Source organism: Myotis daubentonii, chromosome 10 (assembly GCF_963259705.1).
Source record: "Myotis daubentonii chromosome 10, mMyoDau2.1, whole genome shotgun sequence".
In the NCBI taxonomy this organism is placed as follows: Eukaryota; Metazoa; Chordata; class Mammalia; order Chiroptera; family Vespertilionidae; genus Myotis; species Myotis daubentonii.
The window spans coordinates 54,622,919-54,767,097 of record NC_081849.1 but is presented as its reverse complement, the minus strand read 5'-3'; the positions used below and the strand labels follow the sequence as shown (position 1 = coordinate 54,767,097).

The 144,179-nt window shown below is 39.8% G+C and overlaps 3 protein-coding genes and 2 long non-coding RNA genes across 9 annotated transcripts; 1 reads left to right on the top strand and 4 right to left on the bottom strand.

The window, feature by feature from the left end:
- Positions 1 to 18,413: 18,413 nt before the first annotated feature.
- ARL4A (ADP ribosylation factor like GTPase 4A) lies at positions 18,414 to 21,014 on the bottom strand. 4 transcript variants are annotated; one of them, XM_059712441.1, is made up of 3 exons: positions 20,868 to 21,014; positions 20,199 to 20,313; positions 18,414 to 19,745 (listed from the first exon to the last, which is right to left on the bottom strand). In XM_059712441.1, the coding sequence occupies exon 3, from the start codon at positions 19,654 to 19,656 to the stop codon at positions 19,054 to 19,056; it is 603 nt and encodes a 200-aa protein (XP_059568424.1). In that variant the 5' UTR covers positions 19,657 to 19,745; positions 20,199 to 20,313; positions 20,868 to 21,014; the 3' UTR covers positions 18,414 to 19,053. The 4 variants fall into 4 exon arrangements, with proteins under 4 accessions (XP_059568424.1, XP_059568426.1, XP_059568425.1 ...); XM_059712443.1 differs by having other exon boundaries at positions 18,414 to 19,742; XM_059712442.1 differs by lacking the exon at positions 20,199 to 20,313.
- Positions 21,015 to 54,724: 33,710 nt separating this feature from the next.
- SCIN (scinderin) lies at positions 54,725 to 113,149 on the bottom strand. 2 transcript variants are annotated; one of them, XM_059712439.1, is made up of 16 exons: positions 112,827 to 113,149; positions 105,155 to 105,309; positions 101,320 to 101,481; positions 88,419 to 88,568; positions 78,298 to 78,390; positions 75,670 to 75,802; positions 75,172 to 75,260; positions 72,512 to 72,727; positions 71,149 to 71,270; positions 70,340 to 70,430; positions 66,181 to 66,351; positions 61,781 to 61,958; positions 61,383 to 61,504; positions 58,029 to 58,106; positions 55,986 to 56,046; positions 54,725 to 55,573 (listed from the first exon to the last, which is right to left on the bottom strand). In XM_059712439.1, exons 1-16 carry the CDS (start codon positions 113,023 to 113,025, stop codon positions 55,446 to 55,448), a joined length of 2,148 nt encoding a protein of 715 aa, XP_059568422.1. In that variant the 5' UTR covers positions 113,026 to 113,149; the 3' UTR covers positions 54,725 to 55,445. The 2 variants fall into 2 exon arrangements, with proteins under 2 accessions (XP_059568422.1, XP_059568423.1); XM_059712440.1 differs by lacking the exon at positions 112,827 to 113,149 and adding an exon at positions 112,385 to 112,408.
- Positions 66,360 to 67,801, bottom strand: LOC132242992 (uncharacterized). The gene is made up of 3 exons (XR_009454757.1): positions 67,257 to 67,801; positions 66,781 to 66,871; positions 66,360 to 66,661 (listed from the first exon to the last, which is right to left on the bottom strand). It is a non-coding gene; the product is annotated as an uncharacterized LOC132242992 (long non-coding RNA).
- Positions 113,150 to 113,233: 84 nt separating the features above from the next.
- On the top strand, positions 113,234 to 131,979 carry LOC132242991 (uncharacterized). Its single transcript, XR_009454756.1, has 4 exons — positions 113,234 to 113,909; positions 114,203 to 114,283; positions 130,470 to 130,529; positions 131,679 to 131,979. It is a non-coding gene; the product is annotated as an uncharacterized LOC132242991 (long non-coding RNA).
- A 4,789-nt stretch (positions 131,980 to 136,768) lies between these two features.
- Positions 136,769 to 137,698, bottom strand: LOC132242532 (taste receptor type 2 member 9-like). Its single transcript, XM_059711271.1, has one exon. It carries the CDS (start codon positions 137,696 to 137,698, stop codon positions 136,769 to 136,771), a length of 930 nt encoding a protein of 309 aa, XP_059567254.1.
- Positions 137,699 to 144,179: the final 6,481 nt, after the last annotated feature.

Genomic DNA, 144,179 nt, shown 5'->3' with positions numbered 1-144,179 from the left:
GAAGTTAGCCCCAGAACAACCTAATCTGCTGGCAATATCCTGTGGGTTAAAATTTTATATATTTATGAGTCTTTTCATTAAAGTTTTAAAAAATAGTTAAAATATATATAGTTGGTAAAATATGGGATTTCCCTTCATCTAGATTAGTAAATATGATAATGTAATAGGGTTTGGGTGGGTGTTTTTAAATTGGTCTTTTTAAAGCTTTTCTTACTCTCACTGGATTACATGACTCTTTTCTTATTCTAGAAGTTCTGAAGTGCAAAACGGGGAGTAGCAAAAGGTAAACTACACTGCCTATAATGATGTGACAATAGGAATCCATGAAAGGAAGGTTCCTTACAAAATACGAGGCCGTTGGAGAATACTTTTGGAAGCAACCTAAGTGTCCATCGATGGGTTGGAGAATACTTTTGGAAGCAACCTAAGTGTCCATCGATGGATGACTGGGTAAAGAAATGGTGCACATGAACAATGGAATATTACTTGGCCATAAAAAAGAAATCTTAACATTCACACAACATGGATGGACCTGGAGAAGTACTACGCTAAGTGAAATAAGTCACACAGAGAAAGACAAATACCAGATGATTTCATTTATATGTGGAATCTAAAAAACAAAATAAATGAATGAAACAAACAAACTCATAGATACGGAGAACAAACTGATGGTTGCCAGGTGGGAGGGGACTTGGGGGACTGGGTGAAAAAGGTGAAGGGATTAAGAAGTACAAATTGGTAGTTACAAAATAGTCCTGTGGCTATAAAGGAGAGCATAGGGAATACAGTTAATGATATTGGAAATATCATGGGAATCACTTCATAAGTTATATAAATATCTAACCACTAATATTGAATGTTCACTGTAATTGAAATTAAAATAATACTCCCCTTTAAAATGGCATTTGTCTTTGGAAGATGTGTATTTACCCCCTGAAGAGAGTGTATTGAACACCTACGTGTACACTAGGTAGTGTCCCACCCAGATCCTGGGACTAACAGTAGGAAATAAGACAGACAAGTTGCTGTTCTCATGGACCCTATATTCCTGTGGAGGAAGGCAGGCATTGAAACACATAAGCAACTAAATCAACAAGAAGGGAGATTGCAAAAAAGAAAATTACAACAGAGTGTAATAAATAAATAAATAGAGGTAGGGTTGTCAGGCTTAGCAAATAAAAATACAGGAAGCTGAGTTCAATTTGAATTAAATAATAAAGAATTTTTAGTGTGAATATGTCCCATATAATATCTGGGACATACTTTTATTTAAAATACATACATTGCTTATCTGAAACTCCTGTGCTTTATCTGAATACCTACCTGGGAGACTTCTGAAACTGGGAGGTTGAGAAAGGCCTCCATGAGAATGTGATACTGACAACATGCCAGATATAAGCTATAGCGAAAGCCCTAGAGCAGAAACAGTGTGTGTGCAAATTACAGTGTTGAGAAATTGTGAGGGTCAGAATTGACCAAGAAAACACTTTCTCACCATGTACCAGAGACGTCCTACGTGGGGAACAAAGAAGGTAGGATGGAGATGGACTGAGAGAGGAAAGATGCTGTAGTGAATGCAACTGCAGAGTGGGCAGGGTTTGGAGTTTCTGTGTAGCATATTAGAGATCCTCACTGGAAAGGCTAGGAGGAGGAGGCACTTTGAGAGAAATGTGTGAACCTGAGGTCAGAAGAACCTACTTAGGAAGAGAGGCTCCATAAATGAGAGTTCCTTAGGAAAAGTTTAAGATTTTAATTGATTTTCTTGTATCATCAGGAAAGTCATACAGGGCATAACTTTAAACTTACCCCATTCACAACGTAATTCCTTTTGAAAATTGTCTTAATTCTTTAGAAAAAAAAAAAAGAGGGGGAAGGAAATGGAATATACCAAGACAAACACAGCAATTTTGGGGAAAAGGGAGAAAACAATTAATGATAGGGAAGCCTGGATTTTCCACTCCATACTTCAAAGGAGACAACAGGAAGGGGTGGGAACACTCTTGGGGACCAGCACAAACTATGTGTCACCCACAACACACGACACCTCGAGATATGACTGGAGGGTAATCGAAAGTTGGTCCTGCATACTTTACGTATTTGATCAAATTTCCTAAAATTATTCACCAAATCAGAAAGCTAAGTATTTTAAAAACAATTAAGAGGCTTGAATAGATCATTGCTTTACTCTCTCTTAGAGCAGGAATGGTTCGTATACTTGATGTATAACAAATACAATTGATAAAAGAAATTAAAATCTAATGGTTTATAATAGCAAAAATAATTGAAAATGATTTCAGTGACTAGTAATTGAAGCATTCCTCTTTTATGGACTATTATGCAGTTATTAAAACTGAGACAGATTAGATTAGATAGATAGATAGATAGATAGATAGATAGATAGATGATAGACAGACAGATTTGCAGGTGTCCCGAGAAAATGTATACACATTTTAACAACTGATAGCTCAATTTTGAAAATGAAATGTGTTTTAATAAACACCGCCTTTATGATTATTCAAAGTGTGTGTATACATTTTTTAAGGTGCCCGTACATATGCTGACAGAGATCTGCAGTAACCAGCCTCTTGCTTTGTCTGGAATTGGGGGTCGGGGCAGCACTCAGGATTTTCAGTGTTAAAATGAGGACATTCCCTACAAACCTGGACCAGTTGACCAACCTAGCAAGATCTCCAAAAACACTGTGATAAAAGCAAGTTGGCATATGAGGTAGAAAACAAGAAGTATCTACATTTAGATGCAGGGGTATATGTATTCAAAGACTAGGATTAGAGAGGAAGTTGAACCTGTCACCATTCTTATTGGTGTTACATTATTATTTTATTTATTTGTTCATTTATATATTTATTTATTGGTTAATCCTCATTCAAGGATATTTTTCCATTGATTTTTAGAGAGAGTGGAAGGGAGAGGGCGAGACAGAGAGAGAGAGAAAACTAATGTGAAAGAGGCACATCAATTGGTTGCCTCCCACACAAGCCCTGAGCAGGGCCTGGCATCTAGCCTGCAACTGAGGTGCATGCCCTTGACCAGATCAAACACGGGACTCTTCAGTAGATAGGCCAACAGTCTATCCACTGAGTCAAACTGGCTAGGGCCATAACTATTATTCATTTAAAGAGCATATCTTGTGTAAAGGAAAAAAAATGAATGCTTTTATGCTTGTATATCTTTAATTTTAGTATGAGTCTTTTCAATGTTTATTTCTATTGATTTCTGTTTATAGTTTAGGTAGATCCAGGTCTTCAAGTAATATTATTATCTTACATTGTTAGCTGTTTAAAACAAAATACTTTCCGTCTATCTTTATATGTTTTTTTCTTGAAAACACATTTTACAAACTTATTTTAACAAATCCTCAACTAGACTTTTATACTTCAGTTTAACAGTAATATTCACTGCCACTGTGAGTTGGTATACCTCATACAACTTTTATTCCTTAAAATCATATATATTTTTTGTTTTGGGTTTTTTTTAAATTTATTGCTGACAGTATTACAAATGTGCCCCATTTCCCCCCTCTTTGCCTCCCTCCACCCAGTATATTTGCAAAGTCCTATGACATTTATTATAATTTTAAAATACATTAGATATTGTTGGCAGAAAAAAATGCAGAATGTGCTGTTTCCTGATCTTTGTGTTACAAAAGTTCAAAGGAATTGACTTACCAATAAGTAATGATTTTGTTATGTAATATTTATACTAGTGGAGTTTTGTAATAATGAACATAATTTCAGTGGGCTGATGAAATTGCTGGATTTCAAAATGAAAGTCTCTTGTTGACACTTCATTTCCTTTATTGAGAGACAAACACTGTAGGCATTCCATAAAAGCTGAGAACATGTTGGAAGGCTACTGTGAAGAATTTAAAAGAAAAGGTGCCAACTCCAAGTCCTCTGTCAAACTATATATTTTTAACTATATATTCCCACATATTTAAGAATCAATAGGATTCAATGATTTACCAAGTCATTATAGAATATCATTAGCTAATAAATCTAAGGACAAAGGTCTCTCTGAACCATGCTATAGGATGTTCCTTCAGTGGTTTCGATGGTTGTTAATTACACACATTGCAAGAGTCACAGGCATAAAAGAAGCAAGTCTATCCTGCTATGTTTTATTATCGCTATCATTACACTGCTGTTTTCTCAAATACGTATTTTCAGTAAATGCTTGTCAAAAGACTAGTTTAGCTAGAACTTAATCATTATTTTAAAATCACTCATTACTGTCAGCCTTAATGTTTCTATCACTAAGCACAAAATAATAATACTTATTACCTATTTCCTGAGGCCCTGTATGATAAGGTTAGTATTATAATTTGCTGAATATTATGCTTGATAAAATAGTTGTGAAAATAATGTATCATAGTATTCTGCCAACTAAAGCGATCCAGGAGGGAAATCTCAGAAAAGTATCTTCCTTTAACAGCTTTGAAAGCAGATTTTCAAAAACTCTTTTCTACTTACATGACTTTTTTTTTTTAAACAGAGTTAAAAATGAAACCAAAGGAAGTAGGGAGAAATTTCTAAAAGAATAAAAAAGGTGATTGTGCTGGACTTAGTGATTTTCTGGTTTTAAAATCATCCAAATCCAAAGTAAGTAAGGAGAGTTTATTGTACCTCCACCAAGACAGGATTCCAAGGTGACAACCATGACAATTTCTAGATACATAGAAATGAATAAAAACTGAGACCTAGGTGCCCCCAAAGTACAAATTGCCTTTTATGTGGCTACTCATGCATTTTGTTTATATGAATTCCTATGAACTCAGTGAACTTGTAAGCTATAAGGAAAGTGTCCCTGTGCTGTGTCCAAGGTGTAATTATAATGGGCCTCTCCTGCAGACTCCACCCTGAGTTTCAATCAGCTTTCAACAGGCCTGAGATCCTTGTCAGGATGTGATCAGTATTCATGCCCCATATCAAATATAGAGAGACAAATGCAGTTCTAAGTAACACTAGTACTTCATTTAAGAAATATCTTTATATTTTAAAATATATAGGGTGTCCCAAAATTCAAGCAAGAAGTAATTTTGATAGAAAGCACAGGTTTATAATTAAAAATTGTAAATTTTTATTGATTCATAAAGTATATAGTATAGGGTTATGTATGGAATAGCACATTGGGTAAATGGCCTCCATAGCTTTGCTGGCACATACGCAAAGCTGTGGTCTTCATTTGTCTTCATTGTCCCTGCTCCTGGGCCATAATTGGAACTTGGTAATGCTTATCAAATTGAAGGGACTGAAATCAAAGGGCAACAGATATTAGAACATGATTCAATAAACCAAGTAAAATTAGGCTTTTATTTTTTGTTGTTGTTGTTAATGCTCACGCAAAATTCAAATCTTGCGTGAATTTTGGGACACCCTATACAATGGTGGTGTAACAGGGTTAATATAATATTAAAGAGCTGTCAATTTCTGTAATGCAGAGAGAAAAGAGTTTTAATGGATTTTTAATTACATTACAATTGCCCTTTTTTGGTAAGCTCAAAGAATATTTTTTAATGTGAATTGATTTTAATTAAAAATTGAGCATCTCAAATTTTTGAAGGCCAATACTGACAAGGCACATGGCTTTCTGAGGTAGAATTTGACACTCAATTTCATCTATTTATCTCTCAGATGAGTTGAGGGAGAAAACAGGTCAAGGATCATTCATCTGGATTGATTCATTCTATTTGCAGCATGGAAAATTGAACCAATTTCTCCAAGTACCTTAACTTCCTTTCTTGGAAGGCATGGAGCAATAACTTTTATTTGGAGAGCAGTAAAATCAACCCACATTTCCACATTGTTGAGAGGCTTAGCCAATAAGTATATTTTAAAGACACTTTATACAATAAAGGGGCTCTTACTGGACAAATCTAGGAATTTTGAGCATCAAAATAAATAATAACAGTAAGCCATGCACTGTTTAATGATGGGTGTATGTTTTGAGAAATGCTTCATTAGGTGACTTTGCTCTTGTGCAAACAGCATAGAGTGAGTTAACAACCAAATGGTATGTGCTACACTTTCATAGGACTGGTAGCATAGTAGGTTTACATCAGCATTACCAAACACATGAACAATGCATTGCACTAGGCAATAGGAATTTCTCATCTTTATTACAATCTTATGGGGCCACTGTCATATATGCAGTTGATTGTTGACAGAAATGTCATTATGCAGGGCATGATAACACTGAATTATAACTCATTGAATAAAATAGGAATTCATGAATCCTCAATATTATAGATAAATAAATAAATGGGAAGAACAAAAAGCTCTTCCTTACAGATTAATACCTCATAATGTAGAAGGAATGAAGGGATTAGAAAAATCAACATTTTTCAACCAATCTATATATATAAAAGCCTAAGCAACTGGACGACCAGACAGTAGCTATGATGCACACTGACCACCAGGGGTAGATGTTCAACGCAGGAGTCAGTGGTCAGTGTTCTCCCACAGTGGAAGCGCCACTCAGCTGACAGGTGGGCCCCAGATACTCTTATGGACACTCCCCCTGCGCACCTGAGTGGCAGCAGTGGCAGGTGCAGCATGGCTGGGATGAGCAGGAGCAGCAAAGTGCCCAGCCCGGACTCGGGCTCCTCCCCAGCTGCCTGCCACTTGGTGCACTACTTTGTGCTATGCGGGGTCGACACAGACAACGGGCTGGAGCTCAATGAGCTGGCAGGTAAGGCTGGGCTGCAGGGGCATGGAGGTCCACTGATCCCCGCAGGTCAGGCCAAAGGACCCTACTGGTGCACGAATCTGTGCACTGGACCTTTAATCCTATATAATAAAAGGCTAATATGAAAATCAACCTAACAGCAGAACGACCAGTTGCTATGATGTGCACTGACCACCAGGGTACAGAGGCTCAATGCAGGAGCTGCCCCCTGGTGGCCACTGCACTCCCACAGGGCGAGCGCCACTCAGCTAGAAGCCAGGCTCACAGCTGGTGAGCCCAGCAGTGCTAAGGACCCCTCGGGGGATGTCCGACTGCTGGCGTAAGCCCGCAGCCGGATATCCTCCGAAGGGTCCTGGACTGCAAGAGGGTGCAGGCCTGGCTGAGGGGGGACCACCCCCCACCAGTGCACAAATGTCATGCACTGGGCCTTTAATATAATAATAATTAATCACACAAGAAATAGCAATGGATGCTAAAACTAATTGGTGAATGAGGGCTGAGGAAGAGGATTTTATAGTCTCAAAATTCTCCCCACAAAATAATGATTAACTTCAAAATTTTTAAAAAATCACACATCTATAGTAGAGAAACCTCAGAGACAGACACCATCTTATTTAAGTGATTAAAATTAACATCACAAGTAATGAAAAAAAATTGACACCGTGTGCCTGCCATCTGACTAGATACAATGAAAAAAGAACACACAGAAAAACAAAGCATCATTTCTGTAAAATTTTGTTCAAAAAATTGTATGACCTGTATATAATTATGAGATGACATTAAATAAACCCAAAGTGAGGCACAGTTTCCAAAATAACTGGCCTATAATCTTCCAAAATGGCATGGCTGAGAAAGTCAAGGAAAGAAGGAAGAACTGTTCCAGAACAAATGAGACAACCAGGTACCACAATAGATCCAGGATTGCATTTCGTATCTACAGAACATTAGACAACTGGTCAACCATGGATAAAGTCTCTGGGGAAAGATTATACAAAAATTTTTATTCTTGCAACTTTTTTATAAGCTTGAAATTGTTCCAAAATTAAAAGTGAAAAAAAAATTTTTAAGTGCTCTTTTTTCTACCATGACTCCAATGGTTGAATTTCCCAATAGTAAAGTTCATATAAGAAATAATCTAATACATTTGCCAAACCAAGTTTAAACACTAAACACTCAGTAAGTGGTAACTCACCAAATGCCTCATCTATGCATTACTATTATTGTTATTATTAATACTTAACATTTATCTAGCACCCGCATTGTTATATATAATATGGCAAAAGTATTGGTCCCCTCAAGGAGCACTTCTAAAAAAAATAAAAACGTATATACAGGGGCACATATCCAAATACAATGTTTATAAAGGGACAGAGAGCCAAAGACAAAACTAGACTCAGCTATTCTTCTCCCTTTTATTTCAGGTTAAAGGAGGTACAAATCCAGGTGTTCACACATTACCAAATTACTGCTCTGTAATTTGAAAGGAATGACAATGACATCCTGTTGTGGTCATAGGCAATTTAGTATTACAGTACACCTGTGAAACTGAGCCATCAACATTCTGGCAAGGCTGTGTAATTAAAGAGGTAACACTTACTACCTACATTATTGTTGACTTCCAGGATGCAGCCCTCTGTCTACCTGACTTTCATTTACAAATGGGGTCAGAAGAACCCAGTAAAGGCAGAACCTAGACAAACCTGTGGCTGGCTGCTGCTCCTCCCTTTGAACCAGAGCTCCCTAAACATTCCCTTTTGCAGCCAAGAGGCAAAATTTTAGTGCTGACTCTTGAAAAATGTCTTTATTTCTTGCATGTTTATTTATGTCAAAGTCTTCCTTCCCTTTTCCAACACTAAGTTTTCAAATAAACATTTGCTTGTTGTTCTACAGACCACAGACTGTCATATAAAGGAGAGTCATAGCTCATTTAGACTGCCGAAGAATCTCTAAAAATTAAATTGATTGGCAGAATGTCAGGGATTGCAGAGATCCACACCAACTTTATTCTATCTGGGAAACTTCAGAGAAAACTTTATTGGTAAAATAATAATAATAATAATGATAACCTAGCCAGTTTGGCTCAGTGGATAGAGTGTCGACCTGCAGACCAAAGGGTCCCAGGTTCGATTCCGGACCTTGGTTGCAGAGCAGGAGGCTATCGATGTGTTTCTCTCACATCCATGTTTCTCTCTGTCTTTCCCTCTATCTTCCATCCTCCCTAAAAATAAATGGAAAAATATCCTCGGGTGATTAACAATAATAATGATGATGATGATAATAATAATAATAATAATAGTAATAATAATAATAAATTGAATGCTTACTAAGAGTAGGTAAGATTCCAAATACTTAACATGTAATGATTCTTGTAATCCTCATAACAACTCTAAAAGGGACTATTATTGTCCCACTTTAATGTTGTGGCCCAGAGAGGTTAAGTAACCTATCCAAAGTTACACAGTTGATAAATGGGTAAAAACCAGCATTTGAATACGAGCAGTTTCCAGAACCCAAGCTCTTAATAATATCAACCTCTCTCAGCAAGCTTTACAGGTCATCACCACCACTGGCTTCCCAATGAAAACTAAGCTTCATTTATTCATTTTGTACATATGTGGATGTGCAGTATGTGCATGCATGTGCCATATAGTGTTTTAAGAGCTAAAGATACAACAGTGGATAAATTCCCTGCCCTATTGGAGCTGACTTTCCAGCGTAGGAGATAGACACAGGACCCACCTCTGTTTCACTTACTGCTGTATCCCAAATACCTGGTAGCATGAGGCAGTCATTCAAATACTTCTTGATTGAATGATCTATGTGCCAGAAACCATGCCAGATGACTTATAAACCTTTCATTACCTAACCCTTAAAGAGAGGTAGCATCATCATTTTAAAGCGAGAAGGGTGAAGCTCAGAGACACTAAGTAATTTACATTTAGTCACACAGCTAATGCATTTCAAGATAATGATTTAACCTCTCTGTAAAACTTAAAGCAAACACCCAGTTTTTAGCATGGGGAGCTGTTGACAGACTGAGCAAGAAGGACCATCTTTCTCTGCCAAACTGAAAGCCTGAAAGTGTTTTATTTATTTGATTAATCAAATGTGTCAGGTTTTAGTCTAGGCCATTTGACAATGCCCATTTTCTTAAGATGTTGCTACTGTCATACACCTTTTTCTTTCTCATACCTTTTAGTCCCAAAATAATTGGCATGATCCTGAAATCTATGACACTTTTCTACTTTACTAATAACTCAGGGTTTTTTTTACTAATAACTCAAGGTTTTCAAAGTTTCCAAGAGTATTATGAAAAAGCAGCATTGTGGGCACCAATTAGCACTTTATTTGTGAATCTCTAACTCATCTCTATCTTTTGTGAGATGAGCAGGGTTACTTGTTAATTTCTAGGACACCTGACTCTTCTTAGCACAAAGTATATGCAAGGCCTACAGAAGGAAAAGCGTTTGTTTATTCCACATTGCCTTTCCCCTGAATGCTCTCAAATTTGCCCTAAGCCATCTGTTCCGAGACATCCCTGGATCAATGTTCTCAAGTTTAGATACTTTGACATCAATGTCAAGCTGATGAAAAAAATCCCACCATCCAGAAGAAAGGGAATCAAAGAGAGCCAGGTAAATTTTCACTAGGACTGTCCTATTTATGATGCTTTTTTTCCTGCCACTAAAAGTACATCCCTCCGTCATTTCCAACAAAGCAATGGTTTCTAATTCTGGCTGATCTAAGTGTGCTGGAAACCTAAGAAGAGTTCGAATTTTAAAGTACTGGCTCCATCTCTTAGAGATTTGATTCAAAATGTCCAAGGTAGAGTCCAGAGATTTCAAAAGTGCCTTAAGCCATTTTGAAGTAAAGCCAGTTTGAAAAATGTTGTTCTAAGGAACTCCATTTTGTCATTGACCCATTTCAGAAGATCTACAGAGATGAAAGATTAAGAGAAACAAGTACATCTTGTTTTAATATTTAAAAAATATGTTGGCCTACTGGATGCCATGATTTCTAATTACTTGCTGCTTAGTTATTCAGTTTCTGCATTTAAAATTTAAAAAATGACTATTTATATTCTTATTGATATTACTTACAGCTGCAATAGGATGGCAAGAGTCCATTTTCAACCAGAGACCATTCTACAGCAGATGTCTTCCAACACAAACTACATGAACTTAAATTTTCATGAAACAATTATACTGCAAAGTATGGGTCTCAAACTAAAAACAGGGCGGGGAGGGAATACCTAGAGAAAAATTCTTCTTGATTGTAGAAAATATTCATGTAGCTCAATTTATAAAAGAGAGGCTCCTAAAATGTATTGTGTAAATTTTTTATTCTAAATTAAAGACTTTAAATATATTGGAGGAATTATATATATTAAACAAGCCAGAGTTAACATTTCTATAAAGCAAATTTTTTAAAATGTGAAACTCATGTATCTAAACATGTAACAGTGGGTGACATAATCACACTTTTAAAAATATTAATTTTTTAAAGCATGAGAAATGACTTAAAAATGGATTTTCTGTCAACTTAATGGTTAAGTTTAGTAAATATCAATCACTTGGAGGGCTTATGAGAACAGATTGCTGAGCCCAACCTCAAGTATATATTTGTAGGTCTGGGGTGGAGCTTGAGAATTTGCATTTCTAGCCAGGTTCTTTGGTAATGATGATGCTTCTGGTCCAGGGACCACGCTTTGAAAACCACTGTGTTAACCCATACCAATTCCCATCACTGAAAACAGGTAATACAGTATACGTCGAAGCTGCATTACCTGAGTTGGTCTTCAAACAGGAGGAGTGGGGGTCAGCGACAATGCTCCAGGTAATTCTGTTGGGGCATTAATTTCTTCCTTATTTCAGACGTAGAGAAGACAGGGCCCAAGAAAATATGGGTTTATTTTTTACTAATAACTCAGTATTTTCTACTTAATTTGTTTATGACCCAGTGTCTAGTACGAGTAATCTCAACTCCAATAAAACATAAGTAGAAGATATAAGACCGAAATTTGAAAGTAATTAAAAAATAACACAGCACACACACCTGCCCTACAGCACAAACCACCACCTTCATCTACCAGGTGTACCCACAACACAGTCCAGTTTCCACAGAAGGGTCAGAATACAGATCCCTACTTACCATTAGATAAAATTTATGAATTGACTGCTATCAATCTTGAAACAGTTTGAAGAACCACAATATATAGACAGTTCCAGATTTTTAATTACTGAAAAGTAAATTATGTCTATACGAGAAAAGAACCATGATTTTAAATTTTATTTCTTACAGAGAAAGATGAGATTATATTTGCTAAAATAGATTGGTGCTTTAGAAATTGAAGAAACTGACCCATATTTCAAGAAAATTTAGTATGATTAGTATTTCCCATGTTCTACTGAGCTCCCATTTTGTGCCATGTACATGATTGCTAAGAAAAACATATTAAGAGCTTTCTTTGAAGACTTTCAGTCAAGATGGCAATGTAGGTACATGCAGTGCTTGCCTCCTCTCACAACCACATCAAAATTACAACTAAACTGCAGAACAACCATTATTCAGAACTGTCTGAAACCTGGCTGAATGGACGTCCTACAACTATGAAAATAAAGAAGCCACATCAAGACTGGGAGAAGTGGAGATGCTGAATGGGCTGGTCCCGCACCTACATAAATCAGGACGGATCTCTCAGCTGTGGAGATAACCCCTGAGGAGCAAGGGGTCCCAGCCCCACACCAGGCCCCCCAGCCCAGGGTTCCAGTGCCAGGAAGAGAAGTCCTCATAATTTTTCTGACTATAAAAACCACATCAAAGCACCACCACACAGTCATCTACACAAGTGGGCCCTTGCACAGCTGATCCTCCACTGTCTCAGAGGTTGGTGGTTAGTCAGTCCTTGCAGCTGATTGGCCTGTGGGTAAATCTCTCCCATTGACATGCCAACAGCAATCAAGGCTCAACTACAAGAGGTGGGTGTACACAGCCCACAAGTGGGGCACACCTCGAGTGCCCAGTTTGGGTGGTTGTAAAGTCTGTGCCACTGGACCCTATAGAACACCTAATGCATTGGGCCACTCTACCAGGCCTCAAGACATAGCAGCTCTACATGATACATAGAAACAAACACAGGGAGGCTGCCAAAATGAGGAGACAAAGAAACGTGTCCCAAATAAAAGGACAGAAAAAAACTTCAGAAAAAGAACTAAACAAAATGGAGACAAACAATCTACTAGATGCAACGTTCAAAAAACTGGTTATAAGGATGCTCAGTGAACTTAGAATCTCAACTGCATGAAAAAGGAAGTCAGAAATGAAGGACACATTCACTGAAATGAGGAATAATTTACAGGAAATCAACAGTAAAGTAGATGAAGCCAAGAATCAAACCAGTGATCTGGAATACATGGAAGAAAAAAAAACACCCAATCAGAATAGTAAAAAGAAAAAAGAATCCCCCCCCCCCCCCACACACACACACACACACACCACCACCACAAAAAAAAAAAAATGAGGATCATGTAAGGAGCCACTGGAACAATTTCAAACATTCCAACATTGCATCATGCTGGTGTCAGAAGAAGACAGAGAGCAAGAAATTGGAAACCTATTTGAAAAATAATGACAAACTTCCCTAACCTGGTGAAGGAAATAGATATAAAAGTCCAGAAAGTGCAGAGTCCCAAACAAGATGAACTCAAAGAGTCCCACACCAAGACACATCATAATTAAAATGCCAAAGATTAGAGACATGGAGAGCATCTTAAAAGCAGCAAGAGAAAAGCATTACCTACAAGGGAGCTCCTATAAGACAGTCAGCTGATTTCTCAACAGAAACTTTGCAGGCCAGAAGGGAATGGCAAGAAATATTCAAAGTGATGAAAAGGAAGGACCTGCAACAAAGATTACTCTACCCAGCAAAGCTATCATTTAGAATCAAAGGACAGATAAAGAGCTTCCCAGACAAGAAAAAGCTAAAGGACTTCATCACCAGCAACCCAGTATTATATAAAATGTTAAAGAATCTTCTTAAAGAAGAAAAAGAGATTAAAAAATATGAATAAAATGGCATTAAGTACATATCTATCAACAATTGAATCCAAAATAAAATAAATGAACAAGTAGAACAAAAGCAGATTCATAGATATAAAGAACATTTTGACACTTAAATGGAGGGGGGTTGGCAGGATGGGTGAAAAAGGTGAAGAGATTAAGAAGTACAAATTGGTTGTTACAGAATAGCCATGGGGAAGTAAAGTACAGCATAGGGAATACAGTCAATAATAGTCTAATAACGATGTAGGGTGTCAGATGGGTGCAAGGTTTATCAGGCTGATTGCTGAGCTATGTAATGTCTAGCCACTGAGGTGTACACCTCAAAATAATATAATAATGTATGTCAATTGTAATTGAAAAATTAAAAAAAGATATAAAAAAGAGCTTTTTTTCTGAAATAGTCCCCTTAAAAGTAAGTATTCTTAAGTACATATCGGAAAATAGTCTATTAATAATAACTATCAATTAAATGTCTACTATGTGTCAGGTACTCTGCTAAATATCATACAATGTTTCATTTCATCCTTTCAACCAATTAAACCTAAATGGTAGTTATATATATGCCTCAGTTTACCAATGAAGAAAGCGAGGCTGAGAATAAATAAATTGTCCAAGATAAAACTAGTAAGTGGTGATCTAGGATTCAAACCTGGGCTTGAATGGTTATTATAAACTATACTACACTGCTTCTCAACATATATTGAATCTATAATATCTACCATTTATTGAGTTATCAAGTGTTTGGTAACTAACCAAACTAGTTTTCTAAATAGTTTACAGTATTTCATTCAAACTCCTCAAAATTCTATGTGAGTCTTCATTTTACCAGGAGGGCATTTGTATGATGACAAGTTTCAAGGAACTTACCAAAAGGTCACATGTATAATAATAGCAAGAGAGCCAGGATATGAACCCTGATGACCCCAAAGTTCATACTGTTGTAAGCTGGTTCACTTATCTCCCTAAAGTAGCCTCCCCTATAGGTATATTTCTAACTCTCATACCCAGAATAATACTTCAGCTGTGGTTAGTTGAGACTGATTGTCAAACATTTTAATATTAACTTTATTAGTTTAGCATGCTCTATCAGTTCGTATTCAGCTTTAATTTAGTTCAATACTTCAGTCTTCCATTTAATGTAATTAAATCTGGTCTCTACATCAGGTTGCCCTCACTCTACTCTTAGCTGATTTTGAAACTAAGTGTACATTTAACATTCTGCTACATTTTTTTATTGTGCTAACATATACATAAAATTTACAATTTTAACTATTTTTAGATGTATAATCCAGTGGCATTAAGTACATTCACAATGTTGCATAAGCATCATCACTATTCATTTGTAGAATGTTCTGCTAAATTTAAACTTTAAATTAAGATTCCTTGTATTAGCTAAACGTTGAGTGCTGTATCACTGAAAAGTTTAAACATTCTTTGTGTGTTATCGCTGATGAAGCCAGCCTGTGTGCATTACTGATGAAATTGTATTAAATAGTACCTTGAAACACTCCACCAAAGACCTCCTTCCAGGTCAACATGTATAATTAATAAAACATTCTTTAAGTGTCAAATGCCTTGTACAAACAAAAACATTCTAAGTCTATGCCTTTCCCTCTGTTCACAGCCATCATTCTTCTATAGACTAATAATCCTCTCTATATACATATATTTATACCTAGTGACTTCATTTTTTGGTTTTCATAATTCATATTTTTATGATTCTTAGTGAACCTATGCGGGCTAAAGTATATTTATTGATTTTTTTACAGAGAGGGAGAGAGATAGAGAGCTAGAAACATCAATGAGAGAGAAACAACGATCAGCTGCCTCCTGCACACTCCCCACTGGAGATGTGCCCGCAACCAAGGTACATGCCCTTGACTGGAATCGAACCTGGAACCTTTCAGTCCGCAGGCTGACGCTCCATCCACTGAGCCAAACCGGCTACGGCAAAGTATACCCCTGAATGTTTATAATCCATTTTATAACAACTCTGGACATTTAAGTCACTGTAAGTATCAAAAGGCTGTTTCTTAAAAGTATATATATGTATTTATTGATTTCAGAGAGGAAAAGGGAGAAATAGAAACCTCAATGATGAGAATCATTGATTGGCCTCCTGCATGCCCCCTTCTGGGGATTGAGTCCACAACCCAGGCATGTGCTTTATCAGGGAATCTCCCGATTCATAGGTTGACGCTCAACCACTGAGCTTACTGGCTGGGCAAAGGGCTTTTAAAAAAATTATTTAATGTTGCCTTTAATAGCAATTTGAAATTAGATTTGTCCAGTCCTTGATTTTTATTTGGCATTAAACTGAATAACCTTGAATATAAGAAAATATTTTTATTTATTGATTTTTTTAAAGAAAGAGGGAGATCGATTTGATTTATTGTTCCATTTATTTATTTATTTTTTAATATATTTTATTGATTTTTTTACAGAGAGGAAGGGAGAGGGATAGAGAGTTAGAAACATCGATGCGAGAGAAACATCGATCAGCTGCCTCCTGCACATCCCCCACTGGGGATGTGCCTGCAACCAAGGTACATGCCCTTGCCTGGAATCGAACCTGGAACCCTTCAGTCCGCAGGCCGACGCTCTATCCACTGAGCCAAACCGGTCAGGGCTGTTCCATTTATTTATATACTGGTTGCTTCTTGACCGGATATCACACCCACAACCTTGGCCTATGGCAGGGGTGGGCAAACTTTTTGACTCGAGGGCCACAATGAGTTCTTAAACTGGACCGGAGGGCCAGAACAAAAGCATGGATGGAGTGTTTGTGTGAACTAATATAAATTCAAAGTAAACATCGTTACATAAGGGGTACGGTCTTTTTTTTTTAGTTTTATTCATTTCAAACGGGCTGGATCCGGCCCGCGGGCTATAGTTTGCCCACGGCTGGCTATGGAGACGGACGAAGCTCTAACCAACTGCGCTATCTGGCCAGGGCCTATAAGAAAGTATTTTAGAAATACACCTTAGAAAAAAAATTTTTTTAATTAAAAAAAAAATACTGGATATAAAAACATTGTATAAATTCTTCAGGGTTTGACTCATTATCCTACTATCCTAATGGTATTAACAGCTATAGTGTTAATAAGTGTTGAGGAACTTGAATTTAGCAACCAGGGAAGATCTTACAATGAGTTCTGTAATTGAAAATGTCCTTTAGAAATAAAAGCTGGTATGGTGTTCACATTACTTTTTTTCATTGTTCACTAAATTTAAAAAACTTATATAATGGACTGTTTATCAAATTCTTAGGCTACAAAATAAATTTTAATGCAAAAAAAAATAAACACGAAGTAAACTTTTAAGAGACAGTTAAAACAGTACTATTTTATACAGCAAGTATATAGAAAGTATAGGAAGGCTGGGCATCTTTTCACTTTTTTTCAGCAAGCTTTGTTAATCCACCACGAACCTAATGAAGTTTGTAGTATAATACATGATTCCATACCAGTGAAGGGTAAAATAAAGTCCTCCCAGAAAACAGCTTTCAGTGCCTCTCTCAACTTGAGCAGAACCCAACTACCATAGGACTAGGTAACCCAGCTGGTCAAAGTTTTCACACCACACGCCTAACTAAAGGCTGCAGCAAAAGTGGAAATACATTAAACTCAAACACTGGTCTCCTGCCTCAAGTAGTTTATTGGTAGTCATTCTCCACGTTTCTATAAATATAAACATTCTAAGTGACTGTCACTAGTGCAGGTACATTTAATATATGTAAGTAGCTCCACAGGAAGCTACTTCATTTTGTGTGTAACAAGAATCAAGGCTCCAAAACTCAGCTGTGCCACAAAAAAAACCCCAAAATACCTGGCTAACAAAGTGAATTTCTTTTGGTTATCTTCATTACAAATAAATGTTGGCTTTACATGTAGAAATTATGTCGATTTGTTCATATATGATCACTGGAAGTTAAGTCTTTGCCTGTAGATAAGAATTAGATAAAGGTTTTTCCTCCTTTTAATTTATAGGGTTTGTGCATTCCAATGTAAACAGCACCAGTGAATTTCACAAAACATAGCTTTGCTACTTTCCCCTTCATTTTCTATAACCGTAATTCTTTTCTGCAGTACTGTATCATTTCTTCCTACCTTATAATCAGGACTGTTCTGCCTGTGTAACACTGTTCAGTTTGTAAACATAAAATTAAAGCTCAGAGTATAAGATAAGATTATCTCTTACATTTTTCACTCCACAGTGCATCAGGTGCTGTTTATAAAGCTATTGCTCCTTTCAAAACATTACAAAAATATATGAAAAATCACATCTGTGTTTAGCCAGCGAATATTAATAAAGCATTTTACAACTGGAATACTTTAAAGACCATGTATTGCAATTACATCCTCTTGTCTGAATTCATCAATTGCTTTTTTCATAAATCCAGACATACATCCAAACATATGCATTTATAACAAGTCTACATGCCCAAATTTAGTATATGAAAGAGTTAAGTAAATTAGGTTTTCCAAGTAGAAGTGCTTCTGATAACAAACTATTTCTAAATCCCCTGCCCCCCACCAAAAGGTGTCTTAAACTTGACGGTGTAGAAAGACACACAGCTATTTCTCAAAAGTAGACGACTACACACCAAAACATGCTGTGTTGGGAAAACTAATCCATGCACTTGATTTGAATATGCCTCAAATAGCTCATCTTTATTAATTTAAGTTAGACCAACTTAAACATTGTCTAGAAATAAGATACAGCATTACATTATTTGACTGCAGAAAATATCAAAATTCATTTGGCCAAAACTTAAAAAAACAAACATTTCCGTTTGTCCCTTACTAGGTGGACCAATATAACCAATATTACTGTATATATATTAATCTACCTTAACATTTCCATCCATTAGCATTTTATCTTTACATAAAAAGCCTTGTAAGCAATTTCCTTGCAAAGCCATCCCCCCCGCCCCGCCCCTCAAGAAAACATAAGCACAAAACACTAGTCAGACATTCTTCTTCAAAGTTTTATTTCTCTAACTTCAGGTCAAATTTCAACAACTGTTTTCTGGTCAATTTACTATCCTTGCTTGGCTTCCCAAAATGGCAGTACCAAAAGATTCGTGGGGTAGGGAGAAGAGACCATTTTAAGAAGCACTGCATTTACTCATCTTCCACAAGGCAACAGAGTTGGGCATCTGACTGTTCAACAAAACAAAGCTTTAACAGCATCCAGAAGGACAGGCAGGCAAACCAGGCTTCCATTTGTCAAAATCAGACCAGAGAAAATCTACTTCACACAGATATGAAAGGTTACCACCACTCATCTTTTCTTTTTCTGTTGCCGCAGCATTTTTCTTCTTTTAATGATCATCTCATGTAGTTTCTCCAGTCCTTCCTTGAGTCCATCGCCTATGATTGCACAGGTGGGCTGCAAATGCCAGGGAGTTGACGAGGTCAGTTCCCCCATTGCTAACAATTTCTCAATTTCTGAGAGAGACAATGAGTTCCTCAGGTCTTGTTTGTTAGCAACTATAAGTACAGGGACTCCTTGGTTTTCTGATATCCTAGTTATTTTATGAAGTTCGGTTTTCGCTTCTTCCATCCTTTCAACATCAACAGAGTCCACAACAAACACAATGCCGTCCGTGCACCTGGTGTATGACTTCCACAGTGGTCTTAATTTCTCCTGACCACCTACATCCCAGAAGTGAAAAGTGACTGTCTTAGAATTTCCCAAGGTTACCTTAATTTTCTCGGTGTTAAATCCTTTGGTGGGCACAGTATTTACAAATTCGTTGAACTGCAGCCTGTATAACACAGTTGTTTTTCCCGCACAGTCCAAACCCAGAATAACAATGTGATAGGACTGGAACGACGGCAGGCTGGACAGGATAGAAGTTTGGTCTGACAGTCCATTCCCCATTTCCAGTTGCAAGTAAGTGTTCCAAATTGAAAAGCTTTCTTCTCAATGCTTTACAACTTTTCCTCCCAGGGGATCCAGCTACCAGACTGCTGAGGGGGGTAAATGAATAAGTTATTCTTGTGAAAAAAAAAAAATGTACGGCTTTTCTCTCTTTGTATAAAATAAGCAACACGAGGTACCTGATAAATAAAACGTGCTTCAGTAAACAAACCAAATGAGATATGAAACGTATGCAAAACGAGGCAAAGGAGAGAACAATCACTGATTGAAATTCTTTAACATTCAGTGAAGTTGCAGTAATGCGTACTTTTCTCTACCCCTCCCTCCCCCCTTGGGTCCCCAAACCTCAAAGACTTCACCCCGGAGACAACCTAGCCACCACCAACCAGTCCGTCCGGGCTGCAGTAACCATACAAGTGCCTTTTTTGGCTGAAAACACACATCCTATCTAGAGGAGCTAATTCCGTATATTTAAAAGCATGCCCAAGGTCACTGGTACCCTCCCACCTTACGCACCCCGCAGAGAACCCCCCAAGGCTCACCTCCCGAGCTGGATTCTCCCAAGGAGAAAGCATTGGTAGGCGTCGCTACGCGGTGGGGAGAAGCCCCGCACGGCCGCTCAGCTCGGCTGTCCACGCAGCTCTGGCGCTCGCTGCACTGAAACCCCGGTTTCAGGCTCGGCCACGCCCACCCTCACGGCCCACCCAGGAGCCCCAACCCCATTGGCCGCCCGCGTCAGCTCGTCCGCGCTAGGCCCGCCCCCGCGCCCTCGTCGGGGGAGTAACTGCCGCTCCCAGCGCGGCGGGGCCGGGCTCCCCGTAGGTCCACACGCACCACCTGTTGCCCTCAAGTTAGAAAACCAGGCGCCCGCGGAGGGAGCCGAGCGGCCCCTGCAGGACAGCGGCGCCGCGGCCGGTCCGTGGGGTCGCCAGCCCGCCGCCCCGCCAGCCCGGGCGCACCTGCAGCGCGGCCCACGGGCGCCACTCGGCGGCTCGCACATCCGGGGCCCGCGTCGCCGCCGGCGCCTTAACCCTCCGCTGGCGGGAGGGACCCCCCAGCGGCCGCGCTGGCTTCCCGGCGAGCGCACCCGACCCGCGACACCCACCGTCCGCGCAGCCGGAAGCCTTCCCCTCGCCCCTCCGCACCCCGCCAGAGAGTCCGCCTCGACAGGGCGTGGCCACCGCCGCCGCCTGCCCGTCCACTGCGCTCACCTGACGGACCGTCCGCGTCCCACATCGCTCACAGCCCCTCGAGAGCGCGCTGGGACCTGCCGGGGGGCACCGGCGAGGCCCGGGCCGGGGCGGGGGCCCAGACGCCGCTGCGAGAGGTGCCGGGCGGGCGCCGGGGCCAGGCTGCCCTAACGGTGCTCCGCCGACCGCTCCCGAGCTGCCGCGGCCCCGCCCCTTCGCCGGCGCGGGCCAGTAGGGGCGGGCGGGCGCTGGTCGCCTAGCAACCGCAAAACAAGGTCACGTTCGGACCCTCCCGGCGCTGCGGGCGGCGCGCGAGCTCGGGTGGGGCTTCAGGGTTCCGCCCCGCGAGCCGTGGCTTTCTGCAGCCCACGGCTAGGGTCAGGCGGGCCCCACCCACACCCCACCCTTGTCCCAGCCCGCGCCGCGCCGTCTATCCGTGACGCAGGTCAGGGGTTCCAGGGGACACCCGACGGGCGGGCCCCTTATATAACGGGTGACTGGGACGTGCACTCAGTCATTGCCCTGAGTGGCCTGGACCTGACTGGTGTCTGAAACGCACCTTTCTTTTGCAAAGCAAATAAATACTCTGTTTGCGCTTGATCTTAGCAGCATGTCTGTGAGGTGGCCACGGATAGAAATAGCCCGATTTCATAGATGAGGACATACACGGAAAAATTAAATGGCTGCTTCTAATGACCCAAGGAAAATTAGTGGTGGTCCTGGAACTTGATTTTAAAGTTTACTAAGAAAGCAGGGGAGGGTGGGTGGATGGAAGCTAATCAACCAAAGGACTTGTATGCATATATGCATAACCCAGGGACACAGACAATGGGGCGGTGAAGGCCTGGGGCAGGGGCGGGGGCAGGCTGGAGGGGGTAAATCTTGGGGGACAAGGGGGACATATGTCATACTCTCAACAATAAAGATTTTAAAAAATAAAGTCTACTAGTCATTAAATGCATAATGCCTTCTATTGGATAACTCTGACTAAGTGCAATTATGTATTTGACCCATAAATTCGCAAATATTTTTTGAACACCTAATAGGCAGTAGGAACAATTCTATGTGCTTGGGTGTAGAATGGTGAGCAAGTGCAGACATTGTCTCTGCTCTCCTGAAATACTGAAGTCTTGTGGAAGAAAAAGAAAGTAACCAGATTTCCATATGAATAAATTTAACAAAATGTGATTGTTGATGATGTCAGAGTCTTTGTGACAATAAAGAAGGAATGGTACTTAAAGTTCTGAGAAGGCATTAATGAACAAACATCTTTTGGTGACATTGCAAGTTTGGAACTTGGGAGAATCTATACGGTGAACTTTATTTTTAAAAGTTTAAACTTTTAAAATATTGATTGAAATGTCCTTAAATGTCCTGATTTTTCTCAAGACCATTATTGCTAGTGATATTTATCTCCTTTATGACTAGCATAGGAACAGTACTTGTTCTACTTGATTTTAAATAACTGACATAAAGCCTAAGAACTAAGCATGATGCTATTTCCAAGACAGTCACAATAATTTTGAAAATAAAGCTAAAAGCCTCAAATTGCATATTTTACCAAGTTATTAATTGAATCCAGTATAAGGTAAGACTTGTTTTATTAGTTATAATTGTGGACTCCCATTAGCCATCCTATATAATAAAAGGGTAATATGCAAATAGTTCGAACTGCAGAACAACAGAACAACCAATCAAAGCATAATATGCTCATGATATGCTAAGGCTGCTCAACCACTCGCTATGACATGCACAGACCATCAGGGGGCAGACAGTCAACTGGTTAACCAGTTGCTATGATGTGCACTGACCACCAGGGGACGGATGCTCCAACCGATAGCTTAGCTTGCTTCTGGGGTCTGACCGATCAGGACTGAGCGAGATGGGCTGGACACACCCTGGAGCCCTCCCGTGGTCCCTCCCTGGCCCGATCATGCAGCGGTGGGGTCCCTTGGCCTGGCCTGCGCCCTCTCGCAATCTGGGACCCCTCGGGGGATGTTGGAGAACCAGTTTCAGCCAGATCCCTCAGGCTATTCCCTTTGGGAGGGCACCAGACACAGGGCTCACAGCTGGTGAGCACTGCGGCGGCGGTGCGAGCCTCTCCTGATCTGGACTGATTGGGCGCGACCCCATGGCAGGCACATTGGGGCCTGGATGAGCAAGAGCAGCAGGTATGAGCTGCAGGTGGCATTGGACTGCAGGTTTTGGCCCAATCCCTGCAGGCCACCCAGAGACACGCCCCCACCCCGCCCCCACCCCCCTGCATGAATTCATGCACCGGGCCTCTAGTATACAATAACCAGTAAGCAAGTGATAAAGGGCTTAATGCAATGACTAAGTCTAGTCCAGCCGTGGGCAAACTATGGCCCGCAGGCCGGATCCAGCCCATTTGAAATGAATAAAACTAAAAAAAAAAAAAAAAAGACCGTACCCTTTTATGTAATGATGTTTACTTTGAATTTATATTAGTTCACACAAACACTCCATCCATGCTTTTGTTCCGGCCCTCCGGTCCAGTTTAAGAACCCATTGTGGCCCTTGAGTCAAAAAGTTCGCCCACCCCTGGTCTAGTCTTTTTCTTGGAAATTTAACAGGATTCATTATTAAACTGGAAAAATTTGCAGATTCTCATTAAATCAAGACTTAAGAGCATGATGCAAGGACAGCTTTCTGTTTACAAAAGCTTTGAAATCAAGTAGGTCCTTCCCATAGTAGGTGCAGGGGTGCATTTCTGCAGAGACTTCCCTGGAGCGAAAGGATGAGATAGGAGAACACTGAGAGCTTCCAGCCTTGCAGAATCACCTCCACTGAACTGCACGCTAACGTGAGAAGCAAGCTTATAACCAGAACGGGGTGGCAAATTACAGCCTGTGGGCCAAATTTGAGAGATAAGAATGGTTTTTACATGTTTAAAGGGCTGCAGCAGGAAAGATAAGAATGTGCATTAGCGACTGTGGCCCACAAAACCTAAAAATATTTGCTCTCAGGCTCTACATAGGAAAGTGATACTCCTGCTTTATGAGCAATAACAATCATATAAAACTGCAACAAATGATATAAAAAGTGATGAAATTTATGAAATACACTGTCCACTTTGTAGCACAATGTTCCTGTAGAAGGCCCATTCAGATATTATATTTAGATGCTATGCCAGGAAAATGCTCCCTTTAGGCTATATTTCATCAACTGTGCTGAGGAGCTCAGGGAACTCATGGGGATTCTATAGAATATTTTACTTTTTGAGGGAAACATAGTGCCATCTGTTGGACATTTTATTTTTAAAAAAATACATATATATATATATATATATATACACACATATATACATATATGCGTATATATGTATATATGTGTGTGTGTATAGATATTGATTGATTGATTTTAGAGAGGAAGGGAGAGGGAGAGAGAGCTAGAAACATCATTGATGAGACAGTATCATTGATCAGCTGCCTCCTGCACGCCCTCTACTGGGGATAGAGCCTGCAACCTGAGCATGTGCCCTTGATTGGAATGGAATCCAGTCCAGGACCTTCCAGTCCGCAGTCCAACGCTCTATCCACTGAGCCAAACCAGCTAGGGCTGTTGGACATTTTAAAAACTACAACTATTAAGGTGTCTGGATCTATCTATATAAATGGAAGCTTGGATTATTTCTTTCGGCCTGAGCCACCATGAAGAAATTACTGAGACACTAGGGACTGTGTGAAACTCTGTCTTTACTTCTGATTTTCCAAATTGGCTAATAATGAGAATTACCTGGTAATGTCTGTAAAATTATAGATTATGCCAAATCAGAATAATCAGGGGAGGGACTAGTGATCTGTATTTTCAACAAATATCTCAGGTAATTAATGATTCAGCATTGTGAGGAAATGAGTAAATTTTCTCCCTTCAAAAAAACATAATCCAACTTAAAAATGGGCAAAGGGCTTGAACAGATATTTTCCCAAGAAAGATATAAAAAATAGCCAACAGTTACAAGATTGCTCAACATCACTAATCATCAGGGAAATGCAAATCAAAACTACAATGAGATATCACCTCTCACCTGTTAAAATTGTTGTTATAAAAAAGACAAGAGATAATATGTTGTTAAGGATGCATAGAAAAGGGGAGCCCTTGTGTATTGTTGGTTTTCCACTATGAAACACAATATGGAGGTTCCTCAAAAAAATTAGAATAGATACATTATATGACCCAGCAATCCCACTTCTGGGTATATCTTTTAAGGAAATCACTATCTTAAGAGATATACACACCATGTTTATTGCAGCATTATTCACAATATGTAAGACGTGGAAACAACCTAAGCATCAATGGATATTTGGATAAAAAAAGTTGTGATATATATAATTTTTAGCCTTAAACAAGAAGAAAACTCTGCTATTTGCAAAAACATGGATAAACCTGGAGGTCATTATACTAAATAAGTCAGATAAAGACAAATACCATATATCACCTATATTTGAATCTTAAAAAGTTGAACTCATAGGATCAGAGAGTAGAATGGTGGTTGCCCAGGGTTGGGGGGGAAGGAGAAATAGGGAGATATTGGTCAAATCATTATGGGTATAAACTTCCAGTTATAACAGCAGTTCTCAACCTGTGGGTCGTGACCCCTTTGGGGGTGGAACGACCCTTTCATAGGGGTCGCCTAAGACCATCGGAAAACACATATATACTTACATATTGTTTTTGTGATTAATCACTATGCTTTAATTATGTTCAATTTGTAACAATGAAATTGGGGGTCACCACTGCTTGAGGAACTGTATTAAAGGGTTGCGGCATTAGGAAGGTTGAGAACCACTGAGTTATAAAGTAAATATGAAGATCTAATGTACAGCATGGTGACTATAGTGTAACCATACTGCATTGTTATTTGAAAGAAGAGAGTAGATAGTAAATGTTATCACCACACACACACACATACACACACACACACACACAAATGGAAACTATGTGAGATAAGGGATATTTGATCTAACCTTATTGTGGTAGTCACTTCACAATATACATGTCTATCAAATCATCATGTTGTACACTTTAAACTTACACAATGTTGCATGTCAATTATATGTCAGTAAAGCTGGGGGGAAATGTGCTAGAACAAGGCATTTTCCTGAGCCTTTTGATAGAATGATAGGAGAAAAATGGATGCAGTTTATGTTTCTGAAGTGTATCAATACCATTCACCAAAATACTCATTACCAAAATACTCATGGTAATTTATTCATGCTTCATTACCTTATAATCAGAAAGTGTTTTTGAGCTGGACTCCATTTCTAATTGCCTCTTGAACTCATCTGCCAAATACCCAGCATGTTCAAAACTTAATTAGCACTTCATTTTCCCTCCTGCTAAAACATGGCCTCCTCTTTTAGTCCCTGCTTTGGTTGATGGTAATTCATTTAATAGCCTCAAGTAGAAACCTCGGAGTCATTTTAAAAATTATCCTATGCCCCACTTATGATGGCCTCCCTCACCCCATCTTTAATCCATTTCTTTCTTCACATTCCATTTCCGCTCCTTACATCTGGCTCTCAAGATGTCTCCCCTAAACTAGTTAACTCACCTCCTGACAGATTTTTTTCGTTCATGGGCAGTGGTGCTGGGATTTGTCCCCTATGTCTGGCACCAGAGTCTGTTCTCTTAGTCATTACACTCTAGGGAGTCCACATTTAGTTAATTCGCTTTGATTCACTGTAGCATAAAGCCGGGTATAATTTTGGACAAGTCTGTAAAGACAGAATGTCAGAAGGGAAGTGCGATCTAAAATTCATTTAGAATGACTCCTAGGTAAGAATCCACTGGAAACACCTGTCCAAAACCCTCCTCATGAGGCCCACTCAGTTTCAAGTCATAGGCAGTCTGTTCCTTCCTCTGGGGCGCGGGGGGCCCTCGTGGACATCTGGACACCACTGCCAAACGGCCAAGCGGTAGAAAGGTGTGACACCACCCTCCATTCCAGGCCTACTTCCTGTGTCCCTGTTCCTGCCTGGGACCTGCCTCTTCTGGAATGATTGGCAGTGAGAATGTCCAGTCCAACAGGGCCCCAGTGAGGCTATTACATCAGAGCAGTCGAGTCCTGATTCTTCTCAGTTTAACTGGCATTCTGTGTTACATTTTATTTCACAATCCATTTCTGTCCAATCCTTTTTGCATTTCTGTCTTCCATCATGAACATTGTAATCCCCTCTGACAAGGGTTTCATGTCCTGTGGTTGGCGTTCTCCAAGACTCAGCGTTTAGGTCTTTACTTTGCCCCTAAATAACTGCCTCCAGTACCAAGGTTTGAAAAATCCTTTACTCTCCCAAATTTGTCTCTAAACCTGGACCTCTTCCCTGAACTCCACAACTGAATATAAGCACCTCTAACAACTCCTAAACCGACCCCTCCGACTCAGCATTTCTCATCCTATGTATTGGCAACCCGATTCACTACTTCCTCAGAGCAAAACCTGGGAATTGTCCTCATACACCACACTCATCATCAGCAGGTTCTGTGGACACACGTCCACACCTGACCACTTCTCACCACCCACTGCCGTCATTCCAGTTCATGCCCATTGTGTCCCTGGTCCTCTCATGTGGGCTCTTTCCTAAGGGAGGCCTTCTCTGAGCATCTTATCTAAGGTATCTGTCCTGCCCTCCCTGCCCTGCCATCGCTCTCTATCCCTTACCCCTCCCTACATCTTCTTCCTAGCACTTCCTAGCAAGGATGTCATGTGGCTCTTATGTATTCAGTCAGAGTAACTATAAAAACAGTGGAATCATTAACAAACAATAGGAAGCCCAACATTGACTTGAAACCAATGTGGCAGACAAGATAGCAAGTCTGAAATAAGCATGTAGGTTTGCAGTGGTGGTGATTTACACATAGAGAACGGTCTAGCCCAGTGGTTTTCAAACCTGTGATTAGAATCACCACTAAGGCCTGTTGGTTTAATGCAGAGATTTCTATTAGACTTGGAATTTTAGATTATAGGCTGATATATCGTGACTGATTATTAAGCAGGGAGCACATTTTGATGTTCTCACACTGCTACAAACGACCATTGATTATAATGCTATCATGAGCAGAAAGTAGCAGGGAAATGATTGGAAATCCAGCAGCAGGATTATGAAAGTAAACGCCATTTTCGTGGGTAACAGCTGCTTTATGTGGCTTTGTGCCTCCTATGTCAACAGTTTTTTAAAGTAGTCTAAGTTGCAGGCCCGGCTGCTGTGCTCAGTGGTTGAGTATCAACCTATGAACCAGGAGGTCGTGGCTTCATTCCCAGTCAGGGCACATGCCAGGGTTGCTGGCTCGATCCCCACTGTGGGGCGTGTAGGAGGCAGTTGATCAATGATGCTCTTTCATCATTGATGTTTCTATCTCTGTCTCCCTCTCCCTTGCTCTCTGAAATCAATAAAATAATAAAATGAAAAATAAAAGTGGAAAGTTGTATATAAGAATCCCAGTGCTAATAAGAGCTCTGGTGGGGAGAAAGGTCAATTGTAGGCAAACTTATATGAAATCATATGTGAATTTGCTTGATATTGTATCTATTTTCTTTTCTCTTATGTTTATGCTAGAAGCCCATTGCACAAACATTCGCGCAATAGGCCTTCCTTCCCCTGGCTGCCCGCACTGGTTTTCCTTCAGCACCCGGCACCCAGGCCTTTGGTCCAGCCACAGCGGAGAAGCCAAGCCTCTTCAGTCTTCAGTCTTCAGTTTTCAGTCTTCACTCTGGCCGGAGCCTTCAGTCTTCGAACTGTGCCTGTGTATGCAAATTAACCACCATCTTTGTTGGGTTAATTTGCATAGTTGCTCTGATTGGCTGGTGGGCATAGCAGAGTGACACAAATTTGCATGTTTCTCTTTTATTAGTGTAGATATTTTTATTGATTTCAGAAAGGAAGGGAGAGGAGAGAGAGATAGAAACATCAATGATGAAAGAGCATCATTGATCAGCTGCCTCTTGCATGTCCCCTACTGGGGGATAGAGCCAGCAACCCGGGCAGGTGCCCCTGACCAGAATCAAACCGGAACCCTTCAGTCACAGGCTGATGCACTATTCACTGAGCCAAACTGGCTAGGGCTATTTTATAGCCATACTCTTATTATCATTTTTAAATGGTACAGGAAAAACTTATTTCTCTATGTGACTGAAATTTTTTAGTTCCTAACTCTCTTTCATTTGTCATTGACAATAGCATATTTGGTGATAATGTATGGTCTTTTAGGAATACAACTCTAATGTATGCTCAAATGATTTCACAGTTTTCAGGCTACCTAGGAATGAGGTCTTTAGAACTTTCTGGAATGAGAAGTAGCTGGAAATCCTTGATTGAAGCTGTGGATAAAAGTAGGTGCAGGATAAATCACCAGGGTTTCTGGCATAGACGCACGGTTGGTGTGATTACTAGAGAAGAGGGGAGGACAGAAATCTGGAGGAAAGCCTGTATTTTCACCTACATAGCAATTTAAAAATTATATTACTTTATGCAATTGCCCAACTGCCAGGAGGAGGTCAGAAGGGGTGTATCTGCTCTGGCAGGGGAGACGGCTTCTCCATTTCATGAACAATGCAGCTCAGTGTGTATCAATATCGTGATCTTCGTGTTCAGAACCCAAAGAGGGCTGGGCAGAGGCTGAGGAAGGAATTGCTACTGGTCAGCTGAATTGAGTCAGCATTGCTAGGTGGTGACACATGGTCTTCCTTTCACCAGAAGGGTGTGCTGTGCAAGTAGAACAAGCTGACAAGGCCCATCAGAGACAGAAGTGGGAAGGGCGCCCTCTGTAGGTGGTACAGTGTCAAAGGAAGATGCAAACAGAACCTGAATTCTCCTATTTTCTAATACTAATCCAGCCCCTGGCAACTGACAGGAAGTTAGAAAATATCTGTAGAATAAATAAATTAAGTGTGCTTAGAGTCTTTGTGCATCATTTCCTCCTTGGGTTTTCTTTGTGGGAGTGCATTGAGTAAAGTTACTTTTGCAAAACACCAATATTTGTTAGATAACACAATACTTTATCGATATTTTATTTTTTAGCTTCCTAAAGATTACAGAATTTATTAAATAAACATCATTTTAGTCATAAGAAATGAGGATTTAAAATTATTTTAAGGTACTGAGTACTTTTGGTGTGAACCAGGTAAACTGAGCAAAGAGACTTCATAATTTCTGACCTTCCATTGAAGAAAATAATAAAATTGCTGTCTACGTTCAACTAATTTAATGAGAAACTTGACATTTGATAAGTCATTTGCATTTTTATAAATATAAGTGTTTGTTAAACAAATGAATAAAGAGCACTTACATTTTATAAAGTTACTTAACAATTTTTCCTTATTTATCAGTTATCCTCCAACTGCCTTATAAGGAAAGCAAGATCTGTGTGGTTTAGTCTGATTTTATAAATGGAGAAACTGAGGCTCCATGAGGTTAAATGACTCCTTTTCTGAGGGTCACTAGACAAGTGTTTTGGAGATGTAACTTGGCTGACTCCAAGTCAGAGCTCTGCCTGTGACCGCATGCTGACTCACTCTGGGATGTGGAGTGTGGAGGAGGAAAGAGGTTCTTTCATAAGGTTTCCACTATAACAGATTAAGGCAGTAAAAAAAAAAAATGGAAGAGCACTATGTCCCTGTTTAAAAGTACATTTCCTGATTTTAGCACAATAACCCCTCAGTATGCTTCATTTATCATGAGGATATAAGATTTAAGGATGAATAGCAATCAATCTGGAATGTATTGAGAGCTGGCAACAAATTTATGCTCTCAATCCAGAAGGATTTTATGGTCCTAAGACATATCCAGATGTAGTTTCAAAGTCAGGGAGTGAAATGAGTTTAAAGTTTAACCCTCACACAAAAATAACTAGTGTTGTGGAGTTGCCCTGTTGTCTTTTATTTAAAGACTAGGGGCCCGGTGCACAAAATTCGTGCACTGGGTGTGTGTGTGGGGGGGGGGAGTGTCCCTCAGCCCAGCCTGCCCCCTCTCACATACTGGGAGCCCTCAGGCGTTGACCCCATCACCCTCCAATCGCAGGATCGGCCCCTTGCCCAGGCCTGAAGCCTCCGCCAGAGGTGTCAGGCTTGGACAGGGGACCCCCATCTCCCCCTGATCACTGGCTCTGACCCCCGCCCAGGCCTGAGGCCTCTGGCCCAGGAATCATGCCTGGGCAGGGGACCCCCATCTCCCTCTGATCGCTTGCTCCACCCCCCGCCCAAGCCTGATGCCTCTGACCCAGGCTTCAGGCCTGGGCAAGGGGACCATCATATCCCCCCAATCCCCGGCTCCACCCCCCACCCAGGCCTGATGCCTCGGCCAGAGGAGTTGACCCTCATCACCCTCCGATCACCAATCACCGGATCGGCCCCTTGACCAGGCCTGAGGCCTCTGGCCGAGGCGTCCGGCCCGGGCAGCGGGGACCCACAGCTGCAGCGGCCCCGCGATTGTGGGCTACGCTTTAGGCCCAGGCAAGGGACCCCTAGCTCCCTGGACTGCCAGCTTTGACCGTGCCCAGCTCCCATCGCTGGCTCCACCCCTACTTCCTGCTATCACTGGCCAGGGAGGAAAAGGCACCTGATTCTCTGATCATGGCTGGGGGGCAGGGCAAAGGCGGCCCCAGGGCCGCCTTTGCCCTGCCCCCCAGCTCTTAGCTCCCCCCTGGGTTTCCGATCACTGTCAGTGGCAGGGGGCTTCTTCCTGCTTTCCCTTTTGCCTCCCTGCATTGTGCCCACATATGCAAATTAGCCACCATCTTGTTGGCAGTTAACTGCCAATCATAGTTGTCAGTTAACTGCCAATCTTAGTTGGCAGTTAATTTGCATATAGCCCTGATTAGCCAATGAAAAGGGTATCGTCGTACGCCAATTACCATTTTTCTCTTTTATTATATAGGATAAAACTGCCTTTTAATAGAAAATTGGGGGTTTTCTTAGTGCCCCAATGACCATCATACGTTAAAGCAATGGGTCTATATTATTTAGAATAGTAATTTTCTGTGATATAAATTGAAAGTAGGCTGGATTGCTTATTAAACTTAGAGACAATATACTTCTTCAGGAACCTAAAATTAAATTGGTCAGATATTCAGACTGGGAAGTCACCCTGCTTTACATCATAGCTTAAGACATTAGATAGAAATGTTGTACTAAGACAGGTTCTCAAGTAGTTCTGTAATTCTGAAATTAAATTTGTCTTCAAGGTATCCTAAACACTAAATATTATAAGACAACAGTGTTTCAGGAAACAGCTGAAATATTAGAAAGCTGTGTGTTGAATAACTACAAAGGCAAGTAGCATTCATTTTGAAGTCCTGATCTATATAAAATAGCTTATGACACAGTACACAAAATGGAACTCAATCCCACCATTTTAGTCTCATACTGTAACAAAACTTTATTTCATTCTAAAACAGATGTATACAGAAAGTATAAATGATCTACCAGAATATTTTGGGATAACTATAGATGTGTGTGTGTGTGTGTGTGTGTGTGTGTGTGTGTGTTAAAATCTGACCATAAAAACAATAGTTGCTAACTTATTAGTACCAAAAGATCAACTTAAGAATGTAATATTTGTATCTAAGAGAATGTAATGTTTTGTATCTAAGAGTAAAATTATAATTAATTCTTAGTTCTACTTATTTATAGCTATAATTGGTAAATATAACAAGTGTTGACAAGAATGCAGAGAAAAGGGAATCCTTCTGCACTGCTGGTAAGAACTTAAAGTGGTACAGCTACTATGAAAAACAGTATGGAGGTTCCTCAAAAATTAAAAATAGAATTGCCATATGATCCAGCATTTCCTCTTAGGGTATTTATCTGAAGAAAAAAAACACCCTAACTTTAAAAGGTATATGCACTCCCATGTTTATTGCAACATTATTTACAATAGCCAAAGTAGGGAAACATCCTAAGTGTCTGCTGATAGATGAATAAAGAGCTTGTGATGTGTGTATATAATGCATATTACTCAGCCATAAAGAAGAGGGAAATCTTGCCATTTGCACAACATGGATGGGTCTCAAGAACATTATGCTAAGTAAAATAAGTCAGACAGAGAAAGACAAATATTTTATGATTTCACTTATATATAAAATCTAAAAAAAAACCACACAACCACCCATCCCTCTCGCTGACCGCCCCCCCCCCCCCCCACACACACACATAAAAAAAAACCTCAAGCTCATAAATACAGAGAACTGACTGGTGGTTGCCAGAGGTGGGGAGTGAGGGTGAGATAAATGGGTGAAGGGGATCATGGTTCATGGGTCAACACTCAACCACTGAGCAATACCAGGTGGGCCTAAAATGGATTTTGATGATGGTTATACAACACTGACTATACAAAAAAATCATTAAATTGGTTTAAAAAGAGGTGGGGGGGGGGACAATAGCAATAGCTCCAAAAGTAATTAGTTTATACAAGAAAATCAGGTTTCTTTTAAAAAGATTTACACACTTGCCCATGCACAAGGATATTTAAATCTAGCACATTTAGAGAGGTAGAAAAAAAATCATTTGCAATACTCCTGCTCTTCAGGGTAGGCTCTTATTCATGTGGTGTTCAGAAGAACTAACATTTGACTGAATTCATTATAGCTCTTTTACTTCAAAGGGAAACTATCATCAGGCTTGGATAGATCTCCTCGAGTTTCTGTATCAAAATATCTGGTCATCCGAAGAGTGACTGTTTGACAAGCAAATAATTAGCATATATGAGCTATGTCCAGTTACACATGCGAGACTCCCTAGAACAGTAGAATGCCTTTGAGGGGGTCAGTTTAGAATTGTGTCCATTATGTGTTTTCATCTCACAGATAATCCACTCCAAATAAAGTATAAAAACTGCATTGCTGCAACATCAAAGAAGAGAACTAAACAAAGACTAACCAAAGGTATTTGGCAATCTATTGTGCCAGTGGATAGAGACACAAATCTCAGTTTGGCAGCCGTGTTGCATACATTCTAATCCAGGCTGAACATTCAGACCCCTCAGCAAGCCAAACGCCCATGAGGCTAGTAAAACTTGGGCGTAAACACAGACAGTGCTCTGTATATGAGTTTCCTTGGCAGCCTGATATTTATGTTTTGGAAGTTAAACATGCATATATGCAAAGACAGACTATGTCAGTACAAAGGCATCATATTTATACACTGCCTTCCTGCCAGCACTGTTCTAGGCTCTGGGGAAATAAAATGCATTATGGTACCTATTTATACAATCCTGCAAAAGAAAGACAGTATGTTCTTTAACCATTATTATAATAGATCTCACCACAAAATTTCCTTTCATGATATTAGCCCTAAACAAAAACCCTGAAAAAAACACCCTAAATAAATTTAATAAAATACACAGAATACTAAAATTTAAATTTGCTTTGTGTCTCCCTTGTGCCTCTTCTAGGAACATAACTTTAAGTGGCTTAACAGAGATCTGGATGCCAGATTTTTTTTCCATCCTAAGGAGCCCAGACAACAAATCATTTCACACATGGAAGGGGGGAACTGTTGGTTCATTTTTAGATTTTTGAGATAAACGTTGCTAAAGCAACTTTGGGAACTCTTCTGAGATCACGGAACTTTCTGCATTATTCACTGATGTTCTGGATCCACAGCCCTCACTGAGGTCAGAATGAGACGTGACTACATCTCATATCTTCTTTCAAGGAAATGTCGACTCTAACATTTTGGTCTGCATGTAGCAGTCCAAAGAAATAAAGAGATAAAGAAAAGGAAGGAAAGAAGGAATGAAGGGAGGGAGGGAGGGAGAGAGGGAGGCCTCTGGAGGAGGAGGTGGAGAGATGAGTAGCAGCCCCTTTCAGCCAGGCTAAACGCTGGTCAACAACACCTCAGCCTCCCAGAAACATGACGCCCTATATTTAGGGAGACGTGGACTCTTAAACTCTTAAGATTCTGAGCCATTCTCATTTCTTACCTTGTCCACACTCTCCTTTAAAAGGTTTCAAGGACATTTTTCATGTTAAACTGTTACAAGGTCACAATCTTCCTACTGTCTGAGAAATAAACGCATAGATGGCCCATTGTTGACATACGTACTCAGAATTTTTCAAGGTGCCGAGCAATTCCCCTCCTCTCCTGACAAAGACAAGGAAGAGCGATGGCACAAACTTAGGTTTGACAGATGGAAACTTTCCTGACATAGGAAGACGCTTCCAGCTTTCAACTCCTCTAATGCACGCTCTGAATTCCTTCTGTGGAAAAGCTGCTCCAAGTTCTAGTGCAGGTCTGGTTAGCAGGGTTCTTATTACTAGGTGGAAGCAATTATACGCTGGGGCGTAGAGGTTAGGGATATAAGCTGTTCACACACAACTCAGCCCATCTCACTAGCCTGCACTCTGAATTATATCACAGAACATAACAGTCCATCGAGGCTTTTACTTTGTACATAGTTACACAGGAAAATCTGACTGTTAGTTTATACAGGTGAATGTGAAAGGGAATAGGTCAGGAGAAATTTCCACCTCCATGGCGTCTTTGGTGGGCCAGCGCTCCATAAAACATGTCCACATCCATCTCGTCCTCTGACCATTCTAAGGAGTTCAGAGCCATCCCTGTCATTCTCACTCCATTCCAGCTAGTCCCGTGGGAGGAAAGATCTGACAAAATCTATTCCAACTCTAGATCTACCACAAGCTAAGGCCAATGTCAGATGATTAGGAAGACAGAAATGAGCTTGCTCTTATTTACCTGGGAGTTGGCATGAGCCAGAATGATTTGGATAACAGCAACATCAATCTTAATTAATGAATTATTAAAGCCTAGACCAGTGGTTCTCAACCTTGGCTGCACATTAGAATCAGCTGGGAATCTTTTTTAAAATCCTGATTTCTGGGCCTCATCCTCTGGAAATTCTGTTTCTTTGTTATTAATGTTGTGGCCCCACCCCATAACAAAGAAACAGAATTTTGGGAGGATGAGGCCCAGAAATCAGGATTTTAAAAAAGATTCCCAGGTGATTCTAATGTGCAGCCAAGGTTGAGAACTACTGCCTTAGACTAAGTCATGAATACAATTTTAATTCACTACTGTTTGCAGTCAGTGCAGAAATAACGGAAAAGCATTTTATGATGAAACATTTTAAATAAAGGTGCCATTTTTATTATAACATTTAAAAGAATCCCTCTAAATAAGATGGGCTTTTTTATGTTTACTAAATTAAAAAAAAATTTCACAGGGAAAAGAAAACATTATGACTATTGAATTCTTATTCTTGAATTAGGAAACAAATACGTTAGAAATCTTGATTCTGAAGAGATGGAGACTTGATAAAATACATGCAAATATATAGTCAACTGCATACTGAAAATGCTGTGTTGGTAGGGGACGGATGTGGTCAAATAACAGGCTGCTTTTCAGATCAGGAGAAATGAAAAAGAGAAACACAAGTTGCAAAACACGTGGGATAACAATACCTCTGATTTGTCCTCTGCTGACTGCATTACACAAGGAAACTTCTAATCACTATCTTCATTTCTCTGCCAATGTAAAAAGGAAATTTATCACTTAAGAATTCAGCATATCCTTTGGCACTCCTTTGCATGCATTCTGTTGGGTATGTACCATAAAGTGGTATTTCTAGGTTATAGGGCATGTATATATTCATCTTAATAGAAAGTGCAAGTTTTTCAAACCACCGTATCAATTCCCACTTTCGCCAGCAGTGGATGAAAGTTCCAATTGCACCACATCCTCGCTAGTATTTTTACTTGGCATTGCCAAGTAAAATATTTGATATTAGCCATTCCCTAATGAATACTTAGGTTATCATGTTTTAGAGGTTTAATGGCTTTTTTATATTATTCTTTGTGAAGTGCATTTATAAGACTTCTTTTCTCTCTCTCTCTCTCTCTCTCTCTCTCTCTCTCTCTCTCTCTCTCTCTCTCTCTCGTTGTTTGTCTTACCCAGGGACAATAGCAGACTGGAACAAATGGCCATTCTACATATGCTGGGCATATGCAGGCTTTGAAATTCAGACCCAGTTCAAATGCATTAGGCTTAAGTAAATATTAGCTTTTTAAATTTTAATTCAAAGTAAATCTCAACTTATTTATTTTGGTAGAGAGGCTGGTTTTTCTATACAACAGTATACATTTACAATGCTTAGTTTTGGAAAATGACTGGTAGGCATGACTGAATGGTAAGCCAGGTGGACAGATGCTTAATGTTTATTTTTTTAAAAATTTTTTAATCCTCACCCAAGGATATCTTTCCATTGATTTTTAGAGAGAGTGGAAGAGAGAGGGAAAGACAGAGAGAAATATCGATGTGAGAGAAACACATTGATTGGTTGCCCCCTGCACGAGCCCCGACCGAGAAGGAGCCTGAAACTGAGGTACATGCCCTTGACTGGAATTGAATCCGGGACCGTTAGTCCGCAGGCTGACACTCTATTCTCTGAGCCAAACCAGCTAGAGCTAATGTTTAAATCTATAGTGGGTTCCTAGCCCTTGCTGGAGGCCAAACATTACAAAAATACAATGTGAAGGCAATTCTTCTTCCCAGGACTGTTAGAAACAGGCAGTGTAAAGAATTATGTGATATCCTGCTTGAGACAAGAAATGAGAATACCAAGAGTTGTGCTTAAATAGATGATCTTACAGATTACCTCTAATTGTCTCTCCAAGGCAGGATCAGAGAGGAGAAATGAGACTGGCCTCTGCTAATAGATCTAGATTCTCCGCTTTCTCTTGCCTTTGATTAAATGTTACAAACATATGCCAAATATCAGTTTGAGCAGATTAGCTTGCTTGAGAACACATATATCCTTCTCTCTTCCATAAGTACTCATCTAATGTCTTTGATGTTAGATTAGTGCACATTTGGTAAATAGATAATGTTTCAGGTGTATTTTTCTTTACTAAAATAACGCTTTGTTATAAATAAAAAAAAGTTTTGCCCAATTTATACACACATTTGCAGTGTATCTGTGAACCTGTTTTCTATATTCTGATGGCCAGTAACACTTTGATATTTTAACATTTGCCAATTTAGTAGATAGGCAAAAATACGATTCTTCTGTTATATTTTAAATGTATTAAATTATGAGTGTCTTAGAATATCTTTTTAATATTTGTTGGTAATTTTTATTCTTTTTTTTAATCCTCAGCTGAGGACATGCTTATTGATTTTAGAGAAAAAAGGGGGGGAGAGGGAGAGAGGGAAGGAGGAAGGGAGGGAGGGGGAGAGAGAGAGAGAGAGAGAGAGAGAGAGAGAGAGAGAGAGAGAGAGAGAGAGAGAGAAACACAAAGCGGTTGTCTCCTGCACACACCCTATCGCAGATCAACCTAGACTGGGGCTGCACCCACAACATTTTAGTGTATGGAATGATGCTCCAACCTACTGAGCCACACCAGCCAAGGCCATTTTTATTCTTTTCTGTGAACTGTCTTGTCGTGTCTTTTGACAATTTTTCAATTGGGTTGTTGACTGTTGATTTATAAGAGTTCCTTTTCAATTAAAAAAATAATATTTGAATAACTATAATGTTAGCTATATGTATTACACATTAATTTCTAAGTTTCTCATTGGTTTTTGGTTCTTATATTTTCATGTAGTTAACTATATCGTGTTTTTCTTTCATGAGTGCTTGTGTTTTTGCTGTGATGCACTCAGAAAGGGTGTAGCTGTGTATCCTCCTTTTGGGAGTAGGTTAAAACATTCTGCAACACAACTGAGCAAGTATTTTAGTCTCTCACTATATTCTTCCTTATTATCTTGTCACCTATCCCATGTTTGAGATTGCCATTCAATAAGTATTAACTGAGGTCTTACTATATGCCTAGCAATTGGAGATGAAAAAAGTCAGTAGGTAAACTATGGAGACATAGTCAAATACAATTTAAATTAACCCACTAATTTTGTGAAAAAGTACTCTTTAAACATGTTCTTCTCTCTAGCCTTAAACAAGTATAATATTAAACTTGCCTCATAAGATACTTACAATTTTTTTTTATTTTTCCCTCCATTATTATTCCAAGAAATAGTTCAATGCTTTCCTATATTGTTCTTGTTGAATGCAGGAGAAATGCTATCTTTCTTAGTGTACAATTGAGCTGCTGTAGCAAAAAGATTCCTTTTTAGGGAAATATCCTATTGGGTAATAATCAGTACTGAGTCATGTGGTCATAATCAGCTCCAAGTGAGGCTGGGAAATTTCATTTCTACCTGGACAACCACAAATTTTGCTAAAATGGTGGTAGTTTCTATGATTGGAAGGAATTAAGGGATATTGATTACTAGAAGGCATTAAGCAGTTTCTACCATAACCTATTTGCATGGTAACTCAATTATCTCTTGTTTCTTCCATAACGTACACATCTCCTTATCAAAGGTGAACTATGTAGAGTCTAATCCAGTCTAGCTCAAAATCCAGAATCTCTACATGATGCAAAGTTCTTTCCATGAGTCCTGACGTGGCTTTTTCCGGTTCTGTGACCAATAAACTGGTAGATGACGTCACTGTCATTTCCCCAGCCCCCAAGTTCCACACACACAAACACACAAAACACTAATATTCAGCGGTGGAACAGAACCAGGATACCTGCAATAAAATTATCATACTTTAGAAAGAGAAGAATGGGAAGCACAGAGAACCACTTGTTGATAGGAATGCTGAAATCTGGTTGGGCAGAAATTCCGAAGATTGTCCTCACTAGCAATGGAGTAAGTTTCTGGATGAGATCCTGCCTCTGCTTTTGGGGAACTTCCTTGTCGCACTGTCCTTTGGGTCTCCTGGCTTTGTCCTTTGGAAAATTCTTCTCGGTCCATGACCCCTGAGACACATTACTGTGCATGCTGGAGAGCATCCCTTCTTTTCTGCCTAGGATGGGGCGGTGGACACAGAGTTCTAGTTTTAAGCCGAATACAGCACGCGTTTCTCAGCTCTCTGCTACTGCTGGGTTAGGCTCTCAGGGGGTGCTTCATGGTTAAACAACCACAAACTTGTGCAGACTAGACTTCTAAGTTCTTTAGCAATATAAATTGCTCAAAAACATGTTGATTATTTTTGTCTATTTGGTTCCAAGTAATTGTATATGAAAGAAACCACAACCAAAAGCTTCATCTGGATATAAATCTGACAGTGCTACCCGCTCCTCACCCCCCACCCCCACCCCACCCCCGCCCCTTGAATTAAGAGCAGCCACATTGGGTGAGAAAACAACATCCTGCATCTGATTCTAGATTGGCTTACACGTCTGGTTGAGGACACTTAAGGGAAGGCTCTTGAGCAATGTCCTGAGTGACAACTTTATCTACTGTTATTTTGTTTACAGAAAACAGTTGGCTTTTCCAAGTTACTAATCCCTTAGTCAACTTAGATTAAAGGCCACCTGCTGCGAATAGAGCAGAATTATAGCTCCTTTCATCTCTCCTTTAAACTGATTCATTCTTGCCTGACTTCACCTCTCTTACAGTAAGTATATTGCTAAAAGCTGCCAGAACAGCCAGTACACATTACTATTCCGAATTCTCCCAGCCCCTTTCTCTGTGGGACAGGCTTGGTCTATCCTGCCTTCTCAGTTACCACTGGTAACAGTTTTATTTGAATGTTTTGCCATAAAAAGGATTACTGGCTCCCCAGCCGGCCACATCTATTCACTCTTCACATATCTACAATTAAGGCAGGACCACAAGTGTTTAGAACATTTTTGTGTAAACCTCCACTTCTGATAACCAGCTTTTCTATTAATTAAGGTACAGGCTAAACTGCTCTAAAAAGAGACTCCAAAATACAGAGGTTCAAAAGAGAAAGCAAGTTCTTTCTTTTTATCTATCGATCTTTAAATAAACAGATTCAGTCATGGTAGGGAAGCTCTGCCAACTGCTACATGAGGCTTCCATCTCCGGGCCCAAGGTGCCTACTCGAGTTCTCATTGTTTCCTAGCCAGTGGAAAAGGGACTAGGAAAGGGAAGGACAAAGATTTCCTTTTATAAGAAGAGACTAGATACCTGGATCCCTGCCCTTATGAAGCAAAGACCTTTTGCTCACATGTCATTGGCCAGAATTCAGTCAGTTGACCACACCTTGCTGCCAGGGACACAGAGAATGTGGCCTACTAAGTGGGTTTCTATTACAGTACTAAGAGGAAAAAGGAAAGAATGGATAATGGAGACCAATTAGCAGATATAGATGTTGCATTAATATCATTTGTTCCTCCCTTGCTTGGTTTTTTATTGTTGTTGCTGTTGTTTTGACAGCACTTTGGGGGAAATAGCATGCATATTTAGAAATAATATTTTTAGCTCCCAAATTACATTCAAAAATTACACATTTTCAAGCCAGATTTCCTATCTTTGGAATATTCAGACTATTTATCAACACCAAGTCACTAACCAATAAAAATATTTTTCTTCGTAATACGTTCTAAGTCTGTTATTGTTCTTAGCCTAAGTTACACTCAGTTTTTAGCAGAGCTAAAGAGAACACATCTCTAAACTTCTATATTCTACTTTCTGAAATGTTCAATAAAATCAAAATTTCTTACTGATGTGTTTGATGGTGGGAGACTGTACGTGGTAAATGCAAAAGGTGAGTGAGTACATAAAATGATTAATATCCTTATCAGGGGTGGGTTTTATTTTTCCTTCCAAAAAGGAGGAATTGTCCCTGTATTCTGCATAGGAGTTCATTTCTGAAGATTTCTACATCTCACCTCTGCATATATGACAAATCCCATCGAGCACAAAGTACTTCACGCTCATGAGAGTTTCTGGCATTCAGTCTTCTTCACTATCATCCCACACTCACCACCGTTATTGTTTCATTCATTCTACTCAATCCTTGAACTTCTCTCAATATCTCCCCCCCGCCCCCGCCCCAGACTTCAAAGGCTTATAACTTCCTTCCTTGACAGATCTACTTCTGATACATCTATTGATTTTGGTCTTGTCTTCTGTCTTCATATTCTGTACATCCAGAGACTGTGCCAATCTCTCCTCAGTCTCCTTCTCTTCTCATTTGGCTTAACCTGGGGTGGAAGCTCAAGGATCTCCTCCCGAGGCCGGCAGTTATGTTGGTTTTTTACCAGCACCCACACTAACCAGTGAAGACCATCTAGTACCTGGACTGTAAGGTGAGTAGGTAGGCAAATGCATTCTTAACCAATAGAGAAACTGAAGTTGAAAAGTAATTAAGTGATGTAACGAATATACCTGGCCCAACTAGTAACGGTGGAGCCAGGAGTCTTCAGAAGGTCTTTTAATGTAAGGACCGACCTGGACACCACACAGTGTTCTTTTGTGTTGTACTGTTATTGTAATCAACCGCACTGCTTTCAGACAAAGCAAAGGAGGGCCAATGGCCTCAGAAATGTGTCCCTTAGATTTGGTCATTAGGTTTCATCAGGGAGATGCCCAGGAGGGGATCTGACTCTGCCAAGACTGAGTAGATTACTTTCTAGGGGGGGAAACGCATGCCTAGAAAATTGAAGAAAATTACACCCTTTTCTTTTTGTTCTCACTTAATAATCATCTTAAAAGCCAGCCAGTACAAAGTACATTTTTAAAAACCCACAGAGCTGGAAATTTTAGAGTCATAGAATATTTTCGTGCACTACAGGGTACCTGCAATCCTTATAAGAAAATAGAACATAATTTCCATACTTTTTGTTAGCTCTTTTTTAAAATTAAAAATTGGGTATTCATTATTCTGTGACTATTTTTGCCTACACGTTCTTCTGAGCTTTGTGGCAGTTTGGGTGCTGGGATATGAAATAATTTGCTCCTATGTGTCATCTATACAATTTCTTGAGACATATACCATGCTCGGCAGTGACCTCCTCCCTTAAGGCATATCATCATGGAATCATAACGAAGGGGTTGTGTGAGTTCCACGGAGACAGTTAGGCAGTATAAAAACTCTCTGCTTTCAGGCTCTGATGACCTCTTGGGGCCAGAAACATTATAAAAAAGAATAAAATGCAGACTCAAATGAGCAGAAGATTCAAGGGTTCCAAAAAAGACATTATCTCTGGTGCCCTCAATGGAAGTTCATGTCAAATAATACTTGATCTTATAAAAATATGACCTTTTTAGAAGCACTGTTATATTCAGAAGTCAAATAATGCTTCTTTTCATTCAAGCCTGGGTTGAATATTATGCACCATTAGAGGCCTATTGCTTAACCTCACGGAGGACCCCGCTGAGAATATTACCATTCTAGCAATGTCCCTACTGGATCTTCAAATACATAACTTCACAGATATCCTGTGACTGAGAACAGAAAAATGCCACTCTCAAAAACCAAAGCTCCAAATTATCTTCTTAAATTAGAACTCTAGTTCAAAATATTTTGGTTTTGGTTAAACTCAAATGAGATAGCCTACCCACCTATACTTTTGTCTTCCAACTAGTGTTATTGTAATTGTGCAGATGGCAGCTGCCTTATGTGAGCTCAGTATGGGGACGTTCTTTCTGCCTCTGTATATAAGTGTCAGGTTGGAACAAGACCATCAACTTTGAAAGATTAGGAAAGAGATGAAATGCTGACTAGACTTCCCCCCAGCTACAATTATATTTATTTTTTATTTTAGAAATGAGGGTGTAGGCTGAAGGTGGAATTAATGAAAGAGAGTGGGAATATCTACTTGTTTCTCAGGTTATCAGCTTTTACCCAATATGCCCACCCATTAGAACACTGCTTTTATTGCATACCTTTTCACACAGAGTGGTAGACAGGGTAATAGCCTCCTTGACCATATCCTGTCTGGACCCTGAGAGTATATTACCTTACAGGGCAACGGGACTTTGCAGATGTGATTAAATTAAGGATATTGAGAAGTGGAGATAATCCAGCTGGGCCCAATATAATAACAAGAGTCCTTATAAGGGAAGGAAGAAAGGAAGGTAGGAAGGAAGGAAGGAAGGAAGGAAGGAAGGAAGGAAGGAAGGAAGGAAGGAAGGAAGGAAGGAATTCAGTCAGAGTCAGAGAAGGAGATATTACTGATGGTCACACAGCAGTTTAGATAGAAAAAGAGATCTCTGAAGCTGCTACACTGCTAGCTTTGAAGATGGAAAAAGTGGCCACAAGCCAAGGAATGCTGGAGGCCACTAGAAACTGGAAAATGCAAGGCAAGGATTCTGCCCCTAGAGCAGCCCTGGGCAAACTACGGCCCGCGGGCCGGATCCGGTCCGTTTGAAATGAATAAAACTAAAAAAAAAAAAGACCTTACCCTTTTATGTAATGATGTTTACTTTGAATTTATATTAGTTCACACAAACACTCCATCCATGCTTTTGTTCCGGCCCTCCGGTCCAGTTTAAGAAGGCATTGTGGCCCTCGAGTCAAAAAGTTTGCCCATCCCTGCCCTAGAGCCTCCTGAAGAAATTCAAGCAACCCTGTTGGCCCACTTTAGAATTCTGGGCTTCAGAACTAGAAGGCGATCGATCTATTTGTCTTGTTTTAAGCTACTAAATTTAGGATAATTTGTTATAGTAGCAATAGGAAATGAATACACTAAGATTCAACAACATCAATTTTAAATATAGAATATCAAAATTATAGTGTTTAAAATTTTCAAAAAGTTATTACCTTACACACATACCTGTGTCTATATATTTTAGTACTGTTAAATAATTAGGTCTTATAGAGTTCCTATTTCATGATGATAAAAATATGGCAAATTTATTTTATTTTATTTTATTTATTTATTAATTAAATCTTTATTGTTCAGATTATTACATTTGTTCCTCTTTTTTCCCCCCCATAACTCCCCTCCTCCCAGTTCCCGCCCCACCCTCCGCCCTCACTCCCCACCCACTGTCCTCATCCATAGGTGCACGATTTTTGTCCAGTCTCTTCCCGAATCTCCCACACCCCTTTCCCCCCCAAGAATAGTCAGTCCATTCCCTTTCTATGTCCCTGATTCTATTATAATCAACAGTTCATTCTGTTCATCAGATTATTTATTCACTTGATTCTTAGATTCACTTGTTGATAGATGCATATTTGTTGTTCATAATTTGTATCTTTACCTTTTTCTTCCTCTTCCTCTTCTTAAAGGATACCTTTCAGCATTTCATATAATCCTGGTTTGGTGGTGATGAACTCCTTTAGCTTTTCCTTATCTGTGAAGCTCTTTATCTGACCTTCAATTCTGAATGATAGCTTTGCTGGATAAAGTAATCTTGGTTGTAGGTTCTTGGTATTCATCACTTTGAATATTTCTTGCCACTCCCTTCTGGCCTGCAAAGTTTCTGTTGAGAAATCAGCTGACAGTCGTATGGGTATTCCCTTGTAGGTAACTGAGTTACTTTCTCTTGCTGTTTTTAAGATTCTCTCTTTATCTTTTGCTCTTGGCATTTTAATTATGATGTGTCTTGGTATGGTCCTCTTTGGATTCCTTTTGTTTGGGGTTCTCCGCACCTCTTGGACCTATAAGTCCATTTCTTTCACCAGGTGGGGGAAGTTTTCTGTCATTATTTCTTCAAATAGGTTTTCAATATCTTGGTCTCTCTCATCTTCTGGCACCCCTATAATTCTGATGTTGGTACGCTTGAAGCTGTCCCAGAGGCTCCTTACACTATCCTCGCATTTTTGGATTCTTTTTTCATTTTGCTTTTCCGGTTGGGTGTTTTTTGCTTCCTCGCATTTCAAATCATTGACTTGATTCTTGCGCTCCTCTGGTCTGCTGTCGGGCGTCTGTATAATATTCGTTATTTCAGTCCGTGTATGCTTAATTTCTAGTTGGTTCCCCAATATAACATCGGGGGTCTCATTAGTTTTCTTGTAGATCTCATTAAGTTTATCGGCGGCTTCCAAACAGTTCTTGAGAGACCTTAAAAGTGTGGTTCTGAACTCTATATCTTCCATTGACAATTTTGTCCTGTTTCTTTGTCTCCACATTTTGTTATGCTTCCTTGGTGCACCCCCTAGTGGTCTTTGTTCACAGTCTTATAGTTAAACCTTGATTGTTGTAGCTAATACCAGGAAGGGTTTGACCTCCAGGCCAAGTGGCTATGAGAATCAGCTGTGTCAGCAGTGAGAGAACTTCTGTCCTCTAGGGAGGTGCTAATCTAGCCTTTGCCTGAGGCTATCCAGCAAATGCCTCTGTGCAGGGCTTGGGTAGGGCGGGTTGCTCAGGATCAACAGGGTGGGCCGGAGAGAGCAGTTATGGCGGCTCTCAGTCCTGTCCCCAGGGGCTCTGCCTCTCTGAGTCCCAGCACCCGCTGCAAAGCTGGGAGAGAAAGCTGCACTCGCTCTGACCAAAGCCAGACAGTCCCGCTTCTCCCGTTTGAGTCTGGGTCCCTAAACACTCGCCTGTATCTGGAGCTCAGAGTCTGCGACTCCCTCCCGATTGAAAACAACTACCGCGCCCTCCGCCGCCAGCCCGCTCCGCGCACTCCGCACCTCAGAATTTGACTTCAGCACTGCGCCTCCTCTGAGTGTCCGTATGCATTTCTCTTTCCTCCTAGTTGTAGGACTTCCACTCAGCCAGCGTTCCTGTGGTTCTGGGTGATGTCCGTTCCGTCTTTTAGTTTCACTTTTGAAGTAGTTGTTCAAAGCAGCAAACTCCGGCGTTAACCTATGCCGCCATCTTGGTTCTCCCCAAAAATATGGCAAATTTAGTTTATTAATTCAGATATCTTATTTGGTTCTTTTTGTAAAACATTATATGAAAAATAAAGCAGCTGCCCTATCATGTGGTATTTTCTTATTTTTGTTTGTTTTTTAAAACAATTTCTCTGTAATAATACACTACTTTATTTCCATGTTGAAAGGTAGTTATTCTAGGTTAGTGATTCTCAGCCTTGGCCCTACTGACACTTTGCATGAGATAATCCCTTGCTGTGAAGGGCTCTCCTGTGCCCTGTAGGATACTCAGCATCATCCCTGGGTTCTACCCAAGAGATACTAGTAACACTAGATGTCCCCCAGTTCTGACAACCAAACATGTCACCAGACATTGCTGCCAAATGTCCCTTGGGGAGCAAAATCGGCCTCAGTTGAAAATCAGTACTTTAGGCAATGCACAATTTGGTGGTAAATATCCCATAAGCGTCCATTAGAACATTCACAAGAATATTTAGTTATATTATTAGAAAATTATCAGAAAGGCGTGGGTAGTTGCTTCCTTATAATTCACCTCAGCAAAGCATTCCCTCATGGACCCCCTCCATTTTCTTCTTGCCTCACTGGGATCTTTTCCTCCTCATCTTCTCCAGCTCCTCCTCTCCTCTTGCACCACTAGGTGACAGAACATCCCAGGAGTCAGCTGTCCTCTCAGATGTCTTCTTTATCTATACTCACACTCGAGGTCACCACATCCACTCTATGTCTTTAAATGTATCTATACACTGATTCACAGCAAACATATGTTCCTGGCCATGAATTCTCTATTGAACTTGAAGAGCCTACTCAATAACTTCAATTGACTGTCCAATAGGATAAACATGTCAAAAAATGGACATTATTCATTCCTTTTTCCCCAGTTACACCTTCTCCTCACACAATGTTTCCAAGATAAATAAATAGCAACTCCTGTGATACTCAATGTATCTCATTTTCTCACATCCTATATCAAATCCAGCCTCCTCCCACTGGCTTCATATGCAGTCCCTCTTCACCACCACCACCACCAGCTCTGCCTGGATGATGATCACAGCCTCTTACGTGGCCTCTCCTTCCAGGCTGGCCATCCTGCAGGCTCTCCTCCACTCTGTAGTGAGACAGAGCCTTTCAACATGGGAGACAAATCATGTCACTCCATCTTATCTCACCCAGTGGGAAAATGGAAATCCCACTGATCTATGGACACCCCACTACCTTTCTGACCTCATCTCTTACCCTTCTCCATCTCTCTCAATCTCTCTAGCTCAGGGGTGGGCAAACTTTTTGACTCGAGGGCCACAATGGGTTCTTAAACTGGACCGGAGGGCCGGAACAAAAGCATGGATGGAGTGTTTGTGTGAACTAATATAAATTCAAAGTAAACATCATTATATGAAAGGGTACGGTCTTTTTTTTTTTTTTAGTTTTATTCATTTCAAACGGGCCGGATCCGGCCCGCGGGCCGTAGTTTGCCCACGGCTGGTCTAGCTATACCCCTTCCTCACAATTCCTTGAACAAGCCAAGCAGCTTCTTACCCCTCTGCATGAAAGGCTCTGCAGGTCCCCACCCAGAGATATGCCTAGAGCTCTGTATTAGTCATTAGTCATGGTTCTCCAGAGAAAGACACTAATAGGCTAAGGTATATATAAAATGACATTTCTTACAAGAAGTTGGCTCACAGGATTATGGAGAATAATGTTTAACCAGATATCTGGGCATCCTTTGGCCTAGTTAAGGTTATACACAAAGTTAACCATCACAGACTCCTTCCCTCATTTGTTTCAGGTCTCTGTCCAAAAGTCACTGTGGAGGGGCCTTCTCTATCTAAAATATAATCCCTCACCTCACAATTCCTATCCCTCTCTGACTTTATTTTTCTTCATATGGAAGAATTTGTATATAAATATTTGCTTGTTTTCTGTCTCTACCCACTGGACTACAGCTCCATGAGGGCAGGGTACCCTTAACTATCTGCTCTCTGCTGGTTCACCGGCACTACGATATACACCAGGATATAAATATTCAAACATATGTGTCAGGACACCAGGATGTCAGGATAGCCTGTCAGGTCGCAAATACATTATAAAATGAAGATGATTGCATGCTATTGAACCTCAGAACTGGAAAACAGTGTAAAATACTCATAGAATGGAACACAGTATAAAATGCTGATAGGCTAGGATCACAGCCACATTAACCTTCCTAGAAACACACACTTTTCCAATCTACTAGGAAAATAAAAGTGAAAATGGCCATTTCTCAGTGTTTTCGGGAACTAGCAAAGCCGCTCTTCATTAACATGGACACAGAGCGCCCTCTACTGTGCTGTTGGGATGTGCACATCTCTGAAGGTATTTTTTCTCTCTCTCTTTTTAATGGCTAAATACATGGGTACATCTCCCCACATCCAAAAGCATTTTGTGGTTTATTTGATCAGCATACAATTGCATAAATTACTTTTTTCCCTTTTTGTTGAATTTATTGGGGTGACACTGGTTAACAAAATTATACAGATCTCAGGTGCACAATTCTGTACACTGTATTGTGTGTTCACACACACACACCCCAACTCAAGTGTCCATCCATCACCATTTATCCCCCCATACCCTCCTCCACCTCCCCCAGCCCCGCAATCACCACACTATTGTCCCTGTCCATGAGTTATTTCTTTTTTGCTCAATTCTTCCATCTCACACTCTTCCCCGCCCCGCAACAGCTGTTAGCTTTGAGTCTGTCTCTATTTTGCTTGTTTCAACTTTTATTTTAATCAGGCAGAACACTGTTTTAAAGAATTTAAAGAGGTATACAACAGAACTTCCATCCGTAATGCTTTAAGTAAAAATCTATTGCTAGAATAAACAGAAAGTAAATCTTATGCTGTTGACGGGTAGATTTTAATTTTTTTAACAGAGTATTCACTGCCTCAAATGTTGAGACCAGGGTAAGACATATCATGGCTTTTAAGTCAAAGGAATGTTTTGCCAGTTAACTACTGTGTCTGAGAGTTTTTGCTACTCCTGCACATGAAAATACAGTTGACCCTTGAACAACACAGGCTCGAACAGCGTGGATTTACTACGCATGATTTCCCCCATAAATACATCCAAGCCTTAGTATCCATGGGTTTCGCATCTGCAGATTCAACCAACTGCAAACCGAAAACAGTATTTTCACATTTCCAACCTTGTATCAAAAATATTTGGGGGCGGGGGGGAGGGAGTAAAGGATGTGCGTAGTGGTGGCTTCAGCACCCCTAATCCTCGCTTTCCTCAAGAGTCACCCCTAATGCAGACATACCTCGGAGACGTTGCAGGTTGGGTTCCAGCGCAGCAAAGCGAGTAAGGCCAGCTGTAATCATTTTGCTGGTGAAGGGTCTTGCTTTTATTTGCAGAAAAGGAAACACCTGTGAAGTTCAATAAAGCGACGTGCAATAAACAAGGGCCCTCTGGATAAGGAAACCCACCCCCCCCCAAGTTGTCAGAGCGCCGAGTCCCAGCTGAGCCGGGGCGGCCGTCCAGTCCCCACCTGTGCGGAGCGTGTCGGGAGCAGAAGAATGGAAGCTCCAGGTGCCTCTCGAGGCCGCGGCCCGGCCAGCCCTCTGGCTGCCCCCGCTCCTCCTCGCGCAGCCCCGGCTCCCAAACTCCTGCGCGGGTCTCCTCTCCTCGGAGCGCCCGGCTCGGGTCAGGGCGCCGTGGGCCAGGGGAGCGCCCAGGACTTGGGCCTCCAGCACCTCTCCAGCGGCCTCTTCTTGCCGGGAGACATCAAAGCCAACACGGAAGCTGGTTCCCGCCAAGCGGTACAGACCATGGCCGCGTGGTCCCAGGCCACGCCTGGTGCGGTGGGAGCTGGAGAACCGGCGGGATCGCCCGGCGACTAGCGGTTTTCCAGGGACCACAGTTTAGACTGAAGCCCTGGACGGGATCTGTGCCCTGGCTCCGTGATCACTCTGAGCACCGCATCCCGCATCGGAAACACCCGGATGGTCCCAGCCGAGGTTGGACGCGCCCCCTAGCGGAAGGGTGTATAACCTGGACTTCAATTCACCTCTCCCACCTGGGTGATGACGTCACCGGCGGGCGGGGCGGTGGGTCCAGCAGGAGGATGCTGCGCGGAAGCAATGTCAGGCTAAGCCAGCACGAGGAGGTGGCCGACCCCGTTGTTAAACTATGCAAGACCCAAGGAGTGCGCCCCCAGTTTTCTGGAACGGAGACTGACCAAATCTGCCCCTGCGTTTACACGGTTTTCTCCAACAAGATCACACCTATTCATTCATGAGAAGCAAGGTGAGCGCGCCCAGTGGGAGAACCAAGGCGATAGGGTCCCTCTTTGAGTTGTATGTGTAGTGTAGCCCCAATCGGAAACCTGCTGAGATAGCTTGGTCTTTTCTAGTTTAGAAGATGAACTGATATGAAAACTAATGAGCAAAAGGAGCTCCTGAAGAGGCTGTTCTCTGCCCTTCCAAAGAAGCGGCACCTGCATCTGTTGAAGATGCTCTGCACAGGCCTGGAGCCCTTCACAGGAAAGCGAGGGCAGGCTGGATTTCAGGCGGTGCCTAGCCTAAGCGCTAGCTGATGTTTGACCGTCATGTTGTTGCCATAGTGGTAGCCTCTGTACCCATGAGTGGTGGTCACTGGTTCTCCCCCCTCCCCTGAAGACGGTTGAACCATAGCACCAGTAGGCCTGCCAACGCCCAGGGCAGTGGCCCGGGCTTTGTCCCACATTCTCTGGAATGTTCTCCCCTGGAGACAATGAGGTTGAAGTCAATTTCTCGCGGTGGTCACTTCTCTGACTCTGAGTGACTGTATCCACAATTTATTGTTTGTTAGAGAGACATCTCCTTTCCTGCATCCATGCTCCATAGAAGCTCTCCTCTTCAGACATCCTGCAGTGAAAGGACTTGGCTTCTGCTGTTTTTACTAGAGGGTGTTTTTTACCACATCTGTTTCCTCCTCTCCCCTGCTCCCTACAGCCTTTCTCCCTCTGAACTTCCTTCCTAAGAGCTGAGAGCGAGGGGATGATGTCAGATCACTTCATGCACCAGGAACTGAGCTACTTAAACTGCTGGTCTGATTCTCCTGGGGGGATACTGTTCCTTTTTTTGTGGAAAAATAAAAATCCTCAAGGTCTTTTGTAAATCCTCAAAATAAGAAATATTCACCTACATAAATGTTAAAAGAGTCTATCTTATGTATTAGATGCAATAAGACCATAGGGAGTTACTGGACTAAAAGAATTGTTTACTTTCTATTCAAGATTTTTTTAAAAAAAATGTATTTTGGCCGAAACCGGTTTGGCTCAGTGGATAGAGCGTCGGCCTGCGGACTGAGGGGTCCCAGGTTCGATTCCGGTCAAGGGCATGTACCTGGGTTGCGGGCACATCCCCAGTGGGAGATGTGCAGGAGGCGGCTGGTCGATGTTTCTCTCTCATCGATGTTTCTGGCTTTCTATCTCTCTCCCTTCCTCTCTGTGAAAAATCAATAAAATATATTTTAAAAAAATGTATTTTGAAAATGCTGCTAGATGTTGATGCTGACTGTTTTTCTCCTGGGAGTAAATAGCTGGTAAAGGGAATGGAGCCTGTGGGGTTGCAGAAACATGTTGTACTAGCTGTGCCTAGACTAAGGGTGACAGCTTAATGATGATGAGAAAACAAAATCTTCATTTCTTTTCTAGTCCAAAGATTCTATAGGGTGGCCATAAAGTCTAAAAATACAGATAACACTATTTTGTCACTCACTGTAATATAATATCAGTAAATCATTTGGTAAAAAACAACAACACAAAAAGCATGGGGGTAGGGGAGTGGGAAGGATCTAGAGCCGGAGAGAGCTGTATTTGTTTTTCAACAGGCTGGATGGAGTAGGCCTCTCGCCTTGCTGCATATTATACTCACCCGGGAGCATTTAAAGACTATTAGTGACCAGAAAAATCCCTTTCACCAAAAGTACTTATTTCTCCCTTTCCAACTTTCAGTTCTTTCTCTTACTTTACTGAAGTGGTTCTCCATAGATGGCAATTTTGCTTCCCTCTGCCTCAGGGACATTTGGAAATATCTAAATGTTTGTTACAAGTAGATGTGGGGAGTAGGGAGAGAAGGATGCTACTGGTGGGGGTAGTGAGAGAAAGATGGTACTGGTATCTTGTGAGCAGAGGCCAGAAATGCTACTAATCATCCTGAATGGCACAGGGCAAAGAACTGTCCAAAGGCCAATGGTGTCAAGGCTGAGAAACCCTGCCTCAATAGACTGGCTACGACCGCCAAGAGAATATGGAAGAGATGAGAACAAACATCTTGTGCCAGATTTTAGTGGAAAAAATTTGTTCTTCCACTTTTAAATATGATGTCAGCTATACATTTTTTGTAGATACCCTTTTAAGATCAAGAAATTTCCATTCTATTCCCAGTTTTCTCTGAGTCTTTTTTCATGAATGTTACTGAATTTTATCAAACACTTTTCTGCATCTATACAGATGGTCACCTGGTTTTCTCTTTTAGGCTGTTAATATGGAGAATTCTTGATCAATTTTTAAATGTTAAAAATGAATTCCTGGGATGAAACTCCTCTTTAAATTTTTTTAATTTATTGATTTTAGGGGGGGGGGAGAGAATGAGAGAGAGAGAAAGAGAGGGAGAAAGAGATTTGTTGTTCCACTTATTTATGCATTCATTGGTTGCTTCTTGTATGTGTCCTGACCTCAGATCAAATCTAAAACCTTGGCATATTGGGATGATACTCTAACCAACCGAGTTACCTGGCCAGGACCTGGGATAGAACCCCTTTAATTTTTGTATTGTTGGATTCAATTTGATAAAATTTTAAGATTTTTACATCAGTGTTTTGAGGAGTACTGGTATGTAATTTTCTGTTCTTACAATCTTTTGGGTTCATTTTGGTCAGGGTAATACTAGCCTCACACATGAGTCGGGAAATTTTCTCTTATCTTCTATCACTGTCTTGTATTATCAGGAAGAGTTTGTCTAGAATTAGTTTCATTGCTTAAATGTTTGCTAGCAGTCACCAGTAAAGCTCAATTAGGCCTAGACTTTTCTTTCAGAAGGTGTTTTACTGTGAATTCAATTTCTTTAATATGACTGTACATTGCTATTGAGGTTTATCTGTTTCCTCCTGAATTATGTTTAGTAGTTTATCTCCCAAGAAATTTGCCCATTTCATCAATGCCAAATTTATATGCATAAGATTATGTTTCATATTTTCTTTTTAGGGTCCATAGGTTCTGTGGTGAAACCCTTATTTTATTTCTGATATTAGCAATTTATGTTTTTTCCCCCTCTTTTGTGAATTAGTCATTCCCTTGTCTCTATTTTCTTTGTGTTTAATTTGCTCTTACAGTTTCTTAAGGTGGAAATTTAGATCACTGACTTGAGGTCTTTCTATTTATCTGTGTTAGGATTTAATGCTATAAATTTCCTGTTAAGCACTGTGTTTGCTGTTTCCCACATATTTTGGTGGGCTGCTTTTCATTTTCATTGAGATGAAAATATTTTTTAATTTCCCTTGTGATTTCTCTTTTCATCTAAATATTTGTGGATTAGCCAGATATCTCTGTTACTGATTTCTAGTTTAATACATTGTGGTTGGAGAACATAGTTTGTGTAACTTCAATACTTTAAATGTGCTGAAATTTGGTTTTTGGCCCAAATATTTTCTCTTAGTGCATATTTTAAGTGCCTTTAAAAAACAAATATAAACGTTTATTTTATCCTTCTGAATACCCTTTCCAATATATGCTATTTTGAAGTCAATTTCTTAATGGTCTCACAAAATTTCACTAAAAAATGAGTGAACTATATTATTTAAAGCAAGGCAAGGTCTATAAAGCACTCACACAATATATATGTTTCATTTTTTTAACAATAATAATAAAATGGCTCAATTAAAAAAAACACTAAACCTTTCATAATTATGTAACCATGGAAAGGCTGTCTAATTTTGACTACTACTGAATGAGGATGAATTAAGAAATGCTAAATTGCCCGGCTAGAGTGGCTCAATGGTTGAGTGTCAACCTATGAACCAGGAGGTCATGGTTCAATTCCCAGTCAAGGCACATGCCCAGGTTGAGGGTTCGATCCCCACTACACTGAGGCATGCAGGAGGCAGCCAATCAATGATTCTCTCTCATCATTGATGTTTCTATCTCTCTCTCCCTGTCCTTTCCTCTCTGAAATCAATAAAAGTAAAAAAATAAATGCTAAATTCATATATGCATAAAAGGATTTAACATTAAAATTAATAATGTGATTAACTCACATATCACATTTGAATAAAATGTCACAACAAATATACTTTTTCAAAAAGATGTATTTTAATGATGGAAGACTGTATCAGTGAAGTGCTTTTGTACATATTTTTTGGGTATGATAAACATGTACTTTCAAATATATATATGTATATATATGTATATATATGTATATATGGAACAGAATACAAATTGTTTTGTCATGAAAGAGCTGTGCTTTCAAAGGCTTTTAAAAAGGCAAAAGAGGTGAAGTTTCTCTCGGAAAATGACACTTAGGAGTTAATGGCATCAAAATCACATTGGCTAAAAAAGGAAAACAAACTTTTAAAGCCATAATAACATAAACTTTATTGCAAATATAGTCCTTGTTTGAAGACATAGAAAGGAGAAGAACCTAAGAAACATTATGGCTGTCTTCTCTGGCACGTTAAAGAACAAGTTTGGCTAATGGCTCCTGAATACTAAAATTTTCCGACAAACTCCCCTAGCTTGTGCCTAGCTTTTCACCTTTATACATCATATAAAAATACATAAATCAGTTTCAAGCAGAGCCAGTAGTGGTCCATAACAAAAGTTTAGTTTTGGTTATCTATTGACATCAGAAAATTCCAGTTTAAAAAGAATTTCAAACCAATCCTAGGCATTAAAAAATAGCCATATAGCTGAGGTTAATTTTCTAAAGTCAAATAAACAACCGCCCTCCCCCAACCCCAACAGCAATGGGACAGCCATAGTGTTTGTTTGCTTATTCCTCCAAAAGCCAGTTTACCACCTGCTGGAATCCCAGCCAAGAAACCAGCCTGTGAATGTGGGTGGCTCATAGCCCTGTTTTATTATGATAATTGGCGTCCTCCTGTCTCTTCCAGAAGGGTCTGTCTCAAGGTACATTTTGGCTAAAAAAGAAGGACAGACATATAAATTTAATTAGTCTTGATTAAAGTAGCTGTAGAATGAAAAGTTTTTCAATAAATATAACAAATTAAATCTTCCTTGCCCCCAAGTAGTCAAATATTGTTCCATATGAACAATTACTTATAGATTTCTCTCATCTACTATAGACTGTACCATGGGAGTTCCATTATTGCCTGAAAAAAATCCAAACTTTATGGAATTACACTTATGGCATAATCGTATATTTTCAGTAACAAAAATTGTGCCAGAAAATAACCCAGGATTGTTCAAAATGAATTTTTAGAAAAACCTAGGTTATACTAGGTTATAACAGTTATGTAGATTTTACTATTTCTATAATAAAAAAAATGTAAGTGAATTTAAAAATTTCAGGATAATTGATATCTAGCTTACCAGACTTCAGAGATTCTGTCTTCTCAACTTCATTGGCATCTTTGCCAATCCAAATAAAAATCTGAAGAATGAAACAATATATACTGTTGGAGGAGTGTCGACTCAGTGCTGGAACCCATGCAAAGTCCTCCTCACACACTGCTCTTTACATCTTCACAGCCTCACCAGTGAGAAATGTGGACACAATTGCACGGAAGTCCAACCACTTTCCCAGTGTCTACACTTATTAGGAGATGCCTACAACTTCTATCCAGACAAGTTTCAGTCCAGATTTCACATTCTGATATTTTGTGTTTATATAGTGTTTTCCAGTTAATAAAATGAACACTCCCAAAAACAACTTACGGATTGTTTAATTTCCTTTTGCGCTCTCCCTGGGGTGTGTAAGACAATCATTATCCCCATGTTATCCTGGGGGGCCCACACTCAGCTTGTCTATGGGCACTCCAGACTCCCTTGAGGAACTTCTGACTGAAGCTTCGTGTTCTCCTATAAGCAGTGGTCGGCAAACTCATTAGCCAACAGAGCCAAATATCAACAGTACAATGACTGAAATTTCTTTTGAGAGCCAAATTTTTTAAACTTAAACTATATAGGTCTGTACATTGTTATTAACTTAATTAGGGTACTCCTAAGGCTTAGGAAGAGCCACACTCAAGGGGCCAAAGAGACGCATGTGGCTCGCGAGCCGCAGTTTGCCGACCACAGTCCTATAGTATTGTATTCTCTAACAATTTGGTAAAAGGGCTATACTCTTGAATAATTAAATACTGATGTTTCACCCTGACCGGTTTGGCTCAGTGGATAGAGCATCGGCCTGCAGACTGAAGGGCCCCAGGTTCGATTCTGGTCAAACGCATGTACCTTGGTTGCGGGCACATACCCAGTAGGGGGTATGCAGAAGGCAGCTGATCGATGTTTCTCTCTCATCGATGTTTCTAACTATCTCTCTCCCTTTCTCTCTGTAAAAAAATCAATAAAATATATTTTTAAAAAATACTGATGTTTTATTTAAACTGATATAATAATATATTCTGTATGTGTCCTTCTCCTTAAATATGTAGGTTGCATACTTCAATGCTGAAAAATTCTCCTGAATTATCTTATATGTAAATCATTTTAAAGTCACTTGTTGGCAGGAAAATTTTGGTCAAATTAGTTTTGATTGTGTTCTAGTTCATACTGAAAGGGCTGGGATATTTGCTTGCAGGGTGGAGAACAAGCCACGACAGCCTGGTACTGTATATGAAGTATAATTGACAAATAACATTATATTAGTTTCAGGTGTGTAACAGAATGATTCGGTATTTGTATCTATTGTGAAATGATCACCACAACAGTAAGTCTAGTTAGCAAGAATCTAAGGGGTAACATAACTGAATGACTTAGGAATTAAGAGCAGACCTATAATATTGTTTGGTTGACTCTAAGAGTAGGCCAAATTCAGACAACTATTTTGTAACTGTTCATATCATTTAGTTCCTAATATATTTTATTTTATTATCATTGTTAACTTACAATAGTAAATGGAGGTTAAAAAATCAACTATCAGTGTGCCCTGTTAAATCACCATTAATTTTCTCCAAAATAAACATAACAGTGGCATTCTTTACTCTGTAAATTCAAAACTGTTCTGTGTCTGTTTCTTTCCCAGGGGAAGAGTCACCTGTGAGTTGTCAAATTTCAAGAGAAATTCTGAATATTTCAATCTCCCCCACGGCATTGTACTCCTGTTATACCCACTTATTATACAACTAATGAATTTATTAGTTGGCTAAATAAATATATGAACAAGTTAGGAGTGAGTGAATTTTACAAATAAATGAAAAATAAAGTTTTTTGCCTAAAATTATAAAGCCAAAGTTGGCAATCGTGGAATTATTTCCACATTAAGATATCAACTTGCCAAAATGTGTTGTCTCCTTTCAATACAACCTAAATCCATAGGCCGATGTATTATTAGACTTGCCATTTCTCAAAGCAGGTTTTGGCGGCTCCCAGCTACACGTACTTTCTCTTGTTGTGAACAAAATATAGTTTTACCTGTTCCCAAGCATCTAACAGCATGACATCATCTTCTGCTAAATCATCCTGGGTGAACTCTCCTGGGACCTCTTCAATCTGAAATGTATAAAAACACTTTATGACCAAACCATCAAGAAGTAATCTTTCTAATATATAGGCAAGTTGCTTCACAGATTTATGCTGCTTTCCTAAAGTCTCTAAAGACATTTTTGGCATTTGTGGACAAAAGAAAAAGGTTCTGTGGGTAGTGACCACACAGGGTGATCTGATCATAAATTTCTAACTGGGCAGATCATGGTGGACAGCGACACTCCAGACCTGTAACTTCTTTAGTGAAAAGTTTAAGCCAGCACTGTCCATTATTCTTGTGCATCTGGGTTAACACAGCTTGGAAATGCCAGAAGCAATCAATACTCCTCAAAGGAGGTCTTGACTATGGGTAACATAATCTTGTTACCTATCCTGCAATGTAGTTGCCACCTTGCTTTTTCTCACCTCCATGTAACCTTCCTTGCGTTCCCTCCTAAACTTCAAATGCATAAAAGAAGCTGCACAACTGCTATTCTTGGGAGCATCTGAAATCTGCTTCTGGCACATGTTGTCAGTTTCGGCTCAAAAAAACTCTTGTAAAAATTCTGTACAGGTTTGAACATTTCTTGTCAACACATTTGAGTTTATGGTCTGGGTATTAAACGGTCTTTCATTTTATAGGTCAAGGTTGTTATAATAAAATCAATAGGTTTGGTCATTTTTATAAATCAACAGTTCTCAATAAGATGAAATTATAACATGGGTATTAAACTGTCTTTCATTTTGTAGGTCAAGGCTGTTTTAATAAAATCAATAGGTTTGGTCATTTTTATAAATCAACAATTCTCAATATGATGAAATTATAACATAATATTCCATATGCAAAGTTTCATTATTTTAAAGTGGGTTAAATTGTATGCTCTATAGTTAATATTAAAGGGTTTGAGAAGGTTAGTTTAACACATCCAGTACCAGCAAATATGTTTTTACTGATTTTAGAGAGAGGAGGAAGAGAGAGAGAGAGAGAGAGAGAGAGAAACATAGATATGAGAGAGAAACATTGATCAGTTGCCTCTGTATGCATGGGGTCTGCACCCTGACTGGGCATGGAACCTGCAACTGGCAACTGGGAATCAAATCCATGACCTCTTGGTTTACGGGATGATGCTCCAACAAACTGAGCCACACTTGTTAGTGAAAAGTTCAATACGTTTAAAGAGTTCTGGATAAAACCCGCCTGATCCTTAGAAAAGTGTGGTAGATTGGATTATGGTTCCCAACTCTTCACTCCTTCCTTCTGCCATGTGACTTTGCAGTACAGTCGAGCAGGCAGAGTGGACTGTGGCCTTAGCTATGTCATATTAGCCAAGGTGACCAAGCAGGGGTCCTCTTGTGCCCCTGGGGTCTGTCATGGAAAACACTGGCATGACCCTAAACTGCAGCCAATGGAGAACCTCCCAGCTGTGCCCAGCCAACCTGGTCCTAGGTGATCTGTAGCCCTCTGAGCAAGATAATACATATACAGTATCCTGTATGGGATACTGACGTTGTTATACAAAAAAAAAAACAACAAAAAAACAAAAAAAAACCCATCAAATAAGCAAATGAAAAGCTAACCATTTACAAAGGGCAAGGAATTTGTTTACATTATCTTTTAACAGAATACTTGCTAATCTGATAAAGGTTGAAAAAAGCAAAACCTTAAATATTACTTACTTTGTGCCCTGCACTGTTCTAATCCTTTATACACAACAACTAATTTTGTGCTGCGCTGGCTCGGCCAAGGGTGAACCTGAGTGGGGGCGGCTGAAAGGCTTAGAAAAGACAGACAAGAGAATGAAAGCTGGGTCTCGGTGGGTGGGATGCTGCTTCTCTCAGAGACAGCGCCAGGGCCCACAAGCCGTGTCTTTATTTTATAACAGATGCCACGAGGCAAAGTAAGGGTGTGATCAAGATGTTTATAACATTCTCGTGGGTTTCAATCCTACTCAACTACATGCACCTGAACTCTATCACTCAGGCACATGGGGCCACCTGTTCGGACCATAGGTTCAAGCTTACATCTATAGCTGTTGGCTATAATTGTGCTGGGAGGGCTCTGCCCTCCAAGCTGGGACTTGCACATGGCAATGAGAGGACTGTGCCCTCTCATCAGTCCAAGGCTTGAACCTGTCCAAAACACTGTAGCTGCTCCCCACATAATTTAATATTCACAATAACTCTATGAAGAAGATACTAGGATTAGCCCCATTTAACAGATGAGAAAACTACAGCACAGAGAGGGTAAGTAACCAGCCTAAAGTCACACAGCCAGTAAATAATATCACCAAGTAAGTAATATCACACAGGCAGATTGGCTCTAAAAGCTGTGCTTTTAACCAGTGGGCTCTGCTGCCTTTAGACATGAATCTACATGTCCAAAGCCTGCTTCCTGATGGTGATAAGATGAAACACTTTTTAGTAACACTCCTTTTCTTTAAATTGTGAAGGAAGTAGGAGCTCCAAATATCAAACAAGAAAATGAGTAGGTGTAGAGGAAAAGTGTTTTTTTTTCTTTTAAATATGTGCATTATAGAAAAATAAAATAAACACAAAGACTAATAGATTTTTTACACCTAAGAACAAAGCCTAGATATTATTTTTGTAAATTATATCTTCATTTAAAACAAACATGTTATTAGCAATATTAGCAAATAATACTAATAAGAAATTATAGACGCATGTTCTAAAAAGTTGTTTGGATGCAACTTTTTTAACTATAGAATTTCTATAGTTACACTGAGATAATGGGCTACCAGCCCAGGATATTCCAGAGCTCAGTATAATACCACTCTTCTATATATAGATGCTTTTACTTCCAAATTCCTGGAATTCAAAGCCTGTGAATGACTGAAATAAAACATCCCTCCTGATTTCAGTTACTTTGCAAGTGGGTATATAGTGTTCTGTGATTTTACCCAATGATTGTATTTCCATAATATATATTATTTGGTCAACCTGGTGAAACTTTTTATTTCCCTAGGATATTAAAAGGTAACATTTACATAGTTGGATCAGAAACGACTCTTTTTGCCTATAAGAAGTGTCAAATTATTCAATTAGCAAATCCATCGCATTAATGCTGACACTGGTGCATGGCAGCTGGTATTTTTCAGGGCAGCTTGATTTATAGAGTACATTACACTATTCCTGTGCTTTCACATCCATTACGTCATTGACTCTGAAAGCTACCTGTGTGGAGTGAAGAGTAGCACCTGTGGTTTGCAGGTAAGTGAAAACTGAGAGTCAGAGTGTCAGAGAGTGTCCGAGCCAACACCGGAAAGTCTCTCTCATAACACTTACAATGAACCTTCCGGTTTTGTTGGAGCAGGCGTACAGCCGAGGCGGGTGGTCTTCAGCCTGGCTCTCAAGCAGGGGAGAGGTCTGGTAGTGCTTTCTCCCTCCGAGGGAATTCCAGAACTCCTCTGTGGAAGACACATGGAGTTACCCAACGCACTTCCAGGAGCACCTGGCTGCTACTGCGTTACATCAACAAATACTATCTTACCTCGACTTTAATGTTAAGAAATTATTTAAATGCAGAGGTATCATCACCCACTTTGGCAACCAATGGATTCTTACGCCCCCTCCTCCACCAATAACCTTTACCAAGTAACTATTTATGGACAAAATAAATTACGTCATTAGCAATCCTACCAGATGTAAGTTCTGGTTAGTAGCCCCGGCCCCACAGCACACACCTGGCTCCTCTCCCTCCTTAATCCGTGTGGTTTTGCATCTGAGCACACTGGCCACGTGCTCCGCCCCCTTCTCCTCCGCCTGGCTGGCACCTTTTCCTACCCAGATGTAGCCATTATTGTGTCGCAGTTTCAGGACAAAAACATCGTTGGAATTCAACGAATTTGCATCCACATCTACCTACAGTGTGAAGAAAAACAACACAATGGGTCAGACTCACTGCTGCCCCTCAATAAACATGTCAGAGAGGTTGTGACAGGGACAAACCATCCTAGCCTTCTGTCCCGCCTCCCGAAAGCTTGTTCAGGGCAGCACGTGGCAGCACTGCGGCTTAAACACATTAGAGCAGGAGCACTGCGATCTGTGTCAGCTTAACTCAACTGCCCACAGACAGGGGCACAAAGCTCTAAGAACAACATTAGCCAAACTTCAGTGATAAATAACAAAGATAATATTCAAAGAGACCAAAAGAACAAGGATAGGCTCTAATGGGGAGGAGGACGGATAGGAGGGCATAAGCTTTACAAATGACATAGATAAGGCAAAGCTATTCAGTTTTCTCTCCCCTGCTAAACAGGAGGTTTATCAGATAACCAAAGGGACACCTTAAAATCACAAAACAGGGACTGGAGTCCAAATTATGCAAAGAGATAATACTATAGATTCACTAAAAAGGGCTCCAGGCTCAAATTATAAAAGACTATTTATAGGGGATTGAAAACACAGCACTGACATGCCCCTTCCTTTCAACCAAGACGCGGTGGCCACTGTGTTGGATCGGCCTGGTGAACAGTCTGCTCCATGTGGCCACGGGGAGTGAGAGGGACCCGGGTGGGCCCAGACTCTGGCTGGAGACGGAGGCTACCGGGGAGCTCTGGGCAGGAACAGGCAGGTGCAGAGTCTCGGGCTTCGTAGTGAGCCTGAGCGTCTGCCTAGGTGGGCTTGTGTCTCTGGTCCAGGACCTTGTGATGTTGGGACTCTGTGACTGCCCGTGAGACCCTCTGGCTCTGTGACGGCAACAGTGTGTGTATCATTTCCTGCGTGACTGTGGGACTCCATGTGACGTGTGAAAACAGGGAGATGAAGAATGAGTGATCAAGACTGAGATGGAGCGACGAGGGAGGAAGAACATAGCAGTGTGTTGTTCTTGAGGCCGAGTGAAGGAAGCGTTTCAAGAAGGAGCTGGTTATCAGCTGTGCCAAATGGTGCTGTTTGGCCAACCACGTTGAGGTACCAGGCCAAGGCATGGACTATGTGTAGAGTAGGATTTCACCGGGTTTGTCAGGACCCTGTCCCCAGAGAGCAGTTGAGGAGGAAGGCATGGCTGTTGGAAATACTAAAGACGTGTCCCAGGGGTGGGAATGTTTGGGGATGCAGTTACCGTCATCTTTCAGTAGGAATGAGACCTCATAGACCAAGCTCAAAGGAATCTATCCGATATGATGACAGAATTATAGAAATCATGACTTCTGATTTCTCCTCCAAACGTCTCCTCATCGGTACAGAAGGAAGAACTTGGCTGATGGAGAGACAGGGGCAAGAGATCCATGCCCAGATCAGTGAGGGGTCAGGGAAGCCATTCCAAAATAGAATATTACAGTGCTAATCTCCCAAGAGATGAAACGATGATTTTGATTAGTGCATTTCAGAGAGGCTAGGAATGTGGTGGCCAGTTTGGGAGGCCCAGGGAAAGAAAGAGCTGTATCCCAAGCAGTCCACCGTGTCTCAGAAAGAAGTGTCCACTGGGAAGAAACCAGGAAGGCAACGATTCTCGCCAACTCTTCCATCAGAAATTAACTGAGGGTGCACGTAGATGACAGCCTACCCATCTTTTAATTTGATAGACTTTTTAAAAATTAGTCATCATTGAATAGGAGAAGCCATGCACAGAATATTTTGGAAGAGATCAATACATATGATGGCCTTTAAACTGCATAACTGAATGAGACCACTCTGAAGAGAGCCAGAGCTGGGCCTTGGAGCCCACGAGTGCTCATGGGACAAGTAGAGGAGGAGACTCCAGCAGGACTGCCCTGCAGAGAGCGGCCCTGAGGTTTGGAAGAAATCCTGGTGAGTGTGGTGATTCAGAAGCCTCCTGGGGGGAACCAAAACGAAACAGTGTTTCAGGAACACAGGAAAGCGCGACTGTGGAAACGCTCATGGGAGGTTAAGACAAGTGGGATCAGAGAGGGCAGAAGGCAGGTGGGACTGCGGGAATGGGTGTCTGAGGGGAGTGGCTTAGAGAGACTAATAGGCTTAAAAGAGTAGAGAAGGTGAATTAGTGAAGACGTCGGTTTTGAGAATTTGTGGTTTTAAGGAGGGCAGAGAAAGGGTGTCACCGAGATGGTCCCGGTGAAGAGATAGTCCTTAAAGTGAGTCTCTCAGGGGCATGTTTGTATTCTGAAATAACTGATCCAGGACAGAAGAATAAATTGATAATACAGGAGATAGAGAAGTTTGTTGCCTGCAATAACGATGAACTGGAGGAGGGACAATAACATGGGACAGGGAAAAATCCAGCGAAGTCCTAGGTAGCCCAGATGTCACATTTTAATAGGAGTCATGTTTTATTTCTTTTAAAAAACATATTGTTATTGATTTCAAAGAGGAAGGGAGAGGGAACGATAGAAACATCAATGATAAGAGAGAATCATTGATTTGCTGCCTCCTGCCCACCCCTACTGGGGATCTAGCCTGTAACAGAGGCATGTGCCCTTGACTGGAATAAAACCTGGGACACTTCAGTCCGCAGGCCAATGCTCTATCCACTGAGCCAAACCAGCTGGACATGTTTTATTTCTTTATGTAATAAATATACATTAAATTATTTGCCAATATCTTCTTTACACAAACATTACTATTTATTTTTAATTTATGGGTAAGAATAGACTGGTATTAATTTATAAAATTATTTTGTATTTTTATGTAAATAACTATTATAAAATATGTATTATTAAATGTAAATAAATTAACTATTCAAATTTATTTCATAAAACAGCTGGGAAGAATATACAGATGTGCCCTGAAGGGTTTGGCTCAGTGGATAGAGCGTCAGCCTGCGGACTGAAGGGTCCCAGGTTCGATTCTGGTCAAGGGCATGTACCTTGGTTGCGAGCACATCCCCAGTAGGAGGTGTGCAGGAGGCAGCTGATCAATGTTTCTCTCTCATCGATGTTTCTAACTCTCTATCTCTCTCCCTTCCTCTCTGTAAAAAATCAATAAAATATATTTCAAAAAAAAAAAAGATGCAGACAAGTTGGTGAAATTGGAGGGTGTAGAAGAGATTTTTGTGTAATCACATTTACATTCTCTGTGAACTCTGATTCTGTTATCCGTAGAGAGCAGGATGTTGGAGGTTTGGGGAGAGAGGAGGGCCTGAAGGGTGTGGTGGACAGAAAAGGTTTGAGGACAAGAGTGGATGAGAGAAGCCAGAGTGATGGGGACAGGGAGGCCAGGCTGAAGCCGTCAAAGACTGAGAGGAAGGACTGGCTGCTCAGTCGATGGCAGCATAAGGGGCTGGGGGAGGGAGAGTCTGATAAAGAGAAGTCATAGGATAAGCAGGGAGCGTGCCTCATCCACACCGTCACTGCACCTGGATTGGAGAAAAACACAATTTCTACTTGAGTGGGCTGCATGGGAATCTATATTCTCAGAGCACATCAGAGCATGAAGGGAGAGGGTGGCTTAGAGAAGAGGTTGCAGGTGGAGAGATGCTATGACATACCTGGTTTTAAGGGCGCAGCTGAATGGCTTGTGCAGAGAGGAAGGGTTGGCAGAGGGTCCATGTTTGAGGAGGAGGGTGTAAAGGGAAGTTTAGGTTGGTATGGGAGACTTGGATTTCTAGAGTGGCTGAGAGCGGGAGATGAGTGACGGATCATCCTAGAGGTCAAAGCACTCAGCCATCTAAAAGCCTGCACTGCTGGCCCTGCCCATCTCGGGAGGCCTTCTTGTCTTATGACACTGTGATATGGGGTTTGATTTCTTTCACAGCTGCTGTCAGATTGAGTAATGGTCTGGCCCAATATGGCAAAGCCTGTTTCCCACATTCGTTACAGGCATACGGACAAGGGGCTTCCCTCTCGAATTCCCTAGTGTGGTCATCTGATCACCACCCACCATCCATCTTCCCCCAGGCCTTCCAAGGTAGAGCGTAAGCTGCCTCATGCCTTTGACAGCTTGATTTGTTACGTTATTCTTAAAATCCATTTGCTTTGGTATAATGCAGTTGGCAAATGTGAGAAGCCTAGTGTCTGGAGTTAACAATTTATTCAATTCTCCTGCCTTTATTATTTTTACTGTGAACACCAGCTTCGTTATAAAAGTGAAGGGAGTGTACTTGCCAACTTTTAAAGGCTAATACTTGCTGGGGGCTCAGGTGGTTTTACTGAATGTGTGACATCACCTCCACGATCCTGGTGATGGATGCCAGGTTTCTCCGGACTTGAAAGAGACGCGTGGGGGCAGCAGGTGCCTGCCCTCCGTTCTTTGATGTTCCATCCTTGTAAATAATGAGCGGTTTGTCTTTGAACAAACTCAGCAGGTGAGCAGGTTCTTTGCCCTGGGAGACTCGAATCTGGGGAGGGAGATAAAAAAAATAAAGGGTGCCATGAGAGAAGGTTGTATTTTCAACTGTGCTCCCACTATTCTTTTTAAAAATAAAACAAATAAACAAACAAACGAAAATAAACCAGAAGTCAAGAGCAGGAGGAATAATGGTTGACAGAAGATGTGGATTGATGATCATTAAGCCCAGTTTCCTCACTGACTTAAGAATCATTTATTACTCCAGACCCCACACTCCTGGCCAGCACTTCTCAGGGGAAACATCGCCATACGGCTCCCACTTTTTGCTTCCAGAGAGCATAAAGATGTAAGATGTCCCTCTATACCTCCAGAAGAGAAAAAACAAGTGCTGACTCATTATGCCATCTTTCATGAAAACTACTCTTTTTTCACGAGTACCAACACTTTGCAGATGTTTAGGAAAATACTTGTTTCTCACATGTTTTGGATCTTGTTCATGTTAAGAGAAGTGCATTCAAATGCCTCCACAAGTAAGACAACACAAAAACACACTAATAGTTTCCACATCCCTACAATGCAGATGAAAAAAATAATTGTAAAGCCATCTGGGTACAGATAAATGATTTCTATCCAAACATCAAAAACAGATAAAAAGAAACAGAATATGCTTTCTATTTTTAAACTTAACTTCAGAAATGGTAATAATTTGTTTAACATAAGCACTTTAAAAATACATTATAAAGACTTTTCAGGATAAGAAAATTGAAGAAAATAAATGGAAAATTATTTAATTTTACCTATTAGCTTAATACTAGATATTGCATTAGAAATGCACTTTCTATTTCTTGCATAAACTATGGATGCATTCTTTTTATATAAACTGTCCAGATTTTGTGCTGGTCCCCTATTTTTGTCAATTATTCTGCCCTGTGCTAAAATTAAATGCTCTCTCACCTCCTCTGTTGTATCCTTTTCTAGAAGCCAAGGTAGTAGGAATGCTGATGCATATACCATTGTAGGGAGTCCTAGGGAGCACTGACCATAATTAAGTTCGCAGATATCCTTCAGTGAGTAGGTATTCAAGTAAGTGAGTAGCAAATTATGAAAATGTCTGTTGAGTCACAACCCCAAAGCTTGGGGTGAGCTTAGCTAGGAGTATCTAACACCGCTGCTTAGCACTTCCCACAACACTGAGAAAACCTTAATTGCCAACCAAAAAGAAGAAGACCACTGATTAAGACTCATTCTACCTGTGAAATGAGAGAGACAAAGTAAGTTGAAGAATTTTCAATACTGTTAATGAACTCTACAGAATGTTTAAAACAGCAATTAAGAACTTGAGCTTATGCATTTTTGTAAACTACTGCCATCTAGTGACTAAACTACACATTACCACTTTGTCAATTTAGGACTCAACTGGCTAACAAGGGAAATAAATGTATTGGGTATCTCAAATATTTTACCATGAAATGTAGAATTTATAATGCATAATAAATATCTTCAAAGTTTTTACATAATTTGGTAAGGAATATGTCAAAGATAAGTTAAATGGCATAGATGATGCCAGTTCTTAGCTAGAAAGATTTAATTCAAGGAATGAATATAATACTTCATGGTGAAATACAATCCAGTATATTTAAAAATTCAATAATCTTATTAATTTAATTAAAAACTACAAAATTTAATTGTTTCAAAAGTTAATATGCACCTTTACATATAGCTCTAAATCGTTTTATAGCATATCTATCAACAACTACCAAGGCAAAAAGGAAACTAGCTGGAAGATCAAATTTTGCCTCCACATCTTAGATTGTATGTACTGAAGTATCTGATTTACCTATTTAATTATTAAGAAGCAGTTACACATAGTTTTTCAAACAAAATAAAAAATTTGTATACCATATAAAATCTTGCTCACTTGACATTAGGCATGAGGAAGTTAGTAAGGCACATTCCTGGGAAGGGAATGCCTAGTGCTACTGTATCAGAAATGTTACTATGCTGGCCAAACCAGTGCCTGCTCTCAGTCTAAACCCCAATCTGGGAGTTGCTTTTCCCCACTGATGGGAGCAAACTCCTTTCCCAAAGCCAGCCAGAGAAAATACCCAGGCAGTGTGAGCTACTCCAGCTAGAAAGTGAGGGAGGGAGGGGGGAGGGGAAGAGAGGAAAGGAGAGAGAAACACACACACTGAAGAGAGCTGGATAGGCAAGGAACAAGCCAGTGCCACTCCTGGGGTTAAGAAGAGTAGACAGACAGATTGGAGCACACTGAAGAGACTTTGTTACTCTGAGGTCTGTATTTGAGTTACACATTGAGGAATTAAATAAGCAAAGACCAAGGATTTCCTGTGATTACTACTAAGGGTCCTGAAACAAGTAGCAAATATTCCACCATAAACATGAGAAGAGGAACTTGAGAGAAGAGGAAAGAAGGTCAAGCCAGGATGGAAATGGTCCCTTGGACACAATGAGAACAGGTAGAACTAGACACCGATACCAGAGTCCCATTACATGACGTTCAAACGTTATAATTAGTCAGCACAATATTTCTCTCCCTCCCTCTTTCTCTATCTCAATCTACTTCTCTCTAGATAAGTAGGTAGATAGATATATCTAGATATCTAGATATAGGTACATACATGCACTATATATAGATACATACATTGATACTTAGAAATACAGATACATCGGTGGGCTCATTCATAGAGACATCATTTAGAGTCTGGGTTCAGTCATTCTTAACAAATTATTTACTTTTAGAAATATCCAAATAAAGAATCCATCTCTCTTCCCACAGTATTCTCTCCTTTCTCCTTTTTCTTCTCTCCTCTTTCCTCCTCCGTGATTTCCTTCCTTTTCTCCCCTTCTTTCCTCTCTCCCTTCTTTTCCTTCTCTCCTCCTCTTTCTTTTCCCATTCCCTCCTGTTCTCTCTCCCCTCTCCCCCTTTCTTTCCTATTTCTCTTTCTCCCTCCATTCCACCTCCTCCACCACCACCACCCCCTCCCCCACTCAGTTTGCTAGACTTTGTGTCAGTCAAAATTCTGGAACCCAGGGGGAAAAGTAAGGGTCTATGCTCTCATCAGACATTCCTTACATACTTTTGTGATTTGGGAGTGTAAACATTGTTCTATTAATTAAAATCTTCATCTGTGCTTGTTTTATACTGCTGTATTTAATTCCTATTGCTTTCATAACCAATTATTATCATTTTAATGACTTAAACAGCACAAATTTATCTTATAGTTCTGGAGGTCGGAAGTCCTAAAAGAGTCTCACTGGCCTGACATCCAGGCGTCCCTGGGCTACGTGCCTTTGGGCTCTAGGAGTGAATCCATATCTATTTCTTTTTCAGCTTTTAGAGGCTGCCTGTATTCCTCGGGTTGGGGCCACTTGCATCTTTAAAGTTAGCAATTGCTGGCAGAGTCTCTCTGTGTTGCCTCCTTCTAACTCCGCCTGCCTCCTTGTTTCACTTGTAAGGGTCCTGTGATTACACTGGATCTACCTCATCATCCTGGATAAGCTTCCTATTTTAAGAAATGCTACTTTACAACCTTAATTCTATCTCTATTCTTAATTCCCCTTTGCCTTATAACATAGCATGTTCACAGGTCCAGGAGATTAAGATGTTGACATCTTTGCATGGATGGGGGTGGGGGAATAATCTACCTTATCACATCTGTTTAACAACAGCTGGGCATGGTAACTCAGCACAGTTTTAATGTCAAGTGACTGACATTGACATATGATGAGATTATAAAGGAAAGATCCTTTCAGGCTCTTAAGTCTATTAATAGTATGTTTGGGTTTTTGTTGTTTTTTAATTTTGTTTCCTTTCTCTCTTCCCGAGCCTGAGAGAATTACTATGGCACAAGAGTAGAGGTATTTGAATTCCAAAAAAAAAAAAGGTAATATATAGAAAAGGTCAAGTTCCCATCCCAAGTGGGGTTGGGGGCTTAAACTAGACATTGGGGGCTAGTTTAAGTGGGGCTAGTTTAAGTGGGACTAGTAGAACTTGAACTTCGTAAAAATATTCCAACCTGCACAGCACGTCCTCCCAGGGATCTGTCCAACTGAACAGTCAGGAATGCAGATGTCGTCAGCTCATCTCTCGTGGCATTGGCTCCTTGCCTGGAGGGGACCCAAGCAAAATAAATTAGCTTGTATTTAAGTTTTAAAACCTTCTAACACAGGCATTTCGAGTAGAGACTTGAGTTATTATGGTTTCACATGACATGGCTGTAGAAGCCACCGTTTTTCTGCAAGTACTACCGTGGAGCCATGACTTGTCCTGTGTACTGTCTAGAACTGCATGTGGTAGGTATCCTTATCTCCATCGTGCAGGTAAAGAAACAGGCTTAGCTCCTTATAACTTAGGACAGTAATCAGGTCTGTCTGACTTAAAGTTGCAGCTGCCTATTTTGGGAAACCATATCCCATAATGAAAATTCTCCATCTGAGTAGTAGAACATGAGCCAATCCTACGAGGCTGGATATCAGAGGCACTTCATTGTTCCATGAATATTCTGTGAGCATAGCACCAAATGTCTGAGCCCAGGAGATGAGATATGCAGCTACATATCCACTAGGAGAACACTCCCCTTTGCATATCAAAACCTTTCCCTAGATTAGAGAGAGTGATTGTTATCTAATCTCCCCTGCTTGTGGGCAGAAGCTACAAAATATAGTCAAAATCATATTGAAAGGACATACTACAAGCTATAGAAATCTCACCAGGATAACTATAGGACAATTCTATCCTATATTGCATAGAATTTCATGAAATTTAACTTGGGAGCAATATCTGGCCTCTATGAAACTTGAGATTTTATAACAGAGGGAAAGTTACCATGTGTAGATAATCTGTCCTCTGGGATACGTGTAGAGTATAATGTAGCAGTCACCACCGTAGAATTCACCGTATGAATTTTGGTTAATTTCGATCCTACCGCTGCTTTCCACACGCCAAATCTGAAAGGGATGGAATACATGTACCCAAATTAGCATTTTCTTGATCTAATAATACTTCTCAGAAGTTTTTTTAAAAGTTGGTCTAGATCTATTCCTAAATAACTTTTAATAATAAAAGTTAGTATTTTTTATTTTAAAAGTTATTGTATTATAAAGGGGCAGGATAGGAATTTGGAGACGAGCAGGTGAAGAGATGTGCTTTCAAATAGAAGCCTTCCCACACCATCCGGTAAGCAGAGAAAGGCAGCAAGGCCTGGCTAACCCAAGGGCCTGGAGGGAGCTGGGTTTCAGGAGCCCTGGGAGGCACGGCAGGACATCTCAGAGATGCTGTGTTCTGACATGGGGCAGTAGCCAGGACACATCTGCCACAGGGTTACATGGCTGTGCTCAGCTCCAGAAAAGAGCGTCTGAGCGGGAGATAGAGCCAGACCCAGAAGCTGTGAGCCCTCTGACAACAGTCATGAGGGGTACTGCTCCCTCTGTAGTTCCCACAACACTGTACAGCGGCGTGGACTCCGATTTCACATCTTTGAAAGGAAGAAAAACAACTTCCTAGATCTCTTTACTATCTACTTTGGTTCAAGCACTGTGATAAGCCCTAAGGATATAGAGAGAAAATATTCAATTCATGCCCTCAAGGAGGTAAGACATCACCCAGTTGTCATGAAGTTAGATGACTCAATAGTGGACTGAGTGTGAAGAGATTTCAGTTAAGAAATTAATAGGATTGTTTTTAGCATTTTTGTAAAAAGAATCAAGGAATAATTAATGAACTGATTCGAATGCTCTAAAAATATCTGATTTCATCACATAACACATGTCCAATTTGTTTTTGTGAATGCCTCTAATGTGCGAGGGAAGGACAAACTGATAGTCGTTGGCACATTCGGGGCAACACCCCCTCTGCAGACAACCCCAGTTCTGAGAGCCAGAGCAGTTCTGATTCCAGAAACAAGACGGGGTTCCATATCGGATCTAAGATGACACTTATGTGATCGTGCACAAATCACTTGACTTCTTGGAATCCCAACATCTGCTTTATAAAATGGAACTGAAGGTCAGATAACATCTCTTCTAGCTTCCAGTTCCCAGTTTAATTTCCAGTCTTGGACCATCTTTATTCATAAGTAAAATTCACATTTTACCAAGTGTTTATTTCCCTGAAGTTATATTTCCACATATACTGGCATAAATGGGCTTGATGATATAAACAAGCAAACCCACAAACAGAAGGTAAGTACCTGCACTTTGCCAGAGCCATCATCCACCATATTGTGCTGGGCTGCCATTTGTGGAGAACTGTGCAACTTTGAGGCATCAAATGGAATTTGTTTTACTTGGGCCACTTTCTCTGTGACATACACTTTCCCGAAGCCGTCACTCTGATCTTTATCTCTCCAATCCTTAAAGAACTGTTTGAAGATTGGTGTTTCACCTCCTTCTGGAAGAACTTGAATCTGAAATTTAAAATAATAATAAAAAAAATAAGAGACTGAAGGAAAACATTAATTTAGTAGTGAAGAAAGAAGTAAGGAAATGAAAAGATTGTCCTGGTTTTGGTGATGACAGAAGCAAACGTAGGAGCTGGGATCCTTAAATGACTGCAAATGGGAGGTTATTCTATATAATAAAAGCCTAATATGCTAAGTGTCTGACCATTCATTCAACTGTTCAACCAGTCACTATGACACGCACTGACCACCAGGGGACAGGTGCTCCAAATGGTAGGTTAGCTTGCTGCTGGGGTCCAGCTGATCAGGACTGGGAGAGATGGGCCAGACATACCCTGGAGCCCTCCTGTGGTCCCTCCCTGGACCAAATAGTGCACCGGTGGGGTCCCTCGGCCTGGCCTGCACCCTCTCACAATCCAGGACCCCTTGGGGGATGTCTGCAGGCCAGGCCAAGGGACCCCACCAGTGCACAAATCCATGCACCAGGCCTCTAGTAAATATAAAACTAAAACAATCCAACCTTTTTTCCTCATAATTGAAGTTATTGCCACTGAGTCTGGATATCTACAGTAAGAATAAAGTCCTTCCCTATGTTATCATGGCAGTAAATAAGTTTTTTTTCTACATTAAGGTCACAGCAGTCTGTGACCCAGAAGAAATGATCTCATGAATATACTAGTGCCAGGACTCAGTTAGTTGGAGCATTGTCCCATACATCAAAAGGTGTGGGTTTGATTCCTGGTCAGAAAAAAAACCCATGCCTAGGTTGTGGGTTCAATCAGGGTATGCATCGGAGGCAACCAATCGATGTTTCTCTCTCACATAGAGGTTCCTTTCTCTCTCTCTAAAAAATCAATAAACATGTCCTCAGGCGAGGATCCTATCTAATAAAAGAGAAAAATGGTAATTGGCGTACGACGATACCCTTTCCATTGGCTAATCAGGGCTATATGCAAATTAATTGCCAACTATGATTGGCAGTTAACTGCCAACAAGATGGCGGTTAATTTGCATATGTAGGCACAATGCAGGGAGGCGAAAGGGAAAGCAGGAAGAAGCCCCCTGCCACTGACAGTGATCAGAAACCCAGGGGGGAGCTAAGAGCTGGGGGGCAGGGCAAAGGCGGCCCTGATCGGAGAATCAGGTGCCTTTTCCGCCCTGGCCAGTGATAGCAGGAAGTAGGGGTGGAGCCAGTGATGGGAGCTGGCATGGTCGAAGCTGGCAGTCCCGGGAGCTAGGAGTCCCTTGCCTGGGCCTAAAGCAGAGCCCACGATTGCGGGGCTGCTGCCGCTGCGGGTCCCCGCTGCCCGGGCCGGACACCTAGGCCAGAGGCATTAGGCCTGGGCAGGGGCAGAGCCTGCAACCGCGGGGAGCTGGGGGTCCCCTGCCCAGGCCTGGCACCTCTGCCGGAGGCCTCAGGCCTGGTCAAGGGGCCGATCCAGTGATTGGTGATCGGAGGGTGATGAGGGTCAACTCCTCTGGCCGAGGCATCAGGCCTGGGCGGGGGGCTGAGCCGGGGATTGGGGGGATATGATGGTCCCCTTGCCCAGGCCTGAAGCCTGGGTCAGAGGCGTCAGGCTTGGGCGGGGGGTGGAGCAAGCGATCAGAGGGAGATGGGGGTCCCCTGCCCAGGCATGATTCCTGGGCCAGAGGCCTCAGGCCTGAGCGGGGGCCAGAGCCAGTGATCAGGGGGAGATGGGGGTCCCCTGTCCAAGCCTGACACCTCTGGCGGAGGCGTCAGGCCTGGGCAAGGGGCCGATCAGGCGATCGGAGGGTGATGGGGGTCTATGCCTCTGGCGGAGGCGTCAGGCCTGGGCAAGGGGCCGATCAGGCGATCGGAGGGTGATGGGGGTCTACGCCTCTGGCCGAGGCATCAGGCCTGGGCAAGGGGCCGATCCTGCGATTAGAGGGTGATCGAGGTCAACGCCTGAGGGCTCCCAGTATGTGAGAGGGGGCAGGCTGGGCTGAGGGACACTCCCCTCCCCACACACACCCAGTGCATGAATTTCGTGCACCGGGCCCCTAGTTTAAAAATAAAAGAAGAGAAAAGACGAGTCTGGGAGGTTCAGAAAGGAAGAATAAGTAGCCAGTGTCTAAGCTGATGTTGATGAAACCACCTATTAGTCCACATCTGCACAGCTTGTGAATTAACTGATAAGCTCTCAGTTAATTCAACTGTGGTTGACTGTTTTGACTTGAAGACTGTGGAGGAAATAGATGATCTATTATTTTCACTACACAGCTTCATGGGAGTGTTTTCTCCAGTTTCTGCAAAATTCCATCCTCCACACAGATAGAGTCTAGGGACATATGACACACCATTACACACAAGGGAAGAATGACTTCACACCTATATATTACTGTAAATCAAATTCTTTCATGAGTTTTGTGGAGTTGTCATGAGCTCCCATGTTTAAATTTTTTTCTAGCCCGTTCATTTCTATACATACTTGGGTTTTGGTGGAATAGTTCATTTGATCTAGGAATAGTTCAGCTGTCTTCATTGCAGCCTTTCTTTCCCGGGGATTAGCATCTTTACCTAAATTATAAGATAAATTAAAGAAAGACAGAATTTTAGTAAGGGAAGATATTATATGATCAAGTAATACTTGTGCACAAAAGTAAACATAATTAGTTAATTTAAATATGGCACTGAGAAAATAGCAAGAATTTTAATACATTAAATATATTTAACAATGTAGTAATGAACATTACACATAAAAAAAGATTCTCTTTATATTGTCCGAGTGTTTTTTTACCACCACCATCCCTGACAAATGATGATAATAGAAGAAAATGTGGCTTTGATGTCTGACATTTATATGAGCTATTTGTAGATCAGAAAGGTAGGGTGTTGTTTTTTTAAATCAGAAAAGATGCTTTCTTTACACTAATGAAGAAATATCTATAAATCTGAAGTGCAGCAGCACAGTCAGTGCCTCTCTCACCTTTCCATACGAAAATCTTCTTTGCAGCGCCGTGGTCCAAAATAAAGCACTCCTCAGAAAGCAGCATGGCCATGGAGAAGGGGTTTTCCTCTGCCACCAGGGTCACCCTCATGGACCCACTGGCATCTGAAACCTAACAGAAAAACCATGATCTCATTTGGGGATGACAAAAAGCTTCTAACATTAGGTTATGGCAATAATTGCACGACTCTGCAAAGGTAACAAAATCACCGAATGGTACACTTTATAAGTACCGCGCGCTAACCGATTGCGCCACTGGAGCTCCTGAATGGTACACTTTAAATGGGTGAGCTTTACAGTATGTAAATTATACCTCAACCAAGCCAGGGGTTTTTCTTTGTTTTTTATCTAAAGAAAATCATTTTATTCACTATAGTATTAAAAACAATAAAATAGCTAGGAATAGATTTAACCAAGGAAATGAGAAAATTATGCAATGAAAACAACAATACTTTGATGAAAGAAATTGTTTTAAAGAGAACAAATAAGATCTGTGAGCCCAATTATACCCTCAAAGACTTTTTTTAAAGTTCTTTGGGATAAAAGAACTATTCATAAAAAGTTAAGTTTTGACACTGTATCTGAAACATCAAAAAATAATGGTGATAATAATAATGGCTATGGCTTGTTGATGTTTTCATATACTAGGCACCATGCTATGAATTTAACATGATTATTTCTGAATTTTTACAGCAATCTTTTCAGATAGATAATAATCTTACAGTCATTGTGCACACACAAAAAGCTGAAGCTTAAATATTTAATCAGCTAACATTTTCTGAGTACCTACCAAATGCCAGGCATTGTTTTAAGGAAGGCATTGCTACATTACAGTTTATCCTTATAGATTTTTTCCCTCAATATTGGCACTGTAATTTGTATAAGTTATCAAAGTAAATTTCCTCTGACACAAATTAATTATTAATCTAGACTCCCGAAGTTTGAAAATTGACTACACAACATTTTTTAGGTTGAAGGTGGACTTACAAAATTGAAAGTGATATTCATGCTCAGGTTAGAAGTCACTGGTTTTCAACGGTCCGCTTGCAGGCTACAATCACCTGGGTACTTGACAAAAATGCAGATTCCAGGGCCCTTCCTAGCTCAGTGGCAGAGTTTTGCAGCACCATGATGGGACTTAAATTCTGCATGTTTAAAAACCACCCTTGGCTGACTCTACTGCCCCACTTTACTCAGCAATCCCAAATTAAAGTACTGCATTTTCAAGGGGACTTTATATTTTAGATGTATGCAATACGTGATAAATCCACTAGAGGGAGGCATGATGCAGGATTAACATGTTCACATTGTAAAATATTTCTTAGTCCACAATGCTGTCCAAGAGGGAGAATCGTTTTATCTGATGAAGCGACATAAAAGATATTTGTTCAGCTGTTGAATATAAGCAGGCACGAAGTCTTTAGATATTTCTGTATGACTTATATTAAAATTATCAGCGTACTTAGAAGAGGTAACCACATTTCTCTTTGCCATCAAGAGAGAAAGCAATCCACTTCCCCTTTACAAAAAGGAAGTTGTGATGCACAAGTTAGTAATTTGATCTTCACTTAAAAATCAGTGGTTCTGGGCTAGAAAGTCACTTAAAGAGCAACAAATGTAACTCCTTCCTCTAACAGATGAGAAAACTATTCAATTCTGGAAGGAGATGACAATCTGCTCCCAATCATGTGCTTAGGGAGTTATAAGGGGAGGGAACACGTGAGTGATCCAATTTAAACAGTCTCCTCAACTGGTATGTCATGTGGCTTTTGTTACCTTCATCAGCAATAAAAATCATAAGATTATAGAGTTCGAAGGAACTGAGTAATCTTCTAACCTAATCTCTCTCTCTCCTTTTTCCCCAGAATGGTCATGTCTTGCCCAAGGTCACCCAGCCCATCACGCACCACAGACGTGACTTGGAACTGGGTCTGCTAATCCCCAGGACAGGTCTGGTTTTCACCCTGCTTCCTTCCAGCTGCTTGATTTGAGAGCTTTGCTCTCCTGTAACAAGGAAAGCCTTCACTGTGGCTAAACAGGATATTTAAAATAAAGTGAAGATTTTATAGCTTATCCAGAATTTATATGAAAAAGCTTACATAATATTTTTACTCCATGGAGGATACATTTTGTTAAATGTAATATATCAAAACACATTGCTGCAAACTAGTACAGTAACTGCAAATTTTTATTTTTAGAGCAATGAGTTCCCTTATTTGTTTTTAATAAAATAAGTAATAAAAAGAGAAATTTTAATGAATATACTAACTAGCACAAACAATGGATTTTATCTACACATTTCTCTTTGAATATCAGTTTAGCAAAGTGTCCCGTTCCCCGCCCCGCCCCCGTTCCAGTCCAGTAAAAACAACAGAATTCGCCCTGGCCAATGCTCAGTGGTTAGAGCATTGCCCTGAGAACTGAAGGATCTTGGGTTCAATTCCAGTCAAGGGCATGTCCCTTAGTTGTAGGCTCAATCCCCACCCTTCTCATGTTGATGATTCTCTCTTTGTCTTTCCCTTCCCTTCCACTCTCTCTAGAAAATCAACATCCTTGGGTGAAGATTATCAAAAAACAAAAAACCCAGAACTCTAAAAGTGAACCCACCATATAGAGTTTAGCCATTTTCCTGTTAGTTATGTCTGCTATGGTGTCATCGTCATCATCTCCATGGCTAAGCGCTGGCTTTTTCCCTAAAACCTGGAAAAAAGTAAACAGATAAAAGATAAAGACCTCTCATTAAAGAATGCAGAATTTTTAAAAAAAGAAAAGAAAAACATGTAGCATTTCTAAAGACATAGATTATAAAATATGTGCAATTAAAATGACCAGGCTCAAACATTTCTCAGCAATCATACTACACTGGCCTTTTCCCATGGGTCAAATCAATCAATTGCATTAAGTAAACAAACACTAAGTTTGCTAGTGATGGGAACTTCCAAGAAAATAAAATCCCAAATTTATAATCTGAGGTGTGCCGGGAGCCGGTCCATCCTTGCTGTTTCAAGGGACCTGGCATATATGGCATACGGTTCTTAATATGTTTGCTCACCTTCTTGGCGCTGTGTTTTAACCAAGGTCACCTCTCCGAGAAAGGTTGAATCCCCAGGTAGGGATTTTCCCCTGAAGTTAGGGAGGGAATAAAACCCCTCAACTAAGTGCCAGGTGGGTAATTAATCACTTTAACTACGAACAATCATGCTTAAGCTACATAATCTTTACTCCCTGGAATGGAGATAAGAAACGCCCTAACCTTTGTAATAGAGATTGATAGGATTGAATCAACTGGTATAAATACAGATGTAACTAGACAGCAAGACAGAGAACTTAGGACACAGAACTTAGAACACAGAATTTAGGAGACAGAACCTAGGCACAGAACCTACACAGAACGTTCTCTAGAGACAGAAGAACTTCGCTGGAGAGAACATGGCAAAAGATCCTGGACAGAAACTGGCCTCAGAACCTAGAGACAGAACCTAGCGAGAGAACATGGCAAAAGATCCTGGACTGAACCTGACTACAGAAATTGGCAAGAGAACCTGACTAGAACCTGGTGACTGAACCTGGCTGGAGAACCTGGACAGAACCTGGCTGGAGAACCCAGCGAGGGAACATGGCTACAGAACCTGGCTGGAGAACCTAGACAGAACTTGGCTGGAGAACTGGCTACAGAACCTGGCTGGAGATCCTGACAAGAGAACCCGGCTATGATGATCACCTGAACACTGCCTCCGTGTCATTCCTTCTTCACCGACTCCGTCCACACCTTTGGGGACCCCTGGACCCGCTGGGGCTGGACTCCGGCAGAGGTGTCCATATTATTAAAAATTAGAAGAAATAGAAGCATGGAACAGACTGCTGAATCTCAGAGGGAAGGGAGAGGTGGTGGACAGGTGAGAAGAGATTAACCAAAGAACATGTATGCATATATGCATAACCCATAGACACAGACAATAGTATGGTGAAGGCCTAGGGTGGGAGGGGTCAATGGGAAAAAAAAATCTGTAATACTTACAACAATAAGGATTTTTAAAAAATTAATTAAAATATGAGTTCTAAGTTCAGTTCTGCAACAGAATTACTTCTGTGACTTCTGCTTCTTGAAAAAGCAATCTATAGGTTTAATTAATTTATTATTACAAAAACTTGGTTCAAAATTACTATTTGAGGTAAGGTACTATTATCATTATTGACATATTATTAGCTGCATAAAGTGCAAGTTCTTGATGACCATATCATGCTTCGTTTTCTAATCTATCCTTGGCACTTTCAAAAGTGCCTGGGGCATAGTAGATGCTTAATAATTTAGTTGTCAAATTAATATATTTATTTATTGTTGCATATATGATTCAATCTAAAAGTTCAAGCAACCCATTTCATAAAAAGTATACTTGAATCTGCTTTGAATTTCTGTACACTCAAATCACACACAAAAAATAACTCTATAAGAAATCCTGATTAATTTATTTATACAAATATCATAGAATGTTAAGGACAAGAATAAAATGTAAATTTATTCTAAACAATGTGATTTTTATAACAATATTGATATAAATTTAAGTTCAGAATATGCACAAAAGGTATGAAATTCATTGTATTTTATATTCAATATTCCTTACAATATATTGTGTGAAATACAAACTGCTGAATGGCAAACGACAATAAAAATGTATACAAATCCTAATCCTTGCAGGAGTACAGGCACAGACTCAAGTTTAGAAATGCATTAAAGAACTTATTTACTCTGGGAACAAGCCCATATTTTTGCTTATACAATGACCAATAAAACACTTTAGCCTAACTGGTATGGCTCAGTGGTTGAGTATCAATCAACCCAGGAACCAGGAGGTCACAGTTAGATTCCTGGTCAAGGTTCATGCCTGAGTTGCAGGCTTGATCCCCAGTATGGGGTGTGCAGGAGACAGCCAATTGATGAGACTCTCTCCCTCTCCCTTCCTCTCTGAAATCAATAAAAATATACATATTTAAAAATAAATAAAATACTTCAATTATTATACATACTAAATTATTATAATATAGTTTTTCTTTTTTTGCTAAAAGTAAGATTAAGACAAAAATTAAAGCACTTGCAATTAAAAGTTTTACTTTGGTAGAAGTATGTATATCTTTGAAGAGCAGTGACAGGTCGCCTCATGTACCTTTTTGTAACTCTGCTCTAACCAAGACAGGAGAATTTGGAATCAATAGTCTGTGTTAAGGACATCGCTAATACCAGTAAGTCTCTCAGGGGGCCAAGTAACTCTGAGACTTGAGGCATTCTCTAGCTTTTCATTTTCAGGCAGCAATTCCCATATCAGCCGGGGATCTTAATTAGCCTCTCTCAAAGGACTCTGGCTTAGTTGGGAATGAACCCAATGCATTTACCAGAAACAGGTTTACTAGTAACTCCATGGGTAGGGCATATTGTTAGGTAACCCTAAGGAAGAGTCTGTTCAACCAAACACCTCAGTGGGGAACACAAATGAGTTTCCACTACATTGCCCAGCCCTTAAGGGTCCTGCTTAGAAAGAGGAAAATTAAATGTGCCCATTTCATCAACTACCCCATACACTGTGATGTTTGAAATAAGTTGCAAGCACAGCTTTCCTTTTTTTTCTCTGCAGATTGGGTAAAGCCGAAATTGAAAACACTCATTTAAGGTTTCTCGAGTGACCAGTATTTGACCCATGCAATCCTTTGTGAGGGAAAGAACATATTTTGACAATTTGAAGAGGAAAGGAAACAGAGAAGCCTTATCTGAGGATGTTCCATAAAAATTTCATCTATTGTTCTAGCCAAGACCTGTCACTCAAATGTGGAGCCCTCCTTTCCGTTAATGATATTCTGTAACTTTCCACTTAAAAGTATCACCACCTTCTAACATGAACTGAACTGATCCTTCCACAAGACACCATTCTCAGCTCACCATTGGTGCCAGCGACTCTCCAGTCTCCCATCCACCCGAACTGAAAATCATGTGGTCAGTTATGATTACTTGCTGCCTCCACTTTCAATCTCCTACCCACTTGTCGTTAAATTCCGCTTTTTTATGATAATATGTAGAGGCACTGATTCCTTAACTCCCACCCTAGTGAAGTCCCTCATCGCCCGTGTCATGGGTTATACCTACTGCTGTCAACTCCCTCCGGCCTCGGTCTCCCCTCATCTTTCCATCTATTCTGGACACTGGCCTTTTATTTCACTTTACTCCTCTATTTCAAGACTAGGACTTCTAAATAAAGATTTATATCTGGAACAGTGGTCTTCAAGTTCAGTGTTCAAGCAACATCTGGATAACCTGGTAAAATACAGATTCCCAACAGCCAGCAACTAAGTAACAGGCAGGGGTGAGGCCGAGGAATCTGTACTCTGGATCATTCTGAATCGAGTGCTTCCTGACAGAGCATAACTCCCACGTCTGGCTTCCGAAGCCCGCCCAGAGCTGGGTGTTACCCACCCTGCACTGCTTCTCAGCGTCCTACCAAACACCGTCTCCAACCAGGCTGATGTTCTTGGTGTTCCTAAGGGAGCCTTGAACTTTCCTTCCCCAGGGCCTCACCTAACACCGCGTGTAACTTCTGCCTGGGCTGGCTGGGTGTGGCCGAAGCATGACTGAGCCATGAATTCTTTGGTTGGTTCAGCTAATTACAAGCCGCACAGTCATAGTTACCACTCACTGAACGTCTCCTGAGCCACACATTGTAGCAAGAGCTTCAGTCACATGTCATTTCATCCCTGTACGAGCCCCCAGCCTCCACTGCTCTCTACGGAAAATGAGACATCACCTTCTTCTTATCTTCATCGTTTTAGTGTGCCTTCTGCTTCTGTTTTTCACTGAAAACAAAGCAAGTTCTCAGGTTCTGTGAGCTAACATTTTAATTACTCAGTAATTCTTACGTTTTATTTCCTTTCCCTAAATGAAAAAAAAAAAAAAATCGGTAGTTTACAAGCTTATGGTAAATAGAAATAAATTGTAAACGGGAAGAATAGTCTTGTTGTTAAGGTGTTTTTACTTGTGTTAAGACAAGTAAATATTTGCTAGTAGGGAAGATTAAATATTTGTTAAACTAACAGGGAAATAAAAGCACAGGTGATTCTCAGGAGAGCTGCGACCTCACTTAGCCAGCTCAGTGTTAGAGTAACATCAACATATTTGAGATTGGATTTAGAGGGTACAACTCACACTAAAGTTAACTCATAAATTATTATTATATGGGAAGCTAATTCACAAGTTACTCTCATATGGAAAGATAACTTACAAGTTATTATGACATCGATACCTAGCTCACAAGTTATTAAAATACATAAGCCAGAATGCCAACGAATTTAGCCAGAACAGTTGTTCTCATTGGCGGCCCATTGGAGCCATCTGGGGAGTAAAGACTACAAAAGTCTGGACCTGAGTCCAAGACCAGGATAGAAACTCAGCATTGTGTTTTTTATTTTTATTTTTATTTATTAAAATATATTTTTATTGATTTCAGAGAGGAAGGAAGAGGGAGAGAGACAGAAACATCAATGATGAGAGAGAATCATTGACAGGCTGCCTCCTGCATGCCCCTACTGGGAATCAAGCCCACAACCCTGGCATGTGCCTTTGACCAGAATCAAACCCTGGACCCTTCAGTCCACAGGCCAATTGTCTATCCACTGAGCCAAACCAGCTAGGGCAGCACTGTGTTTTTTAAAAGCCCTCTGGCCCTGGTTCAGTGATAAATTCAAGTGTTCGGTGGTATCAGCTTTGTTTTAACCTGGTTCATCTTAACCAACAGGACAGGTCTGCCAAGCATTCCTGATGTCCACGTAGCTTCTCAGGGACCTTCTCGCCTGGACAACTTCCATGGTCTTTGGTGGTCTGGGAGCTGCCCCGCAGCAAACCTCAGGTAAAGATTTTAGGCCATTTGCCTTTTCTGGGGCGCATTAGACCTTTTTCTGTAAGACCTCATGCCCATTTGAACATTTCTACCTGGTCAGTGTTGGAATGGACACTTCTGCCCTTTGCCTTTGGGATTCCTGATTTCTATGCTTTACAATGAGCATCTCCCCTCCTCTTTCTGACAATCCCTTCAGTTGGTAGGCTCAGGCGATCTGCGCTGGGTGGACCCACCACTAAGAGACTCTCTGACCTTGTTCCCACATTTAAAATGGAATAACAATAAATTTCACTCACAATTATCTGTATCTGTATCTGTATCTATATCTATACCTCCAAAACAATGTAACTGAAAATTGTGATGCACCGGATACCCTTACGAACATAATACCACTTTTTCATTTGCCCAAGTACTATCAATATAACCCAGTTCCACAGCAGTGTGATTCTTTGCTCTGAAAAAAACAAAACAGGACTTAGAAGCACCATCCAGATGGCCTTGATTTAGAGAGTTCTTTCCAACATGTGAACACATTTCCTCCTGATAGTAAACAAATATTAATTACAAAACCGATACTACGGAATTGTGAGTTGTTGACTCTTAAAGAGTCAACTTTTAATATCAGGGCTGGGCTCCTCCTTAGCACAAGATATACATGTAAAGTGATATAAAATTAATATTACTGTTAACTATTATTACATGTTGTAAAAACTAACCTACAGAGTGAATGTCAAAGAACTGTGAATCGCTGAATTGTAGACATCTGGCCCTTTGATATCTGAGTTTTGGCTAATTCTTAGCACAAGGGATAAGAAGAAAGTGATCTCAATTGCGGAAAGAAAATATAGTCTTAATGTTAGATCTTTTAAATTATATATTATCGCTAATACTATAATAAGCATGAGGGGCAATATAAATGAAAAGATTAGAAACCTGCATTCTGGTTTGATATTTATGTTAGTTTATCAAGTCAGATATAGACTGTGTGGGGGCAAAGATCCATGCTTTCATACAGTCCATCTGTCTTATTCATGGATTATTCTATTTATAGGTCCTGTCACTATTACCTCACTCCATCTGCAAACCAAAAGAAAATGTACCTCATTCAGAAATGATTGCCAAGTGGTGTTAACTTGGACTGATCATATAAAAGTGACATCTTATCAGTAAGGTCACAGTCTTCATGTTGAACTTTGGTGTGACAAAGTGAAAGACTATTTGAAATATTACTTTATTACAGCATATGGTTAACTACACAGTTAGTATACTTCGTAGGGTTCTTCATAATATTACAACTTCCCCCACTGGATGAATTGATGAGGAACAAAATGGGTATCTGAATTAAATACTAGAAATCCAAACAAAAGATTCATTAAAATAAACAACAAATGAATTCTGCTTTGAACCGTGCCTGGCACATAGTAAGCTATCAATAAATGGTAGACAGAAACAGAGCGGCTATATAGTGCTCTTGAAAGTATATAACCTTGCAGCATGCGCTACTTGTCACTATGATTCTTTGGATTGGGGTGCATGCTAAGTATCATTGCCTTAAAGTAAAATGAAGAAACTAATTTAAATATGTTACAACAGAGAGAAGGAAAGGAAAATTTTTGGAGCTCTTTAACTTATTAAAAATATGTGACTGGTAAACTTATAAAGGGACCTCTTTTTGGGGTTTTTTTGTTGTTTTGTTTTTAAATTTGTTGAATTTTAGGTAAAATTTTTATTTTGAAAAATACTGTCTTAATATTATTTAGTAAACAACTTTTTTTTAATTAAATCTTTATTGTTCAGATTATTACATTTGTTCCTCTTTTTCCCCCCCTACAACTCCCCTCCACCCAGTTCCCACCCCACCCTCCGCCCTCACTCCCCACCCACTGTCCTCATTCATAGGTGCGCGATTTTTGTCCAGTCTCTTCCCGCATCCCCCACACCCCTTTCCTCCCCCCCCCAAGAATAGTCAGTCCATTCCCTTTCTATGCCCCTGATTCTATTATAATCACCAGTTCATTCTGTTCATCAGATTATGTATTCAAAGGGACCTCTTTTTGTATGGCTCTAATAATGTTATTTCCATTAGATAACAACTATACTGATGAAAATCTCCAATGTGCCCAGTATCATGCTACATGAATAGGAAATTTCAAAATATTTAACACATTGTTAAATTCCCCAAGAATTTACAAAAAGACACTGGAAAATAAAGGAGAAGTAAATAAGAAAGCTAAACCACTTGGACAGCACACAAAAAGCAGCGTGCTTTTCTGACAAAATGGTTTCTGTTGTCTCTGAGTATTAAGCTGAAAGGGACCATAGAAGCCACTATGTCTAATCCCTCATTTTACAAAAGAGGAACCAAAGACAACGAGAGGTTGAAGGACTTGCTCGGGACTTAAGATGACCATGGAAAAGCTTAGTCTGAGAGTTAATGCAACACTGCTTCCACCACCCACTCTGGAAGGACAAATCCTGTTCCTGGGTCCATTTCTATCAAAGTATAGCTTTGAAACTACTGAAACAAGAGGTTATAATCAATTTAAAATACATTTTATATATAGATTTTTGCTTCCAAATATGAGAATTAGAAGACTTAAGTGGTCATTAGATGTCTAGAACAAAGACTTAAAAGAATATTAAAGATCAATTTGTTTTGAATAGCTTTCAAGGTCTAATTTATTAGCAATGTCATTCTGACTATTGGAAATCCAAGTAAGCCTCCCCAAATTTTATTTTTTTAGATGACCTTTTTTTCTGATCATAAACAGAATATACAATTATTATAAAAAGGAATATACAATTATTATAATAAGTTTGAAAATACAAGGGCAAATGAAGAAAATATCAAGCAGCCATAGCCAAAAAAAGTCAAAGATAATATCGGTATTATTAGTAATATTTCAGCAGGTTTATTTTAAATATATGTATATGTGATTACATAGCTATAATAGAAGCTTACGTATTAAGATAACATATATAAAATTTTATACCCTGCCATTTCTCTTAGCATTAGACCATGAGCATCTTCTCACTGAATCAAAATTATTTCCAAAAATCATTAATGTGAAAATCTGTGTTTAGTGGTTATTAAAATAATTAATTATAATTTATAATTATGATCAACTAGAGGCCCGGTGCACAAAAATTTGTGCACTTGGGGGAGGGGGGGGAAGGGGGTTCCTCAGCCCGGCCTGTGCCCTCTCGCAGTCTGGGACCCCTCGGGAGATAACAACCTGCTGGCTTAGGCCCACTCCTGGGTGGCAGAGGGCAGGCCCAATCCCTAGGTGCAGACCCTGGTCGGGCTCAGAGCAGGGTTGATGGGGAGGTTGCGGCGCCACCCCCTGTCATGCACAGAGCAGGGCGGATTGGGAGGTTGCGATGCCACCCTCAGTCACGCTCAGGGTAGGGCCGATTGGGGGGTTGGGGCACCGCGCCCTGTCACACTCAAGGCAGGGTTGATGGGGAGGTTGCGGCGCCACCCCGTCATGCACAGAGCAGGGCCAATCAGGGGGTTGGGGCGCTGCCCCCTGTCACACACAGAGCAAGGCCCATCAGAGGGGTTGGGGCTCTGTACCCTGTCATGGACAGAGCAGGATCGATCAGGGGGTTGGGTAGCTCCCCCCCTGTCACGCACAGAGCAGGGCCCATCAGGGGGGTGGGGCTCCATACCCTGTCACGCACAGAGCAGGGCCGATCAGGGGGGTTGGGGCGCCTTCCCCTGTCACACACAGAGCCGCAGGGTGATCAGGGGGTTTGGGCACTGCCCCCTGTCACGCTGATCCCGGTGCCGGGAGGCCTCTCGGATCCGCTGATCCCGGTGCTGGGAGGCATATTACCCTTTTACTATATAGGATAGAGGCCTGGTGCATGGGTGGGGGCTGGCTGGTTTGCCCTGAAGGGTGTCCTGGATCAGGATAGGGGTCCCCACTGGGGTGCCTGGCCAGCCTGGGTGAGGGGATGATGGCTGTTTGCAGCTGGTCACAGACCCTTCAGGGTGGGGGTCCCCCCACTGGGGTGCCTGGCCAGTCTGGGTGAGGGGCTGAGGGCTGTTTTCAGGCTGGCAGGTGACTGAAGCTCCCAACTGCTCCTTTTTTTCTTTTTTAATTCTGGGCCAGCTTTAGCTCTGAGGCTTGGCTCCAGCTCTGAGGCCTCTGCTGCTGAAAGCAGGTATCTGGTTTGTTTGGGTTCTACAATCGAAACACTGTATCAACTCCAGCTCTGAGATCCCGGCTGGCTGAAAGCAGGTTTCTGGGGTTTTGTTTAGCGTCTATATTTGTAACAATGTTTCAAACTGCAAGCTCAGAGGCTGGCAGCGGCAGGCAGGGAACGTTGGTTTCCTCCGTCACTGAAGCAAGCAAGCCTCATGTTAGCTTCAAGCTGCCTGGCTGCCGGCCGCCATCTTGGCTGGCAGTTAATTTGCATATCGCCCTGATTAGCCAATGGGAAGGGTAGCAGATGTACGGCTAATTACCATGTTTCTCTTTTATTAGATAGGATACAATTATCTCATGTCATTTTTTCTTCAAAAATATATTTTCATAGTCAAACTCAAAAGTATTACTTATCTATTTATCTTTAACTATCACAGGAGATAGGGTCAAGGCTTCCTTTGATAGTCATATCAACAGTGAGAGAAAAGTCTTGATGTTCTGCTTTCCCGGTGCCATAACTTGGATAGCTCTATCTCCTCTTACCTAATCTGACCCTAAGTAGTAGAGAATTTGTTAAAACTAATACATATACACATACACATACACATACACATACACATACACATACACACACACCTTGTCCCACATGCTTGCCTTAAAAGTAGTAACCTTGCAAACACCACCTAAGTCACAATACCTTTATAAGCTCTGATGGCTCATTTCCTTCTTCCACCACAATTAGTTGAGATCTTCCGTTTCTTTCATTGTCCCGAATGCCAATGGCCACCTGGCTGGCCTTCAGGCGCTCATATTTGTTGCATGAGGAACCACACCACTGGTAAATTTCCTAAAAGAAAGAGACAGATCTTTTCACCTCAGTGATATGTGGAGAACATTCAGACCTATTGTAATACACATTGTGATTAACTACAAAGAAGTATCCTATATAATAAAAGGCTAATATGCAAATAGACCAAACAGCAGAACAACCAGAACCCTAACCCTAACCCTGATCGCTCGGTGCTGTCAGCGGGTGCAAGGGGCAGTTGCCGGCCCCGATTACCTTTGAGGGCTTCTACACCTCCCCATGCTCCTAAGAGGCAATCAGGGCAGCAGCCGCCACTTGCACCCACTGACAGTGCCTGACCGCTTGCACCCGCTGCTGGCACCAGCCCCAATCGCTCCACGCCATCAGCCGATGTGAGCAGGGCCAGAGCCATCAGCATGTGGGAGCAGTGGTGGCAGGGCGGGCCTGCAGGTAGACAGGGGACCAGGGGCCGTGGTGGGAAGGGCTGGGAGGGGGTGCACAGGAAGGGCCGAGACCTGCCTCTGTGCCCACAGCAGCCTCGCAGCCCACAGTTCCTTTCAAGGTGCACAAATTCATGCACTGGGCCCCTAGTAAAAAATAAAAAAAAAATATATAAGGTCACAGGTGTTTTATTATAAAGTTGTGCACCTGAAATTTATATAATGTTATTAACCAATGTTATTCCAGTAATTTAATAATAAAAATTTTTAAATGATCTGTTGTTGAGGTATACATGATTTCATATATTTAATTTATATCTTATTCTGTATTCTGTTGCTCTCAGAATTATAAATTAAGCATTTTTTATTTTATTTTATTTTTAAAAATATGTTTTTTTATTGATTTCAGAGAGGAAGGGAAAGGGAGAGAGAGATAGAAACATCAATGATGAGAGGGAATCATTTATTGGCTGCCTCTTGCATGCCCCCTACTGGGGATTGAGCCCACAACCCAGGCATGTGTCCTTGACCAGAATTGAACCTGGGACCCTTCAGTCTGCAGGCTGACACTCTATCCACTGAGCCAAATCGGCCAGGGCAAATTAAGCATTTTTTTTAAACGTGGAAAATATAAACATATATCTCACCATTCTTTGCATAAGTACAATTTATGAAAGTAAACATATAGATTTCATAAATTTAAAATAATAAGTGTACTATATTTCAGAATGATTGTCAAGAATCTGTTATAGTAATATGCTCTTGATGGTTATAAAAACTGATATAACACTTTTGTAAAGCAATTGAACAATTCTTATCAAGAGCCATGAAAGTGTTAAAACTTTTGGCCCAGTAATATCATTATCTAAAATTTATGTTAATAAATTATTCAAAAGATAAAAAAACCCACATATACAAAGGTTTTCATTGCTATGTGATTGTATTAGTGAGGCATTAGAAAGACATTGCATGTTCAATAATAGGATAAAACATATAAATTATGGAACAGAAAAAATATTTGATATCTATTTAGAAACAGCTTGATATACTATAAATTAAGTATATTATATTAGCTGACATTTATATTAAAATATGTATTTTAGTCTTGGATACAGTGTTCAAAAGCTATACAGACACAAGTGTGAAATAAAAATAAAGTATCATTTTCTCCATTGAATGTGGTTTAACTAAAATATGAAAGAGAAGTTTAATAGTACCTCTCAGCCTGGTGGGGTGTGGGAATGGGCATTATTGCATACTATGTGGGTGATAAGTACACAGGCTTTTTTTGAGAGCAGTTTGGCATCATCAAAAAATATGTGCTTTTGGATCAGAAAATTTCACTCCTAAGAATCTATTCTATAGCAGTCAAACATGGGATACAAAAACAAAGAAACACACAAAACAAAACTTCCCATCCATGGAAAGATGGCTATATAAATGTATTACATGGATACTGGAGACTAGACTTCAGTGGTTAAACATTGAGGAAAATGTTTCAATACTGAAGTAAAAAATTATCCAAGGTATATCATCAAAGATAAAATAAAGCCCTAGAATAATATAGTCCCAATCAAGTAGAAACAGAAACATAATCTCTGTTTCTGTGTTTGCAGAAAAAGATTTTTAAATAAAAGACACAGTTTTAATACAAAGGGAGAATCATATAAATGCAGAAAGAAAGCCTTCAATTTTTATAGTAGCTAAGTCAGTGTATTTTTCCTTTTTAAAAAAATGTCACATTTACTAGGTGCATAATATGAGCTAGATGTTGGGGATAGAGAGATGAATGTGGGAAAATGAGGGAAAACTGACATGCAGACAATTAGTGCTAATAATATATTTGCACTACATTTGGTTTTCAAAAGTTTCCACACATATTTCATCTAGTCAGTCTTGGAGAGGGGGTTAGCATAGTGATAAGTGTGAAGGAGACAGATGTTGGTGGCCACTTATTGGCTATGTGACTTTATGTTTGCAATTTTTAATAAATTAATAACAGCAAAACAACATAGTGCCCAAGATTCAAAGGCACTGACTCTTTTCTCTGGCTATAAGACATTTCTAGTCCAGAGTCATTTCTTTATTCAAAAATAGTTTACTGCTTGCCTGAAATGAGAGAGAGAGAGAGAGAGAGAGAGAGAGAGAGAGAGAGAGAGAGAGAGAGAGAGAGAGAGAGAAACTATGCGCCCCCAACGAGGATTGAACCCTCAACCCACGTATGTGCCCTGACTAGGAACTGAACCCGCAACCTTTTGGTGTATAGGATGATGCTCCAACCAAGCCACGTGGCTGTGACAGCCTCTGTTAGTTTTTTATTAGTGTATAAAAGTGGGTCCAATTTCTGAATATTTATTTTGTATCTGCTACTTTACTCAATTTATCAGTTCTAATGTTGTTGTTTTTTTGATGGAATCTTTGGAATTCTCTCTAAATAGTATCATTTCATTTGCAAATAATGCCAGTTTTACTTCTTCCTTTTCTATTTGTGCCATTTATTTATTTTTTTATTTAGTTGTCTGATTGCTGAGGGTAGGAAGGAAGATGATTTTTGAAAATACAGATACCTGAGCCCTACCCTTAGGTAATCTCAGGGGTGTCTCTTGAATCCTCCCCAAGTGATTTTAGCATTCACCCCGGGCTGAGAACCCCTGCTGGTACCCTGAGCACCTTGCATGGAGCACAAATTACAGGGAGCCTGTAACATCTAATTATCTAATGCAACCATGCCAGCTACTCTCCTGAGTACATACAGGCTCTTAGCTCTGATTTCTTTGCTACCTCATTCCATGTGATTTTGCAAATAATTCTCTTCTCAGCAGGTCTGAGAAAGCAAATTTCTAATATTTACACTACAGTGAAATTCAGCAGGTAGATCCGAAGTTAGCTTTCTAAATTTCTCAGGCTTACTAGCAACTTTCATTACTGAGTTGCTTTGTGTTTATACAACCATCTAACACAGGATTGTTCTCCCTACCTTAGTCATATAATGACCTCTCCCCTACTTCAAAGAGATTATATAAAATCATACAAAATTTTATTAGCAACTGCAAAGCATCATGGAAGCTTGGGAAATGTGTTTAAAAGTGAATTGTAGATAATGATAATTTTACAAACATAATTATCATTTAATGTTGAATTTTACAATATCCTATGGATCCCAAAATATTTTGTATTTATTACTTTTGGTTGGGGGTTTTTATGCGCAGTATTGATTCACAGAGAAATTTAGTTGTACTAAATATTCCTCATCATTTCTTAGAGACTACAATTTTGACCTTTAAAATAGCAAAAACAGGCCTATGAAATACCCATCAAAATAATAAAACTTTAAGAGTGAAGTTTTCTCTTTAACTCAAAGATGACTGAATCACTAAAAAAAGTGTTATAGAACATTTCCTATTGAGCACAAAAATGAATGTTCTCTGTTATGCTTACACCTTACTCTGAGCTCCTATTTTTATAAATGTGACATCTTATTTACTAGACTTAATTTTCAATGGTTAATTCTGACAAGAAATGCAATAAAATATGGATTCTAATTATATACTGCTAAAAGCCGGAACTGGTTAAATAGTCATATTAATTAAAACACCCTTTTCATATAATGCTAATTAATTTTTATGCAAATACAGTTCATTCGATTATGGCAGCAGCACCTATAAATGTGCTTTAAAATCTAAAACAATTTTAGCAACTCAGTAATTTATATTCCACTGTGTGTGGATAATGTGTTTAGTACATTTCATTTTAACAGAGCTCTACTGTGCTGAAATACATGTGTAGTACTATTAATAAACCGTACCGCTCAACACTACTCTATTTAGAAGTCGTTGGTTACAACCACTTCACCACTGTGCACAAGGAAGCTTTGTACTCAACTGGCACCATACTTGAAGAATTTTCTTTTTATAATTCCAGGAGTGGGCTGCAAAAAATAAATTCTGCATAGAGCTAAGAACTATCTAAACTGATGAGATAGGTGGATCTGTATTATTATAACAATGTTTTCATTATAACTTAAATTGTTTTATTTATAATACTTGGCTGGGATTTAGAAGAAATGCCTTTTTCATAAACCTGATTTAAGCATGCTAGACCTGAAAAACTGTAATGCAAACATGGTTTCAGAGGCAACTATTTACCTTCTAAGATCCTAAAGACTTTAACAACTCAACATTAAATGTTATATTTCTTTGGATAAGTGACATATAAACTTCCTGTAAACATGAAATATCCACTCAATTCAGAATGAAGTTCACTTAAATTCTGGCCAAAATGTGTTGATGTACATCTAGCCCATGAACACTATCTAGTAGAAGTTTACTGAACTATGTAGTTCACTCTTAATATACAAACTCTTAACGGAAACAAAATTGCTCTGGGTTATTAGAAAAGGAAGTTATAGAGAGTAAAGACAATATCTGTTACTGGCAATTAATTTGGCCCGCTAGTAACAAGAAAAAAGCAAGTGAGTGATATTTATAGAAACAACTATATTGGGGGTAAATTAAAAGTTTCTAAAATTTCCTGTAAACTCTGTAGTCAGGGTTAACCAGTAAAACACCAAAGTGCAGCCAAACCTCATTTGGGGGACAGGAAATAAGAGCAGAAATAAAACAATGCTCAGTGATGCCCTTGAAGGGAAGCAAGATTTCAGAAGCTAACTTTAAAGAACACCCCAGACAGCCAATGTGATGGTGACTCATAACATGTGCAAAGAATTCAGCACAGACTAGCTACCCGTTCATCCTTTCTAAATTACTTAATCTAAATCCATCTAAAATTTTATAAAAGGGGACCATACCTTGTCCTCTTCCTTGTTTCTATTGGCTTTATTTTTTTACTGTGTTTAGTTTTTCCCTTACACCTAGTTAAACAAATATAGAAATTCATTTGATATCCTGCTAGGCTGGAAGCTCTCTAAACATAGCTTAAAATATAATGATGGTTTATGCTATGTCTTCAATCTACCTTTTTTTAAATTTAAAAACTTTAAAACATGGTTTTTATTTTTGGATAAGCAATATATATCCTATTCTATTGTTCAAAGCCAAGCCAACTCAATCCCCATCAATGGCATATATGTGTGTTTTTTAAATGCCTCTGACTGAAGGACAGAAGATGAATGGAATGAGTATGCAGGGCCACAGATGGCTTGATGACCAGAAGGGAATCAACTGTATGTGAACTAGGGCAGAGCCGTGGTGATGGAGAGAAGAATCGCAGGGTATTTAGTAGGCTAAACCTTGCAGAACTGGTCAACCATGCCCTTTGGACATGTACTGGAGGACAGGAAAAGGGGTATGATTTGGACAATTCTAGTTTAGTTGCTGGTAGTGATGGCACCTACTGGGACCGGGGACAACGTTGGAGGGTTCTTTTCATAGTGACAGTGAGAGTAGATGAAATCTTGTTCTCTCTACAAGTCAAAGTATTTGGCACACAAAGAAATTTTATCATCAGCTTATCAAAAAACAATTCTCCCAGCCACATAAGTTGACATAACTATGTTTAAATGACTCATTGGTTGGTCAAACATATAATCCCTTAATGTTCCAGCAACTTCAGACATTTCCCATATTGAAGTGGGGCTTAATAAGTACTTACACCAAAGTCCCACTCCAAAACTTTAAAATCAGAATTCTAAAGATCAAATCACAGGTATAGATTTTTTTAAAACCTCTTCCAAATGATTCTAATGTGAAATACACTGACTTGTGTATGTGTTTGTGGCTTCTCACCATTTGACAGCACGTACAGCTGTCAACTTTATACTCATACCCAGCATATACTAAGCACACAATAAATGCCATTGGTCCCTACTCTCACTGACCATACATTTTACAGATTTAATATTAGGTTTATCTTTCCCATTATCTTTTCTTGTTGCCTCAAGATTCTCCCCTCACAAATCTAGTGGAATGCATTACTTTGAGGTAAGGATGAATTTATCCAGAACAAAGAAGATTTTTCTCAGTTTTTTAGTTTTAAAATTAGCATTTTTAAGTCATAGCAGATATGAAAGCCTGAAAGTCAACATTGTTTTAATTGAAAAGAACCTTGCTTTTGTTAAAGATTTTTGGGGAAGAGTGAGTTTTCAGTCTAGAAAGCTAGTTTTGCATATCAAGAACTAATCTTAGCCTTAGGGCCTAGAGTGTATTGTAGAAACCATGGAGTAGGTGACTGTGAAATGGTGTAAGACTAGTTTGTCAGGCCCAAGAATAGAACAATAGATTACAAGATAACTAGAGAATTTGATCAGGTGCAGTGAATCTTTGAAAAGAGCTTGGTACACTTTCCCTTCAGCATATTTGTCATATATTCATCCGTGATCCTGAGCATAAGAACAGAAATGACTGTGGGCAGTGTATAGACAGTTGGAGCAATATGGCTATAGTGTCCTCACAATTACTGTGTGGCATGGGAGAAGCAATGTGCCTACAGTGTCCCCACAATTCCCATGTGGCATGGGAAAAGCAATGTGCCTACAGTGTCCCCACAATTCCCGTGTGGCATGGGAGAAGCAAGGTAGAGCTTCTGAGCTGGGAGTGGGAGACAGGTTGCTGACAGAATTAGAAGGGGTCTTGTGGTGGATATGGGGGCAGATCAGAAGACCAAAGTGAGGCCATGGATATTTTCCAGCAAATGTCTTGGGACAGAGGCCAAAACCCAAAGCTTGGGTATGAATGAAAGGGCCAGGCCATAATGAAAGTTAGAGAGAAGTGAGGCCTGAAGACTGCAAACCAGACTCACACTTCCATTCTCAATCCAACCCCCAGGCCCAAATCATAATATTGCACATGCATTCCACCCTTTGGGATAGAAAGGAGATGGCTGGGATAAGTTTGCATTGCTTTAATAGTAAACAAACTTGACCTTAATAAGGCAAGATTGTTTTATTGAAATCCTTGGAATTTGAAGCTTGACAATATAGTTAGGTTGAGTTATAGATGAAAAAAATTACACCCTTGTACACAGAACTACATGAGACTGTATGCTTTGTGTTGGTCAGCTATCCATCTGTTGAAACACTTGTTGAGTGGTTTTAAGTTCTGGGCCATATACTAGAAACAAAGTGAGTAAGTGAGGTTAATAAGTGAATGGATAGGCAATGTGGAAAATACTACAAGCAAGTCAAGTGATAGGAAAGTTAAGATAAGGTGTGCCCAACTCTACCTGGGTGTGGCATGGGACAGTGGAAGGAGAAGAGGTAGAGGTTAGGGAACACATTATAAAGAAGGCAATATCTGAATTGAAAAGTTAAGGATGAGATGACATTTGATGCTTGCTGGAGAAAGGTGATGCTGACAGGAGAGTATTCTAGGCAAAGGAACAATGTGCACAAAAGCAAAAGCATGACAATGTGAGGGAAAGTGCCATGCACAGGGTATCATGGTGAGGAAGTGGACGGGAAGGACAGAGGAAACGGTTAGGAGGTGGCACAGTAGGCATAGTGATTGCACATGCAGCATTTGGGAGAAGTTGCCAAGATAACTCCTGGATTTGGGGGTTGAGGGTGTGAATGAGTGGGGACAAGGACAATAAGGAGAAGTGGTTTTGGAATGAGAGAGTGAAGTTGATGAGTTCCACGTTTAGATGAGTCATGTTTGAGGTTGTCATGATGCACACAAGCTAACACATCTGGGAGGCAGTTAGAAATACTGACAGAGGGCTCAGGCCAGAGGTCTTCACAGACTATACATTTGAGAGTTACCTGTGGGTGAGTAGCTGAAGCTTTGGGTGAAGATAAGTTTGCTCAGGAAGCATGTATAAACAGGCAATGACTTAAAGTGGAGGCCTTAAAAAACAAACGTAAACAAGCAAAACAACTTGAGAGGGTAGGCAGACAATGTTCAGAAGAATGAGAAAGAGTGGCTTGCAAGGGAGGGGAAGGTGGGAAGAGTGAGGCTGATGCAGAAGGGAGTCATCAAGTGTGTTAGTTGCTCCAAGTGGATAATGATCTAAATGTCCACGGGATTTATCAGAAGGCATCATCTCTGCAGGAAGAACATTTCAAAGAAAGAATGGGAGGGGAAGTCAGGAGTGTGGGTGGAAGACCGGCTGGTGAATGAGGAAGTGTAGGCTGCTTTTCCAAAGCAGCATGACTGACAATGCGGGGGTGGGGGGGGTGGGGGGGGGGATGATAGATTACAGAAAGCATGGGGAGTAGGGCAAAGCTGCACACCTGACCAAACAAGTTAACAAGGAAACAGAACTCACCATCCTGTAAAATCTAACTCTCCATTAATGGCTAGGAGTTAACTCCAGATGCCAAACTTTGAGAATATGGGCTTTTTCATTACTACTCATTCATTTTCTATAGTTATGGATGTTGTGTTGCAATATACTTACATATGATTTTATTATTTAACTAGAGACCCGGTACACGAAATTTGTGCCCAGGGGGTTGGTGGGACAATTGGAGAGGGTATGTCCCCCAGCCCAGCCTGCACCCTCTCCAATCTGGGATGATTCCACACTGGGATCGGGCCTAAATGGGCAGTCGGACATGCCTCTCACAATCCAGGAATGCTGGCTCCCAAATGCTCGCCTACCTGCCTGCCTAATTGCCCCTTACTGCTTCTGCCTGCCAGCCTGATCACCTCCTAACCACTCCCCTGCCAGCTGGATTGCCCCCAACTGCCCTCCCCTGCAGGCCTGGTCACCCCCAACTGCCCTCACCCTGTTGGCCTAGTCCCCCCCAACTTCCTTCCCCTGCTGGCATGGTTGCCCCCAACTGCCCTCCCCCTGCTGGCATGGTCCCCCCCAAATGCCCTCCCCCTGCTGGCCTGGTCCCCCCCAACTGCCCTCACCCTGTTGGCCTAGTCCCCCCCAACTTCCTTCCCCTGCTGGCATGGTTGCCCCCAACTGCCCTCCCCCTGCTGACCTGGTCCCCCCCAACTGCTTCCGCTTGCTGGCCTGGCCCCCCCCCCAAAACGCCCTCCCCCTACAGGCCTGATCTTCCCCAACTACCCTCCCCTGCCGGCCATCTTGTGTCCACATGGGGGCGGCCATCTTGTGTGTTGGAGTGACGGTCAATTTGCATATTACTTTTTTATTAGATAGGATGTCTACAAATACCCCATATCTTTAAAAATAGTGGGAAAATAATATATACATTCACCAACATAAAAATGTATGGTTCAAAAGCATTTTCCAAAGATTCAGTAAATTCCAAATTTCTGAGATCAAACCACGTCCCATATTATTTACTGAAAACACACTTAATATAAGACAACTTATCAAAATCATCCTCTAAAATGTTGACAATTTCCTTTTTAAAAAAATAATGCGTTTTATTTTATTTTAATATATTTTTTATTGATTTCAGAGAGGAAGGGAGAGGGAGAAATAGAAACATCAATGATGAAGAGAATTAATTGGCTGCCTCCTGCATGCCCCCTTCTGGGGATCAAGCCCACAACCTGGATATGTGCCCTTGACTAGAATCTAACCCGGCACTCTTCAGTCTGCAGGCGGACGCTCTATCCACTAAATCAAACCAGCCATGGCATTAATTTTCAAAGTAATTAAATGGATAATTTTAAAATCTCATGCTTTAGGTTGAGGAGGTTATATTGTCCTGTCTAGAGGGTATTTACTATAGTCTAACATCCTAACATAGTAAATGTCTTTAAGGTATATGGCGTATCATATTAATAATAATGATTATTGATTAAAAAACTGAAGTCCCTCAAATTCAGTCAAGATACAGGATTTAGGTTATATCATAACTTTAGTGTTGGCCAGCTGGCTTTTGTTGGGAGACAGTTTTAGATGTCTAGCCTACCTTTCCACACCTGGGTAATCGAACAAATGTGAAGAAACTACACTGGCTTCCTTCTGTGTTGTCAATGCAGAAAGTGGTCACAAAATAGTTAACTCAAATTATAATGTTATGTAGAGAAAAATGTGACTCCATACCTTCTTTGTTTACTCTAACACACCCAAAAATAAAGTCATGAAGGCAACTCCAAGATCTTATTACCATTTAGTAATTTTTGGCGACATACCAACTGATTAAAGGTTAGTTAACATAAACAAGGATCATGTGGGTGTTTGTTCCCATGTACTTAGGGACCCAGGGCTTGATTCCTACTGGGGTATCCCTTTAGGGTGTAGGAAACTTCCACACAGAAGGGATAATCAAACTCAGGTATCTCTGCAACAAATTAATTCCAAATGCCTCTAAGCAGGAATGAGGGTAGGTGACAACTTGAAAGTTATTAAGGATAATTAACAATCTATAATAATAAAAGTGTAATATGCTAATTAGACCAGATGGTCCTTCCAGACAACCTTCCAGACGAAGCCGGGGCTGCAAAGGAAGCTCAGGTCCCCGCTGCCTGCCGGCAGCCAGAGGGAAGCTTGGGTCCTGGGTGCCAGAGGGAAGCCGGTGCTGGCAACCGGGGGAAGGAAGGCCTACTCTTACATGAATTTCGTGCATCGGGCCTCTAATATAAAATAAAGATGGTTTATTATTGAACAGATGAAGTGCCTTGAACTTTATACTAGAGACTTTGTCACTTTTTTATGAGCCTGGATTTGTGGGTCAGACTCCCACAGGCAGGCCTGACCTATGGGAAGAGAGCATATGTTACTAGACTGCCAATCTACCACCACACCCAACTATTAGCCCATTGTGGAAACTCAATTCATACTTGTTCAACAAAATAAATGATTTCACCAACAGTACTACTTTCAGTGAATTCTAAGCCAGATTAGACATATTCAATTCTGAATTCAGCAGATTCTGAAACTGTTACAAGATTTTATTTTTCTTTCTTTTTTTGTTTTTTTTTTGTTTGTTTGTTTTTTGTTTTTTGTTTTGTTTTGTTTTGTTTTGTTTTTTGAGAGAGAGAGAGAGTAGAAGGAAGGGGGAAACTGAGGGAGAGAGAAACATTGATGTGGGAGAGACACATCAATTGGTTGCTTCCCACATGTACCCTGGGGATTAAGCCTGCAACTGAGGTATATGCCCTTGTCCAGAATCAAACTTGGGACCCTTCAGTCTATGGACCAATACTCTGTCCACTGATTCAAACCGGCCAAGGCACAAGATACTACTTTATAGAACCATACCATTTTATATACCACCAAGTTCACTTAGGGTAGTGGAAAGGATGTGCACTAGGAGTAAAAAAAACCCAGATACTATTCCAGGTCACCACTCAATCCTGTATCAATCCAAGTGACTTTCTCACACCCTCCAAGGCTGATTTTCTCCTTGTGAAACTGAGATAGTAACTGCCATTTCCAAATGTGACTGTGTGTCAGATGAGACTGAATCATAGCCAACTAAGGTTAAAAATGATATTGGAAACCAGAGTCAAGATGAAAATATAAATAAGGAAGTCAAGGCTCAGAGAGGTTAATGACTTGCTCAAGATCAAAGAGTAAATAAGATGACACTTGGTAGTTGTACTTGTGTCTGTTCTTCTAATAATCCTAAGATAATTACAAAGTGTGAAGTAGCCCAGACAGTGTGATTCAGTAGTTGAGGGTCCACCTATGAACCAGGACGTCACGGTTGGATTCCCAGTCAGAGCACAAGCCCGGGTTGTGGGCTAAATTCCCCAGAGTGGAGCATGCAGGAGGCAACCAATCAATGATTCTCTCTCATCCCTCTCCCTTCCTCTCTGAAATCAATAAAAAAAAATATTTTTTAAAGTGTGAAGTAGTATGGTGCATGTGTGTGTGTTTAAGGGACATTGCCCGAAACTCTCAGGCACAGTGCTTAGATGAGTGGTTCTCAACCTTCCTAATGCTGTGATCCTTTAATACAGTTCCTCATGTGGTGACCCCCAACCATAAAATTATTTTCGTTGCTACTTCATAACTGTAATTTTGCTACTGTTATGAATCATAATGTAAATAGATGATATGCAGGATGTATTTTCATTGTTCGCGACCCACAGGTTGAGAACTGCTGGCTTAGACTCATACTGTGTCTATTTAAAACTCTAGAACCTTTGCTCTCTGGGGGAATCACTTTTCCCCTTAAGCAATGTTTTCCTATAAACAATTAAGGACGAAAATAATTAGAGGAAGTTCTGTCCAGAGAGAAGGGAAAATGTATTAAAAAAATAACTCAATTTCTGTTCTATGGTAGGAAGAACTAAATCACTATGCCATTCTAAACCTATCAAAGAAAATAAAAACTTTGAAGTCCCACTTTGTCATTTAAATACTAGCCAGTTACTCATAGGACACTACTGCATCTCACATAAACATGACCACTTTTCAGGGTGTAGAAAAAGTGATTATGTTTCGTGACACATACATTGGCTTTGATCTGAAGGCAACTTACTTTACTTTTGATGTCAACAGGTGCATATGAAACTTACAGTGCCAAGGTCAATGATGAAGCAGTCGCCCTGGTTGAAACTGTGCCAGCTCAGGGGAACTTCCGTGGCCCTGACCACTCTCCGACCCTTCACGTGCAGGAGCCTCTGGGCGGTCAGGTCGTTGGTGAGAACGTGATTTAGTCCAGATGCCACACCTCCGGCCTGATCAGTGGGAGGGGGCAGAAAACAAAACACAACAGATGAGGCTTCGAACTAGACACAGTCACGTATGGAACCACGGGAGCTTATGCCAAAACAGCCTACCAAGCCAAGAGAAAACAGCCACCTCAGAGCATGTGAAAATTAAATAGGAAGAAGAGAATTCCTTAGCAAATCAACATTTTTTTTTAAAGTTAGGCTATATCAACATTCAATTTAACTTTGCAAATATTTTCTGAGAAACTTCAGAGTATAAAACCTGCTTCAGAAAAAAAAAAAAAAAGCTGTAGTTCTTGTCCTTTGGAAACTAATTATTCCCAAGTCATGGAGTGAGAAGGTAGACAAGGATTTCAAGGAAAAAAGCAACAGGAGGTTGGAGGAGAGTCAGAGGTCACAAGTAGAGATGAGGAGCATCAAGAGAATGTGGCATCGCCAAAGTGCTTACTGTCACAGCGTGAGGAGAGAGAAGGGGAGTTAAGTGCTGGCCAGCTATGGGCTGCTCCCATTTTTTTCAATAAGCACATTACAATCCAATAAAAAATAGCATAAAAACACAGTGATCTGAAAAAAGTTATAAAATGGAAAACAGTGTGGCGTTTTCTCAAAAAATCAAAAATGAAACTGCCATTTGACCCAACAATCCCATTTCTAGGAATGTATCCTAAGAATCCAGAAACACCAATCAGAAAGGATATATGCACCCTGATGTTCATAGCACCACTATTTACAATAGCTAAGATCTGGAAACAGTCCAACTGTCCTTTAGTAGATGAGTGGATAAAAAAGCTGTGGTACATTTACACAATGGAATACCATGCAGCTATAAAGAAGAATCTCTTGCCCTTTGAGATAGCATGGAGGGACCTGGAGAGTATTATGCTAAGCAAATTAAGCTAGTCGGCGAAAGACAAGTATCACATGATCTCACTTATATGTGGAATCTAACAAACAAAATAAACTAATGAACAAAATAGATCCAGAGACATAGAAGCATGAAACAGACTGATGGATCTCAGAGGGACAGGGGGGTGGGGGAAAGATTAACCAAAGAATTTATATGCATAACCCATGGACACAGACAATAGCATGATGGAGGCCTGGGGGAGAGGGGGAGGGATCCACTGGGGGAGAGGGGAAGGAGACATCTATAATACTTTCAAAATAAAGATAAACTTAAAAAATATATAGACTAGACTGAGGATACATATACAATATTTAGGCTACTTTCATATGATGAATCATCAGAATGATATATAGTCCATGAACATTTAACAGTATTTTAAAACTAATTTTGTCTCTACCATTTAATCTCAAAAATGCACAAATGAAAAACTAAGTTTTACATATGTCTGTATCAGACAGCAAGTAGTTCTGTGAATATTGTTTGAATTAACCTTACAAACTCCCTGCCTCTTTCTACCTATTCCACAGAAGGAAAACAAAGTGGATGTTTTCATTCAACGAAGTCCTCTAAATCTGTGTTGCCATAAATACACTTTTTCTGGCTGACAGATGTCAGATGGTTGCTAATCACAATTATGGCTAAGGGCTGGGTCTTCTTGGGAAAGGTGTGATTAACAGAAGATTTAATATGAGGGAGTGGTGGTAATTGTCTTCTATAACCCCATAAAATGCCTCACAGAGGAAAAACCTCAAGTCAATGAAATGACATGAGGAGATGGTCTTCATATTTTCTAGCTGAATGTTGAGAGTGTCCCAGTATGAGTACCAGCTTGGGCACTGGAGTCAAATGGTCACCCACTCACATACTAGCTATTAGGCCTTAGCAAGTTACACAGTCTCTCTAAACTTCCATTTACTTATTGTAACAGTGTGATAATGATAGAACTGCACCACAGGGCTGTTATTTAAATTAAATGAGATAATATTCATGAAAATTAAGTATAGCATAATAATCTTTGCTATTCTGGGTAGTAAATTATCTCTGCTTCTACATTTCCTATCAAGTATTGTTGCAACAGCAACACATCATCTGCTCAATGTCACTACTGATAAGACAGTGAACTAATTTTTTTTCTTTTTGCTGATAAACTTGACCTCCATTTGCAAATACCCTCTTTCTAATAAAATGCTGATTCGTAGTGGTTTTAATGCTGACAATTAGAATATAATTATCCAATAACTGTAAAGTTACTTCTATCGTGTCCACTTTTAAATATATGTATCCAGAAGGTTGATTTCAGAAGTCCTGCAAATAGCCAGAAAAAATTACTAATAAGGTAAGTTCCTACTGATTGTGTATGTATTATAGGTATTGTATTATGAATTAAACCCTTAATCCTCACAACACTTACAGTGAAAGCTGTTGTTATACCCATTGCACATTTGAGAAAACTGAGCCCAGAAAAATTACATACTTGCCCTGAGGCAAACCAGTACTATGTGGCAGAAATGTGTTCATGACCAGTTTAATGGCACAGCATGCTTTTAGTAACTATAAGAAACAGGCTTTTCAAAATGTTGGGTTCACTCACATAAGGAAAGGTTTATGGGATCATTTGACATAAGCTAGGAATTCATGTGAATTAAATAAAATGAGAGGTAATAAGTTCTATATTTAGAGTGGCTGACATCCTAGAGTGGAAAAATGATTTCAAGAGAGATATAAGAACTTGTGTTTTGTCCTGATCTAAATGACATCACAAAATATTCAACTAAGTCTCTGATCAGGTAAGAGCAAAAAGAAACCCTGGCATCATAGTAGGGATTCTAGTTTATCTCTGAGGTCTGAGGTCTTCACGAGGCTAATATGCTTGAGAGGAGTTGAGGGGTCTGCCGAACACCTATTGGAGCGTGTTTGATTTTGAAAAGGACTGTTTCTAAAATGTTTGTCTAGGGAGGGTATACCTCACACTTTGTCTAAACACTCCTAGGGCTGGGGGGATGGTGAAGGATGGCCAGTCTGCAAAGAAAGGTCACTGGGAGATTTCCCCCAAAAGCTATCTTTTACTGCAAATGGCCTTATAGAGATAGACATACTTAACAGGTTTTATTGTTTGTTTGTTTTAAAAAATAAAGCCATTTGATGATTTTCAGACCAATACACATAAACTGTGTGTACATGTGTGTATGTGTCAGTGCATGCATTTGAATTTGTGGACTGGAACCACACATGTTCAACTCAATGATTTCATTTATTTCATTTCCAAGGTCACCACATTATGTAGGAAATGTGTGTATACTTTTTTGTATTAAGTAAAGTTACAATTGTTATATGATATTAAGATATTCTAGAACAACTGAAATTCCCAGATAATGGGTTATTTGCAGCAAATTCAGAGATTTTTCAGAATATCAAAAACAAACTGTTAGTACTCAATTTACCAATATTTATTTATTGAAGTAATTTTCATTTCAATAATTCCTTGTGACAACATAACTGAAAGCTCTTAACTTTTTGAAAAATCAACCTATTGAATAAAATCAAATCAGAGTAGTTAACATACTGCCCTATACATTCCACAAACATTTATTGGGCACTTACTATGTGTCCAGGAGGTACTGGTGATCTATCAGTGAACAAAACAGATTAAAACAAAAACAAAACATAAAAATGTCTGCCCTCAGTGTACTTTCATTCTATGAAGACAAGAGGTGTGCATGAATAGGAAGAGAAAGGAGGTCATTACAGAAACTGTTTGAGAGAGCAGCTTACCTTATATTTCAGACCTCCTTTGAAATAGCCAACAAAATCAGTAGATTCATAGCCTTGAAGTTCTCTATTCTGCACTGGTTTGCCACCCAAATAGTCATCCATCTGCACAGTAAAGATGGCAGCTGCTGTGCTTTCATCCTGAGAACACTCCCTTCCTGAAATGGCAAATGATAGCGCCTCACTTATCAAGCAAGGGAAGAATTATGGCAGAGATTCTGATATATATATATATATATATATATATATATATATATATATATATATATATATATCAGAAATTATCTTTGAATTATATATCAATACAACAAATCACCTTCAACAGAACAATCTTCTAAAAATATTATGTTGTTAATAGCTAAAATAATACAGATCCCATCCAGGCAACTTCACTGAGGTAGAAACACCAATTCTTAAGAACCAGCGTCTTTATGTACATGAAAATCAGAGCCAGGAACTCAAGTTTTCTAAAAGACTTACTAATCTGAGCTGAGTGAAAGTCATAAATGATTGTAGAAATAGTAATAACTTTTATACATTTATAATACCTTGGCTATGGGCCAGACAACATGTGAGTGTTTTACATGGATGATCTCATTTAATCTCTAAGCAAGCCCACGCAGCAGAAACTATGTCCTACCAAGTTATAACAGTGGAATGGGAGGCCTGGAAATGCCAAGCACCTTCCCTGAGGTCATAAAGTTGACCTTTGGTAGAACAGCACCCAGAGCCCATTTTCTGTGATTCTGAAGTACAGGCTCTTAGAAACTACACTACAAATTTTTTTTAATACTTAGACTGTCATTAGCAGTACAATTTTATGGTAATAGGGACATGTCATTTTCCTTCATGAATAATTGATACATAAAAGTTTAGAAGCTGTAACAATAGTTCACCTGAAACCCCAGTTGAGAATATTCACCAAAGTTGAAGAAAGAAAATCAATCATCTATATTGAAGAAAAAACTGGATTGGATTTCTTTACAATTCCTCTTACTCTCAAAGGGGACCTGTGTAGTACGGATCTTCTCAGTAAAAAATCAGTAGCTAGAAGTGTATTTGACATTTTATAAATTTTGTGAATGTGTTGTGGTCAAAGGAAATTAGGTAACACATGAAAAAACATCCCTGCAATTTTGCAGTTCAAAAGGACTACAGTATCATTCTTAAGCCGACTTTCCCATCCATAAATGAGAATACTAATAGAGGCATAGATATAGATTTGTACAGTGATGCTTTAAAAGGAAAACTTAAATCAAGATTAATACCAAGCCATTAAAGATGATGTGTTTGACTTAAACATCCTTACTTGTACAAGTTGAAACCCAAATCTCTTTAGGTAGATGTAAATGGACAGGCATGCAATTAATTAAATAGACTAGAAGTAAGTTAACTAAATTATACTACCACTTGTTGATGTTATGTATTGTGAAAGGCCAGGGAAAAGCAATATAAATGAGCCAGAGTCCTTGCTCTAAAGAGGTTGGAAGATCTTTAGTAAAGCCAATAGCAGTCTTTGAATGTGAAAACCAAAATCAAATTCAGTCGTATCATGATGAAATCCTAGCAGTTATTCAGAAACTTATGAACTTCACTTCATTTATTTTCCCTTTGCTAATTTTACTGATTTATGTTGTTTTGTGTTGTTATTTTATATCATGTTACATTATTGTATATGTGCTGTAAGCTTCTTTAAATTGTTTGGGGGATGTGACTTTATATGTAAAACATAGATTTAAAAAGAAGGCTTAATAAGTAGGTTAATCAAAAAACCATTCATGAGTAACAAAAAAACTCTTGCCAAGTTAGGAATACTGGGGAATATCCTCAATTTGATAAATAGCATCAATTAAAAGTGTATAGCTAACATAATTCTTAATGGTGAAAAACTGAATATTTTCCCATGAGATTGGGAGCAAGGCAAGGTTGTCTACTTTCATTACTCTTACTCAACATTATACAAGAAGTTCTAACCACTGCAATAAGGTAGAAAGAGAAAAGCAAAGACTGAAAAAAGAAGAAATAAATGTTTTTATTTATAAATAAGAGGATTATCCACACAGAAAATTTTAAGATATCTACAAAATAATTTAGAAAACCTCCCAGAATAAGTGCATTCAGCAAGATAAAAATTAATTGATAACAAAAGGCAGTCTCATGTTTATATAGAAACCACAAACATGAAAAATTGAAATTAAAAGCACCATGCCATTTACGATCAATCCAAAGAAACTAAGGTGTATATTAAATAGGTACATAATCTATATGCTAAAATTACAAAGTGATAATGAAAAGAATGAAAGACCTTAATAAACATAAAGACATAGTGTCATGCATTGTAAGAATCAATCTAATAAAGATGTCAGTTTTCTCCAAATTGATCTGTAGGCTTAATGCTATTCCTAGCAAAATCCCAGCAAGGTTTATGATAGGTTATACGAGTTGATTATAAAATTTATATGAAAAGGCATAGGCCCTAGAATAGCTAAAAGTATCTTAACAAAGGAAACTAAGCTAGGAAAAATAACTCTATCTGATAATAGTGTCCACTATGCAGCTACAGTAATTAAGACAGTGTGATATTGGTGGGAAAACAGACATACAGATCAGCAGGCCACATTTCCCCCAATGCTAACATTTTGTAAAACTATAGTATAGCCATAACCGGTTTGGCTCAGTGCATGGAGCGTCTTCCTGTGGACTGAAGGGTCCCAGGTTCAATTCCGGTCAAGGGCATGTACCTTGGTTGCGGGCACATCCCCAGTAGGGGTTGTGCAGGAGGCAGCTGATCGATGTTTCTCTCTCATCGATGTTTCTAACTCTCTATCCCTCTCCCTTCCTCTCTGTAAAAAATTAATAAAATATATTTTTTAAAAAGGCTAACCTTTCAAAACAAAACAAAAAAAACCCCTATAGTTTAGTATATACTAAAGTATCTTATCTAATAATAGACAAACATGGTAATTAACCATACCTCCAACACGCTTCCCATTGGCTAATCAGGGCGATATGCAAATTAACGGCCAACGAAAATGGCAGCCAGGCAGCTGAAGCGAACAGGAGGCTTGCTTGCTCCAGTGATGGAGGAAGCCAAGGTTCCCTGCCTGCTGCTGCCTGCCTCTGAGCTGCACTCTAAGAAACAATGTTGCAATTATAGAAGTTAAACAAAACCCAGAAACCTGCTTTCAGCCAGCCGGGCCTCAGAGCTGGAGCTGCAACAGTGTTTCAATTATAGAAGCCAAACAAACCCAGATCCCTGCTTTCAGCAGCCAAGGTTTCAGAGCTGGAGCCGAGCCTCAGAGCTAAAGCCAGCTCTCAGCTCCAATGACAGCCATAGAAGGTAAATAAATCCCAGAATTAAAAAAAAAGAAAAAAAGGAGAAGTTGGGAGCTTCAGTCACCCGCCAGCCTGAAAACGGCCCTCAGCCCCTCACCCAGACTGGCCAGACACCCCAGTGGGGACCCCCACCCTGAAGGGGGTGTGACCAGCTGCAAACAGCCATCAGCCCCTCACCCAGGCTGGCCAGGCACCCAAGTGGGACCCCCACCCTGATCCGGGACACCCTTCAGGGCAAACCAGCCGGCCCCCACCCGTGCACCAGGCCTCTATCCTATATAGTAAAAGGGTAATATGCAAACTGACCCTAACAGCAGAAAGACTGGGAATGACTGGTCACTATGACACACACTGACCATCAGGGGGCAGACTCTCAATGCAGGAGCTGCCCTCTGGTGGTCAGGGCGCTCTCACATGGGAGGAGCTCCGCTCAGCCACAAGCCAGGCTGATGGCTGCCAGTACAGCAGTGGTGGTGTGAGCCTCTCCTGCCTCCTCAGCAGCACTAAGGATGTCCGACTGCAGTTTAAGCCTGCTCCCCGCTGGCCAGTGGACATCCCCCGAAGGCTGCCGGGCTGCCAGAGGGATGTCTGATTGCCATCTTAGGCCCAATACCCCGGGGAGCAGGCCTAAGCCAGCAGGTGGTCATCCCCTGAGAGTTCCCGGACTGTGAGAGGGCACAGGCCAGGCTGAGGGACCCCTCCCCCCCGAGTGCACAAATTTTTGTGCACCGGGCCTCTAGTAAGTATGTAAGTATAGTACAGCACAGAATACCACACCAGGATTTGACAGTGATACAAGGCATTTACCTTTTTTCATATCTTCCCAATTTTACTTGTACTCTTGTGTTTGTACCTTTAATTCTATATAACTTTATCAGATATATATATCCACCATCATAGTCAAAGTATCGAATAATTACATCATCAAAAAATCTCTTATGTTGTCCTTTTATAACTATTCCCACCTCCCTCCTGTATCACCCTGACCTCACCCCAACCCTAACCTCTTGTAACAACAAAATCAAAATTTTTTCATATCAAAAATGGTATATAAATAAAATTATACAGTATGTAACATTTTGGCTTTTTTTCTCTTACTCAGCATAATTGCCTGAGCTTTATCGGAGTTGCTGTGTGTATCAAAAGTTTGTTCCTTTTTATTGCTGAGGAGTGTTTCTTATTATTGATGTGCCACAATTTTTTTTTTAACCAGGCACCTGCTGAAGTATATTGGAGCTGATTCAAGTTTTTTGTCTATTTAAATGAAGCTGTTATGGACATTCATGTATAGGTTTCTACATGAATATAAATTTAATTTCTCTGGAATAAATGTCCATGAATGCAATTGCTGGGTCGTATGGTAGTTGCATGTTTAGTTTTGTAAGAAACTGCAAAACTACTTTCCATAATCATATCCCTCATTTAACACCTCCCCCAAGCAATAGAGAAAAACCCAGCTTCTCACATCCTTGCTGGCTCTTGTATAAGTAAGTTACTTGTATTGTAGTTGTATATTGTAATCCACTTCTTTAGATCCCCAGTGTTTTGCATAGAGCATAGCACAGACTAAGTATACCATAAATGTTTATTGTGTGCAACTATATTTATGTAAAGTTTAAAACTGGTAAGGAGAAATGGTGAGAGTGAGTGTTAGTAGCATAGATCTGGATGTGACAGACAGTAGCTTTATCATGTAGCCCTGTTCATGGACATGCTGCTGTAAGTAATCAGAAGCAGAAGGTGGGTGCATTTAAACCACTAGGTACAAAGCTGAAATGCGTAGGAAGGACCAATGCAACACTTTTTTCAGTCATTCACAACAGATTCTTACACTTTGTAAACAAACATAATAAAATGATATAATCTGAGACATGCAAGGGTGTTATAGAAAGACACTGAGGGAGAGACCAGGCAAGATGACTCCATTCTCCTATTTGATGTCCCACTTCTCCCTTTCCTCCTTTTCCCCCTCTTGACCTGTTTCTTCATTTCTACCCTGTGCACCTTTTTCCACCCCAGTGTGATTTTAACTTCACTCTCTTTCACCTTCCTTCCAACTGATTTCCTTTAGTCAAACTTTCGTTTTCCTTGAACTTTCAGCTCTTCCTTTCAGAACTTACTCTCAATCTGTTTTATTAATCCGCATGAATTCATCCGAATTTAGGTCTTAGAGGGAAATATTACCAGATGAAGTCTAGCTTGCTTTAGAGAACAGAAGTAGGAAGAGCTGAGGAACAATTCCATTTAAAGGCCTGTCGGCCCTTTTACTCTAAACTTTTCCATGTTCCCCATGATCTTCTCTGGATACGAGATCCCTCCCAGATACCCTCATTTTCCTTTTTTTCTGCAAAGGCTTTTCTGCTTCCCCCTCACCACAGACAGTGTCCTTTCACAGTGCTTACCACACGTCACTGTCTTATATCATGTTTTGTCTTATTCACCTCTGAGATTATAAATTTTCAGGGAAGTTTCAAAAATAATTAATATGCAAAAATGTATTATGTAATGCTGGGCACAATAAATAATTATTGAAGAAATTAACTTATTAATTAACACACTATTAACTTCAGTTTCAGCAGATCTTTAAGATCATAAAATGTTTCTGCCCAAAGCATTTTCTATTAAATTTTTTAAACTTGGTGAGCACTAAGTGAATAATTAAGAGTTAATAATTAATAGTGATTCTGTGTAAACCTTAAAAGATATAGTACTTGACGACCTTATATGAGTAAGAAGGAACCTATAGAATTTTTAAAAAACTGTATTCAAAGAACTCTTGCAACCCTCTAACAAAGTTAACTGTTATTTATAGCAAGAAATGAAGTTCTTTCACATTTCAATTCACCAATGTGGCAAATGTAGCATTTCAGACACTTTTATTCATTTCAAATACAAGTTCTGGATAGAAAGACCAAGGTGAGGACATTATTAATTCTATCGGCATTATTCACTCATGAACATGGTTATATGTTAGGGTTTCAGTGTTGGTTTTTTGTTTTTGTTTTTGTACAAAACATAAAATAGACCACTGTCTATGAGGAACAGTAACATTACAATGGGACATCAAAATGCGTTTGGGACCCAGCTTCAGCATCCTCAAGCCAGCACCACATTTTAATATCCAATGCTATAATGAAAACAGTCCTTTCTCCCACAGACATTTGTGTATCCGCTCCACCTGTTGACTAACATTGAGAACTCACTTCTCAATGTTTTCTACCATTTTCTTTCTTAAATTTTTCAAATGTTAGAAGTAAAAATAATGGCTTTCAGAGTTTCAGAACGTGTATGTGTGTGTGGTTTTCCCATAAGCTCAGGAATAAAACTAAAAATAAGAAACACAAGTCCCCGGGAGGCAAGCTAGTTTTAAAAGGAGTCAGTGAGGCTCAGATAATCGGCACGTTGTTACTAGTAGATGGGGTGTGCCCACTGGCGCAGGAGCTCACGGGGAGAGGCAGGACATTCAGGATGTTTACGAGTAAAAGTAGAAGGTGGAGAAAGTAGAACACACAAGGCCCAGTGTCCTGAGAGTCTGGCGTGAGTGCAGCCCAAAATAATTACCGCTGAAGGAGCCGATTTGTTCCAGAGTGTCCTTGTTCAAGTAGATAAATAATAAATTTTAAAATAATTATAATAAAGAAGCTCCTGTAAATATATAAATAGGCCATATGAAGCTATTTATTTATAGGATAATATCTGCATTACTTGTTTCATTATTTATTTCCTGCTTCTATCCAACTGGGCCAGCATCATAAACAGGAATGTTAGCCACACTTGCCAGCAGCGTGGTGGAGGTGAGGATCCTGACTTAAAGCAGCCAAACAGGAATCACCGCAATTAGTAGAGAAATACGCGGGGAGGGGGGGGGGGATAATTAATTAACAAACAAAATAAAACCTCTCGCCAGCTGCGGGGGATGCCACAGAGTTGTTTGACTTCATCTCCTCCCCGAGAGGGAAACCAGGACTGAACTTGTCCGCAGGTGAGCGCGACTTGGCTAGCGCCCAGGTGGGTGTGCCCAGTAGCGGCTCTGCCAGGCAGTGGGGTTTGGAGCTGGAAGGTGAAAGAGGGCGGAACCAGCCTCAAACCCGGGAGATGGACCCGGCAAAGGTCAAAGTCAGTGGGATAAGAGTGCTCCCGACTTCGCTGAGCCCAGGGTTTGCAGCTGGGAGAAGGTGGCCAGCCCCAAAGGCGCGGCCCCGCGGGGGCGCAACTGAAGCCAGGTCCCCAGGTCGTGCCCGTTTGCACCCTCCTTCCTCGCAGCAGGGGAGTCTCAGCTCGCCGCGGCCTCGCCCCTCCCGAACCTGGGGCATCCAGGTCGGGCGCCCGCGACCCTTACCCAGCCAGAAGTGCAGGCGGTAGGTGAAGCCGCGGCACGCCTTGCTCGTGTGCAGCACCAGGTACGCATCCCCGACGTAGAAGTCGCCGTAAGCGCTCCGGGGCACCGGCACCAGCTCCAGCTTCTCGATCCTCCAGACCTGCAGCCCCGCCTTCTTGCCCGCCCGGGAGAACTCCGGGTGGTACAGCTCCTGGGCCATGGCTGGCAAGCTACTCTCCGGAGAGGACCCCTGGCGCAGGACCTGTTGACCTTGAAGTTGGACTGAACCGAGAGCGGCTGGAGGGACCCAGTTCCCCAGGATTTTATAGGGTTCGCCCTGCGGGAGGCGGGGCCCCAAACGGGAGGGGCTAAGTGTCCAGGCGGCAGTTACACCAAAGGAGAGGATCTCTTCCCAGAAGGAGCGCAGTGCCTTCTCCACAACTCCAAAGCCTTTCCCGGGGGAGGAGGGAAATGGGAGTCTCAGAAACGTTGAAATCCGGAGGCAGGTTATAGAAATGCCTCCTCCGAGTCAGGCAACAGATGCAGGAGATTAACTAGATGGCGCATCGTCTTGAAAAAATTGGCTGCCCAGGTAACAATCATCTTAATAACCGACGCCCTCATTTCCTTGGTCACTCGCTCCATTTTTGATGGCTGAAGTTGCTCTCTGTCTTGACCTGTCCAGTTCGAATATGCCTTGAAAACCAGCACGCCAGGTGTGAGACGGATGAAAACCTGGAAGGCTGGGGGTCTTACCCCAGGGACAGCGCTCTGTAATCCCCGGGGGTTCAAGAGCTGCGGTTAAGCTCCCGGCCTCCTCTGGTCAAGACAGTTGCTGAAAATAAGAGGCATCGTGATCTTGGGGTGCTCTCAGGCGAGCTGTGTGTGGCTGTGACATTGTGCTTGGCCTGCCTTGCCAGTTACCTGTTATCTGGCTTCAAAAATGTTCTCATTTTCCCCTACAGTTTTTGCGTCTCCAGCACAGGCGAAGCACTGTAAAATATAGATGGAAGTTTACTATGTATCTTGCAATCATTTAACTGAAGCTGAAATGGCAAAGGAGTTTACTGTTATTTCAAAAGCAAATCGCTCACCATGTAAAGAGTAAGAAAGATGATTTTTATGCATGTACATTTCCTGTTATTATTTCCCAAATTGCAGGTCTCTGAAAGTCACTAACAATGTATGATTTCCTTAGTAGTTTAATAGATATTATGTGACCACAGTAAAAAAAAAAAATCAAAAGTACAAGATGTACAATAATGTTTATCTCTATTTCACCTGCCACTTTTAAAAAAATCTGGAATTTTCCTGTTTTGTGTGTGTTATCTGTTATAGGTTGTGATCCCGGTTGATAAATATCACTAGCTACATTCTCTTTTTCCCTCCTCATCCAGACAATGAAGGGCAGGTGAGTCCGGCTCCTTTTACAGATGAGGAAACTGAGGCTTTGGAACTTGTCAGAGGTCATTCGGCTGGTGAGTGGCCAAAGAGGAATTCAAGCTCTCTGTGTCTAATGCAAAAGCGCGTGCTGTTTGCAAAAACTTACTCTTTCAGTCCACATTACTTGGACAAGGTTTGTTCACATAAGTATACATGATATTTTTATTTTCTTCCAGCTTGTTCCTAGAGAGGCTTCTGATCTAGTGTGTCTAATGCAACACCAAGAAGTTTAAACTTTGTTCTGAGTCATTCATTGTATGACTTGATTTCCTTATCTGTAAAGTGGAAATCATTTTTTTTGTTGTTGTTGTTTTCTCTAGGGAAAAAAAAAATTATGAGAACTGGAGCTCTGGATTTAAGATAGACTTATTGAACTAATTAACTTAGTTCAATTTCAGTTTTTGTGATAATTCCGTTCCTTTTAGTGAAGAAATAAAAAGAAAACTTTGGTATAGGTAAGTGAAATTCCCTCTCACTTAGACAAGGTCTGAGGCAAAGGCCTAGAATGCACCAAAAAAGTTCAGTAATCAAGATCAATACTATTTTGAGGTAGTATTTTAAAAATTTTATTTTATTTATTTATTTTTTTTTTATTGCTTAAAGTATTACAAAGGGTATTACATATGTATCCATTTTATCCCCCCGCCCTAGACAGTCCCCTAGCCTCCCCTATCACCCAGTGTCTTATGTCCATTGGTTATGCTTATATGCATGCATACAAGTCCTTTAGTTGATCTCTTACCCCCCTACCTCCTGCCCCCCAACCCTCCCCGGCCTTCCCGCTGCAGCTCGACAATCTGTTTGAGGCAGCTCTGCCTCTGTATCTATTATTGTTCAAAAGTTTATAATGGTCTCTATTGTCCACGAATGAGTGAGATCATGTGGTATTTTTCCTTAATTGACTGGCTTATTTCACTTAGCATAATGCTCTCCAGTTCCATCCATGACGTTGCAAATGGTAAGAGTTCCTTCCTTTTTAGAGCAGCATAGTATTCCATCGTGTAGATGTACCACAGTTTTCTAATCCATTCATCTACTGATGGGCACTTAGGCTGTTTCCAGATCTTAGCTATGGTGAATTGTGCTGCTATGAACATAGGGGTGCATATATCCTTTCTGATTGGTGTTTCTGGTTTCTTGGGATATATTCCTAGAAGTGGGATCACAGGGTCAAATGGGAGTTCCATTTTCAGTTTTTTAAGGAAACTCCATACTGTCTTCCATAGTGGCTGGACCAGTCTGCATTCCCACCAGCAGTGCACAAGTGTTCCTTTTTCTCCACATCCTCTCCAGCACTTGTCGTTTGTTGATTTGTTGATGATAGCCAGTCTGACAGGTGTGAGATGGTACCTCATTGCTGTTTTGATTTGCATCTCTCGGATGATTAGTGACTTTGAGCATGTTTTCATATGTCTCTTGGCTTTCTGAATGTCCTCTTTTGAAAGGTGTCTATTTAGGTCCTTTGCCCATTTTTTGATTGGATTGTTTATCTTTCTTTTGTTAAGTTGTATGAGTTCCCTATAAATTTTGGAGATTAGGCCCTTATCAGATATGTCATTGGCAAATATGTTTTCCCACACAGTGGGTTTTCTCGTTGTTTTGTTGATGGTTTCTTTTGCTGTGCAGAAGCTTTTTATTTTGATGTAGTCCCATTTGTTCATTTTTTCTTTAGTTTCAAGTGCCCTAGGAGCTGTATCAGTGAAGAAATTGCTTCGGCATATGTCTGAGATTTTCTTGCCTTTGGATTCTTCTAGAATTTTTATGGTATCCTGTCGTACAGTATTTTAAAAATTTTAAATTAATGTGAAAAATCATGATAAAAATACCAAATTTTCAAATAAAGGCAGTATTGTTAATAGTGCTTCATGGGACCATGTTGAAAGCTGAGGCCTTAAAGGAAATACTGATCTCTCTTTACTTAAACTTTTGATATTTGGATTATCATTTTGGCATTAATTTTGATAATTAAAACATTGCATTAAAATATTATTGATCTTAATTACTGATTTTTTTATTTTATTTTATTTTTTGCCATCTCCCTTAAATATTGTGCCTGAGGCAAGTGCTCACTCCCATCACGCTAGCTCTTACCTAACTAGGCAATCTCTGGATTCAAACTTTCAACAGCTACCTAATTGGTCCTGTCAAGGTCAAGTTCAGCATGCTCAGTTTCATCATTCCATCCAAACATGCTTCTCCTATTCTTCCTAATTTCATTAACAACATGATTTCATTTTGACTCAGCAGCCTCATTTTATCTCCATGTTCATTCAACTAGGGCAGTGGTCAGCAAACTGCGGCCCCTCGAGTGTGGCTCTTCCACAAAATACCACGTGCGGGCGCGCACATACAGTACTATTGAAACTTCGTGGCCACACTCAAGGGGCCAAAGAGCCGCATGTGGCTCCTGAGCTGCAGTTTGCCGACCACTGAACTAGGGTGTCCAGAATTTTTCCCAGCTGCCCACTCTCTTGTTATGTCTCTGATTTCCATCTTCTGATTCCCATCTTCACTGCCAGTGTGCCCACCTCCCCCTTCTTTCAATCCCTTCCCCCAGTGATCTGCAGAGGATGGACCAGTGTGGTTCCCTGGGGACTGTGAAGTTGTAGCCTCCAGGTGTGAAGCTACCCAGGTGACTATGCTTATAACTAGCCTCCCCTTTGCTCTCTTCCTATTACTAATATTAATAACCCAGCTAGTTATGACAATAACAGTAATACCTGCTGAAAAGATGCCATTGAATAGTTGATTTTGGATTAAATTACTTTAAAAAATCAAGTTATCAATCTTCTCTCAGTCTAGTTAGAAACAGCCAAGATGGGTAAGTCTTTTGTTAAAAATAAATAATAAAAGTCAGGAGGTTTGAGGTGTCAGCTTGTGGTTGAATTCATGGTAGGTGATCTTCTAGAATGTTAATGACTAAGGAGAAATGTTGCATAGTTTAATCCTGGAAATAAATAACTAAGTTAAATAGTATAATTGATTCATTGTGCATGCAATTCATTGGGATGAGCTGTTAAACATACACACACACACACACACACACACACACAAACTAGTTGGCTTCAAATAATCTTCGTTCCCCAAGTTGTAGACTCTTAGAGTTGAAAAACTCTTATTTTCTTTCCATCACTGCATTGTGACCACAGAGCTGTCGAAATTAAATATATGCCAAAGACAGGAAGTGGACTTTTGTCCAAGAAGAAAAAAAAATTCTTCCAGAGTGCTATTTATTTGCTTTCCTTTGACTACAAATAACAAAATAATACAATTGATAATATATTTCTTTTACTGGTAGTCCTTAAAGGGAACCAAAGTTTTGCCACCCCCAAATCTGTGCCTTTTGGGATATTGATTTTAAGCTGGCTATTGAGAAACGTAAGTCTCAGAAAGAATGTTTGACCCCCCCCCCTTTTCTGCCCAAGAGACTTGTTAGAAAAACCGTGAAAGAAATCTTAGCATATTCACCTTAGTCTAATTTGAATTGAGTATGGTGGGTGGGAGGACATCTAGCAGGGGCATGTTTACTAAGTTACCCACCCCCTCACTCACCCCACACACACATCTCATTGTTTTGGGGTTGCCTAGCAAAAATTTACTTGCAGGCTCTCCCTCAATTACCTGCAAATTGTGCATTTTCACTTCTAAAATCTAAAACTACATCCCTCCTTTCTCTCCTTTGTCCAAAATGTCATCTACACTAATAAAAGAGAAAAATGGTAATTGGCGTACGACGATACCCTTTTCATTGGCTAATCAGGGCTATATGCAAATTAACTGCCAACAAGATGGCGGTTAATTTGCATATGTAGGCACAATGCAGGGAGGCCAAAGGGAAAGCAGGAAGAAGCCCCCTGCCACTGACAGTGATCGGAAACCCAGGGGGGAGCTAAGAGCTGGGGGGCAGGGCAAAGGCGGCCCTTTGCCCTGCCCCCCAGCCATGATCGGAGAATCAGGCGCCTTTTCCACCCTGGCCAGTGATAGCAGGAAGTAGGGGTGGAGCCGATAGCAGGAAGTAGGGGTGGAGCCAGCGATGGCAGCTGGGCACCATCGAAGCTGGCAGTCCCAGGAGCTAGGGGTCCCTTGCCTGGGCCTAAAGCGGAGCCCACGATCGCGGGGCCGCTGCAGCTGTGGGTCCCCGCTGCCCGGGCCGAACGCCTCAGCCAGAGGCATCCTGCAGGGGCAGGGGCGGAGCCCGCGTGATCGCGGCGCCCCCCGCTGCCACTGCAGGTCCCCGCTGCCCTGGCCAGACGCCTAGGCCAGAGGCATCAGGCCTGGGCTGGGGGCAGAACCAGTGATGGGGGGAAATGAGGGTCCCCTGCCCAGGCCTGACGCCTCTGTTTATTAATTAACCTATTAACCAGAGGCGTCAGGCCTGGGCAAAGGGCCGATCCTGCGATTGGAGGGTGATGGGGGTCAACGCCTGAGGGTTCCCAGTATGTGAGAGGGGCCAGGCTGGGCTGAGGGACACTCCCCCCCGCCCCACACCCAGTGCACAAATTTCGTGCACCGGGCTCCTAGTATATATATATATATATATATATATATATATATATACCCAATTTTGCCTCACTGTCTTTGGAATTTTCATGCTTATATGAATACTCTGTGCATACATGCTACAAATTTGATTTTCTCCTGTTAGTCTGTCTCTATTAGTTTGATTATTAGTCCAGCTAAAGAACTTAGAAAGTAGAAGGAAAAGTATTATTTTTTTAGCTCCCACATTCTGCTGTTAGTAACTTATGTTTGATTTACCGAATTATTTGAAGGTATAAGCATAGAAACTGGAGTTAGAAAACTTGAGTGCTTTGAGGATTAAAAGAGATCATGTATGGCAAAGCCCTGAGAACACAGTCAATACACATAGGTTAATTAATAATCAGCAGGGATCTTAGCCCCAGTACTTATCAAAGATATGTTATGATTAAAGTGAAAATATACTCTAAGGAAGGGTATTTCATCCCTCCTCTCCATACTAGACAAACTAAAACTTATTTTTTAATTCACCTTTTTTCTAAAAATAAAAAGTATCAATCAGGATCTAGCACTTTCCCTTTCACTAGTGAGTTACTTAAAAATTACACATGCTATAACTATACAGGCAGTCATGCCTCAGTAAGTACTAAGGTGAAAGTTTTATTAGCCTTCAATGTCTGTCATTTTGATTAATAATCTGTATTTTGTAAGCCTGCTTACTATAGTAGGTTAATTCAGCACTTTCTTCTTATGTTTTTATTATATGTAAAACTATTTGTTATTATTATTGTTATTATTATTATATAGAAAATAGCTAACCCCTATAAGATTATTGAGAGAGGACATCATTATCAATTTGGGAGATTACATATTAGAGAATGCTTATGACTAAAAGAAAGGTTGAGAATCCAAAGTCTCATGAAGATTTATGATTTTAAAATGATAATTTTTGCTTTAAGCTTATATTTATGTGAATAGAGATCTGAAGATAATTGTGGTTTTAAAATATAAAATTGAGCTAAAGTTGCTTTAGATTATAACAGCTTTTGTTGCTCTGATTTTTATAAATGTGTCTATTTATTAATAATTACAATTAACATGTTATTCAGTTTTGTTTGTAGCCCTGAGTTTACCAGCTTGTGAGAAATAACTTCATATTTTCAAGGAATATTTCAACAATTACTTAGCATTCACATGATCAGATCATCATTTTGTTGTGCAGGTACTTACAAAAATAAAGGTCATTAGTTCACCTAAACCAAAAATAGCAAATTGTTTAGAAAAGTCAAGATTTCCTTCCCACTGACCAGAAATCACTTCCTTCAGCTAATTCTCTTCTTGATTCAACATCACTTAATATGAGTTTAAATTAAGCAACTTGACTGGTATTCCTTTCACTCTTAGCTTCCCCTAATCTTGATATTTTGAGACTTCCCTGAAATAATAGGTTTCTATGGACTATTCAAATTTATCGGAAGGATTGCTGAAAATATTTTATTTTATATATTTCAGAGAACTCTATATTCTGCATCTGACAAAACTAGGAAAAAGTTTTTATCTAATGGCACAATAAGTTTTAGCAATAACACATCAAATGGAAAACATTTAGAACAAGCATGTCAAACTTGTGGCCCACGAGCCATATACCTTGTTTATTTGGCCCGTGTTAGCCTTTGAGTTTGACATGCTTGATTTAGAAGGATTTTATCTGATTGGAAAAATATAGGAAAAAACAATAGGAACCCCAAAATCTCATTACTGTTCAACAGGGTACAGAAAGTCTTGGACAATACAATAAGATCAGAAAAACAATAAAAGATATTAACAATTACTAGGAAAAAATAAAAACTTATTAATTACAGATAATAATCTGAAAATAAAAAGGCTAAGAAATCTCCTAACAAACTAATAGAACTAATAAGAAAGTCAAACAAGATTATTAAATGATTAAAATGTGTTATAAAATGAGATGCAAATTCAAAAAATTTTAAATACTAAAAATTGTATGTGTATTTGATTTCTGAGTAAAAAAATGATTTCTTAAACAATACCCAAAATATCATGAAATATAAATACAAAGGAAAAAAATGTATCACTTTGACTACATTCAATTAAAGATGTGGCCTCAAAACAGGACAACAAAGATAAAATTAAATGATGGGTGGTAGACTGTGAAAATCTTTTCACTTTCTGTAAATGACTAAGGCTATCAGAGATATATAGAAACAAAAAGGATGCAGCCAAAATAAAGTCAAGGAACTTTATGGAAAAGTAATGTGAACTTATGGAGTAATCTGGCCACTAAATATATGAAGAGTACTCATTGATTTAGGCCTCACTATCAATTGGAGGAAGAACGTAAACAGTATTTGAATGCTTTCTATGGTTCAGCACTATAGCACTTTCTTTAAAAAATATTTTTGTTTATTTCAGAAAGAAGGGAGAGGGAGAGAGGGATAAGAGAAAATCATTGATTGGCTGCCTCCTGCACACCCCCTACTGAGGATCAAGCCAGCAACTGGGGCATGTGCCCTGACCGGGAATCAAACTGCGACCTCTTGGTTTATAGGTCGATGCTCAATCACTGAGCCACACCAGCTGGGCAGCAAGTACTTTTAAAATATAATTGTTCTGATCCTCTTCACAGGTCTATAAACTATGTATTATTATTGTCTCATTTTACAACTTAGTCAGCAAAAATTTATACAAGTATTAAGTGATAGAGCTGGAATCTGAATCCAGGTGGAATGGCTTTGAGGCCATGCACCTAACCACTATCCGCTAGGACTCCATTGGTTTTGTTACACTATTCTAACATCAAAGGCTGGTGAGGAGGTGAGGAAATGAGAAATCTCATGGAATAATGCAAGAGGGGCGGCTCTAACATGATGTGGCCATTTGGAGAGCAATCTGGCAACATTATGCAAAAACTGCAGCCACATACTTTGTGCCCTAAAGTTCCACTCTTGGGTGTCTACTCCAGAAATGCTCTTTACAGATGCACAAGGAGAAAGGCACCCTAGGAGTTGAAAAATAGGTAAATGTATGAGTAAAATGTGGTATATGGACAAGCATGACAGGTATACTGTGCGGTATCAGAGCCAATGAGCAGCCTGGAAAGGATAGCAGTGTGGGCATATCAAAATTATAAAGTTGAATAAAATAGTAAGAAACAGGACATGATGCCATTCAAACCATACCTATATTAATAAAAATAAATTTCATGAGTGCACATGAAAAGACCATGAGCCATGTAGAATGTGAATTAGAAGAACGTACATTAACTGCGTGTGAGTAGCTGCCAAGTAGGGGTGGGAAGGGAATTGATGATGGAGGAAAGAATGGGAGAAACAATGAAATAAAACAAAAGAGGGAAGGTGCACTGGTGGACAATAAACATTTGCCATGAACCAAGGAGAACGATCAATTAAATTCTTTACTATGAACCAAGGAATACAATCAATTCTGAGATCCAAAACCCCAAAGCAAAACAAAGTAAAAATAGCAATAAAATTTAAATTCTATCATCTACCTACCTACCTACCTATCATCTACCTATATTTGAATTTTTTTTTATGTTGGCATATAAATACATAAAATTTAGACCTATTCTAATAAACATTGTATAGGCATTTAAATAAACTGGGGGGGGGGGTGAGTTTAGAGAATAGCACAAAGAGAATTATTGGAGCATCACAGTGGTTCTAATTCCATTTTTTTTCAGTAGTATACTCTCTTAGCTAAAGAAAAACCTTTAATTCAGGAAGTGTTTCACATGAATTGTAAAACCTGGGTTACTGATTGACTATCTTATTAGCATCTGGTTTAAGAATGTGTGCAAAAATACTTGTTTCTATGACCTGAAATCTTGCAGCCTTGCTAACAAACTATTATTATAAAAACATTCAAATAATTATTGAGGATCATATGGGTTATACTGCATCTATGTTGTCCTTTTTTGGTGGGGGGGGGGGGAGTCTAGTTTTAATGCTTAGAATGACCCATTTAATATATTTACTTATTGATGAAAGAAACAGCAAGGAGGAAACAGCTTGGCCTGTACTTAATGTAAGAGAAGGCAGAAAAATGTTTATTCCCTTTAAACTATATTCTTCCCAATGGTCATAATTACGTACTATCCTCATGCATTTATGATCTTTATTATGTGATTGCAATATTTAATTACTTAAATAATGACAAAAATGCAATGTTTCTTTAAAATATAGAGGTAAAAAATATGAAAGCATCTTGTTCGAATTTAGATATATAGTTAAATATTTATGAATAAATTGGCACAATGTCTGTGATTTACCTTGAAACACTCCAGGGAAAAAAGTTGGGGAGGAAAGAATGAAATGAAATTGGTAATAATAGTTGATACTAAGTGATGGGCATATAGGGGTTCACTATTTTCTTAGGCCAACTTTTGTATAAGATTAAAATTCTCCATTATCAAACTTTTTTTTCTTAAAGAAATTATAAATGGGGGCTTGGTGTGATTTTAATAATTATTTCACTATAATTGCTTTCCGAAATATTCATGAATGAATAAAGCTTTCAGAGCTGTATGGCTGAATATAGTTAGAAGAGTTTAAGATACCAGTCCTAAAGGCCAACCCCGTTCAGGATGTACCCCATTTCCAAAACAACTGGCAGGTGGGGCTGCTTTTCTGTATGTGTGGCAATCATCGGAGAGTCCTCTTCCTCTCCAAGTTCATGTGGGGCAGCTCTTGTCTACAAACATTGCTTTTTCTCTTGAGCAAAATCAAACCATTGGTTATTGAATATTTATGATAATCAAGTAACTTTGTGGAAGAAAAGATTGTGGTTTTTGCAATTTCCAAAAGACAATTTAAAGAATAATTGCCCAAATGAACATTAGTGAGTGAAACTGGTTAATGTTATTGACACAGTTTAAACTAGTGGCTAGTTTGTTTCAGGGAGAATTTTCTATAAAATAGTTGAAAATCAGTACATTTATTTTGAAAGTTCATGATCGTTTTAAAATTTTAAATTGTGAGTACTGAAGTCTAAAGGAGAATATTCAGAGGCAGATGAGAATAACTCTAGAGGACTTTGCCAAGCAGGCTTTCCATTTAACAATGTAACAACCTGGCTTCTTTCTCTTCTCATATCAAGTAAATTAAGCTCATTTTTCTAGAAAAGGGTGACATCATTCAAAAGGTCATCAGGAGCTTAACTTTCTTTTGTCATCTGGATGACTGAGGAGATTTTAAATTTACATAATTTTCAATTTTTCTCTTAGGATTATGAGATTTAAAGTGCTCTGCCCATCTGCTAACAGAAGTTTAAAAGTAAATAAAAGAGCCCTACCTGTTTTTGCTTAGTGGATAGAGTGTTGGCCTGTGGACTGAAAGGTCCTGGGTTCATTCTGAATCAAGGGCACATGCCTGGGTTTCAGGCTCGATCCAGCAGGGGATGTTCAGCAGACAGCCAATCAATGATTCTCTCTCATCATTGATGTATCTCTCTCTTTCCCTCTCCCTTCCTCTCTGAAATCAATAAAAAATATTTTAAAGTAAATAAATAAAAGTTTATAAAAGGAAGATAGTTTGAAATTTAAATATTTCAACTTTGTGTTTCAACAAGTGAAAAAAAATGGAATGTTTCTCCACAGTCATTAAAAAAATATAGCAGTTATCTTTGCTTTTAAGTTTTTTCTATTATCCTAGAAAATATGGAGAAGGCATTCTTCAAGTTCAAGAGAATAGCAACCCTTATTTTGCACATCAAATTCTGTAGACAAATGAAAATGTCTTAATACTTCATAGTTTAGGAGATATAGTTGAGCAAAGTTGGTTTCCCAGTGATAAAATTCAAGATGAAAAGACACTTGAAAACTGTTTCCTATGTTTGCTTGTGTAGTTAGGGATCTGGACTTTCCATTTATGAAAAACAAAATTACCTGGGTTTGATTTCCAGATTCTCCATTCATAAGCAGTGTGGCCTTTGACAAACTAGTAACCTGCTCAGCCTCCCCATCTATAAACTGGTGGTGATGAGTATATACTGAACACATATATATGAAAACTTATGTACATTGTTATAAAGGTAAAATTAGATAGTGTATACAAGGCACATAATTTAAGTAACTAGAACATTTGTAGTTATATAAATTAAATTTAAAAGAAGAAAAACTCCAAACTCTTATTATGAGGCCGCATTTTATTTCCCTTGGCTATATTTCCTCAATGAGACTTCTGACTTTCAAAATCACAAAGCAATGAGTTTTGCCTAGGTCCACTTCTATTTCAGTCGACAATTTCCATTTCAAAAACCTTTAAAATTGTATTTTGTGATAGTGAGAATCAGAATTAATCTCTTCTGCTTTCTACCTATCAAATAAGAGCAGTTTATAAGCCAAACCTATATAGTAAGACTGAGATAGAACAAAAGTGTTGAATTTTATTCCACTACAAAAAAAAATTACTATGAGAAACTTCTCTCCCTTGCATAATTTTTGATGTAATGAAAGAAATCGTATGTTCCTACAGTTACTCATAAAAAAACATTTTGAGGGGTCCCGTTTCTTCCTACCTTTTGTGGAAAACAAACAAATTATTCTTCCAGTGAAAAGAATGATAAATCCTTAATTTTTATTTGTATAGCAAATGTTTAGCTATTTCATTGATAAGGGTTAGAAAAGTTAATTTTGAAGTTATCCCTACATGTAACATAATGGTTAATGGGCCAGGTTTTGCAGTTAAGAAGCCTGGATATTATTTCCAGGTCCTCTTTATAAGCTGTAGCTCTTATAAAGAGGACCATGTAAGCTATTGAAAAAATTTTGTCTTAAGATGTAAAGACACTGGAGGGTTTTGAGCAGAGGAATGGCATGATGGGAACTGCCTTTTATTTTAATTTTAATTTTTGTTAATATATATACATATATATATATAATTTCAGAGAGGAAGGGAGAGGAAGAAAGAGATAGAAACATCAATGATGAGAAAGAATCATTGACTGGCTGTCTCTTGTGTGTCCCACACTGGGGATCAAGCCTGCAACCCAGGCATGTGTCCTGACTAGGAATCTCCTAGTTCAGAGGTCAATGCTCAACTACTGAACCACGACTGCTGGGCAGGAACTGCATTTTACAAAAGCCAAAACACTCTGCTGTTTATTGAGCATAGACTGAAGTGCGGGATCCCAGAGCAGGCTATTGCAATAATTCAGGAAAGAGAGGAAGGGGACTCACATCAGTGTATTTACTAGAAGTGATTAAAAGTAGTTGGGTTATAGTATAATGTGAAGTAAAAGGACAAGAGTAAATTCACCTGTATAATGTATTTAATCCAGTATTTGCTACATTTATTTTTCTAAAGAATACATTTCCTGTTCATGGCTCAACTGTTAAAATTCCAAGGAATTTTTATTATGTAGAACATTCTTTGGGAAATGATATCACTCATTGCCTCATCTTTCCACTTAATGTTGCTTTTGCAAACAGAGCTATTAAATCCTTATTTGACTTTATTCTATTTAGCTTTCATTGTTAAATTGGAAAAAAGATAGGATAATTTATGTGATAAAAATGTCAGTGGTATGAGTATCTACCCCATTTTTATTTTTAAATTAAAATAATTAGCAAATACTTATCAAAACAAAGAAATTTGAAGTCATTTGTTTATTTTCCCACAAGATTTTAAAACAAAATTTTAGAAAATGATTTCCTGGGAACCAATTCCAGCAAGTCATAATTTCAAGAGTTTCATCAAAAGGTTGATGAGACTTGGGGACTCAACAGGGTTGAGTCACACATGTAGTCACCTGTTGGGAATGGCTAATGGCATTTCCCCAAACCTGAATAGGAAACTGATTGTGGCTGCCAGACAGTTAAAGGGCATCTTAATCTACATGTTATTGCCTCCTACTGGCCAAACACCTAAACAGCCGTAGGCTAATTCCCCCAAACTGACAATGCTTCTGTACCCTTTGAAACTTTACCCTTTGAAGTGTATTATCTCCACCTTGCCTTAGGACAAATTGTGTTAATAAAAGCAAGGGTCCTAGACAAGGAGGTAGTCTTCAGTTTCTTTAGCTCAGCGGTTCTCAGCCTGTGGGTCGACCCCTTTGGGGGTCAAACGACCCTTTCACTGGTGTCGCCTAAGACCATCGGAAAACACATATAATTACATATTGTTTTTGTGATTAATCACTATGCTTTAATTATATTCCATTTGTAAGAATGAAAATACATCCTGCATATCAGATATTTACATTACAATTCATAACAGTAGCAAAATTACAGTTATGAAGTAGCAACAAAAATAATTTTATGGTTGGGGGTCACCACAACATGAGGAACTGTATTAAAGGGTCGCGGCATTAGGAAGGTTGAGAGCCACTGCTTTAGCTGAAGGTCCTCTGACCCCCAATGCCTTTCAAAATTATATCTTGTCTCCGGACTCTTTATTAGTCTCTGGATTCCTATGTCATCTACCCACAGCCTTCTCCAGATTTCTGAACCCTTCTTGATACTGGGACAAGAACCCTGGCAATGATTTTAATTAATATGTTAAAGTAAAGACTTTATCCCCCTCTGATATTATAAATTCTCCAAGCCTAATCTTCAAGGACATTTTGTTGTTGTTGTTAATCCTCTGCAAAGACACTTTTCCACTGATTTTTAGAAAGAGGGGAAGGGAGAGAGAGAGAGAGAGAAACATCCATGTGAGAGAGACATATGGATTGGTTGCCTCCTGCATGGGGCCCTTCGGGGCGCCGTGGATCAGCCTGCAACTGAGATAGAAGGTACGTGCCCTTGACCAGAATCAAACCCGGGACCCATACAGTCCTCAGGCCAGCACTCTATCCGCTGAGCCAAACTGGCTAGGACCAAGAACATTTTTTGTCTCAGAGATCTTCTCTCTTTTATTACATTTGAGTGTCTGAAATAAACTTCAAAACATATATTTGGGGGGGGGGGGGGAAGAAAAATAAAGATTCAGGCTATGATTCAATGTGCCATAAACCTACAAAATCAATGTTGATTGTCTTAGTCCATGTCACCATATAAATATGGACATAAAGTTCATATATAACTCGAATTTTTTTGAGAGATACTACCCTAAGATTTCTGAAAAGAAGTCTACTTCTGAGAACAATTTAAACCTTAAGAAATGGTGCTGTACCACAAAGTAAACTTTTCTCTTTTTTGTCTTTGGAAAATCCCCCAAGAAATGTGCCCTATTTGTATACTTCAACTCTGGTTGCTACATTGTTCTCTATATTTTTACCTTTTACCAGTTCTATCCCCCTAATAGTATGATATTCATCCTGAGTGAATATGTGACTATATATAAGGAATTCTTGTTATGGTGAAGGATGCGAACAAATAGAATTTGCAATGCCTGCCTTAGGGAAGCTTGGTAATGAGTAAGCATTATTCTTGCTTATCTGTTTCTTAGCTTAACCTGAGGTTAGAACATCACTTGGACTCTGGGCGTTAACAGAAAGGACAAGTTGTTGTCAGCATTTCCAGGTATGGCTGAGAGATCTAGCAAACTAAATCAAAACCATGATGACAGTATTCTTATCACTGTTACAACAAGGGAATTTCAATGTAGGCAACTTTAGTTTGAAAAGTTATTTGTTGTTTTAGAACTTTTGTGTGCTTCTGGAAGAGTGCATATTTCCCTAGAATCCAGGACAATGCCCAAGTCCACCTATGTTTTTATAAGGAAATGCACAGAAGATAAACATTCAAGAGAGATTTCAGGAAGCCCTCTGTTGTTCTGGTCCCTCAGCTTTCTAAAAGAACAAAAAAGAAGTGTGAGATCAGAATTTCCTGAATCAACTTCTATAAAGGGTGAGGCTTACCTGATGTGTCACTCCTGGAACCAGGAATTTGACTGCAAATGAGAGATATCATCTGTTCAGTGCTCTTATCTCTTTATAGTGATAACTGCATGAAAACAGAAAGGACTAGTGGAGCAGGACTACAACTGATATGAAATGAGAACTATATCACCTTAGCCAAGCACATTTTTTTTCTGTTAATTATCAGAAACTATGCGTGTGCCTGCCATGGTGATAGATGTGTATTGTGTTCTGGGCCATCATCTTGAATAAGTGCTCTGAACAGTAAATTCCTAATAAGAACTTTAGTTTCCTAGTTTATAAAATTGTAATAATAATCATCATTATGATAATAATAATAATGCCTAACTAAACATCGTGTGCTCAGGACAGAATGGAGTGAAGTTATGCCTTTGAAAGTGATTGCATATTGCTGAGTTTGATTGGTAAGAGACAACTGAAGGGTGCAAAAATCAAGAACTCCTGCCCTATCCTGTTTGGCTTAGTGGACAGAGCTTAGGCCTGCAGATTGAAGGGTCCCAGGTTCAATTCCAGTCAAGGGCACATGCCTGGGTTTGGAGCTCTATCTCCAGTGTGGGGCGTACAGGAGGCAGCCAATCAATGATTCTCCATCTCTCATCAATGATGTTTCTATCTCTCTCCCTCTCCCTTTCTCTCTGAAATCAATAAAAACACAATGGGCTGTTTTCTGTCCAGTTGCGCAGAAAGAGAAAAAAGAAAGATGATATTCCCTTTCCCATTGTAAATCCCTGAGCTTCAGGGCAGACCTTTGTTGAGGAGAGCAAAGAAGTTGTAAGATTCAAGTTTTAATTTAGAATAAGTGAGACTTCCTTTCTTTTCTTTCTCTCTCTCTCTCTCTCTCTCTCTCTCTCTCTCTCTCTCTCTCTCTCTCTCTCATCCATGTTGTTGTATATAGTAAACTTTTTGTGCTGTAGTTAGCAATAGTCTACGATTTTCTGGAACTGCCTTTAAGTCACTTGGTAATGGACAGCCATGTCATTTCCTTTGTGGTTGGACCTTGTATTAGGCTACAAGATAGTAGTAAGCTTAAGCACAATATTGCCTATAGAGGAGAAACCCCTGCTGGTACTGTAGTAATCAAGATGTTCTCATATGCACATTGGGCTCTTTGCAATTTGAAATAAACTTGGAAAGGCTAAGTCTGCACCCTAAGTCATTGGTGGGTTGACTTCATACCTACACTTATAAATATGAAGAGAATTTCTGCCCCTTTGAAGACAGTTTTCTGGCCATCCATCCCCTCTTTATGTATTTATCTGTACTCTGGTCCTCTTTGAGAGCTGTCTGCTGAAAATTCATCCTCTAGATTCCCCTCATTTACACAAATCCATAGATTAATCTTACTGAACTAATATCTCTCTCTCTCTCTCTCTCTCTCTCTCTCTCTCTCTCTCTCTCTCTCTCTCTCTCTCTCTCTCACCTTTCAGTCAACTCATAACTTGGAAATTTTATATATTTTATTTTGTACAAGAAAATGCATAGCTTTTGAAATTTTATTCATAAAATATAGCAATTGCTAAGTGTCATGTGCTATGTTCCAAGTGTTTTACAAATATAAACTTCTGACTTTTCATAACAACTCTGTGAAGTTGGTACTATAATTATTGTCATTTTACAGGTGAGAAAACTGAGCCACAGAAAATTAAGCAACTTTTCCACAGTCGTGCAGAGCCATATTGTTATTATTAATAACAATAATAAGTGAATCAAGATGATAGGCTGTGCCTAGGATAGTGCCCATTATTCCCATCTTACAGGCGAAGAACTGAGGGAGAGTGGGCAAGTAATCTGCCCAAGTTCACGTGGCAGGGCTGGGAGGCAAAGCCAGACTTTCTGCCTTCTAAGATCACTACACTGCCTCCTGTTGTCTGGATTTAGGTTTCTCCAGAAGCAGACACAAGGATTCTAGGGAAACCGGAGGTGATCCCCAAAACGGAGGTAAGAATGGGAGAAAGGAAGACACCAAAAGGAAAGAAGCCAAGGAAGTGGGTCGACTGGAGCTTACCCCTCTTGGGAGCCTGGAGGAACGCTGAAGAACAGTCATCAGGACTGTTGCTGGGTGATATTACCCATCGGTGCTTCTGACCTGGGGCACCCCAGCAGCCAGAGGGCCTTCGGCAAGGAGAGGAAGTTAGGCAGAAATGCTCTGGCAGGATAGACAGAGAGGATATAGGCGGCACCAACAGTGTCTGCCAAACCTGGAATTTTGACATGTCACTGGTAATTTTCCAGCATTCCACTGAAACCCAGGAAAAAATAATAATCACTTGTCAAGGGACTGGATTCTTTCTGGCTCCACTAAAAATGGTTTAAGCACCACGAAAATACTTTATTTATAGTTTCTATGATTGTAGAGCTTCTATAGGTTACCACCTTATTAAAGGTGATAAGTAAAAATCCACCTTTTTAGTATTATGCTGTTATAAGTATTACTATTAAAATATATTGCTGTAAGTTTATTTTCTACCTTATTAATAACTTGATGATAACGACTTATCTGTACTTAGTGTAATGCTTAAATTTTAATCCAAAATGTCTCTTTCATAATTTGTCACAAAGTTTGGTAAATTACATTGGTACTGCATATATAAGGAAAAGATTACACTATTACTAATAAATACTGTCTTACTGTATTTGGAATTTGATTTTTCCAAATAACAAATATTTCATTGGCAAAATGCAACTTTGAGAATTTTATTATAGTATTTAAAACTTGTATATAAAAATGTGAAAGAAAGTAATCTAAGATTCAAGATACTTTACAAACTATTCATTTCATGATGAAGACCAGTACTTCATTTATTCTTGTGAAAGTAAATCAGAAATGGTATTTTAAACTGGATAAAAATAAGGGAATCTATTAAAAATTTGGCAACTTAATCTTAAATGCACATAGAGTTGCATATTCTATTTCTGGAGCTGAACTTATTTCAGGAACATGAAAAAAATTAAACAAAACTAAAATATTTGCTGAGCCTGGAATAGCATGAACTGTGATTGCTTTTAATAAGTTATAAAAGAAAGTAGTTTTTCTTAGATGGTTTAAATGCACTAGCTTAAACTGAAAGAGGATTTGTACACTTTCAGGAGCTAATTGAAGAAAACAGCACAAATGTCTTGGCTTGCAAGAGTTCCTTGGCCTTTTCAAGCAGCAGCTAAACAGGGTTCTCTTCTCAGTGAGTGACTCTAAATTCTGCCACACGCCAATGGCAAATATTAAGTCACAAAGAAGGAAACTCTCTACATAAGGGTTTCCACTTTGTAATTAAATAAAATGTGAGGTCAAGTAAGTTTCAAAAAATTCTTCAGCCCTAGCTGGTTTTTCCCAGTGGGTAGAGCCTCAGCCTGAGGACAGAAGGGTCCCAGGTTCAATTCCAGTCAAGGGCACATGCCCAGGTTGTGGGCTCAACCCTCAGTGTGGGGGTGGAGGGGGGGTGCGCTGCGGGAGGCAGCTGATCAATGATTCTCATCATTGATGTTTCTATCTCTCAGTCTCCCTTCCTCTCTGAAATCAATAAAAATATATTTTAAAAAAATTCTTCAGTTGAAGTTCCACTGACCCCTGGTGGTTGTATAATTTATATTATTTGCCTCCAAGAAAATTAATTCCACTCAAATCTGTAATTCTGTAACTGAAACGAGTGAAATATTTAACTAAACCGACGACATTTGGTGACACCTTCAAAAAGTAACACTTTCTTTTATTATGAATAAAAGTGATTAAATTCCCTGAATAAGAGGGTTATGGACTGAGGCTTTTTGGATTTTGCAATTTTTATCCTAAAAGCTCATAAGGGTTAACATTCATTGAACACCTTGATATTCCAGACCCTGTTCTAAGCACTTCGTATATAATTGTCTCTTTCGATACTTAAAATAACCATATAACATATGTAGTATTTCTATCCCATGTTGTAAATAAGGAAAGAGGCTTAATAACTTGTCTAAAATTATTAGAGAGTAAGAGAACAGAGGTAATCTGATTCCAGAGGCCACACTCATAACTGCTTTCCTATATTTTCCCACCGGAATAAATTTATTCTTTTTTTCTAGGTGTTTGTGTTATCAATACTATTGCTTTTCTCTTTTCTTACTGAGTTATATTTATGTGTTGAATTGCAAATCTAAGTATAGGATATTTTCATTCAGAATCATGTAATGAATCCCCATGTAACCATCATCTAGCATAAAAGTGATCAATTTCTAGCCCAAATTCTTCAAATGCACCTCCAACATATCTCCCTCCATTCCTCATATTTTGATATAGCACATAATTTTATTAGTAATTATTTTAGGTTTCCCCTAAAAAATTAAAATGCTTTTCTTTTTCAAGCATAAGCACAGCTCCACTATGACATCTAAAAAAAAAAAAGAAAATTAATTCATTGATATTGAGTATCTAAGCAAAATTCAAGTTTTCCAGTTATCTCCTAAAGTCATAAATAATTTTGGTTTTGCTTTTTTTTTTTTTACAATTTGTTTGTTTGTTTGATTTGGGCTACTTGTTCTCATTTGGTCCAAACTTTCCTATGACCTGAGTATTAACTTATTTTTTTCCCCCTCGTGGGATATAACAGTTCCTAAAGCAAGATCCCTAATGGCTGTAGTTGTTTTCTGTTCTTTTAAATATATTTTTATTGATTTCAGAGAGGAAGGGAGAGGGAGAGATAGAAACATGAATGATGAGAAAGAATCATTAATCAGCTGCCTCTTGCACACCCCCTACTGGGGATTGAGCCCACAACCTGAGCATGTGCCCTTGAACAGAACTGAACCCAGGACCTTTCAGTCCTCAGGCTGAGGCTCTATCCACTGAGCCAAACCAGCTAGGGCTGGCTGTCCTCTTTTGACTTTATTATTTCATTTAAAGTAAGGTTCTGCCACTGGGTGGCAGTGCAGTACTTGGGATTTTATCCCAGTTTATAAACTGAGACGCAAAGAAATTTGTCAGTACTGGTTTCCCTAGTGTTCAATTTTATCGTGTTTTTTTCCTCATGGAAATGACAGTAGAGTTTAGCTTACTCAATTTCTTACAACTTTGGAAATAAAATTAACCTATCTTTATGCTGATACTTCTCTCTCTTTCTCTTCCTCTCTCTTCTCTCCAAAGAGATGTACATGATTCTTTATAAAAAACCTCATGTTCAAGCGTCTATTTATGTTGAGTTCACTAATATTAGTTGTTTTGGATGCCAAAATACATATAACATAGCCCTGGATTTTCAGAAAATAATAAATAATTGGCTAGAAAATATATCGACCTATAAGAATGTGGTACTAAATGCCAAGATCAGTCCAAACAGTTACTTCCATGGGACATTCAAGATCCCTGAAGTTTGAGAACTTCGCTGCAGATTTCTCAGGGCAATTAAGCTCAATTCTGATCCTTGAGGATAGTGTTCTTAATAAAAAGGAGAGGGAGGTGGTGGTTTGAATGGGTGAACAGCATAAAAACGACCGAAATTCTCTTTAATGCTCTCATGAATGTCTTTCCAGAATTTTCTAATAGAAAAATATTATTTCATGGTTAAGTGATTCAAGTCACATATAGAACCATCCAACAATGTACTCTCTGGTAGATAATTTTGAGTGCGTAATAAAATTTTATTGCACATGGATATCTAGGGATGTGCAGAGATGTGCCACTCAGTATTCACAAATTTGGGAAAATAACATGCTATGGGAAATAAAAACCTCAACACTCTGACTTTTATATTTCCAGAATATTCATACTTTTGAAAAGCTACTTGAATAACATATTTTTATACAAACAAGTTAACTCAAAATTCATTGTAGTAATAATTTCATCATATAACCAGTAACTGCAGTTTGAAATACTCTATAAATCAATCATGAAGTAAAATTGGTTTGAAGTTATGCCAGAATAAGAATAAGGATGTTTCTTTACTTATTAGGCAGAAGGAATAATATTAGCAGATGCTATAATGTAGCTAAGCAGTTTAACTTCTATTTTATCTCTTTTATGAAAGGGAACAATTGCCAAAGTGAAAATAACAAACATGAATAGGAATGATTTGAAGCTTGAGATAAATGAAAAGAAACAACATAGTTGTTTACATGAATCCAAGCCCATAAAACCACATGAATTACATTTCAATGAGAGAAGAGGCAGTAGGAAATGAGGTGGTACCTTTTGAAAACTTGAGAGGACAAGGTTGTTTTACCTGGTAACAAGTTATTGTTTTTTTCTTTATGTAATTTTGTGACTATAATCATTACAGAAGCTTTCACACATACTGCATAAGTTATGTACTCAGGAGCTACAGAAATTTCTTAGAAAACTTGATGTATATATTTGAAAAGCAAAAACAAAATCCATTAATGATTTTAAGATAATTTTTAAATGGACATTTTATTATACATTTGTGAAACTAGATATAGAAAAACCTGTAATAGACTTGATGGAGAAGCATACTGCTTTGAAAGGGACATAACCATAGACTTAGCAATTTTTAAATTAATTAGTATAAAATATCCCAACTTATGGTCTCCAAAAATGCAAACCTAAATTTAAAAGTTAAAAATCATAACATAGAAAAATGAATTTATAAAACCTTATTCTCTCTAATTCTCGTAATTTTCCATAAAGTGCCAGTCTTTATCACCTCTGTGCTATTTCCTGAATTATGACATTTAAATATTTTCTTTGATTTGTCTTTTATATATAACATGGGATTACAGTATGGCATCATAAGAAATCCATTAATGACTCATTCCCCTCAACTCTAAGCATAGAATCTGGGTAGCATTTTTCATGTGTCAGGGAGCCTCTGCACTGAGGAATCCGTGACAGAGCAGAGCCACAGACAAAGATTGCAAACCTGATATGTTATTCCTTTGTTTCCCACTGTCTATTTCTTACCCCACCCCTACTGGCTTTCACCCCCTCTAAGTCTAACACACAGAGAGCTAGTTTTCCACCATACACACGCTTATTAAAATTGACCTTTTCTCTTTACTCCGTGGAGTGACCTTAGGCAAATCTGACTTTTCTGAGTATAAAACTGAGACAATTCCACTACCTACTTTACAGAGTATTCTGAGAATAAACTAACCAATTATGTATGAAAATATTTGGTAAAGTTTAAAAAAATCACATATACATGTGCACACACACACATCTTATTTCATTTTTTTTTTCATTCTGGCAACTTCTAATCCATTTAATTACAATTTTTTTATAATTAAAATAACTACACATCTTTTGGGTGTGTTTTTTTAAAGAGCTAATGAGAAGTTCACAGATGCAAACAGACAGATATCCTGATACGTAAGATACTATAAAAAATTTTTCTTCCTTAAAGCAAGACGCTTCAAGATCCTTAAAAATTAGCAGAATCCATTCAAATTTAGTAACAGATTTCAAAATCTTCCCCTGGATTTTTAAGTCATTTGCTGTTGCCATACTCCAGATGACACCCTCAGTTGGAAGGAATTAAGACACCAAAGGATTAAGACACCAATTGAATGTTTTCCTGCTTGGAATTCATTGTCAGCAACCTCCCTCAATTATCTTTGGGCATGAGTTTAACAATGCAGGGGGTTGAAAAATATTTCTTCATCTTGTAAAAAATGGAGACCCTGGATTATGTGTGTATATATGCATATACACAGCTCTTAGCATTAACCAACCTAAACTAGTAGCAAATCAAAAGCAAAATAAGACAGTAGTAACCTGTGTATCTGGGTTCATTGCCTTATGCCCTTTCAACACATAATTTGAATTTTAACAATATTTATATTCATGACTGTCTTTGAAAAATAGTTATGTCTAACCAAATAGGCAATTTATTGTTCCAAGTCAGACTAAATCTATGTGATTTTCCTCATCTAAATCAGAAGATTCTCAATGACCTGGGAAGACGTAACAGAACTACATTGGTCAGCCAAAAGAAGTCTTAGTATTTTATTCTGATTTCTACCACTCCAACGCAAGTCCTAGTTATTTAAATGTGCTACTATCATAATATTTTTAAGTACATGAGCCCTAGAAAAAGAGATATCCTACCCATCCAACATCAAAATTAGTGCTTCACATGTCTTGGGGTAGGAGATGGACAGGAAATTGCCAGATAGAGAACACATACAATTCATATAAAGTAAACAAAACAAAACACAAGTCCATTGGCTCCATGTTAAGAAAATAACAAAATGTTTTACATTAGTCCTTCTTTACATTGACTCTTTTTGAGGCAGAAAAGTCTCCTGAGTAGTTGTTGGAATTTAGAATTACTCCAGATTATTATAACTGAGTGGCCAGAGGGATATGCTGCCATTATGTCCTTCAGCACAAAGTAGCGCTGAGTTCCGTGAGGAATAATGAATGTCATGTTTGTTATGAAGGCGGCAAAATAAGAAATAAAGAAAAGAATGAACGTTAGCACTGTTCTTAAGGCGTTTATATGGACTTCTGTGCTGACACTTCGAAAACCACGAGATCCGTTTTGCATCCGATGAGTGTGCTTGTAGAGAGACATGAGTAACATAAAAGTGCACATCAGGAATATGGCTAGAGGAAATAGGAGTGAAAAATTGACAAGAAGCACTTCATTAATACTCCTTATATTGAATTTAGACGTTGTGCGTGTGGCATTTCTGAGGACATCCTCCACCGCGTTCTTAGGGTAATCTACCTCGATACACAGAGTTGCAGTGCTCACCGAGGCCAGCAAGCTTCCCAGAAGCAGCCCAGGCATTAACTTTGAGATCCTGAATTTCAGCCAAAGAAAACAGGGATGAGTGAAGCCTATTAACTTGAGGCAGTAAAATACAGAAAGGCAGGTGGCAAACCAGAGACTGACAGAGCTAAAAAACATCCAAAGGAACACCATCGCTGCACCATAAATTTTTGTCTGATAAAAGAGTGGAAAGAACATAGAGAAAAAACTTTGTACCATTAACATCAGCAGCAGACCGACTCTAGACATCCCTATACATATTAAAATGAGCTGCATTGGTGTTAGCTTTCTGCTTTTGATCAATTCGTTACAGCTGATGATTATCAGAAATCCATTGCCGGTAATCCCTGTAATAAATTCTGCTGACATGATGATAGCATGAGGAATAGCTGACAAAGAGGAGGTCATGTCTCCTACCACAAATCTTAGCTTTTCCTTGTGGATGGTGTTAAATACCTCCTCTAGATGATCTTGCAGATAGGAACATATACTGAGAAATCTGATCTTCTGCCAACTCCTGGAGTAGAGTCTTACACTAGACTTTTCCCCTAAGGCAGAAAATCAGAGGGAGACTTTTTGAATCTGATGCCCTTCAAATGAAACTGTGGAAATGCAAATTCAAAGATTTGAATGATGGTTACATCTTCCAATTACCATATCGACATTATTTAATTCTCACTCATACTCAGTTTTGCCAAAAAGTGTAATTATAAATGTTTTACTTAGGTTACTATTATTTCTTTTTTGCCTTTTGTTGTTTTTTTTTCCTAATGACAATTACCACATCCTTGGGACAGACAATTATTTCCTATTATTGCCACAAGTATCCTAAAGCAGTGCACTTTTTTTCCTGATAATTCCAAGATACTTTAATAGAATTTCCCCTTCCTCCCCTCCAAGCCCCACCAAAGACAATTTCTTCTCCACACTTGAAAATCACTTTCCGGGAACTAACTTTGTATAAGAATCCTTTATTTCCCTAAGCAAACTTTTATATTTTTAAAGTCTTCCTGGTAGAATTCTGATCTGAGGATCAGCAAACCAGTGATGAAAGTAGTCTATAGTTAATCCACATGCTGCTGACATCTAATGCTCATCTGAAGAGCATCATGTCAAAAAGTAGATGGTACAGAAACTTCTAACCACCAGCAGAAGGCATAATTACCTATGCGAAAAAAATGAGCTTACTCTATTTCACATAACCTTGCTGAACTTTAGTCACATCACAGGTAAAATGTAAATAAATCATCACTACTTCATAAATGAGATACGGTGCTCAAAGTGCTTAGCTCAGTAGCTAGGTCATGCTAAGCACTCAACAAATGTTAACTATTAATAGTATTAAATGTCTGTTTTCATATCATGACTCTAGAAGTATTTTCAACAGCTTAAATATTTTCAATAAGAAATGAGATTTTAAGAGTATTGAAAATAGAAAAAAGCAAAGGACTAGGCTTGCCACCCACTGTCTACACCAGTTATAGTTTTTAAAGCCTCCCAGAGCCATCCATAGAATGTATATTCACCCGCCCATGAAAGGCAATGTCAGTGGTACCTATGTGATATTCCTATGCCAGTTTTATCATCCTCCCACTCATCTTCTACACAGCACAGCTACCAACATGCAGCCAGAATTGTACCTTGGCATACTGGAATAATACTCTAACCCTGTGGTTGGCAAACTGCGGCTCGCAAGCCACATGCGGTTCTTTGGCCCCTTGAGTGTGGCTCTTCCACAAAATACCACGTGCAGGCACACGTACAGTGCGATTGAAACTTCGTGGCCCATGCGCAGAAGTCAGTTTTCAGCCTGGGCGAGTCTATTTTGAAGAAGTACTGTTGATATTTGGCTCTGTTGACTAATGAGTTTGCCGACCACTGCTCTAACCAACGAGGGCCTCCAATCAGTTTATATTTATATTTACACTAGAGGCCCAGTGCACAAAATTTGTGCATGGGGCGGCGGGGGGCGGGGGTCCCTCAGCCCAACCTGCACCCTCACAACCTGGGACCACAGGCTCCTAACTGCTTGCCTGCCTTCCTGATTGCCCCTAACCACTCTGCCTGCCTGCCTGATCACCCCTAACTACTCACCTGCCTGCCTTCCTGATTGCCCCTAACCACTTGCCTGCCTGCCTGCCTGACTACCCCTTACCACTTGCCTGCCTGCCTGATCGCCCTAACCACTTGCCTGCCTTGCCTGACAGCCCCTAACTGCTCACCTGCCTGCCTGATTGCCCCTAACCACTCACCTGCCTGCCTGATTGCCCCTAACTGCTCACCTGCTTACCTGATCGCCCCTAACCACCTCTGCCTCAGCCCCCACCACCGCAGCTTCATCTGGAAGGACGTCCGGAATGATGTCCGGAAGGTCATTTGACTGTCTGGTCTAATTAGCATATTATGCTTTTATTATTATAGATGACACATTAATTGTGTAATGTTAGACTAAAAATCTTGGAATGTATGCTGACCATTAGGGCAATTTGTTTACTATGATAGATGTTCACTGCTTTTGCCTATATACTGTTGTAGAGGATACATGAATATGTCCAAAATATGTATATCCTATACCAGTATAACAATATGGATTTTTAAATATTTCAAATATTAAATATTTAAAAATATTACCATGATAACCAGTTTTGGGGGAGACAACAATTATATTAAATTATTTATTCCCCAGTATTCCTTTCCTAAGGTCCTTTCTCTCAATTTTCCATAGTAAGCTAGGGCAATAAAAGATGGATCAATATATGAAAACTCTTGATAGCCAAAAAGTTAACAAATTGTAATCAAGAATAACTTCCCTGACAATTATATTTTATAAAAAGCAATTATTTTTTAAAATTGAATATTCATAACAGCTCCCTCAGGATGCACATATTTTATGATACCTAAATTCTTTAAAAATATAAAATCACACACACATTTTGTAAAGTTATTTTAATCTCATTTCTCAGATTAAAAATTAAGATTTAAGATGGATCTATCTCATTGAGTGTTCAAGTGCTTTAAAATTTTTTGCTGAGTTTCAAACAACTGTGTGTTTGTTACATTCATGCAGCTGCAGCTGGCAGCAAGGTCTGTGGGTTATATAATTCTGCCGTGAGATTAGCAGTTATCCAAAACTGATTTCATTCTGAAATCCTGCATTACAGCTCTCATTTGCCTCCTAACACATCAGTTAATTGAAGAGAAAGCTTGACTTTTCCAAGAACTCTTGTAAAGATGTAATGGACATTCAGCTACAATTTAGCTGGTTTGTATTTGCATTTGTGATTTTCCTGTCATATGTGGACTGTTTTGCATTTGCCCTTATTGAATCTCACTTTGGAAAGAGAATTTTAGTGAATAACTTTTTCTTAGATCTGGAAAAGGCACTGACCAAATAGAGAGGTGATTTTCAAATTAAACAATCTCTGAAAGCTTTACTTTAAAAATTCTTCAAAAAACAAACAAAAACAATATCTACCAAGAGACATTGGATATTTATAACCTATTAAGCAAATTTCAGTATAGACATCTTTCAGTTAGTATATATTCTTCTGCATGCTCACATGAACCTTGAAAATAGGCATTCCTCCAGTGGAGATTTTTGTTTGTTTGTTTTGCCTTTGCTTTGAGTCACCTGATTCTAAGATGATGTTCATAAATTGCTCCAAAAATTAGGATGAACTTTATTTTTAATTTTTATTTTTTTTGAAATTTCTTTTTTTTTCATCTTTAATTTTTTTAAATTAAATCTTTATTGTTCAGATTATTACATTTGTTCCTCTTTTTTCCCCCCATAAGTCCCCTCCTCCCAGTTCCCGCCCCACCCTCCGCCCTCACTCCCCACCCACTGTCCTCATCCATAGGTGCACGATTTTTGTCCAGTCTCTTTCCGAATCTCCCACACCCCTTTCCCCCCAAGAATAGTCAGTCCATTCCCTTTCTATGTCCCTGATTCTATTATGATCACCAGATTATTTGTTCACTTGATTCTTAGATTCACTTGTTGATAGATGCATGTTTGTTGTTCATAATTTGTATCTTTACCTTTTTCTTCTTCTTCCTCTTCTTAAAGGATACCTTTCAGCATTTCATATAATACTGGTTTGGTGGTGATGAACTCCTTTAGCTTTTCCTTGTCTGTGAAGCTCTTTATCTGACCTTCAGTTCTGAATGATAGCTTTGCTGGATAAAGTAATCTTGGTTGTAGGTTCTTGATATTCATCACTTTGAATATTTCTTGCCATTCCCTTCTGGCCTGCAAAGTTTCTGTTGAGAAATCAGCTGACAGTCATATGGGTATTCCCTTGTAGGTAACTGAGTTTCTTTCTCTTGCTGCTTTTAGGATTTTCTCTTTGTCTTTTGCTCTTGGCATTTTATTTTATTTTATTTTATTATATATATATATATATATATATATATATACTTTATTGATTTTTTACAGAGAGGAAGGGAGAGAGATAGAGAGTTGGAAACATCGATGAGAGAGAAACATCGATCAGCTGCCTCCTGCACATCTCCTACTGGGGATGTGCCCGCAACCCAGGTACACGCCCTTGACCGGAATCGAACCTGGGACCCTTCAGTCCGCAGGCCGACGCTCTAGCCATTGAGCCAAACCGGTTTCGGCTGCTCTTGGCATTTTAATTATGATGTGTCTTGGTGTGGTCCTCTTTGGATTCCTTTTGTTTGGGGTTCTCTGCGCTTCCTGGACCTGTAAGTCTATTTCTTTCACCAGGTGGGGGAAGTTTTCTGTCATTATTTCTCCAAATAGGTTTTCAATATCTTGCTCTCTCTCATCTTCTGGCACCCCTATAATTCTGATGTTGGTACGCTTGACGCTGTCCCAGAGGCTCCTTACACTATCTTCGTATTTTTGGATTCTTTTTTCATTTTGCTTTTCCAGTTGGGTGTTTTTTGCTTCTTTGCATTTCAAATCTTTGCCTTGATTCTTGCGCTCCTCTGGTCTGCTGTTGGGAGTCTGTATAGTATTCTTTATTTCAGTCAGTGTATGCTTAATTTCTAGTTGGTTCTTTATTATAACATCGAGGGTCTCGTTAGATTTCTTGTAGATCTCATTAAGTTTATCGGCAGCTTCTAGACAGTTCTTGAGAGACCTTAAAAGTGTGGTTCTGAACTCTGTATCTTCCATTGACAATTTTGTCCTGTTTCTTTGTCTCCGCATTTTTTTTTATACTTTCTTGGTGCACCCCCTAGTGGTCTTTGTGTGTAGTCTTGTAGTTAAGCCTTGATTGTTGTAGTTAATACTGGGGGGATTTGACCTCCAGGCCAACTGGCTGTGAGAGTCAGCTGTGTCTGCAGTGGGAAAACTTCTGTCCTCTGGGGAGGTGCTAATTTAGCCTTTGCCTGAGGCTATCTGGCAAATGGCTCTGTGAAGGGCTTGGGCGGGTCGCACGGGATCAAACAGAGCGGGCAGAGCGAGCAGTTATGGCTGCTCTCAGTTCCGTCCCTAGGGGCTCTGCCTCACAGAGTCCCAGCAACCGCTGCAAACCTTGGAGAGAAAGCTGCCTTCGAGTTCCGACCGAAGCCAGACAGTCCCGCTTCTCCCGTTTGAGTCTGGGTCCCTAGAGACTCGCCCAGATCTGGAGCTCAGAGTCTGAACCTCCCTCCTGATTGAAAACAACAACCGCGCCCTCCGCCGCCAGCCCGCTCTGCGTGTACTCCGCACCTGAGTATTTCACTTCAGCACTGCGCCTCCTCTGAGTCTGGGTATGATATTCTCTTTCCTCCTAGTTGTAGAATTTCCACTCAACCAGCCTTCCTGTGGTTCTGGATGATGTCCGTTCCGTCTTTTAGGTGTACCCTTGAATTGGTTGTTCAAGGCAGCAATCTCCGGTGTTTATCTATGCCGCCATCTTGGTTCTCTCAGGATGAACTTTAAATCTTGATATTATGACCACGTGTTGCCCACACACAGAGAACAACTTATTTAGTTCTCATTGGTTATTACTGTACAAATGTCTGAATTTTTAAAACAAGCATATTTAATTGCTACTACTTTCCAGTGCTTTAGTGCTTTATGAACCACTAAGATGATTGAAGCTTGTTTTCATTTTTTTAGTTGAATACTAAAATCTGGCTCTCCAACATCCCCCAAGGGGTCCTGGATTGTGAGAGGGTGCAGGCCAGGCCGATGGACCCCACCGATGCACGAATCTGTGCACCAGGCTGGTTTCGGCCCGATCCACACAGGCCAGGCCGAGGGACCCCCACCAGTGCACAGATCTGGGCCTCTAGTATGCATATAAGATCTTTGGTTAATCTCTTCCTGCCCTCTCGCTCCCCACTTCCCCCTGAGATTCATCAGTCTGTTCCATGTTTCCATGCCTGTGCATTGAGCGCCTGCTCCCTGGTGGTCAGTGTGCATCATAGCTACCAGTCAAGTGATCAGTCGCTTAGGCTTTTATATAGAGAGATATTTTTGTTTGCAATTTTCCCACTACCCTTGCTTCAGTATTGACATTTTTACGGAGAGAATTGGCCCTAAAGACTTGGTCCAATAATTTGGACCATTATTGGACCAAATTAATTCATTGGATTGGCTTATTTCTGTGAAAAACACAAAATGATTTTTGGTCTTCTGTAAAGGACTCAAAATTTCACTTACAATCTGTCTTGTTGTCATTAAATGGTCATTGGAGATGTAAGACGTCTATGTAGCTTTAAAAGATCCCTTTTCACACATTGGCAGCATTTAGGCCACTCCCTCCTTGCTGAGACCAGACTCCCATCACTGGAGAAATAATGTTTAAAGTTCATGCAATATGTCTTCATGTCTTTTATGTTCAATGTAGTTCTTTTATGTTGGGTTGATTTTAGTATTTCAATAGGTTATTTGTGTGAATTTTGAGCTTGAAGACAATTTTTTAATTTA

What these genes read in the sequence shown, in the direction of transcription:
- ARL4A (XM_059712441.1), bottom strand. Translation starts at nt 19,656, where the DNA reads ATGGGGAATGGACTGTCAGACCAAACTTCTATCCTGTCCAGCCTGCCG.
- SCIN (XM_059712439.1), bottom strand. Translation starts at nt 113,025, where the DNA reads ATGGCCCAGGAGCTGTACCACCCGGAGTTCTCCCGGGCGGGCAAGAAG. An exon ending in GAAGATTTTCGTATGGAAAG is followed by an intron (nt 75,261 to 75,669) that starts GTGAGAGAGGCA and finishes CTTATAATTTAG; the next exon opens with GTAAAGATGCTAATCCCCGG. An exon ending in ATGGCTCTGGCAAAGTGCAG is followed by an intron (nt 71,271 to 72,511) that starts GTACTTACCTTC and finishes CATCCCTTTCAG; the next exon opens with ATTTGGCGTGTGGAAAGCAG.
- LOC132242532 (XM_059711271.1), bottom strand. Translation starts at nt 137,698, where the DNA reads ATGACCTCCTCTTTGTCAGCTATTCCTCATGCTATCATCATGTCAGCA.